At 51.5% G+C, this 138,348-nt stretch overlaps 6 protein-coding genes and 1 long non-coding RNA gene across 24 annotated transcripts; 4 read left to right on the forward strand and 3 right to left on the reverse strand.

The window, feature by feature from the left end:
• The first annotated feature begins 8,068 nt into the window (after positions 1-8,068).
• AGTRAP (angiotensin II receptor associated protein) lies at positions 8,069-22,945 on the forward strand. Of its 5 annotated transcripts, none has more exons than XM_057499724.1 (5): positions 8,069-8,192; positions 15,025-15,059; positions 19,674-19,779; positions 20,608-20,848; positions 22,276-22,945. In XM_057499724.1, exons 1-5 carry the CDS (start codon positions 8,166-8,168, stop codon positions 22,389-22,391), a joined length of 525 nt encoding a protein of 174 aa, XP_057355707.1. In that variant the 5' UTR covers positions 8,069-8,165; the 3' UTR covers positions 22,392-22,945. The 5 variants fall into 5 exon arrangements, with proteins under 5 accessions (XP_057355707.1, XP_036781049.2, XP_036781051.2 ...); XM_036925154.2 differs by having other exon boundaries at positions 8,070-8,192; positions 20,608-20,800; XM_036925156.2 differs by having other exon boundaries at positions 8,070-8,192; positions 20,608-20,782.
• An 11,949-nt stretch (positions 22,946-34,894) lies between these two features.
• On the forward strand, positions 34,895-37,902 carry C4H1orf167 (chromosome 4 C1orf167 homolog; the record flags this gene model as incomplete). The annotated part of the gene is given in 3 exon segments (XM_057501923.1): positions 34,895-35,519; positions 35,522-35,644; positions 35,647-37,902. Coding segments are annotated over 3 exon segments (981 nt in total), but the record flags the coding sequence as incomplete, so codon positions are not given.
• Positions 37,903-39,603: 1,701 nt separating this feature from the next.
• LOC130683305 (uncharacterized) lies at positions 39,604-42,049 on the forward strand. The gene is made up of 3 exons (XR_008996894.1): positions 39,604-39,728; positions 41,247-41,422; positions 41,924-42,049. It is a non-coding gene; the product is annotated as an uncharacterized LOC130683305 (long non-coding RNA).
• A 9,355-nt stretch (positions 42,050-51,404) lies between these two features.
• MTHFR (methylenetetrahydrofolate reductase) lies at positions 51,405-64,812 on the reverse strand. Of its 11 annotated transcripts, XM_057499728.1 has the most exons (14): positions 64,678-64,812; positions 64,132-64,349; positions 62,825-63,011; positions 62,057-62,293; positions 60,695-60,933; positions 59,750-59,860; positions 57,215-57,408; positions 56,246-56,496; positions 55,829-55,963; positions 55,452-55,632; positions 55,164-55,346; positions 54,074-54,175; positions 53,104-53,223; positions 51,405-52,399 (listed from the first exon to the last, which is right to left on the reverse strand). In XM_057499728.1, the coding sequence occupies exons 4-14, from the start codon at positions 62,278-62,280 to the stop codon at positions 52,184-52,186; spliced, it is 1,956 nt and encodes a 651-aa protein (XP_057355711.1). In that variant the 5' UTR covers positions 62,281-62,293; positions 62,825-63,011; positions 64,132-64,349; positions 64,678-64,812; the 3' UTR covers positions 51,405-52,183. The 11 variants fall into 11 exon arrangements, with proteins under 11 accessions (XP_057355711.1, XP_057355713.1, XP_036781042.1 ...); XM_057499730.1 differs by lacking the exon at positions 62,825-63,011 and having other exon boundaries at positions 62,057-62,290; XM_036925147.2 differs by lacking the exon at positions 62,825-63,011.
• A 69-nt stretch (positions 64,813-64,881) lies between these two features.
• On the forward strand, positions 64,882-92,613 carry CLCN6 (chloride voltage-gated channel 6). 3 transcript variants are annotated; one of them, XM_036925141.2, is made up of 23 exons: positions 64,882-65,133; positions 65,906-65,965; positions 70,268-70,333; positions 70,690-70,755; positions 73,021-73,087; positions 74,854-74,960; positions 75,560-75,686; positions 76,328-76,395; positions 77,586-77,644; positions 78,566-78,698; positions 79,262-79,375; positions 79,644-79,810; positions 80,312-80,438; positions 83,054-83,180; positions 83,467-83,620; positions 83,764-83,923; positions 84,012-84,118; positions 85,150-85,336; positions 86,195-86,355; positions 86,497-86,653; positions 88,327-88,434; positions 88,581-88,706; positions 89,768-92,613. In XM_036925141.2, the coding sequence occupies exons 1-23, from the start codon at positions 65,047-65,049 to the stop codon at positions 89,846-89,848; spliced, it is 2,616 nt and encodes an 871-aa protein (XP_036781036.2). In that variant the 5' UTR covers positions 64,882-65,046; the 3' UTR covers positions 89,849-92,613. The 3 variants fall into 3 exon arrangements, 2 of the variants coding, with proteins under 2 accessions (XP_036781036.2, XP_036781037.2); XM_036925142.2 differs by lacking the exon at positions 64,882-65,133 and adding an exon at positions 65,315-65,807; XR_005032609.2 differs by lacking the exons at positions 88,581-88,706; positions 89,768-92,613 and having other exon boundaries at positions 86,531-86,653.
• A 2,293-nt stretch (positions 92,614-94,906) lies between these two features.
• NPPA (natriuretic peptide A) lies at positions 94,907-96,419 on the reverse strand. The gene is made up of 3 exons (XM_036925117.2): positions 96,170-96,419; positions 95,743-96,069; positions 94,907-95,215 (listed from the first exon to the last, which is right to left on the reverse strand). The coding sequence occupies exons 1-3, from the start codon at positions 96,290-96,292 to the stop codon at positions 95,204-95,206; spliced, it is 462 nt and encodes a 153-aa protein (XP_036781012.1). The 5' UTR covers positions 96,293-96,419; the 3' UTR covers positions 94,907-95,203.
• A 6,761-nt stretch (positions 96,420-103,180) lies between these two features.
• NPPB (natriuretic peptide B) lies at positions 103,181-105,398 on the reverse strand. Of its 2 annotated transcripts, none has more exons than XM_036925449.2 (4): positions 105,253-105,398; positions 104,564-104,954; positions 104,074-104,329; positions 103,181-103,614 (listed from the first exon to the last, which is right to left on the reverse strand). In XM_036925449.2, exons 2-4 carry the CDS (start codon positions 104,687-104,689, stop codon positions 103,577-103,579), a joined length of 420 nt encoding a protein of 139 aa, XP_036781344.2. In that variant the 5' UTR covers positions 104,690-104,954; positions 105,253-105,398; the 3' UTR covers positions 103,181-103,576. The 2 variants fall into 2 exon arrangements, with proteins under 2 accessions (XP_036781344.2, XP_036781345.2); XM_036925450.2 differs by having other exon boundaries at positions 103,181-103,440; positions 105,253-105,388.
• Positions 105,399-138,348: the final 32,950 nt, after the last annotated feature.

A 138,348-nucleotide genomic window follows, 5' to 3' on the forward strand; every position in this document is an offset into this window, starting at 1 on the left:
GGAGTGTATTTTCTGAATCCTAAGTCAAGATGGATGGTCTGATATAGGATCCTTGGCCTCTTTTGGGTGAGAGAAGCTTCCTGGTCCCTCCTTACAGTGTGGTCCGGCACCAGCAGCATGGCACCACCTGGGAGCTTGGTGGAAACTGGGGGATCCTAGGCCCTACCCCGGACCTGCTGAGCCAGAATCTCAGCATGTGGGGCCCAGCCACCTGGGTTTTAACAAGTTCTCCCGGCCATTCTTGTGCACAATAAAGTTTGAGAGGCACAGGTCTAGAACACAGATAGGGCAACAGAAACGTTAAATAGGGCCATTTGGGTGATTTGGGGGCACTTGCATTTGGGTGTGAAATGGCAAATCTGAGACCCAGTTTGCCTAGTTAATGGCCAGCAGTGACAAATGTGTGGGCTCTGAGGTCCTGCCTCCTAGGCTGGAGCTGCTCTTTATTTTTAGAGGAAACCAAGTGGAGCCCCGGGGCCTGGGGCTCTCTATGTTGGGTTTTCTGACTCTTAGGAACTTCCCTGGGGGGCTGTGGTTCCTCTTTGAAGTGTGGGGCAACAGGGAGGGGAGAGGTGCTATGCCTTTGTAGTCCTGTGATGGTGTGTTGCCTGTGCTCTCTTGAGCTGTAAATAAAGAGACGGTTAATATGCTGACTTGTGGTGTCTCTCTGCCTTGCCAGGAGTTAGTCTGTCTGTGCAGGCAGCGAGCGTTGTCTGGGCATTTGAAGGGGACTCTAAGCGTAGTATGTCTGCTGCCCCTTCGCATTCTCTCCACACTGTTTGCTCTAATGGAGCATTTGCTCTAAGCTAAGCAGTAAACAGGCAGACAGGGTCTCTGCCCTCACTGGGACCTCAACGTGGTCCTTTAACCAGACCGCCTGGTGGGAGTTCCATATAGATCTCCCTCCCTATTTTAGGGTTGCGGCAGCTAAGGTCCCAAAGAGATTACAAAGCTGGTCACGGCAGGCCAGCCTCTGGCAACCTCATTCCAGCCTGGGTGGCCAAGTGCAGGGAAAAGCAAATGCCAGCTTCAGCAGGAAGGGGAAGAAAAAATTGCCTCTTCCTGAAGCTGGGCCTGGGCAGGCTCAAATGCTATCTTGGGAAGGGGCTTGAATTGTGAGGGTGGGCCTGGCTTGTCTCTTATCTCAGTGGCGGTTCTGGTCAGCACTGCCTGTCTCTGTTGACCAGGCCCTGCGAGGCCTGCTGATTGGAGCAAGGCTGTGCCGTGACTCTTAGTGTCTCTGCATCCTAAAGCCAAAGCAGGGTCCAGATTCCCCTGGGAGCTGGGTAATCACAGACATGAGATGCAAGTAAGGGCCCGGTGTCCCTGCAGGAATCTCTGTGCCCCTGCAGCCTGGATGGACAAGCTCCCCAAATCCAGGGTTCCTAAAATGTGGGCCTGAGATTCCCTGTCTCAGGATTTGCCGGGGTGGGCTTGGGAATCTGCATGTCTGCTAAGTCCCCCATCCAGGTCTGAGAACTGCTGCACGAAACCTTCCTTAGAACTGCCCCCCTGCTCAGGCCCCTGGTAGCTGATGAATCTTTCACTGGGATGGTTCTGAGGAATCAAGCCCAGACGGTCCCCCTCTCTGTCCCAACTGCTCAGCTCTGCCACTGTCGTGCAGAAGCAGCCACAGACAACACGGAAGTGGATGATCCCACAAATGACTGAACATAGCTGTATTCCAGTAAAACTCCTTTTACGGGAAAGGGCAGCAGGCTGGATCTGCCCATGGTCTGCAGTTTGCCACCCCTTAATCTGTGCTGCTGACCCCTGGGTCATGGTTGCAGAAAGGCAAGCTGGGCTTCTAAAAAACCCTTCTGACTTGATAATGGGGGGAATCTAGTACCCACAATGTTGCTCATGGGATTGCATATTAATGATACCAAAATAAACTAACTAAATAAAAACCCCTTCTGTCCTGGGATGTCAACTCAAACCCACTTCTACTAACAAGAGTCAGAGCTGTGCTGAAGCGATGGGTCGAGACCAGTCGAACCCAAGACCCCAGGGATTTCGGCTTTCCGTACTGGCGGCCTGGGTGCTGACCTCAGGGTGTCCAGTGGCTGGATCGGGGGTATACCCGCCAGAGTTCTCAGAGAAAATGAACCAATAGGATATTTATATTTATATATTTTAAAATGTCTATATAGTCATCTATTTCTCCTTAAACATGTATTTGCATAGATTCACGTCAAGGAGCTGGCTCACACTATTGTCAGGGCCAGCAGGTCTGCAACCTGTAGAGCAGGCCAGCAGGCCGGGACTCAGGCAGGACTTGACGCTGCAATCTTGAGACTGTATTCTTTTCTGAGACTTCAGTTTTTGCTTGTAAGGCCTTCAGCTGATCAGATGTGGCCCTCCCACATTCTTGAGCATAACCGCCTTTCCTTGATGTCAGCTGCGTGTAGACGTTGGCCAAATTTGCACATTTCCTTCGCAGCAGCACCTCGATTGGCGTGGGAGTAAATCCTCAGGTGCTACAGCTGGTCAAGCTGACACAGAAAGCAGACCACCTCGGGGGGCTTCACAACCTTGGCCCCCCAGCCCTGCAGCACCGCACCGGGCATGCGGCAGAGTTGTCTGTGGCATGTCATGCATCTCTGGGCCTCCTCACTCCTTTGCAGCTTCAGTGTCAGGTGGCAGCTGTGGCCACCATCTGTCATGTGTGTGGGCACACCTGACCTGGTGCGCCCGGACAAGTGTGTAGTCCGGGTGGGGGAGGGTGATGTGATGGACACGTGACTGGAAAAGCAAGCGACTAAACAGAGGTGCCCCTTTCCCTTCAGTGCCTCCCCCACAATGATATATCCTGAAACCCACATATTTGTGCTGGGGGACCAAGGCAGGAAACTGGGCTCCTTCCACACTGGTGACTGGTCAGGGAAGGCCACGTTGGTAGCTCTGCACATTGTGGTCCTAAATCATCTCTGTGTCCTCAGTGCTTGACACAGAGCAAAACACAGGTTTGGAGAGGGAATATATTCATCCAAACACAGCCCTGGCCTCCGTTTATTGAGCTGTGCCCACTACAAGAGGCACCCATCCTCTTGGGCAGCCAGAACTTGTTGAGCCCATTTTGCAGAGGAGGAAACTAAGACACTGAAAAATAAAGGCCACTTGTCCAAATGGTGTAACTACTTAGTGGCAGGGCCAGGGGCCCACCCAAGTCTCTGAATCCAAGACCTGATTATGTCCACCAACCTCACATTGCCCTTCAGGCACTTACTGTGCACCTGCTGGGAGCTGGTACCTGATCCCAGGATCACCAAGGCTGCTGTCAGGGTTGGGTGGCTCAGGAGCTCTGCCGGGCAGGCCCCAGCCCTGGGCTGCCCGGGTCACACACTCACCCTCAGGCCCCCCACCTGGAGGCCCTTGGGTGCAAGGGGCCAGGAGTATTCCTAATTGGCAGAACCCGTGACCCCACTCTCTGCTTCCTCGTTCTCTTCTCTCCCCCTGCGTGGGCACAGGTTCCCTTACTGCCCCCAACAAGCAAGGTGGCACCTCACAGAGCCTGCTTCAGAGCTGATCGCAAAAGCCAGCGGCACCAAGCTGGCACAGCAGAAGAGGATAAAAGCCAACACCAAGATAAACCCCGGGGCAGACAGGCATCTAGGGCGCCAGGGCTCAGCGGCCACAGCTGCCCTTGTTTGTGTCTCAGCCGTCAGTAAGGCACAGCCGCAGCCCTCACATGCCTCCCTTGGTATTCCAAGCCTGCCATGTGCAGAGATGGGAGGCCTGACAGAGGGAAGGAGGCCGCAGCCTGAACCTAGAAAGAAATGGAACAGAACCAAGACAGGCAGAGGGAGGTGAGAGGAAGCCACACACGTTGAGGGCCTGCGTGCACACGCACGCACAGGTGCCACATGCATGCACGTGCACACACACAAATAATGGTAAAGAGGATTGCTAGCGTACAACAGATAGGGAGAAAGAAGAAAATGCCATGGGACAGAGTTAGAAAGACGCTTTGGGGGCAGGGGACTGACTTTGACTGACTTTGTCTTCCAGCCTCTTTGTCCACTTTCTCTCTGGCTGGTGCCTAACACAACTGCTGTTTCCTGGAACACAGTGGGACACAGGCAATTTCCTTCCTGCCTTTTCTATGCTCGCCAAGAGTTCCGTAGGGTGTTCTGATGTGTTCTCTGATGCCTGAGTTGAGTACATGGGGCTCTACAGGGACTGGGTTATATCACTAAAGGTCTGGTGAGGCCTTGCCAGGATGGGGCTCACCCAGCAGTAATTTTCATAGGAACCCGATGAGGTAGTGAAGCAAAAGGAACATTAAGAATTACTGCTGAATTTTAAGGCTTGAGGGGGAGTATTCAAGGAGCCTAACTGGGGCGCATAAAAGTCAGTCATGGATGCTGTTATGTTTGAATTCTGTGCCATTGAGACAAATATTTCAGAATCAGTACCTCTTTGTTTGGACTAGTCACCAAAACAAATGTGCTAGTGGGAAAGGGGTGCGGGCATCTTAGCTCCATCAGAGGGGAATCTTTCCCTGCCACTTCGATTGCCCAGACATTTATCGTGGGTCAGAAGACACTGAGAGGCACCAAAGAAGCTGTATACTTTTCATAGCAACAGGGCAGCAATTTGCTTACTGAGCATGTAAGAAGTGCCAGGAGCTGTGCCAGGCGTGCTATGTACATTATCTCACATGGTCCCCACAATCACCCCAAGACAGAGCGTGGCTAAAAATTTGCCCAAATCACTTTGCTAGGAGGAGGCAAGGTGGGGATCCAAAATACCCTTTCACCTAAAGGACCCAGCAACCGTGGGAAGGAAAGTGGTGTGATTGCCTCATCAGCTAACTGCATAACCAACCACACCGAGCGAGTGACTTCCTGGGCAGAGCCTGGGCTGTGCGAGTGACTTCCTGGGCAGAGCCTGGGCTGTGCGAGTGACTTCCTGGGCAGAGCCTGGGCTGTTACGGCACCCTGGGGACAAGCAGAGGGTGGGGTGGCAGGTCTTCCCGGTGCCTGGGATGGGGGGAAGAGGTGCACACATATTTGTTTAGCTGGTGTGTGTTGGCTCGTTCCCTGAGCACCTACAATGCACCAGGCATGGGGCTAAGTGCTGAGGACAGGGGACCCTCCTAGGACTTACGGTCTAGTGTAGGGGACAGTGGGTAAACAGGTAAACAAGTAAATCAATAGGACAGTATCTTCAGATATTGATGAATGTTATGAAGAAAATTAAAGAGGATGCTACAGTCATTTTGGAAAACAGTTTGGTAATTTTTAAAAAGTTAATTATTATATGCCTGCCCATATGTTCTGCTCCTAGGTATTTACCCAAGTAGGTGCTCAATTATTCCCTGAATGAGTGAATGAACGAATGAATGAATCTATTCTGCATGTCAGTTTCTTGGGGGATGGTACAAAGATAAAACTTGGCTGAGGCAGACAGGATTGGTGAGGGCCACGAAAAGTTTAAACTTAAATTCCACAAGCATACTCACTAAAAATAGGGCTCCCCAATGCCACATGGACCATGCTTTGTGGGGGTCCATTTGTCCTTGCATAGTCAGGACTGGGTCATGGAACTCTGGCTCCTTTGAGAATAGTTTCATTTTCCTTTGTCCCTCAGGGCAACCCCGCAACCCCCTAGCTGGGTCTTGTGCCCCCTCTCCCGTGCCTCTAGCCCCAGCTGGTGGGGATGAAAGCCCTGTCACTGTGTGAGCTGCAGGGACACTCCACCGACCCAGCCTTATGCTTCACCTGCCTCTGATCTGTCTCCACCTCCTCGCCTCACTCCGTCCTTTGCCTCTCAGTCTGGGCTGTATTTCTCTGGAGCTAAGCCGCTAAACGTCAGGATCCTAGAGCCAGACCTCCCCAGCCTCCTTCATACGAACCAGCCCAGCAACTTCATACGAACCAGTGATGTGACAATCCTTTTAACTTCTCTAAACCTCAATCATTTTACTGTAAATAAAGATAAGGAAGGAGCCTACACAGTGGGGTTGTCATGAACTTTTCCTGGGGATGGCTTTTCACACAATAACTACTGAATAAATGTCAGCTCCAATCCTAGGAGCTGTTTTGCATTTTCTGCTTACAAGGTGATCCCAGTGTTGTTACACACCTACAAGCTTCGATAAAATGCCTCTAGGGTCTGAGGTGGATGGGATTGTTTCTTAGAAGGAAGTTGATAAACAGTAATAAAAGAATGATGTTATAATACCCACACTTATTGAAGGATTACTCTTTTCTGGGTACTCTGATAATAATTAATTAACAATAATGAACTAATAACAATAACAATCGTAGTCAATCCTGATTTAGTGCTTAGTGTCTACCAGGCACTGTTTTAAATGCTTTTCATCATGTGTTAACAAATCCTAACAACACTTTAAGAAATACACTATTATTATCATCATTTTACAGATGAGAAAACTGAAGCACAAGAGTCAAAGCAACCTGCCCAAGTTCAACCATGAGCTGGTGAAGCCAGGACTCAAACTCCTGTGGCTCTGGAATAGAGCTAGTCCCCTGTGCTCTCAACCCCGAATCTACACAACCCCGAATCTACATCAAACCAGATGTAGCCAGTTGGCTGGTTTCAAAGACTTCTCAGCTCTCAATTACAGTGGCAAATGTTGAGTTGCTGTCTCCTGGGCCAGAGGGCCGTGTCTCCAAATGTTGTTAAAGCCAGTGGGCCTGGCAGCCCTGCAAAAGTCCCCTCCCTTGTCCATCCAGAAAAGTCCTTTCTTAGTAGCTGGAGAGAGTAGTGTCCTGATACACTCTCAGAACACTACCCGCACTGTCCCCTGCAAGTAGTGTCCCAAGGTCCCATGTGCTTTCTCTCCTCCTGGAAACTAGAACAGTGCTCAGAAGACCCCAAGGCGACCCTCAGCCAGGGGACTCTGAATGAAAGCTGGTGTACTCCATATGGAAGTTTTCTCTGGTGAAGGATGGGGCCGGGGAGGGGGTGGAGGTAGTGAGAATAATCGACCCTGTTTGTTGGCAGGGGGAGGGCGGGCAACAGTGAGAAATGCCAGGCCTTCCCCAGGTGCTTCCATACATAAGTGAGGGGCAGACAGTGTTTCGATAGAATCTTTTTCTTCTCCAGTCTTCTTCCTTCTGGACACAGGTGTGTCCTCTAGGTTTTCCAACTATATATTTCTGAAGCTTTTGGTAAGTAGACTCAAGTGAGCACCAGTCAGGTGGCCCCTCCCCTGTCGATAATACCCATATGATATGTGTATTGCCCCTCTTACTAAGTGGCAGGCACCGTTCTAGGCACTTTGCCCTGACAAGGACCTATCCTTGGCTAAACTTTAGTTAAGCTTCTTGGAGGCCTCTTCTCGACCAGACTTGGCCTTCTGTGCCCACCCTTCTTTCCTGGGCCTGCATAGCCCAGTTTTAGCAAGAATTCCTGCTAAGGCAGTTCAGCGGAATCCACCACCCTTGACATCTGATCCTCCTCCTTAACTGATTGAGTTCCCATCCCCCACGTTGATGTCTAAGTCCTTCGCCTGCCTTTAGCTAGAATCCTGTAGGATCAGTTTAGCAAGAGCCTCCACGTCTCCTCTTAGTATTTTCCATCCACTGACCTGTCACTTTGTGCTTTGGCTCTAAATGCCCTCCTGTCCTTGCTGGATTCAGAGTTGAGCTTAATCTCTCTCCCCTGTTGCAGTACCTCTATTGCAAAAGTCCTGCATAATTGCTTTCTCAAAAACATGAATTGGTTCATTTATCTCCCCACAAGGATCCTGTGAGGTGGGTGGTGGTAATGTCTCCACTTTAACACGGGAAGGAGGGAGGAAAGAAGGTGTCTTCAGGGAGGAGATACCAGTGGTTGCCACCTCCGCAGTTTGCACCGGGACGTTCCCCAGGTTTGCCCCTTGCAGGTGGTCCCATCAATCCACCTCCTGGGATATTAACCAGGCAAGACAGTGCGCCCTTTGCGACACAAACCCTAGACGTTCTCCAGCCGCCCGCGGCCACAGCCTGGGCGCCGCGGGGCTAGGAGCCTGCAGGAGGCGCCGTCTCCCAGCAACCGGGCCTCGGTCACAAGACCCGCCTCATGTGGCCGCGAGCCCGGCTGGGATTGGAGCGGCCGCCACGGGCGGGGCGGGGCCGGGCCAGTTCGTTTCCCGTGCGGCGAGCCCAGGAGCCCCCGCGGCTGTGGCGCCGGTACCCTCCGCCGGCGTCGGGATGGAGCTGCCCGCCGTGAACTTGAAGGTGGCGATGGGCGGGCGGGCGCGGGGTGGGGCGGGCCTCCCAGAGTGTGTTGGGCGTTTGGTGTTTTTGAAGGTGGATCTTAGAGGTGAGAGGATCGAGACTTTGGGGAGAGAGGAGGTGGGAGGGAGGAGAAGGCTCGCGCCCAGGTGCGGAGGAGGTGAGCTGACGACCCCAGCAGGGAGAGGGGGAGAGGAAAAGGCCCCGCAGGGAGGGAGAGGGCGGCCCCGGGGGGTGGCTTCGGCCTGCGCTCCCAAAATTGCCCCGGAGGAAGGGGAAGGCACGGCAGCCGGGCACGGGCCCAAGGGACCTGAAGTCAGGACACGCCCCGCCCACCGAGGGAGGGGGGCTGCACCTTTCACCTGGACTCCCAGCTCCGCCCTGGCAGCCTCTTCTGTTTGGTAAATCAGGTTAAGAAAATCAGATGTTCCCAGACAAGTGGTTTTCCAACGTTTTTAAGCCCCCCGTCCGTATTTCATAAGAAACATGAACTCCTGCAGAAGCTACTTAAAAGCAGAAAACCCCACCTTTGCGCTCTTAGGAAAGCACTGCTGGGCTTCCCAGTGTCTTCACTTCCTGAGCCCCATCCTCAGCTCCTCAGGGCGCCCGCAGCTGCTGCTTTTTCTCCCCGCCCACCCCCAGCCAGCTTGCTGTGCTTCTTGGCTGTTTGTGACCCGGGGCTGCAGCCTTTCGCTTTGGTCTAGGAAGGTGTGAACCTTGGACCGAACCTGCCTTTTGGGTCTGGGTGCTGTCTCCTTTGAGACTCGTCCAGAAATGCCCTCTTACTCATGTGTGACAAAGCATTTAGCACACGTGGTGTCCAGTAGGAAAGGAGCCTGGAGAGAAATGAGTACAAAACAACACACCCTCCGTATTTGGATTATCAGATGTGGTCTGTGCTCTGACTTCACCTAGGCAGATTTCCCTTACTCACACTTAATTGGACAAACCTCTCTGAACCCTGCAGTCAACACTGCAGGGGATAGATGGCTGGAGCAAGGGCCTGGGCTTGAGTGTTTAAGCGCAGAAGAAACTTACATGAAGGCAACTAAGGTTTTTTGGTATCAGTACTCACCCTGTCCAGGCAGTTGGGGGTGAATGCTGACTGCCTTTCCTCTGATTATAGAGATTTGTCTAAAATAATTGCTAAGAATCAGGTGAGGGACAAGGCTGCAAGAATCGAGGGCAGAGAGCTTTTACTCATGGGGCATTTGTGGTGTGCCAGACTTTAATCACAACAGCCTTCTGAGAAAGCTGATGCTGTCATCATTTTACAGATGAGCAAGCTTCGGCTCAGGTCAGGGAAGTAACTTGCCAAAGTTCCACAGGGATTAAGTGGCAGAGTCAGGATTTGAACCCACCGGGGTCAGACTTCAAAGCCATGTCCTTTCCTGGCCACCAGTTAGTTAGGGCTGATTACTGCCTTGACAATTGATGTCCACTGGAAGGGCGTAGTCTGTTTGGGGCTTTTTTTTGAACAACTTTATGGGCCAAGGAGAGCCACAGGTGTGCGCTGTGCTGGCTTTCGGTGCCCAGAATGAAACAGCTGGTCCTTGATTTGGGAAATGAGACCCATGTTTCCAAGGGTATCAGCTGCTACCAGTCACAGACTAGTAAGTGCCGGGAGGCCCCAAGGGGCTAGGATTGCCAGGTAGCATGCAAGACATCCAGTTGAATTTAAATTTCAGATCAACAGTGAATAGTTTTTTAAGATAAATATGTCTTTAAAATATTGGGACATACTGACAAGTTATTCATTATCTGAAATTCAAAATTAAGTGGATATTCAGTATTTTTGTTGTTAAATCTGGTCACCCTATGGAGGGCAGCTGTTGACTCCGGAAGTCACTTAAGTAGGATGTTCTGAAGTCACAGCCCCTTGAGAGCTGGGGAACTTTACACCATGATCCTGCACTCCCTCCCCACTCCCCAGACATGTCTTGCCCAAGAATGCCTGCTCGTACCCAGCCCAGCCAGAGTGGGCAATGGTGCCATCTGCCCCAGGCCCTTTGCACAAGGGGCAGTTCCTAACCTATCCATGAGGCAAGTCCTGAGCTAGAGGAATGGCACTGCAACAAGCTTAGAAAGGCTTAGACTTGGAACCATGAAGTCTTAAGAGAAAAGACCCTTGGGAGGAGGGTCCAGGGAGTAGTGTAGCATTAGGGTTAAAAACTCAGGAAGCCAACTTCCTAATAGTAGTAATGTGGACGGCCACGTATCGAGGGCTGACACTGTATAGATAGTTTCACACACCCCTCCATCTCCCTCTCCTAGTAGATCCACACAACAACCCTCTAAAACAGGCATTATTGTCTGTCCTTTACAGAAGAAGCAACAGGTCCAAGAAGTCAGGTGACTTGCCCAAGGTCACACATCATGGAGCCAGAATCAGCTCCCCATATTTGGCTCCAGAGCCTATGCAGTTAGCCACTGCCTGACTCTACCTCCCATCCACGGCATTCCTGACTGGCGTCCCTTAGCTTCAGCCACCCTCAGGGATTTCACTACCTCGCATAACAGGCCACTGACTGATTGCCCAGGACTGGCAGGAATATATTCCATATATTGATCTGTGTGTTGACCTCAGGTCAGTTCACCACCTGTAAGGGAAGTTCCATTTCTTCCCCTGCCACTACCCCATGGGCTCTCCAGTGGCAAACAAAGGGTCCAGCTCCTGGTCCACATGACCCCTTGGTTTCCCCTTAGCCTTCCCTTCTCCAGGTCAAACCTCCTCATTTCCATCCACCCTTCCCTTGCTCTTTTGGATCCTGACAGTAGCAGTAGGGCCAGAGCACAGCTCTTGGGGCCAGGCAGACCTGTATTCAAGGCCAGGCTTTGCTACTTATTAGCTGTGTAACCTTCAGCAGGTTTCTTAACCTCTCTGAGCATCAGTTTCCTCACTGTAAAAAGATAAACCCAACCTTCTAGGGTGATAAGAGGAGGTTCCAGGGGTCCAGGAGGTGGTATAGCATTACATGTTTATTAGCATAAAAACCCAGACCAGATAGACTGATTCTGAGGTTTGCATCTGGACTCTCTTGTTTATGTGTTACAATTTGTGCCAGTTACTTAATCTCTCACAGCTTCATTTCCTTCATAAGTAAAAGAGGGCTGATACTCTCCCCCATACTGTTGCAGGGATGACGTGGGCCAAGCGTTCATTTGGAGCAATGTAGACATATGGCAGGCAGGTCCTCATCAGTAGCAGTAGCTGTTGTTAATGCTGTGACAGGACGCCTGTCTCGCTGTGGTTGAGGCGCCCCCCTTGGGACATATGGGTTATAGGTATTGCCTCCATTTCACCGAGAAGGAACCTGGGGCTCAGACACAAAGGGACATGATCGCTGGACGAGAACCTAGGTCTCCCATCCCCGATCCAGCATCCTAGGACCCCTTGCTGCCTTGGCCCATTGGCCCTCCCTTCCTGGGCTTCTGACACATTGGACACTGTCTGGGAAAGTGCCAGGCAGCCCTCTGGGCCAGGCACTGTGTAGTCCAGGAGCTCAGGTCTCTGCTTCTGCCCTGCTGGGAAAGGTCGAGCTACCCAGGCACATCCTCAGATCCTGGCCCCTTCCTCCCTCATTCTGTAACACGGTACCTAAAAGTCCAGTGTGTCCCCTTGGTTCCCGGAAACCTCCCCCAGAGTGGGCAGGCGGTTCTCTCTTGCTGAGATGAGTCATTGCTCCTCCCCCAGGCTGATCGGGAAGGCCGGTTTGGCTCAGCTTCTGGTCAGAGTTTCCCTGGACATTGGGGCCCCCTGGCCGTGAGTGGGTGTGCCCCCCAGTACAAAGATGGGAAACGGAACTTCCCACGTGTTTCTTTTCCCAGGGGCTTAGAGCAACAATCAAAAGCTGCTACGTTTCTTAAATAATTATAAAACAAAAGCGATGTCATGGAGGGGACTTCATGTCTTTTGAAAACCTGAAGTGTTTCCAGGTAATACTCTTTTCTTCTCACATGAGAGGGCATCGTTTTGGACCTCAGCCAGGTGCTCAGTCCACGTTACGGGCCTTTCTGGTTCTAGGAAGAGGCTTTATCGCACACGTTATACACAGTGGTGTCCCCATAGGCTTCCTTGTGGATCAGCTGCCCTCCCGAGCGGCCCCCTCTCATCTTACAGTAGTAAAGCAGGTCGCTGCAGGGCCAGGAAGCTCCCATCTGTTAAAGACCTACTGTGCACACAGTCTAGATGTGGACACCAGGGCACTTGGACGTGAAGACTGAACAGAAGCCAGCAGTGGGAAGGAGTAGGTGTTGATTGTCAGGAGGAAGGTGGTGATGGGAGGTGCCTCCCCTGTGCCTCCTTCCTTGGTGTCTTCCCTTAGTCTAAAAGCCAGGGCCACTGTGGCTGGTCACAGGTGGCCTTTTCAGGCCCCTACCCTCTGCGAGCAGGGTTTCCTGTTAGACAGAGGGTTGGGTGGTTGGCTCTTAGGACAAAGATCAGAATTCTTCTCCAAACCCCCCCCAGGCCCACTCTGCCAATCCTCCAGCTTCCTGTCCCGCCTCCACTATCTTCTTATCTTCTATTCCAGACATACTGGGTGCTTTTCAGTTTCCAGAATGTTCCATGCTCCCTTCTGCTACAGACCCTTCTGATTGAAACTACCCTTCCTTCCTCTGCCCCTAGTTAGCTCCCTGCTCACTGCTTCCATGTCCTCAGAGAAGCCTCCTGACCATCCCACTCCCCGACCCAACAGAGAATGAGGTTCCTTTCCCTTGGCCGTAACTTTCCTTCAGAACAGGCGTCTCATCAGATCCCTCATTCCTACGGTGATTGTCTGATTAGCGAGTGTCTCTGCTAGATAGAAGTTCTGGGCTGGCAGGGTGGCGCTACCCATGCTCACTGTCCGATCCCCCCGGGTCGGTGCCTGGCTACACTGTGCTTATTTAAGAAACTTAGCACCACTCTATTGCTTCTCTTAAGCCTTGGGGAAAAGAAATCCAGGGAAAGCTAGGCCTCCTGTGCCTCAGCTTCCCCATCTTTGTAATGGGGAGAGCACCCACCCCGAGACCCAGAGAGGTCAGACGACGCTTGGCTAATGGTTGCGGTTGAATCCTGGCTCTGCCGCTGAACCAGCTGTGTGACCGCAGACAAGCGACTTACTTCTGAGCCTCAGTTTTCTCAACTATGAAATGAAACCTCAGAGGATTGTGAGGATTAAATGCATTCATACACAGAAAGTACGTAGGATGGTGCCCGACACATAGGAAGCGCTCAAAAACAAGTCAAGGCAGCTGACCTCAACGATTCCTCCCTGAGCCAGCCTTCTGCTTGCACAGACTCTGCCTTCTCAGTCTCAGGACCTCCGTGGAGCCCGGCACATTGGTCATCACAGAACTGTTTGCCTGGCCTGAGTTTCTTTCTGGCTTTACAGCCAGACCCCTTTTGGTTCACTCACACTGGGCTCGGGGGGGAGGGTACCCCAGCCAACTGCTCCAGATTTCATCTCCCACCATGTGTGGAAAATGTCCAGGTTTGTTCATTTGTCGCAGGCCCAAGGCCCAGAGCATGAAGGTCAGGAGCGCGATTCTGGAGTCAGACTTAGTTTCAATTCTGGTTTGGCCGCTTGCCATCGGTGGAATCTTGATCACCTTGATTGACCTCTGAGCCTAGTTTTCTCATCTGTAAAATGGGAATGATAGTGGATCCATTTCAGAGTCTGTTATGAGGCCCAGAGAAGGTCATGTGAGGTGTTTGGCATAGGGCCTGGCACGTAGTAGGTGTGTAGTAACTTCTAGAAGTGCTTTTCCCTCCTCAGCCAGTTCCTCACTGCAGGTGGCAACCTCTCCTGCCCTTGTCCTCTGGGCCTTGTGTGCTGCCCCCGTCCCAGGCTCTTGGCATTCCCCTCCCAGCTTGACCCCTCCATCCTTTGAGTAAGCTCCTTCAAGGGCCCCATGGACCACGGGGCCCCACCAAAGCTCCTGCCCCACCCCCCGAAGTCTCAGTGCCCCACCCTCCTCCTCCTCCTCGGGGCTCCGGCTTCTGCCTCCCCGCCTGCGTTTCCAGCACCCCCTCTCTAACACCTTGCTCTCCTTCCCTTTTGCCTGGCTGACCCCTGCTTATCCTTCAGCACCAGTGCCTGAGTTCCCTCCTCCGTTAGAAGCGGACAGCTGCCCTGCCCTCCCCATAGCGTCTGCTCTTTCCTGCCTTACTTGTTTTTCAAGCAGGGCCTTTTGATTACCAGGAGTTGAGACTAGTTCCAGTAAAGGAGGCTGTTGTTTAAACGACATTTGGGGCAGTAAAAAGGGTAGAAGGGGGTAGAAATCTAGAAAAAAGCCAGAGGATTTCTTTTTCTTAATATAAGTCATACTGTGAAACTTCCTTGCAGAAAAGCCCCCATTGGCTTCCCTCAGCGCTTTTAGGTTCCTAGCAGGCAATGCACCCTTCCCTTGCTCTTCCCCTCCTGCCATGCGGGCTGCTCCCCCACCGCTCTGATGCACCGGGCACCCTCTCTGCCCCGCACAGCACCCAGCTGCTGCGTCCCAAGAAATCAGACTCCTTTGAGCCCCACCCCTGTTCTGTGATTCTGAATAGATTCCCAGGTTCCCCAGAGGAGCCTCCTGCCTCTGGAAGCAGGAAGGGGTGTGGGTGCCAGCTGCCTGCCAAGGAGCAGCGAGGAGTGACGCGGCAGCTCCCCTGGCCCGTGCTCGTTGTCCTGCAGCCCTGGTTCACTCACTGTTGCTGGGGTTTCTTTTCGGCAGACTTTTGTGAAGCCCTCTTGGGTGCTAGGCAGGGGCTTCCTGTGTTTCCTGGATGTAAAAGCTCCCCCCACCTCCAACCATGGTGGTCGCATTTACAGATCTGCCTTTCCCTTCCCCCCATTTTGTACCACAGGTGATCCTCCTGATTCACTGGCTGCTGACGACCTGGTGAGTGACTCAATGGGTGTCCAATTCATCTGGGTCCACGTGTCTCCAGCATCTTGCCTGTGTCCGTGGGGTCTTGTCCACTGTCTCCTGGCCAGTTCCAAAACTAAACAGCACCTTTGTTGAGAGCGTCCTCAGCAAGCTTCCAAGAATGGCAGAGGGTAGTTCCCAGAGGCCTTTGCCATCCATGCCTCGTAGGAGCTTCAAGCCCTCATCCTGGAGGAGGTGGCTGGCCCGGGGCAGTGCCCACAGCTCAGCTTCTCCTCCAGACACTTCCCAAGTTGCTCTGGGGCTTGACCGACTCTGGTTCCTCCCCAAGGCCTTTGCATCTAGGGTGTCTGTGTGCTGAAGCCAGGGGGGCCAGCCTCACATACCAAGCTAGGTTCCCCGAGGCAGCTGCAGGTGGACATCAGATAGGATTCTGTGATCTTAGGTGAGTCCCTTCAACTCCCTGAGTCATCTTCTCTCTAAAATAAGTGCATTACTGACCAGCCCACTTACTTAGTAAGGTCACTGGAAAGTGAAAGCTTGCCTTAGAAACTGTAATAGCCAATAACATTTATTGAGGGGGTCCAGCTGCCATGCACAAGACTGAGCACCTTCTGTGGGTTAGACCAGCAGCTCAGCAAGTAGACGCACTATGAACCCAAGACATGGGGTGACCTGCACTTAGGGGTAGACCCTCCCTCTTACGACACCCCTGCCCAGAGACGGCAGACTCAGGATTCAGACAAGACCCTGGTCAGGTCCTGGCGCTGCCAGGTTCCAGCTGGGTCATCTTGAGCAGGTGACTCCTCTTCTCAGGGCCTTGGTTTTCATCTGTAAGATGGTTGTAAGGATGGCTCAGCTCCCAGAACTGTGATGGAGGAGTGCCCGTCAGATACTGCCCAGGGCCCACCCCAAGGGAGGCACGAGGATTGCAGAACCGTTTCTTTATTACTGGTTGAGCTTCTGGGGAGATTTCTCTGCCAAACCAAGATCGGAGCTATCGAGCGCTCACGTGTGCATTTGGTAGACTTTGAAGGGCAGTACACATTTAAATGGTTGTGAGTATTGTTCACAGTGATAGTCATGGTTAATGGTCTTGGGAAGTAAGGTCAAAATACAGATTTCTCAGTCACACTCCCCAAGATTCTGAGTTGGTAAGTCTGGGCTGGGGCCGCAGCAGTTGCTCTCTTAAAACCAAAAAATGAGATTACTTATTCAAAGACTGTTGGGCCTAGTTGCACTCTACACTTAACTGCTCTGCACATGTTTTCTGTATGGTGTACTTTAGAGTTTTTTATTCCGAATTTTAAATTTTATGAAACACCCCATGCATGCCAGGGCAGTCTAGGCCCAGTGAATATCGTGGCTAAGAGCATGACCTCTGGAGCCAGACTGCCTGAGTTCCAATCCCAACTCCACCACTTAGCAGCTGTGTGACCTTAGGCAATTATTTGCCCTCTCTGTGCCTCAGTTTCTTCATCTGTAAAAGGATAATAACAGTGCTTTTTTCCTAGAGTTGTTAACATAAATACACGAGTTAACTTAAAACCTTAGAACTGGGCCAGGTACTAGTTAGAGCTCTGTGTTAACTCCTGTTTTCATAGGGTTGGCAAATAAGTAAGCATATTAGCAGCAAGATCCTAAAAAATGAGGTGGGCATTGTGTTAGAAAGTGAGGTGGGCATTGTGTTAGAAAGTGACAAGGTAATATAGGCAGACCTCATTTTATTGCTCTTCCCTGTATTGTGCTTTGTAGTTTTTTTGTTTTTTTTTTAACAAATTGAAGGTTGTGGCAACCCTGCATCCAGCAACTCTCTTGGCACCATTTTCCAATAGCATTTGCTCACTTCATGTCACTATTACATTTGAGTAATTCTTGGAAAGTTTCGACCTTTTTTATTGTTACTGTATTCGTTACGTGATCTGTGATCAGTGATCTTTGATGTTACTATTGACATTGGGGATGCCATGCATCACACCCAGTAAGGCGGCAAACTTAGGGGTGTGTCTGACTGCGCCACCGACCTGCCGATCCTCCGTCTCGCTCCCTCTGCTCAGGCCTCCCTATTCCCTGAGACACAACAGTATTGAAATTAGGCCCATTAGTAATCCGACTGTGGCCTCTAAGTGTTCAAGTGAAAGGAAGACTCCTGTATTTCTCGCTTTAAGTCAAAAGCTAGAAATGATTAAGGTAAGTGAGGAGGGCATATTGAAAGCCAAGATAGGCCAGAAGTTAGGTTTCTTGCACTGAACAGTTAGCCAAGTTGTGAACGCAAAGAAAAAGTTCTTGAAGAAAAAAAAAAAAAAGAAAACTTCAGTGAGCGCATGAATGATTAGAAAGCAAAACAGCCTTATTATGGATATGGAGAAAGTTTAGTGTTCTGGAGAGAAGATCAAACCAATAACAACATTCCCTTAAGCCAAAGCCTAATCCAGAGGAAGGCCCTAACTGCCTTCAATTCTGTGAAGGCTGAAAGAGATGAGGAAGCTGCAGGAAAAAAGTTGGAAGCCAGCAGCAGCTGGTTCATGAGGTCTGGTAGAGAAGCGTCTCCGTAACATAGAAGTGGAAGGTGGAGCAGCAAGTGCTGATGGAGAAGCTGCAGCAGGTTACGCAGATCTAGCCAAGATGAAGGTGGCTGCACTAAACAACAGTTTTCAATGTAGATGGAACAGCCTTCTGTTGGAAGAAGATGCCATCTAGGACTTTCATAGCTGGAGAGGAGAAGTCAATGCCTGGCTTCAAAGCTGCACCAGACAGGCTAACTCTCGTTAGGGGTAATACAGTTGGTGACTTTGAATTGCAGCCGGTGCTTACTGACCATTCTGAAAATTCTAGGGCCCTTAAGAATTATGGTAAATCTGCTCTGCTTGTGCTCTATCAACAGAACAACGAAGCCTGGATGACAGCACATCTACTTATAACATTGTTTACTGAATAGTGTAAGATCCCACAGAGACCTACTGCTCAGAAAAAAAGATTCTTTTCAAAATATTATTGCTCTTTGACAGTGCACCTGATCACCCAAGAGCTCTGGAGGAGATGGATGAGATTAATGATGTTTTCATGCCTGCTGACACAGCATCCATTCTGCAGCGCATGGACCAAGGGGTAATTTTAACTTTCAAGTCTCATTTCAGAAATTCATTTCATAAGGCTATATAGCTGCCACAGATTGTGACTCCTCTGATGGATCTGGCCAAGTAAATTGAAAACCTGGAAATGGCTCACCTCCCAGATGCCATTAAAGAACATTCGGGATTCACGGAAAGAGGTCAAAATATCAACATTAAGAGGAGTTTGGAAGAAGTTGATTCCAACCCTCGTGGATGACTGAGGAGTTCAAGACCTCCGTGGAGGAAGTCACTGCAGACGGTAGTGGTAGTGGAGAGAGCAAGAGAACTAGATTCAGAAGTGGAGCCTGGAGATGGGACTAAGTTGCTGCAATCTTACGATAAAACTTTAATGTTGCTTCTTACAGATGAGCAAAGAAGGTGGCTTCTTGAGATGGGATCTCCTCCTAGTGAAGATGCTGTGTAGACTGCTGAGATGACCACAAAGGATTTAGAATATTCCATAAACTGAGTGGAGGAAGTAACAGCAGGGTCTGAGAGGATCGATTCCATTTCACAAGAAGTTCTCTGGGTAAAATGCTACCAAACAGCCTTGCGTGCTACAAGGAAATCGCTCATGAAAGGAGGAGCCTAGTGATGTGGCAACTTCATTGCTTTGTTATTCTTAGAAATGGCCAAGACCACCCCAGCTTTCAGCACCCACCACCCTATCAGTCAGCAGCCACCAACGTGGAGGCAAGACCCTCCACAAGCAAAAAGGTTATGACTCAGAAAATGGTCAGCACTCTTTAGCAATAAAGTATTTATTAATTAAGGTATGTACGTCTTTTTTTTAAGACAATGCTATTGTACACTTTATAGTGTAAACATGACTTTTATATTGACTGGGAAACCAAAAAATTTATTTGACTCACTTTATTGTGGTATTCAGTTTATTGTGGTCTGGGACTGAACCCACATATCTCTGAGATATGCCTGTACTTAAAATTGGTGGTCAGGGAAGGAGTTAACATTTGAGCTAAGACTTAAATGACAAATAGGGGCCGAGTGTTCAAGGTAGAGGAAAGAGCATGAGCAGTGGCTGGGAAGTAAAGGGGCGACTGTGTCACGGGCCAGATCCTGCAGGGCCCCTTCGGCCATGGGGAAGAGTGTATTTTATTCCAAGTGGAAAGGACTTCCAAGTTGAAGGACTTCCAGCGGGGCGACACCACTTGGTTTGCCTTACTGCCTGCTGTTTAGAGAATGGCCTGGAGGGGGCAGGAGAGGAGTAAAGCGGTCAGTGGGCAGAGGCGGCGATAAATCCTGGCAGGAAAGGAAGGATTTGGGACCTGCATTTTGGCCAGCTGCAGGATCTGTTTGGGAACTAGAGCCAGTGAGATGTGCTGACATTCCTGGTACGCAGCTGGGGAGGAGACCAGTGCCCAGTGGCCTGGCAGACTGTGGCCTTTTCTCGGAGGGGCACTGAGACCCGGGAACATGAGGGAGGTGACCTGCGGGAGGGGGTGGGTGCCTCAGGGCCTGTCACCCTGTGACTTGACTCGGGTGCCTCTTCCCACAGGGGCTGCATGGTGTTCTCGGGCCCCTATGTCTGGGCCAACTTCACTATCCTGGCCCTGGGCGTTTGGGCTGTTGCTCAGCGGGACTCCATTGACGCCATCAGCATGGTGAGCCGGGGGTGGCTGGGGAGCTGGCTTCAGGGTGACCCATGACCCCCGCTCTGTCTTCACCTCGCCCATCCCAGTCTCTTCTCTCTTCTTCATGCCTATGTTTTCCATTTTCTAAAGCCTTGTCAATTAAATAAGCCCATTCAGGCCACCAGTCCAAATCTTCCCTAGCCTGGCCTGCTTCTCTGCTTGCCTGGCTCTGAGAGCCCAGAACCTGCTCACTGTCTTCCCCAGGAAAGGCATGAGGTGGGGGCTACCAGTGGCCCCTCCCTGAGGACAGTGGAGCACGTACCCAATAACCCACCTTTAGTAGGGAGGCCCGGGAAGAGGGACCTGTACTACTTGGGAGTCAGAGTGGACACAGCCCTACGGGATCTCCCACAGGGGAGCTCCCAGCACCCCCCGAGCCCCTCAGGGCAGTGAGCACCCTGGATACTGAGGAGGGATTTTCCCAGTGGTCGTGGTGGAGTGGGTGAACTTCCAGGGGAATTTCCATCTTGGAAGTTTTGTAACCCCATCCTGCACCCCATCATGGCCTCAGGGTAATGGGAGAAGAGTGGTGGCTGGGGGATCTGGTGGGGCCGGCGGGCTGGGTCCAGACCGGGGCCCCCAAGTACCTGCTCCCTGCCTGCTAGTCCCCGGTCATGAGTCTCAGGCACAGGGTCCGGCCTGTGCACCGATCTGATTTCCAGCAACCCCCAGGGCGCAGCAGGGCGCAGAGGAGCTTCTGCTCTGGGGTATCTGGCTGGAGACTATGCGGAGTGGCGGGCCATCAGTGTGTGCTTACCTCTGATGACAAGCAGGCCCTGGGCCGGGCCTGTCTTGCAGTTTCTGGGTGGCTTGGCGACCACCATCTTCTTGGACATCATCCACATCAGCATCTTCTACCCGCGGGCCAGCCTCTCTGACACGGGGCGCTTCAGTGCCGGTATGGCCATCCTCAGCCTGCTGCTCAAGCCCTTCTCCTGCTGCCTCGTCTACCACATGTACCGGGAGCGCGGGGGTGAGCTGCTCTACACTGGTGAGGCCACCACCTCCGGCCAGCCTCCCCCACCCCTCACGGGGCCCGGTGCTGGCAGCTGCCGTCTCCCACGTCTCCTCTGCCCCTGTCTCGCCTGACCCACAGCCCCTGCCCCATTGAGCCAGCCTTGCCCCAAGAGGGCTCAAAGTACAGGGTGCAGCATGGCGTAGGCTCTTAGCACCACGCAAGGTGTGCCAGCTTCTGGTCTCTGCTGTAGGAGCCCAGTGGTCTGCCGGCTGTCCCAGCCCCCTGCAGCCTTTCCGCTGGCACCAGGCTAGAGGCAGAGTTGGGGGTGGCAGGCAGGTCCCCCCTCAGCCTGGGCACGGATGCAGCTGGGCTGTGATCCAGGTCCACAGCACTCTGGGCAGTCTGTACTCTTGAGGTGCCGGGGTACCCGCAGGCCCAGCTTCTTCTCTTGGCTCCTGCCAGCCCCACCCCTAGAGCTCCCCTCTCCTGCCATGGGAGCCTGGGTGCCAGGGGAGCAGTGTTGCTGGCATGGACCATGGGAGCCTTGGCCAAAGACAGCACTGGCCCACAGGTGCTTTCCCTGCTGACTGGCCCGCTCCCCGTAGCCCAGCGCCTCACAGGAGCTGTGCCCTCCCAGTAGTGGCTGAACCGTTTTTCCTGCTCTCTCTGGTACAAATTATTTCTTTTTTTCTCTCTCTCCTGAGAGAGGTGGGGAGGCGGGCTGTGGTCATCTGCCTTTCCCTCCTGAGAAGAGGCCCAGAGTGGCCCATGACCCACCTTGGGGAGCAGCTGGGCCAAGGGCAGGAGTGGCCTGGGGCTGCCCACCTGCCCAACCATCCTCAGCACTGCCCAGGTCTGTCCTGGTGTACGGGGAGCCAGCAGTGTTCCTCCCATTGGACAGATGAGAAAACTGAGGCCCAGAGCCTGCGAGACTTATTCAGGATCACAAGACGAATGTGCAGAGAAAAGATGGCAGTGAGGAATGTGGGCACTGAGAGCCCTTTGCCTGCTTTGCACCTGCCTCCAGCTCTCTGTGTCACTGGGCCCAGCTCTGGGCCTTCTGGATACAGTAGCACAGCATCTGTCTGCCTGGGGGAAGAGCTGGGGAGGAGCCTGTGGGCCCAGCCTGGGCATCAGAGTCAGATTAGGGACACCCAGAGCCAATGGCTAAGAGCACTAGCTTTGGGCACGTGCTCCTGTGTTTGAGTCCTTGTGTCCTCAGCTTCAAGCCCAGGCAAGTCATTTCACCTCTTTGACCCTCAGTTTCCTCATCTGTTAAGTGGAGGCAATAAAAATACCTGTTGTGTAGGGTTTGGGGAGGATTGAGTGAACAATACATGCTAAAGGCTTACTGCCTGGGGCTGCTGCCGCCCTCACTGTCCTGGGTGCCCGGATGCCCAGCTCTGGCCTTACTGGTGGGTGGTAGGTGAATCTTGGTTTAGACTCAGTAGAATATCCTGAGACCTCACCCTTCATTTTTCTTCCCCTCCATCTCCTCTGCCCCCCAGGTTTTCTTGGATCTTCACAGGAGCGCAGTGCCTACCAGACGATTGACCCCCCAGAGGCACCCACAGACCCCTTTGCAAGCTCAGAGGGCAAGGGTCATGCCCCCTATGGGTACTGAAGCCAGCCCCACTTCAGCTGCACCCGGGGGCCAGTTTGACAAACTGCTGTGGAGGCCCAGGCTGCATCGCCTTCCTTGTGCCTTGGACATGTGTTAGAGAGGTTCCTGACCCCCTTTCTCAGACCTAACGTGGCACGTGTCCTCCTATTCCCCATCTCGGGCTTCGTGAATCAAGAACCTGAGAGGCCGGGAGCCCTGGGCACACCTGTGCCAAACTTCCTGAGGCCTCCCCTCCCTTCAGAGTACCCCACTGGTCCCAGGCTGGGATCCGTGGCCTCCTTCTTCCCCTACACCCTCATCTGCTCAATGCAGGGTCAGGCCTCTGAGGGCCAGTGACACCCCCTGCCCCAGGCCTGGTTTGTTGATCCCTCCTCGCAAAAGCTCTGAGAGCTTTGCTCAGCCTGGGAGCCCTCTGGCGTGTGGGTGGGTCCCCGTGCTTCTTGTTGCCTGAGCACCCCAGGGCTGGAGGCAGGAGTTTCTGCAGCACCTGAGACCCACCTCGGCCTCTACCAGCCCCTCTCAGAGCCATGCATTAAAGTTTGGGGAATTCTGTAGCTGGGTGTGTTTTGAGCCATGCTTAATCTCCCGGCTGGGCTGGGGTCTGGACCTGCCATTCCTGGGAATATTGCTCCTTGGAATCCCCAGGGAGCCTGGGCTTAGCTGCCCATTCTGCTGCGGCAGAAGGAAGCAGGGGCTCGGGACCAGCTGGGCCTGCTCTGCACTCAGCTCTGCCAGGGTGAGGCCCCAGCAGGGCGCGGGTGCAGTTCAGCATGTCAGGTGGGTGTCCATGTCTCTGAACCAGGCGACTTGGGTATTTGCTTGGATCCTGCTCTGTCATGGTCATGTGGCCGTGGACAGCTTAACCTCTGACCACAGTGTCTTTGGAGAAGAGCTGACGTCTGCCCAGAGGATGATGTAAATGAAATACACAGGGCCTGACCCCTCTGAAGGGGTCCCTAAATGACAGCAAAGTTGTTAAGTGGTGTTGGTCAGTAGGCAAGAGGCATCCTCTTCCTGGCAGACTCTGTGTCTGGCCTCAGGGCTGACTGGAACTGACACCTGTTCAGGGTTCTGAAGGTCCCATGGCCAGGGCCCTAGCCCACTGACTACTGAGCCGCAGGTGTCTGGGCTTTCCCAGGCCATCCTGGCTTGTCTCCAGCATGAAGAGGTCAAGGCCATGGGCACAGCCCCCACCATCCTCCTGTATCCAACTCTCCAGAGAGGCTGAGAACCTGCCACTGCTGGACCAGAGCCTAGGGGTGCAGGAGTGAGCTCCAGTGCCTGCTGTCGGGGGACGGATGTTACGAGTCCTCTGTCAGGAGAGCCGAGCCCTGAAAGAAGGGAACAGGGGCCTTTGGGAAGGGTCTGGTGCTCTGGGGCTGGGGGATGCTGGGTGGCTGCAGCTGTGGAAAGCAGAAGCAGCCCATCAGAAGGGGATAGGCAAATACTCCATGATACATTCCTTCTATGGAACTCTGTTCAGCAGTTCAAGTGAATAAACCAGACCTATTTCTATCAATGTTGCGATAAATGTGACAAAGCGGACTGCAGAGTGTACAATGAGAGAGTGTTAGTGTGAATTTAGGAACCTCACAGCAATGCCACATATCATTCATGGGTGTATATACGGTAAAATACGAAGTGTGGACTGGAAGGACGTCAAATTTGTGATTGTGGCGGCCTTGGGTAGGTGAGGGGTGTGGCCTTTGGGAATGAGCCTAAAACTCATGTTCCGGTTCCCTTGTTTATATATACAGTTCCTGGCATTTGGGAGGCGTGCGGTGCATGTGTTCCTGCATCTCTGTCGTGAACATGTCAGATTCCAAGGGGAGTGAAAAGGGGGAGGTGCGGTGGGGGGACGGATAATAGAGCCTGTGCCAAGCAGAGGGGGTAGTATATTCAGAGACCCTGTTCCTCATAGACCCAGACCCCCAAGTCTGATAGGATCTTATGGGCAGGGGCAGAGGAAGGTCCCTGTCTTAGGTGGGGTTCCCCAGAAGCAGACCCTAAAATGAAGTGTGTGGCTTGGTACAAAGCAAGTGAGCTGGGCTTTCTTGGTCATTGGCCAAGGTCTGCTCTGGGGTTGGGGGACAGTGACTTAAACTTCCAGGCTACTCTGGCTTCCTGACCATGCAAAGTGGCTCCAGGACCCCAAGGGCCACCCTGTAAGGAGAAGGCCATCAGAGGTACATAGAAACTGAGGGGGCCACCAGGATGGCTGCCCCCTTTCCACACAGCAGGTCTCATAAGGAGAACTAATAAAATTCATTCAACAAGCAGTCAAGAGGTGATGGAAGCTAGGTGGTGTTCTAGGTGCTGGGGATACCAGAGCAGAGACAAAAAGCCCCTAATATCCGGAGATTTCCTTTCCCATGAGACGCTGAAGGCAGAGAGCAGCTTGTAGGAAGACCTAAGTGGGCATGTGCCTGCCTGGCCTGCTTGGGAGCATAGTCAGGAGGCCAGAGTAGCTGGAGCCGAGGGAGGGAAGGAGGACTGAGGTCAGGAAGTCAGCAGGCCCAGATGGTGCAGGGTTAGTAGGTCATTTTGAGGACTTCGGCCTTTCCTAAGGGAACGGGAGCCACTGGAGGGCCCTGGGCAGAGTGGGACGTGGTCTGACTTAGGTTCTGGAAGGACAGTGTTGGTGGCTCAGCCTGGGAGGTGGAGGCATGGGGGTGGTGGTGACAGGCGGGCGTGTTGAGCAGAACACTATGCACTGGTTATCAGCCCCAGGGGGGGACTCCTGGCACTTCTGCCCACGGCGTCTTGGTATCTGAGGATCCAAGGAAAACAACGTGGTCAAGCACCGGATGGATGATGTTTTAATCATGTCAAGAAGAGACAGCAAGACCAGCTTCAGCTGGGGGTGTCCATCCCTCATGGCTAGTGGTCTCTCCCAGTAGCTGTAACAGGGTGATTTGCTTACTGTCAGCCCTCTTGTGCCACAGTGGAAGGACACTGTCCCTGCCCCAAGGAGGACAGATACAGTAATGGCACTGGCCGAGTGCCATGTGATGCACATGCTTCACCAGAACAAAAGAGCAAGATGGAAGGCAAGAGGGGCAGTATTCCAGGCCTAAGGCTCACTGTTAAGTAGGGAGGGGAGCTGAAAGACCGCATGCGGGAGCCTGCTGTTCCCAACAGGGCAGCTCTTTAATACGTTTTGAAGGCAGAGCAGCAGGACTTGCTCACAGACTGAATGTAGGAGAAAAAGAGGACTCCGATTGCAAGGTTTTGGGCCTGAACAGCTGGAGGCTCGAGCTCCCACTGACTGGGAGGGAGCCCAGATTCAAAGAAAGGCCAGAGCTCAGTCCTGACCAGCCACACTTGAAGTAGCAGGGCTTCCCACCAGACCTTCCCAGCACTGTGGTCTTTTAAAAAGGCCAGCTTCTGTGGGAACTTGGAAATAGTCTATGTTTTAGTCTATAGTATCTGACATTCTAGAAACTGTCAACCACATGAGCCAATTCCTCTTGGATCTGGTCCCCTACTGGTGAAGGCTAAAGCCACTTGTCTGATTTACAAATCCTGTATTTCTTGTTTTCACAAAACTCCAGATGAAGCCAGAGACATTGCCCTGGGGGGAAGTCGCTGTTGGCCCAAATTGGACCGGAGCCAGCCACCTCAGGCCTGTCCTTACAGTCTCCAGAACAGTCGGGAAACCCCAAATCTCACAGCCTCCTTCCAAACCACTTGGTTAAATCCCAGGGGTACCTTGTGACTGGCTGTGTAAGGGACTGGACGGTCTCAGCCTCACGGTGCCTCCATTTCTACATCTACAAAAGGGGGATAATAACTGCCTGCTGAGAGATGAGTGAGGTCTGGAATGCACAAGGGCTTAGTAAGTATTAGGCCTCATTACCTGTGTCATCATGTTAATTATTGAGAGAGAGGGAAGGGGCTACAGAGCAGGGGAAGAAGAAGTTTTCTTCAACCCTTCTGGGGTCGCTGGCTGGGCCTGAAATTTAAACTGACAAAGGTTGATGGGAGAAAAGCACGTGCATTTTATTGAATTCTTATAGGTCCATGGGAGTCTCACAAAAGTATGAAGACCTGACCAACTGACCAGCTCAGGAAGCTTTTATATCTTTTAGACAAATAACCGGCAACTTTGTGAAGAACTGACAAGACAAAGGGGGTTTGGACTAGGAGTAGTAAATGGTAGAGAAATAACTAGGAAGATAAGGGCTAGTTAACGAGGTCTGTTTTTACAGATTTCCTGGCCGTAAGTCTGTTTATACAGATTTCCTGGCCGTAACCTCTCTGTCTCCGGTGATAAGAACTTCTTTCCTCCCAGTACAGGAGGGCACCTTTCACGCAGGAGATGTATGACCTGTTTCAGGAAAGGAGGGCAGCGGTGGGGGCGTCAGAGTAACTTTCCTGTTTCCATTTCCTCAAGTTCCTTTGGGTTCAGATATTTAAAATGCCGAGGTTTTGGGGGTAGCGAGTCCTGAACCCCATCTCCAGTCTGTCACCACCCCTTCATGTATTCATTTATAATTAATTCTATAAACATTTACTGAATGTTTTCTACAAGTTTTCAAAAGATTGAAAAATTGTCAGGCAATAAAAGAGGCTTTCCTCACGGGTAGCAACAGAACTCCGAGCGTCTGGCTCTCCTGATCTCGGGGGCTTGTGTTCACGGCTGCCCGTCCGGAGACTATCGGCAGAAATTCCAGAGTCAGTGGGTTGTTATAAAACATTATCATATAGGAGCTCTAAATTCAGAATTACAGATTTGAATTTGAAGGGAGCTTAGAGCTCCCCTAACCCAGTGGTTTGAAAAATATTTTATTTCAAACTCTTGGTTCCAAAGAAATCATACACAGTACATAAAACAGGGCTAATCCAATGAGGCCTACCAGCACCACCACTGCTCTAAGACAGGACCCCAGGGCACAACGTGAAAACTGATGTCCTAGATCCTCTTTATTTTACAGCTCAGGACAGAGGCCCAGAAAGAGAAGACTTGGACAAGGGCACCCAGAGACTTCTGGAGTTTAGAGCCAGGATGTGACAGTGTGAAGACTGGGATGCCAGGTAAAGATAAAAGAAAATAAATAGGACTCCTACAAATGAAAGACACAGTGACTGAAATAAGAAATTAGAAATCAGTTAATTAATAAAAGAGACACACCGGAAAAGAGAATCCGTAGCCTTGAAGACAAATTTGAAGGAATTACTCAGAATGCAGCAAAAAGAGCCAGGAGATGGTCATCCAAAGGACTAATTGCAGAGAATTTTCCTAAAAAGAGACCCACCAAACTTCAAACTGAGGAAGCCAAACAATCGTCAAACAGAACAAAGGAGAAATGCACATTTATAACCTCACAGTGGAGCTCTGTTACTGTGCCTTCAGCACCTAGAACAGGGTTGGCACCCAGTAAGAAAGAAAAGGTGCTTCATTCGGAAAAGGTGTGGAATGAATGGATAAATGAAAACTGCAGAATCTCAAAGACAAACATTAAGATCTCCAAAGCAGCCAGGTAGAAAAGATAATGTTCTAAAAGGAATGACAATTACACTAGCAACTGATGCCTCAACAGAAATCAGAGAACACAGAGGAACGATACCTTCAAAGTAGTGAGAAAAATCGTCAGCCTAAAATTAGGTCTAGGGATTTATGTTTCAGGAATCAGAGTGAAATAAAGACATATTCAGAGAAATGACAATAAAGTTGGTCACCAACAGACCTTTGATATAGAAACGTCTAAAGAATCTTTTTGTGGAAGAAGGAAATTTTTCTATAAGGAAGATTTGATGTACACAAAGGAAATAGGGAGCATGTGGTTTACTCAGTGTTCCGGACAATGATGTATTTCAGGAGGAGCTGACCAGACACAAGGTGCTATAAAGCCCTTTTTTGTCTGAAAGGAGGGTAAACACTGGATTAACTTTAGACTTTGTCAAATTAAATATATGTATTAAAATGTCTTGGATAACCACTGCAAGAACAGAAATAGACTGTGTTATTTCCAAGCCAGCGGGAGATCTGGAGGCAGGAGGGAAGCCTTGATCAGTTCTAAAAAAGGCAAGAAAAAAAGGAAACATGAAAAGATTCCTCAAGGGAGGAACAACCTAAGACAGGCACAGTCGCAGGGGGGCCATCAGGTGAGAAATTGGGGATCAACAGAGGTGAGGCTCAGAACCTCACCCCTCCTGTTTTGAGAGAAATCTTCTGCATCCGTGGATGTTTTGTTGCCCTTGTCTAGCTTGGATTAACACATAGTCTACAGGCACACACCTGATCATCTACATTTGCTCTCTTACAACACTAAACTATGTTTTCTACCTTTATCTTGTATCTACCTACCACTTTAGCATTTTATTTAAAAAAAATAATAATAATAATAATAAGGGAGAAATGTGGGATTCACATATAAATCAAGTATAAAAATCAAACGAATAATCATAATTGACCTGATTGTTTATAGTTCATGATGCGTGATCAAAACCGAAAGTTTCTGTGATGGCTGCCCTTGCACTGTTCACCATGTAAGAACTTACTCACTATGTAAGAACTTGTTCACCATGTAAGAACTTGTTCATTATGCTTCAGAAGATTGGAGACTGTTGAGAATTAGGCTTGGGGTTGATTAATGATTGAGCATTGACTCCCCTATACAGAATTTTATTGTTGTTAACAACCATTTGATCAATAAATATGAGAGATGCCTGCTCAAAAAAAAAGGAAACATGAAGTCTGACCATTAGCAAGCCCCAATATGAGATGGTTTATATAAATATGTCATAGTCATACATTTTTGCAAGTGATTTTTTAGATTTAGATTTTTCCAGCCATATTGTGTTTGAAAGACACAAGTACAATATATGGACACAAGAAGGCTGAAAGCAAATGGTTGAAAAAGTTAAACCAGGCGAATAACTACCCAACTAGAGCTGGTGTAGCTCCCTTAGTATCAGACCAAGAGGGCTTTAAAGCAAAGAGTATCACTAGAGACAAAAAAGGGCCAAGACCTAAATAACAAAAGGGTCAATCCACCAGGTTTAGGAGATGTTAGACACGTTGGCTTAAGGAAGTAATAATTAACCCCTCCTTCAAGAATTGCTTTAGAATTTAAAAGGCTTTTTGGCCTTTATTGGTTAAACTCTCATTGTCAACCCAGTGAGATAGTAGAGGAGGTGTTACCACCCACTTTTACAGATGGGAAGCCTGAGGTTCAGAGAAGTTAGGGGCTTGCCCAAGGTCACACAGCAGCAAAACCGATGTTGAGCCCCGGCCTGACTCTGGGCACAGTGCTCTTTCCTCTTCCGGCAGGGGTTTGGAAGGGAGAATGCAAGCCACCTGGACAGAGGACGGAAAGGGCACGGCAGGGGCTCGGTGGGGAACAGCAAGGGCAAAGACTTGGCCAGTGGGAAATGCCTAGAGGGAAGTGTGACTGGGCCAAGCAGACTGCAAGGAGAGGCATGGACGGGGCGGATCATAGCCAGTTTCGGAGCGACCTGAAGGCCGGCAGACCTCTGCGCGCCTTGCAGGTGCAAGAAGTTTGCACAAGGCGGTTGGCGGGGGGCCACCACCGCAGGCGCGGCGCCAGGCCAGAACCCGCGCGGAGGACCGTGCACTGCGGCGGACGCCCCCGCCCCCGCCCTGCGGCCCCGCGCAGCTACCCACGCCGGCCCCACTCAGGATGCTGCGGGACACGGGGCTACGTTCTCTGACTCCCCCCCACCCCACCTGCCTGGTCGTTAGCGGTCCGCACCAAGGTTCCCTCCAGGTTCAAACCGACTAAGTGACGGAACACCCGAGGGTGGACAGGTCCGCAGGGCAGGAAAACTGACCGCCAATTCTTTCGGTGGGAAGAGGAGGGAGGCTCTGATGTCCTTAGCTGCACAGGGATGGGGGTGAAGTGGGCAGGGGGCAGAGAGGTGGGGAATGAGGAGCAGGTAGATGGGCTGGGGGGCACTGGGGTAGGAAGGGCTACTGTGGAGTGAGCTGTCTCAAGCCTCCTTTGGAAAGAGAGGGGGTCGGGGTGGTCCTGGTTAGGAGCATGTGCTGTGCAGTCAGTCCCTGGGTGACCCCTCTGCACCTCCTATTTAAGCCTCTTTAAGTTCCAGTTTTCTCATTTCTAAAACAAGGGACCTAATTCTCAGGGCCGTGGTGCAGGTAAAATAACAGCCGACATGCTCACCATGGTCCAGGCATCCGTGTGAGGGTGTCCAAGCCCCTATTACACGGCAGGGACTAGTCCAAACACAGCAGGGAATAAAGAGACAGTGGCTCAGAGTCCACTAGAGGGAGGAAAGCAACTCATTCCTTCTGTCTGGTAGGTGGAATAAGTCATGGAGAAAAATCAGGAAGGGAAAGAAGAGGGAGAGGGGAGGGCGCCTGTGCTGCCTGAGGCGGGACTTGAAGGGAACAGGGAGAAAGGGAGACAGAGTTCCAGGCAGAGGGAACAGCAAGTGCAAAGGCCCTGAGGCTGGGACCCCTCGCAGCATTTCTGAAGAAGAGCGAGGAGGCTGGTGTGTTTGGAGCAGGAAGAGAAGTAGGAGTGAGGTCAGTAAAGTAACCAGGGACCAGGTAGCAGAGGGCAAGGGTCAGCAAACTTTCTTAAAGGCCAGAGATTAAATACCTCAGGCTTTGTGGGCCATAGGGCCTCTGCTGCAACCGCTCTGCCTTTGTAAGGAGGAAGCTGCCATGAGATAGCAGCCCTGGACAAACTGTAGACAAGTAGCCCCAGCTGAGTTCCAATATAACTTCATTTACATGATCTAGGGCTTCATTACATGCTGATCTAGGGCTGCAGTTGTGGCTGAGTGGGCTCGGGGGGCTTTGGAGGTGTTCGAGTTGAATCAGGTCACGTTCTGATTTCAGTGTTCATAGGGACACTCTGGCCTCTGTGGGGAGTAGGCTGTCGGGTGTAGGGACCAGGGCAGAAGTGAGGAGTCCTGTTAGGAGGCAAGAAGTGATGGTCACTTGACCTGGGTGGTGGGGATGGAGGTGGTGAGTTGGGGTCACGTTCTGGATCTCTTTGGAGGAAGGCAGAACAGATGGGGTTCACATGCGGTGTGAGGGAATGGGGAGTCAGGGTGGCTCCAGGATTGTCCCCTGAGCCACCAGGAGGCTGGAGCCACCATTCCCAGAGGAGGGAAGATAGGAGTCAGCACCAGGAGTGTCTGAAGGAAGATCACCCGGGGTGAGGGCATCGGGGTGAGGCTGGGCCCTGGGGCCTCCATCACTAAGAGCCGGGGGCAGAGTAGGAACCAGCAGAGGAGATGGAAAAGGCTGGCAGGCAGGAGGGAGGGAAGGAAACCCGGGGCAAAAACAAACTCTGCCAGTGGAATAAAACAAAGCAGGAGGATGAGCACATTGCAAGGCTTTTGACCTGCAAGCTGGAAACTCCAGGCTGTAGCAGCAATGAGTTCTGAGTTGCTTACAGACTAAGGGGTTTTTATGGGACAGATGCAGAAGCATTTGGCTTTTTCAGCTGATTGGTTGCCCAGCAGTCTCCCTTCGTATTTGGGTCCAGGTAGCTGAGTCAGGGGAACAGGAAGTCCAGAGATGGCACGGACAGACTCGGCGTTTAGGGATTGGCTGGTGTCCTCTCCTGATTTCTGAGAAGAGCTGTACATTCCTGTAAGGGTAGGTTAAGTTTCTTCTTTGTGCCTGCATCGACTGGCTCCCTTTTGTCCTTGACATAAGTGACTCTGTTGTAGTTTGGTTCATCCTGGAGTCAGGGGAGCAAGGGCTCAAAGGGGGACCAGGTCATGTCCACAGTCCTGCTGCTGTTACCGCAAGGAAACTTGGGGCTGGGAACTGGCCAGGGCATCTCAGTGGTCACCCTGAGGAACGCAGCTTTGTGTGGGTGGTGGTAGGGGACCCTAGTTGCACTGCGGTCTGCAGAGCTGGAGGTAGGGGAGGAATTGGGGTTTGGTGTGTGGAGAAGGGGGCAAATGGCCTGGGGCCTGGAGGCCCAAGTGGTTTGGTTTGATTTGACTTGGTCTGGTGGTCTTGCTTTTTGTTTTTTAAAGATGGAAGAACTGTCCACCTGCTTAAGTGCTGCTGGGAATGGCCCAGTGAAGCAGGGGGAAGTGTTGATGACAGGGGAGGGGACGTCTGGAGCAGGGACACCCTGACACTTCATAGCCTGCCTCCCCAAGCTGCGTCCTGGTGCAGGGCTGAGTCCGCTATGGGGCCGTGGGGTCATGGGTGCTTTTCGTGATTCCCAGAGTGGCACGTCAGAGGCCAGGGGTGAGCCTTGGATCACGGATGGCTCCCAGATCAGGCTGGGGATGGGACCACATGGAATGGAGGAGAGGTGGGACCACACTATGGGCAGGAAGCTGGGGGGAATCAGGGGGAGCTTGAGGGATTTCCCTTCTGATGCCCTATTTTGTGAGTGAAATAGGGAGCTGGGTGTGTTGGAGGGCATGAGCAGAGAAGAGATGGCAGAGGTCTGAGGACAGAACTGGGGAATTAGCATCTAGGAGGGAGGGGACAGGGACTACGGTCTGACTGTCCAGCAGCCTTTTGCACCCACAGGAGACTGATGGTGGTAGATCTGGACCAAGGTCAGAGCGGCTGTAGGGAGAAAACCTCTTTAAGTCAGCCAGGGGCTGATGGTGTGCTGCGGGGGCGCCGACTGGGCTGGTGGCAGACTGTGCAGGGAGGACAAGAGACCAAGGGTGGCAGGGGCAAAGAATGGGGGTCCACGTGGGGGAATGATTGTTGGGATTGGGGCACTTGAGGGAGTGTTCTGGAAAGGTGGGGGTGGGCCCTGAAGCTGAAATTGTGGAGGGGATACAGTGACTTAGGATGCAAAGTCTAGGGGGACCGGGGAGCAGGTGGCTAAGGTGGGGCAAAGGGCAAGATGGTGGGAGGGGAGGAGGTCAAGGCCCCTCAGTGGGAGGGGTCAGCCACCTTTGACATCACTGTGGATTTAGACAGCTGTGTGATGGAGACAATGATGGTGAGCCAGGAGCTGAACTCTTCCAGGAATGAGGGGACATGACCTGGACTTCTTCAGCGTCTGCCTGGAGCTGAGGGCTGGCGTGCTTTAGAGCGGAGGGAGGCAGCCAGTGGGGGTGACCTTGGGGAGCAAAGAGCCCTACTGCTCCTCAGCGCCCTGGACAGGGCTGCCGGGAGGCAGGTCCACAGAGAGGCCTGTGGGCACTGATAGGAGCAGGCTCTGGACACACAAGAAAATCCCCAGGGAAAGGGGTGCTCTGGGGGGCAGGGAGGGAGCCCCAGGAGGCCAACCAGGACGTCTGGGGCTAGGTTCCAGGGAACCAGGGATGCTGGGCAGGGGTGGGCGCCAGGGCTGGGGGATGGCCTGGGGGAACCGGGGCGCCCTGTCCTCGCTCCTCAGAGCCCGTCCAGGCAAACCGGCCACGCCGCTGGCTGTGGTGCAGACCAAGGACGCTGCCGCCCTGGCTTTGCTCCGGAGCCCGTGGAGCTGAGACCTCGTGCCAGCCACAGGGAGCATGTGCCCCGCCGGCCTGCGGCACCCCTGAGGCCGGACAAGAGGCTTTGTGGATCTGGGTCAGAGGAGGCGGAACTCGGGCCCCTCTGGGTCCCAGCCCAGTGTCCTTAATCCCACAGATTAACTGTATAGGGCCTGCGGGGCCAAGGCATAGTCTTCCCGGCCTGGGGCCCAGGGGAGGGTCAGGAAGGCAGGAAGTGAGGTCAGGAAGAGGAGTGGGCCTGGCTGGGCCCCCTGGCTGAGAAGGGGACCCCATGGTCAGTCTGTGCCACAGGGAGTAGCTGAGGAACCTCCCAGCCCGGGCACCTGAGGCTTCAAGAAGGCCACAGAGCTGATCCAGCCAAGGGGGGAAGCAGCCCAAGAACAAAGCCAGATGCTGCTTCACTTGCTAGTTTCTCCTCATTCTAGCTGTGTGACCATGGGGCAAGTTGCTTGACCTCTCTGAGCTTTAGTTCCTATCTACAAGGGAGGCAACTTCTATGGCCACTCTACCTGGTAGTCCTCCCAGGCATTCCGCCAGCCCCCAGGAAGTCTTGCCTCCCGCTGTGAAATGGCCTTGGGGGTGGGGAGACTGGGGGGAAGGACGGGGCTCTGAGTCCCGCCCCACGCTCCCTAGAGCAGCTCACTGTTAGCTGTTTGGTACGCTGGGTCCTGCCCTCACCCCCAGCTGCTACCCTCCCCCTCCCCCCGTCTTTGCTCAAGTTGGAAATCAGAGTCTTGCCTGACCCTTCTCTTTCCTTCGCCCCCTCTTCTAAGCCTCCACCCTCCCTGCCCCCCCGGGTCCAGCCCATCACCTCTCACCTGGGACCCCCTCAGCAGCATCATAACTGTCTCCCTGCCTCCTTCTACCCTCCTCCCTGCCCCTGCCCTTTCCCTGCCTCATGCAGCCAGGCACCCAGGCAGACCCTTGCTCCGCTCTGCTCCAGGCCCCTCTGTCCCCCAGGGGAATCCTGGCTCCCTCCGGCCCAGGGCCTGGTCCCTTCCCTCTGCGTCCTGATTGGCCCCACCTGTCCCGCCCAAGCACTGACCACCAAGTCCTCCCCCAGGGCATGACTGTCTTTCCTCCATTTAGAGCAACAGAGATTCCTGAAGAACCTGCCTGTCAGCCTGGTCAGTGGACATGGCCGGTGGGTGCCTGTTTGCCAGGCCGAGAGGGGAGGGCCTGCTCTCACCCCCTCCCCAGGAGCAGTGCTGTGCCAGGAGCCCTGCCGAGTCCAGACCAACCTGGCCAGCCCTGGCCCTGGCCTGAACCTCACCCTGAAGGACATGAATGGCCGGCTGCTCAGCTCGGGTTTCTGGCAGCAGAGCAACCTGAAGACCCCGGCCAAGAGGCCCCGGGAGAAAGCCCGAGAGGTTGCTGCCCAGCAGAGTAACCTGAACATAAGAGAGACCAGCTTGGCCAGGGATGGAAGTCACACCAGCCCCAGCCTCTGCTCAGAGCTTCAGGAAAGCCTCTGGCCCCATCCGATGCACCAGGGAAGCCCCCTACCCCAAGGGCCCCTGGCTTACACATCCTCTAGACTGAGACAGTCCTGGCTGCTGGTCACAGATACGCCCTGCCCAGACTTCAAGCCCTCTGCATGCTTTGCCCCTCTTGACGGGCACACACAGCCAGGCCCCAGATCATGGTGTGGCCTGGAGAGCGGGGCCTCCAGGCTTGTGGGGGAGCCCCTCACCCTGGAGGACCTGGCAGGCCTGCCCAGAGCCAGGTGTGGGCCCCATCCCAAGCTGCTATCCACTGGCTGCTGGCCTCTGTGCAGCACCTGGAGCACCAGGTAGTCTGTCTTGGGTGGCAGGCATCCTGGGAACCCCCTGCCCTGTGCAGCAGGACCCCTGGACCAGCAATAGCCAGGCACTCACTGCCCACCCCCAACCCAGCCAGCTGGTACTTGCTTCCTGGCACAAGAGGAAGAAACACCCCCGAGGTGTTAGGGAAACTGTGGATTTCCCAGAGACACCAGGGGGCCGCGCTGGTCTGTCACATCCTCAGGCGAGCAGCAAGCCCACATGGCAGAGACCATTTCAGGGGTGCTTGTGGGGATTTCCTTGACCTGAGGCGAGGAGAGAACTGTTCCCCAGGGCCTATGTATGGCGGGGGCAGCGGGGGACCCCCAGCTCCCTCAAGGGGCAGGTAACAGGGAGGCCAGACTCTGCTCTTCAGCCTGCTCTAGTGCAGCCTGGGGTGTCCTACCTGGACAGCGAGGAGGGGCGGTGGCCCCGCAGGAGCAGGTCAGCAGGGAGGAAGAAAGGATGGCTTCCTGTCCCCAGACACAGCCCCAGCGAGGAGTGCCCTGCAGGTACGGGCCAGAGGAGGCTGGGGTGGGAGCTGGGTGGCTGCAGGGCCCCCGTTCCCTCCTCCCCAGAATTCTCACTGCAAGCTGGCCGTCACTACCCTGTCAGCCCTCTTCTCCCAGAAAGGGAGGCCTTGGACAGGCAGGTGTGGCGGGGGCGGTCCTGTCCTGCTTGCTTCTCACCCTGAGAACTGTGTCATGTCCTTTTGCTTTCTAAGAACAACGCCCGAAACATCGGGAGCCGGGAGCCCAGGAGAGCCAGGTGAGGCCTTACTCCTAGGACAGCACCTGTCGCATTTGCCTGGGTGAATGGGGACGAGGCCCTGATAGAGAGAAGGCTTTGATGGCAGATTCGTGCAGGATTTAGGGGAAACGTAAACTCCTTCACACTGTCCCTGCGGGGAAACAGGGGGCCTCTGGGCGCCAAGGACAGGAACATGGGGACTGCTTGGGATCTTAAACCTCTGCAGCTGCCCTGTGCTCGCTGCAGTCCGGCGGGGCGTGCTCTGGCCTCTCGGAGCTTTCCTGGCTGGGATCCCCTAGACTAGCCTCAGCAGCAGGACGTGCTTCCCATCTGCAGCTGGTCTGTCCTTCTGCACCCTCATCAAGGTCAGAAAGGTGATGGGGTGCCGAGCGCCCAGCTGCTCCCAGGGCTGAGGGGCCAGGCCCGCCCCTGACCAGCACTGGTCTGTCCCCAGCCAGCAGCAGCTGTCCAGATGTTTCAGAGCCTGACGGCACTTGACACTGGGGCAGCAGGCCGCATCAACGGCAGCAGTGCTGGGCTGCCAACTGGCGCTGCCCTGGGCACTTGACACTGGGGCAGCAGGCCGCATCAACGGCAGCAGTGCTGGGCTGCCAACTGGCGCTGCCCTGGGCACTGTGGCTCCGGGAGGCCCAGCTGGAGGTGGCATGGGGGCGACACACTCAGGCCCTGCTGGCCCCAGAGCTTCCAAAAGGTCAGCAGCCTCCAGGTTGGTCCATGGGGAGGGATGAAGTGCTGTTATGTCTAGACGGGAGGTTCTTCTAGGGCATGAATTTACCGCCTGAGTGATCAGCAGTAGAGCTGGTGGTAATCAGCCCAGATGCCTGAACCAGCTCTTCCTGAGTTCAAATCCTGCCTCTGCTACTTTTCTTTGTTCACACTTTCTCACTTTGTAGCCTTAGGCAAGTCACCTAACCTCTCTGTGCCTTGATCTCTAGCTCTAAAATGGGACAATAATAGTACATTCAGGGTTGTTGTGAGATTGAATTAATAAATATAAGCACCTCAGAACCCTGCCTAGCACATAACAAGCTCTCTACCATAGAAGTTGCTATTTTTTACTAGTGGTTTGTGTACCAGGCCTGGAAGGGCACGCCTGTGTTTCTCCCTCCTTGGGCAAGAAGGGCTCCAGGAGGGCCCAGCTCCAGGTCGCGCCTCCCAAGGAAAGCCCTGCCTCTTGGGCCCCATCTCTCCATTCATTTCTCCATTCCCAAAGAGGCAGGGCAGTCTAATGGTTACGACCCCAGGCTCTGGACTCTGACAGAATGTTTGACTCCTGCTCCTGCCCTTTTTTCTGGTGCCCCTCTCAGGGCACATTTGAGGCTGCACCCAGCATCCCTCTTGCCCTTCTCTACTGACCCAGTGGAGAAACCTGCCTTTGCAGCAGAAACAAGGGCAGCCCCATATCCAGGCTGGGCCAGGACCCCCATCCTCTGGGGGAGGCCAAGGCCGAGGCACCCCAGGAAGGAAGCCAGTGGAGGATCCCACCTGGAGAAACAGGTAGTCTGGGACAGCCCAGGCTGGCCAGTGTGGCCTGCGCAGTGCTGGTGGCCTTCCCTCACCCTCTTCCTGCCTCTGCGTCCCCCACTGCCCCTCCCCCCCACAGGAATGAGGATGGACAAAGATGCGTGCAAAGTGTCCATCACAGCATTATTTATACTTGTCAAAACTTCCCAGCAGCCTGAATGCCCAACAGGGAGCGAGAAAAGTAACATTTAACCGTGTGATAAACATTCGACAACTATTTGATACAAGACTTTAAAAATTCCTCCTTGTTCTTTTTTTCTTTGTTTTTCATTTCAATATCATTATTGGTGTTATTTCTATAACACAAATGGATGCTTGGTTTGAAAAAAACATTCAAAATAGTTGAAAGTTTCACCCTTCCTCCCACGTATCCTCCTTCCTGGATGTAGTTTTATGGGTATTTGCATAGAGGTTTTAATGATAGGGAAAAATGGTTATGATGGTATTAAATGGAAAGAAAAGAAGGATAAAAAATAGTAGCTAAAACATTTTTTTCTATGCATGTTAAACAATGCATAGAAAAAGGACCAGGAGGAAAAATACTAAAATATTGCACAACAGTATAAATTACAAATTACTACTACTAAACTGTTCACTTAAAAATGGTTAAGATTGTAAATCTCATGTTATGTGTGTTACTATTAAAAATAAAAATAAGTATTTCCTCAAAAAAAAATACTAAAATGCAAATAATACTTATTTCTGGAGCAGTGGGATTACAGTTGGCTATTTTCTTCTTCACCTCCTCAATTTTCCACTATAGCAATGCATTGTTTTTGTTCTTATTTTTAAATTAGGCAAATGCATCTAAAATAATTATTTAAATAATATCTATCTCAATATGTGTTTGTTGTAAAAATCCAAATAGTACTGAAGAGAACAGTGTGAAAGCAGGACCCCCGCCCCAAATCAATTATAGAATCAGGAATAAAATGAACTGTCTGGAAGGGAACAGGGGTGGCTCTGTGCCCCTTGCTCCTGTGGGTGGGCAGCACCTGCCTCAGGCCAGGGTGGGCAGGTTGGGACCATGCATTCTCCCGCGGCCCAGGCATCAGATTCTCTCTGAGCAGCTTCACTCTCAGTCCAGGAAGTCTGAGGCAGGGAGACGGGTGCCCGGCTGACTCCATCACATTCTAGGCCCAGACCAGATGGAGGAGACGGGCGAGTCCAGACCCAGCATGGCCTGCAACAACTCGTCGGTGAGCTGTGGGGCGCTGGGAAAGCAGGGGAGACGGAGCCGGTCAGGGCCCAAGCCCCCGCAGAGGGCAAGGGGTCCCAAGTGATCGTTTATTGAGCATCTACTCTGGCAACTACCCAGACTTGATCCCACTGAGCTTCACAGTGACCTAGGCAAGGCATTGTGCCCATTTTGCTGATGGGAAACTGAAGCACGGAGAAATTACATGGCCAACTCGAGGGCACACAGGATGAGAGGTGCACAGCCTGAATTTGTGTGCCATTGACGAGGGTACAGGCCCAGTAGAAGCTTGAGTGTCAGGTCCTTTAAACATCATTCACTCATGGGGAAACTGAGGCCCAGGAATGGGGAGTGACACAGCCTGGCATCCCAGGCTTCTCCTGTCCTGAACCTCCCCTCTGCCAACCCTTTTTTCTTGCTCCTTCCCTTTCCGGCCTTCCTCCTGGAGTGCCATCAGAGGCAGTGGGCCCGGCAGGAGAGGGAGGTCCGGGGAGAGGCTCTGAGGGCCACACTGAGGGCTCAGAGGATGTGGAGGCGCCGCCAGGCCTGGTGCCGTCATGCTGCACATGCAGCCTGCGTGGCCCCACTGGACATCCGGCCCCAGCGAGCCTGGCTCTGCAGGTAGGGGGAGTGGAAGGATGTGGGTGTGGGGAACCCCTGCCCTGAAGTGAGGGTGGGTTGCAGCTGGGAGATGCCCTTTAAATTGGTTCTGACTCCTTGTAGTATTGAAACAACGATGAAAATAAGGGAAAACAGCTGCTGTTTGCTGAGAGCCTAAGAAACTGCCCCGGGGCTGGGATTTGGTTATGAGCCAAGCTCAGTGCCAGCTCCGGCCTGCCCTCAAGGAAACCAAGGCCTGGGAGGGGGCGGAGGGGATGAGCCATCACAAAAGGCATTTGCAAATACTGCCCGAGCTGAGTGTTGCGAAGGGAAGGAACACAGATCATACATCTATGAGGTTTTTTTTCCCTTGTTTTGTTTTCCTTGTTTCTACTAACTTTTTATTATGAGGCATTTAAATCTTACACAAAAGTAAAAGAGGATATAAACCCCAGCTTCGAGAAGATCACCTCCTGAGAAAACCCATTTCATCTATACAACTATTTCCCCCTCCACATTATTTTAAGGCAAATCCCGTACATCATAGCATTCCATCCATAAATATTTCTATAGTATCTCTAAAGGTAAAGGTTCTTTTAAACAACATAACCACAATGCTGTGATCACACCTAAAAGATGAGCAATTCCTTAATATCAATGAATACCTGGTCAGCAAATTTCCAGTGTTTTACAAGAATGTATTTCGTTATAGCTTGTTTGAGGATTAAATAAGGTCCACCTGTTGTGACTGTCTGATAAGTCATTAAGTCTCTTTATGTTACGGCCTTCCCTCTATTCTTTTTTTCCTTGCAATTTATCCATTGAAGTGTTGCTTGTCCGGTAGTTTCCTAAGGTCTGCCTCTTTCTGATTGCATCCCCCTGGGGTAGTTTTCTATAAGAACTTTGAACAAACGAAGCTGACCTAGACCATGGTTCGGTGGAAGTGAGAAGAGTGTGTGGTTGACCAACAGAGAAAGCAGACAGGAGGGCACCAGGCAGACAACAGCATGTGCAAAGACCCTGCAATGGATGGAAAACTCAAAGCACTACGGTCGAGTTGGAGCCGTGTTAGCACGGGGTGTGGGCCCAGGCAGGTTTAAGATGATGTTGGAAAGGGATGTGGGGGGCCAGATCATACACAGTCTTGCAGATTGTGGGGAGGAGTTGAAATTTTATCATAACAACAGCAAGAGGACTGCCACTGGGAGATCTCAGTGGGGGAGTAAGATGATTTGATTTGAGATTTGAAAAAAGGAAATCACTCTGTAACTGAGGACGAACTGGCTGGGGGAAGGGCCAAGAGTGGGTGCCGGAGGCCAGGTGGGAGGCTGCTGAGGCCATCCAGGCACCCAGAGGTGATGGTGTCGTGGCCTGAGCAGGTGGCATGCCATCCTTACTGCAGCCCCATTTTACACATGAGAAAACCGAGGCTCCAAGAGGGGAAGTCGCCTGCCCAAGGACTCAGTGGTGTGTCTGGCATGAGGCAGGCGGCTGGGGCTGCAGTTGCTTCTGTAGCACTAGCCCTTTCGGTCCTCCCAGGTGTTTGGGGGCCTGGCAGCAGTTTGTGCGAAGAGGGGCCCTGCACCGGGACCACCTGGCTGACCACCGGGCAGGGACCCTGAAGATATGCCTGCAACAGTGGGTGCGGATGAAGCAGCTCCGGGCCTCCAATAGGGCAAAGGAGACCTAGCTGTCCCTCCCCTGGCAGAGGGGAGGTGAGTGGGTGTTGGGCTGTGGGGCTCCCCGTCCCGCCCACCCCAGCAAATGGTGCCCCTCAGGCTCCTGCAGTGGGCCCCACCTGAATTGTGATGGGAGGCGATGGATTGGAAGCTTTCTAGGGTTACAGGCTGATTGGCCTGGGAGGGTCTGGGGAGGATCCCTGGAGCAGGCAGGCCTTGGCTGGGCCCCATCCTTACCCCCATTTGTGAGATTCTCGAGGCAAGAGACTTCGTGCCGTCTTCCACCCAGAAGGGATATGGTCCCTGCTTCTGGGAAGCTCCTGGTCTGTGGGGGACATGCAGCCCCTGCCCCCAAAACCTGATGGGGAAGATGGAGTCTTTGACATGACCTGGAGGAGAGGGTTTGGAGGCTGTGGGAGGGGGCAGTACCTGCTTGGGGAGAGGCCCCAAGCGGCCCTGAGGCAGCAGCCACCAGTGGCTTTAAGCAGAGGGAAGCCACTGCGGATGTTGCCGATTTATTCCTTGATTGCTTCTCAGGGAATGTGGCCACCTGCAGCTCAGCTCCTGGGGCAGCCACAGCCCAGGACCAGCGGCTGCCCTGGGAGCAAGGCCTCCGGGCACTGCTGCTCTGGAGGACGCGGATGTCCCAGCACCCGCAGGCTGAGGAGGTGGCCATGAGTGTGACCTGGGGTTAGGCCTGTAGGCGTGGGGGCACAGGGTGCACTGGGAGGGGTGTCCTGTAGGCCTGGGGACACAGGGTACACAGGAGGGGTGTCCCGTAGGCAGTGGGTCATGCCCTGCTCCTCCATGTGGCCCCAGCAGGTAAGGGGCCAGGGGCGATGGTGCAGGGGCACTGAGACAGTGATTGAGCAGAGAGCCGTGGCAGCCGTGGGCGGCCGGGGCCCAGACACAGAGCTCTACCCAGATGGCTGGAACCACCAGGAGGCTGGTTTCATGCTCGTCTCCCTCCCGGGAATCTGGAACCACCGCTTGCCCATCTCCTCCCTGGGTGGGAGCCTCCTGGTGGCAGGAACCATGTCTCCCAGCACCTTGCAGATGCCTGGCATGGCACAGGCTCAGGGTAGATACTATAAATGAAGAAGTGAAGGAGTCACCTATCCCTCTGTCCCCATCTGCCTCACTATACAGCTAGAGAAACTGAGGCTCAGAGGGACTGAGCAGCTTGCTCTAAATCACGCTCTGAGTCAGCAGCAAGAAGGTCCCCGTAATGAGAGCTTCCTGCTGTTGCCTTCACACAAGCCTCCCTGCTGGGATTCAGAGCCCAGGCCGCCGGCTGTGGGCGAGGGGAGGGGCTGGTGAGGGATGTCAGGAGGCATAGGCAGGGTTAAGAATTCTGTCCTTGAAAGCCACATACTTGCATCCATCATCCCACACCCACCTGGTCCACTTGGACCCTCAGTCTCTTTAATCGCACCCCCGGAGCTCCAGGGAAAGTCGGTTCACCGTGATCCTTGAGAACGCAGCCGTCGCACTCCCGGTTCATCCTCTGGCCTTTGGGCGTCGGAACACAGCTGGTTCTTCTCGCAGCAAGCCCGGGCTGCCCTATGGACGGAAAGGACTGTTTGGGTCCCAGGTCTTCTGCTGTTTGGAGTTTGGGGAAATCACTTTCTGCCAGATATCAGCCTATCTTTATAACTGAGCAGAAGCAGAAGAACTGGTGTGGCTTTACATGTGGTCTCTTGCTGGGGTCCTTGGGCCTGGGGACCAGCCCCAGCCCTCATCAGCTGTGTGGCCCCCACCCACCCAGGGAATGTGACAGGGATCAGCCAGGTGATACAGGTAGAACAGTGGTCTCGGCCTTAGCTGATCACAGGTCACTCTGGGAGCTTTGGAAAAGTCTGGCAGCCCAGGCCACCCAGACCATTAAATCAGAATCTCTGGGCATGCGATCCCAGGGGGCATGGGTATTTCTTAGAGCCCCCAGTGGTCCCAGTGTGTGGCCAGTTTGGGAGGCAGTGCTCCAGCCTGTGTTTGGCATGAGGTGGCACCCTCCCAGCTCTGCTCTCTTTCCTGCCCCTTCCTCCGGCTCCTTCTTCTGGGGTGTGCCTGAGAGGGTGGACTTGAGGGTGAGGGATCCGGGCACCCCATCAGACAGTGCCAGGACCACCTCCACCACACAGCGGCCGGGAGGGGAAGCCTGGCCGGGCCACAGCACACCCTGCAGCTCACTGGAGCAGGAGAGGGCTAGGCGTACGGATGCCCGGGGGGCAGGCAGGAGGAGGGGGCCCAGGGAATCCAGAGCTCCACACCTCCTTCCCCGGGCCTCCAGCAGCATCCCCTGGGGGTCTGCATCCCAGAGGGCTCCCACCTCATGCCCAGTGAGTTGGTCCCAGACTCAGACCCTCTCACTCCTCCTACCCTACCACACTGCCCTGCGGGCTTATCTTTTTTCTCAGAGATTCACAGCTGGGGCTCATTCATTTATTCATTCATACCACAATGCTTAAGAGTCATTCTGCCTGGGTTACAAGCTGTCCTTGTCCCTATTTCCTGATTTGTGTGCTCCAGTGGAAATCAACAAGGTCGGGGCAAGTAATCCCAGCAGAGTGCCTGGCACATAGTAAACACTCGGTTCATAGCAATGTTTATCACTAGTGGCTGAGCACAGGACTTGACATTGAGGTCCCATATTATCCCCACCACCTGTCACTGTGATCCTCGGAGTAGCATTTGAGATGTTCAGCCCCCATCAACCCACCCTCTCCCGTGATGGAAACAGGAGTAACCTCAAGCCCCTTTCTGCGGCAAGGGGAGGGGAGGGTCGGGCTGGCCTGGGGTGGCAGTGACCACCCTCAGGGCAGACATTCCCCTTCCCAGCATCCTTCCAGGCTGCAGAGGGGCTGAGAGAGAGCAGGCTGCCTACTGGGCCTGAGGTTGGAGCTGCAGGGCTGCACTGGGCTTGTGGCGGCAGCGGCGGGTGCAGTGTTACGAGGCGAAGCAGTGGGCTCAGGGCAATGGCGGAGACTGGTGCGAGGTGCCCTGCGCCACTGGTACTCCTGCTGGCAGAGTGAGTCAGGGACTGGGTCAGGGGCACTGAGGGTGAGGGGTGGCCAGGGTCCTTCGGGGAGACCCAGATTCTGTGTCCTCCAGCACACAGTCCAGTGATGGTGTCCCCACAGGACAGAGCCCAGGCTGGGGAGGCAGGGCAGAACCTGGGGGTGTGGACACTGTGGTCTTGGGCTCACATCCCTGCTCTTCCATTCTCTGGGTGTGTGGGCCTTAAATGAGCGACTTAACCTCTCTGAGTCTCAGCTTGCTCATCTGTAAAATGGGGCTCAGCAGTTCCCCCAACATAGGGTGATTGTGTGGTTTCTGCGAGACCATCCATGCAAAGTGCTTGGCTCAGAACCAGCTCCCAGGAGACTTACCACCATTAGCATTTTCACCTTCATCTTCATCTCTCACGGCTGGCCTTCAGGAGTCAGGGGTCTCAGCACTGAGTCGGGGCACCCTCGGAGCCCAGTTGGCAGTGGGGATTCTTGGGCACCGTTTTAGAGGCTTCCCGCTACGCTGACCTACTGCGTCAGTGGGCTGGTGGGTGGGAACTTGGGTGTCCTAGGAAGTTCCTCCAGCCCGACTGTCACCAAGGAATGCTGGCCCAGTATTGCCAGACATCGTAGTTTTGAAAGAAAAACTGGAAATCTAGATTTTAAGGTGAATTCTCCTGATTCCTAAACATCATCAAGAAAGTTAAAAACAAAAATGCCTCTATGGGTTGGGTTGGCCTAGCCACCAGTAGGCTACCTGGAATCAAAGCATTTTAACCCAGACAGTTAAGGGGGCCTCCTCTGTTCCCACTTGGGTAGAGGGCAAAGGGCTGGCTGAGCAGGGGTCCATGGTTACCCAGAGCCCAGGCATGAGTCTGGAATGAGTACTCAGTGGCATTTCAGCATCTCTGTGGCCACGGGGCAGCAGTTCCTGCAGGATAAGTACCGGTGGTGGGTATAGGCCCTCCTCCAGGGCTGGCCGAGAGCTGTGTCCCAAGGCTGGCAGCAGGCAGCAGCTCACCAAAGACATACAGTGGTCAGGGCAGAGCAGCTCCTACTGCAGAGGCGGGTGGACCTGGGGTGGGAGGGAGAAGGTCATCACCGCTCTGGGAAAACCAGGGGATAGGATGCTGGATTGCCACCATAGGCCTGGGACCTGGGAAATGGGGGGCAGGAAAGGACGCCCAGCCTGGAGCTACAGTCATGACCTTTCCATTATCTGCTTTGTTTGGGAGGTGAGGATGACAAGCCCCTGAGCCCACACAATGCCCTGACAGGCCCCAGGTCTCCACCTCCCGGCCATGTCGGACCTTTGGTTTAGAGGGTACAGGAAAGATGGGGAAAATCAGCTCCTCAAATAGCCACCGCCCATGGATCCAACACCACGTGTTTTGAGGAGTCTGTGCAGTTGCTAGAAGTAGAAAGTGCAATCTCAAACAGAGATGTTCTAGTAAAACCTGGATGCAGTTTGCTGACGCACATTCAGAAGCAGAGGGCAGTGCCGACGCTTCCTCCCACCGTGCGGTGAGTTACAAGTCCGCAAACGTTCTCAGCGTCCCCACAGGGGCAAGGGACCACTGACAGCCTTTGCACCTGAACAGTGAAAACATTTTCTTGGCCCCTGGGGAGTGGGGGACCGTGTTCCCCTCAGCAACCTCCTGCCCCAGAGTGGCTCGTGAGGGGAGGCAGGCACCAGCAAGTCCCCAGCGGAACTGGGACTTGAACCCACACCCTCCCTGGGAGCATCTGCCCTCCTGAGCCCGGGTCTGCTTGCACTGAGGCCCCTTAATGAAAGTCAGGGCTTTCGGCTGTTACACTTCGGGCCCTATGTTGTTGTTTTTTTTAAGGCACAGGGTGGTGTATGCAAAACTATGTATAACTTATATTTTGTGGGGAATTTTTGGGTAAATGTTGAATAAACGTGACTTTGACTCTGAGAGAGCTAGAAAGGCCCCTCCTCTGCTCCTGTTTCATAGCTGCTTCCAGGCCTGGTGTGGAGTCATGAGAGACCCAGGGGTGTTCCTGGCCAAGCAAGACTCCCAGGATGGCCTGAGGACAAGGGCGTGGGGAGTCACATTCTTCATGAGGAGGGGAGCACAGGCAGCGGAAGCCAGGGCAAGGGAACAGTACATGGCCCGGGCCTCCACTGTCCACCGGAAAAGCTGTGTGCAGCGGGGCTGGGCAGACAGGCAGCCGAGGAGGGTCTGGACTCAGCAGGCCTTTGTAGCACGGCGAGTAGTCTTGGGCCAACGCTGCGAGACGCACCAGCTGTCAGAAGAGAGAGCTTGTGCCTGGGCCCGGATGGCCCTGTGCTGGGTGCTGCGGGCGTGTAAGTCCCACTACACCAGGTCAGCCAGGCTCACGCTACCCAGAAGCTAAGTGCCACGTGGGTGCTCACGGCCTGAGGGCAGCCACACACTGTGCTTCCAGCCGGAGCCTCCAGCGCGTTTGGGGCAGCGATAGGGGTACTGGTGGCTGCCGGCCGATGCCAGAGCTCAGGAGGTTGAGGGTAATGGGGAGAAGCGATCCTGGTCACTGCAGCCCACATCTGTACTTTCCAGCTATAGGACTCCTCTCTGGGCTGTAACTTTGAAGTCTAACCCGGAGCCCCTGGTTATTAGAGTTGTAGCTGTGGGCTCAGGTCAAAGGAGGACAGCAGGCCTGCCTTGCATGGTGGCCCCAGGGACTAGAGTTAACACGTGAAAACATACCACTCCAGCCAAAAACACAGCCGGTGCTCAAACGAGCACCAATGTTCTTGTGAGGGAAGGGGAGGCACGGTGTCATTGGCAGGACTGCCTCCCTGTCCCCTAGACAGGATGCTTGTGTGATATTCTGTTGCTCTCCAGGCCCGTTTGAACCAGATTTCTCCAGGAAAGGGATGGGGGGAGGAGGAGCAGAGCTTTGCCTGGAGGTCCCCTTCCTGCAGGGCGCAGGCTTGGGCTGGAGAGGGCTCCCTACAGCTGCCGTAGATATGGGCTCCTCCCTCTCCCCCGGGGTCCTAGAGGCCTGGGCCCAGTCAGCAGCCCAGGGTCGTGTCCAGCAAGCCGCCATCGCCCAGTTCCAGTGGACTGGTGTCAGGTGCCCCTTGCGGACTTGCTGGGCCCAGAGGCAGACAGCGTCGCTCAGCATGCAGCTGGAACCACAAGTCGAGGCCCAGGGTCCACCTCAGACACCAGCCCAGGCTGGCCAACAGAGCTGTGCACGCTTCTGCCCAGAAAAGCAGTACGGCTGGGCCCAGGGAGTGTCATATATGTCACCCTACAGCCTAGGATCAAGATAGGTACACGTGGCCAGGAGGAGTTGTCATTTTTTTTTCTTATTGGAGAAATGAAACATACTCACTACAGAAAAACCAGAAAATGCAAATGAAAAAAATTTTCCTAAATCTCTCTGCCCAAAACCACCAGTCCCTCTCCAGACCTATAACAGTTCTGACACCAGCAAATGGTGACAAGAGCTTGATGGCCTAGCAGCAGGGAAGAGACCACAGGAAAGCCAGGCACAAGAAATGACACTGCAGGGCAGCCTAGGGACATGTGAGACAGCTCCAGTTGCCGGCAGGCTCTGTAGTGTCCCTAAAGGTGAACTGGCATTATCAAGAACCCTATTTCAGAATGCCAGGGAGTATATAGCAGATCTAGAAAGATTCTAAAATACTTTTTTTTTTAGAAACAGAATTGAGAGAGACTAACTCCCATTATTTGCAGAATCCACCGATTCACATATGTGGGGGTATGGCAACAGCGGGCTCTGTGTTTTATTTCTAGATGTGTGTCACATGATAATTTTATTTCCAGAGTATGTTTATAAATATTTTCATTCCATTCTTGCCAGCAAAAGCAGGCAGGGATCCCATTTACTGATGGAGAAACTGAGGCTCATAGAAGCCAAAAGTAAATGCCGGGAATGATAACTAGGGTGCTTAGTTCCAGCCGCCTCTCTACCCCAGGAGCATACGAGCCCAGGCAGCTCTCAACCTATTGACGTGAGCAGGTACTATGCCATCTCATGGTGGCACACAGTCCATCTGGGAACCCCTGGTATGTAGAGCGTTGTAGCTGTGGGCTCAGGCTCCAAAGTCACACCACTCCCTGGAGGGGGCCCCAGGCAAGTAATTTAAGTTTGTAAAGCTTCCATGGGGAGAGTAATACTGCCCTACAGGCTGTGCCTGGTACACATTAGGTGCTCCCCGAGGGGTAACTGTTGCTGGTCCATCCCTCTGAGTTCTCCAACCATGTGGGAAGATGTGGAAGAGACAGTGGGGTATGCTGATGGCCATAGTACTATTGGGCACCCTTTCTGACAACGCTGGGAGCCTCAGGGCTCACAAGAGAACAGGGTGCAACAGGAACCATCCTACTCATGCACAAATAGGAAGGCCCGCAACTAGGCAGGGGCAGGGCAGGGCACGAAAGGAACCTGCCAGGTCACTTGGACCCCAGGAGATCCATGCCCACTGGGCTCAGGTTTTCCTCTCTGACTGTTCCCCAGACCCACAGCTGCACAGGACCCGTGCTGCCCAGCCCAACCCAGCACCACAGCCTCTGTGCACAGAGGAAGCGAGGAGAAATGTCGTGGGCTCAGACCAAGATCTGCACCTGGAAACCGACATCTGAGGTGCAGGGGCGGGCACGGCAGCCCTCGCCCTCATGGGCCTCGAATCAGCTTGCAGCTCCTTGGCAAATCCGTTTTGTATATTTACTCTGTTCTCCCCACCGCTTTCCTGTTCTGAGTTATTTCAGCCATTCTGAGAAAACAGTTGACGTTTTCTCCTGCTCTGTTGGCTATTTTTCTTTGGGCAGTAGCTCAGGGCCCCCGAAGACTTGGGCAGACGCAGCAGAGATGGGTGCACAATGCCTCACACCTGAGGTTGTCCACCCCTCCTCACTGTGCTCAGCTTCCTGGAGCAGACCAAGGGAAAGTTCGCTCCTGAACCAACGTGTTAATCTTTTCTGACTCACCCCCTTTCCAGGCAACAGGGAGTCTCCCCCCTGCCATGCCTTCCAGGCCCAGCTGTGGCCTGGACACACCAGTTGGGCCCATGGCCCACCCCCTACAGGGCCACAACTCTGAAACCAGAGCCCTGAAGGGCAGAGGCCCAGGCGGAGAAGATGCCCCTGTGGGTGAGGGCAGTTGCCCACATACGGGGAGTGGGTGGAGTTGGGGGAAGGGCCAAGGGGCTTAACTGAGCCCTGCCAGAGCTGGGCCCTCTCTGGCCAATGCTCGTTTCTGCTGGGTCCTGGGGGAGCAGGCCCAGGCCTGAGGCTCTGCCCTTTCTCCGGGACATGAAGGGTACACATGGTGCTCTTGGCCATCAGGGCTACACTCCCCAGGAGGAAATACCTGCAATGCTGGTGCCTTGAGACACTGCATCACAGGCTCCAAGGTTCCCAGCAGGCCAGGCACCTGGCCACAACCTGGCAGTGCTTGGTAGATGCTCAGGGAGCACAGCAGCTGGGGCTGATGCTGGTGAGTGGGGTGCCCCTCTCCAGCCTCACGCTGATCTCCCATCTCATCCCAAACTGCTAGCAATGGAGTCTCAAAGTATGGGCTTTGTACCTAGCAAGTCCGAAGCCTTGGGGGTGAGGCCCAGGAATCTGCATTGTCAACACCATGCCACCCCCCTTTGTCACGCCCCTTCACCTTGGTGCCACAGCGCTGCAGGGGGAAGAGGCAGCAGAGGGAAGTTTAGGTGCTGGAGGTGGCAGTGGGCCCAGCCTGGGGCTTTCCTGCCAAACTGTCCCCACAGCTCAGGCAGTGGCACCTGAATGGACCTGGTGAACGTGGTGGCAGCAGGTCCTGTGGCTGCAGGTGGCTCCGCGATCACAGCAACAAGACGACAGCAGGGTCCTTTCCCAGGTACTGGCGGGGGGACTCCCCCTACCAGAAGGCCCTTCACAAACCGGTGCCACACCTGGACATTTCTGAGCTGAGGGCCCTCCCTACTCACCACCCCCAGGACCCCTTCATTTTTAGGGGAGAGGTCAGTTTGGCTAGAGAAAACAAAGCTTCGATTTGGGAATCCTAGATTTAGCCAGTGGTCGTGTGCTCAGCCCAGTCCTATCCTACCAGTTAAGGAACACGGCACGGCCTGTGCGGCAGCTCCCCGTTCACGCGGGCATGTGGGGTAAGGTCCCTGGGCGTCCCCTCCCTTGTTTGCTTCATTGCTTCCCATATTACAGGTCTGATCTATTCTGAGCCTGTGCATTTGGCCTGGGGCAGGGCTGGCTGGCTGGCTGCCTGGGGCGGAGGGGCCTCCTTTCCCTTCGGGGACAGGCACTGAGCACAGGTGTTGGCCTAGTTCACGTCCCACAGACGCAGGAAGGAGCCAAACAGCCTTTCCGTCTCCCTGATTCCAGGCCTTTGAGAAGTGACACTAGCACCCGGCAGCCAGTGGCCTGAGGAGGAGCCACCAGTGGTCCAAGAATCCCAAGCAAGGTGGGCATCAAGAGCCCTGAGAGCAGGCTGGGAGTGCCCGGAGCCCATGTATGGCAGCCTCGGGGCAGAGTGGGGGCCCAGCTGCAGCTGTGACTAGTTCCCATAGAAAGAAAGAATTGAGCCCAGCCTTCCCATGCCCCATCCATCAGGGGAATGCAGGCCCTAGGCCACAGGGTGCTCAGCCCACAGCCTGGTGACAGAGGGCACAGCTCTCTCAGCTCTGAAGGACAAAGAACGCCCTCCTAGCTGCTTGTCCCACTCAGTCTCTTCTAAAGGCAGCCCCTGTGCCCGGCTAGGTGGCACAGGAAGCTAAGGAAGAATACTTATGACCGGACCCTCCCCCTGCTATCGGCTGCTTTCTGGACACCCACCCCCACCCTCCTCCTGGTGCACAGCAGGGATGGGGGCAGGGAACAGCCTATGTGCATTTGCCAGTCACCACCCTGGGCTGTGGAGTTTGGGGGCTGAATCCTGGGGAGCAGTGCTAGGCAGATAGCTTCTTGGACAGGGCAAGGGAGCAGCTGGCAGGAGGAGGGTCCACCTAATAAGCCGGAAGAAATAAGCCCTGCTTCGGAGAGCCTCATCTTTGTCCTTGACAATAATGCACAGAGTAGCCCTCCATGGCCAAGGGCAAAAAGGGAAGGCCACAGGCTCCACCAAGTACCAGTGCGGATGCCCTTTAACCTTTAAGAGGCACTTTCTTGAGCCACCAGAATGTAGAGACAACTGTTTCCAAAACCACCATCACAGAAAGGTGAAAACCCAGCTGAACTCTCAGGTAGAAGGTGGCAAGAAATGTGTGCATTACTAGGTTTCAGCCCAAGGACTGTCCAGGAGCCTGTGCTGGGTCCAGCCAAGCAGGCAGGCCAGGCAGTAGTCTGACTCCAAGATCACAAGCAGGAAGGGTCAGCTGCCGACGTCATAGGGGTCGAGGGGGTGCGCCTTCACTTTGCTGTGTCTCTTCTGCAAACACCCTGAGTTCACTTTGCTAGGCCTACACAGGCCCCAAGTGCAAGGTCACAGGCAGTCTCAGGCTGGCTCTTAGGGGCTGCAACAGCCAGTTTCCTCCCCTTCTCAGGAGGGATGGTGTTCTGCTCCCAGGGTCCTCTGCAGGAGGGAGGTGCTCACAGAATAACAAAGACTTCAGGCCGAGTGGGGAACCCTACACTCCTGCCTGGGGCCAATTCAAGTCCAGCCAGAGTCCAGAAGCCTCACACCCATCTAGCTGCCATCATCATATCGAGGAGTAGAGGCCAGGGCTGGGGAGAAACGAAGGAGAACAGGGATCCCCAGGAGAACCAGGACTGGGGAGGCAGAAAGTGGGGCATCAAGGTTTCGGGGTGCAGGGTCACGGAGCTCCCGTCTCCTTCTCTGGGGTGGGCCTGTTGAGAAGCTCAAATGTATCTTCTACCACTTGCCACAGGCAGTTGTCCAGCGGAAACTCGTTGTCCACCAGGTTGACCAGGAAGTAGTTGTCATGAATGTACTGGATGATCATGCGGGACGGGGCCTCCTCCTCGTACAGCTTGCCCCACCGCTCAATCCACAGGGCAAAGGCTTCGTCCTGCACACACACACGCCCACAGATGCACACACCCAGACACACAGGCAGACAAGGGGCAAGCTTAGGAGGGCTGCCCTGGGGTCAGGGCTCTAGCTCAGTCCCTTCAGGGCCTGTGGCGCTGCCCAAGGGGACATTTCCAGGAATAGAAAAGGCCCACTGCCAGTATAACAACGAAGCAAAACTGAAGGAACAAAACAGCAGCAGACTCACAGACTCCAAGAAGGGACTAGCGGTTACCAACGGGGAGGGGTGGGGGAGGGCGGGTGGGGAGGGAGGGGGAAGGGGATTGAGGGGCATTATGATCAGTACACATGGTGTGTGCGGGGTCACGGGGAAGGCAGTGCAGCACAGAGAAGACAAGTAGTGACTATGGCATCTTACTGCACTGATGGACAGTGACTGCAATGGGGTGTCGGGGGGACTTGATACTATGGGTGAATATAGTAACCACAATGTTTTTCATGTGAAACCTTCATAAGACTATATATCAATGATATCTTAATAATAACTTTAAAAAAATGCCCACCGCCAGTGCCACCTCCCACCCCCAGCCCAGAAACAGCGTGGGAGTCGGCGTGCAGCCTGGGGGGTGGGGTCTGCCAGCCCTGGGGCTGTGGCCTCCAGCCACGAGCTCGGGACCCAAGGACACTGCCCGGCCAGGGTTTCCCAGGTGGGCAGGGCAGCCCCGCTCCTGGGCCCCTCACCTTCCAGAACATGAAGCTGACGGGATCCACCACCGTGGGCTGTATGATCTCTCGCCCAGGGAAGATGCCCCAAGTGACGGCGTTGGGCTGCAGCTCGGGGGCATTGGTGATGTTCTCACCCTGAGTGGGAGTGGGGGACAAAAGCAGATTGGGGCAGAGACCTCTGCAGCACACTCTGCCCCTGCCACCTCTAGCCCACAGCTCCAGGAGTACGTGAACAGCTGCGGGAACCTAGAGGCCACCCAGGGTATTCCTCCTGCCGGTCTGCTCCACCAGCTCCACAGCCCACACTGCCGACTGCCCCCTCTGCCGTCGGTCCCCTGGTGTCTAGCCCAGCTGGGCCTCTCTGCTACCCGGGCTCTGACTCTAGTCTTCCCTGGCCCTGTCATCCCCACAGCTGCCCGCTGTGACCGCCTAAAGTGTAACGTGGAGCCGGTCACTCACTGCTGGGAAACACTTCCTCTTGCCTTTAGGGGAAAACCTAAATTCCAAGCAGGAGAATCGAGACCCTGAGGACCTGACCCACCTTACCCGTCAGCCTCACTCTGAACCCATTCAGCAGCGTCCCCACAGGCGGTGTGGTCAGTCCTTTGCATGCCCTCTGCCCTTTCCCTGGAACGCCCTTCTCCTCGTCCTTAAAGATTCAAGCCATACAGACTCCTCTGAGAAGCCTTCCCTGACACTCCCTGGCCAGGTTAGGTGTCACTCCCCTGGGTCTCCAGCATCCTACACTGAAATGTGTTGTTATAAAGTGTAACTGGAATTACAATTATCCACTGATCGGGCTCCCTCACCAGGGAGGCAGCTCTCTGATGGCAGAGGCCTGGATCTGTCTGCATATCTGGCTTGTACATTGTCTGGCCAGGGCTAAATGCTTGGTGACTGCTGCATGGAAGAATAAACGTGGGTGCCCCTGGCCCTGGCACCGGGGCCCTGCAGAGTACTGGCGGAACCCTGGCAGCTGGCCTACCTTCACATCCACAATGTGGTAATTAACCCGGAGCTCGTACTTCTTCAGCACTTGCAGAAGTGCCTCCACAGTCTCAGGGGACGTGAAGAACTCTAGGTAAGCCTGTGGGAGGAGAGAGGAGCCCCTCCCATCAGCCCCAAGTCCTGGCCAGACGCCTCCCCTGTGTGCTGCCCAGTGCCTGTGTGCTCTGAAAACCAGATGCCAGCCCCCGACTGTCCCAGGGAGGGCCCCACAAAGATACGTGTGGCAGGACACGTAAGGCTCTAGGACGAGTAGTGGCCATGTGGATCGAATCACGAACTGTGGAGCTGGCAAACAAATGAGCAAATGGGAGGGGACCTGGTACATGAAATTTCTCAGTCTGGACAGGTATGAGGGACATCTGCCACCCTTCCTCCAACTACGGAAGGCTCCCTGGAGAAGCCATTTTAGAAGCTGTCTAGGAGGCCCAGCTTGAGAAGCTAAGACGTATGAGAGGCCAGACACATGCTCCCCACTCACTGGATGGGAACAGATGTGAGGGCTTCCCAAGCACCAACCGTCTGAACAGGAATCAAGCTGGGTTTACTGACATTTATTTGCCCTAATGCTCATAATACTGCAGGGTGAGCACTCTTATCCCCATTTTACACATGAGGAAACTAAATCAGGGAAGCTGAGCAACCTGGCTGCATTGATGGCAAACAGCAGAGCTGGTCCTCAAACCCAGGGTTTTCTAACTCCAGACTAACTGTAATTTTAATTCCAGCAGCCCTGGAAAAAAGGTGTCAATTCAGGAGGGTAATAACAGCTCCCAGTTAGGGAACACGTCCCATGTTCTTCCCACCTGCTAAGCATTTTACATGTTTTGCCACGTTGCATCCCCAAAACATGATGTGATACATCCCCATTTTATAGAAGAGAAAGCTGAGGCTCAGGGGGTCAAGTAACCGCCTACACAGATCTGTCTGACTTAAAGCGTAAGCTCCTGTCCATTCTGATCACTGCCATGCGGAATACAGTGCCCAGAGAGAAAGGCCTCTCTGCTCCATCTCTGGGGAGTCCCTGGGTACCAGCCAAGGTGGGGCAGCCCCTTATGTCCCTGCCACACCTTCTGGAAGACATAGCCCCCACTGGGGCCCCAGCCCACAATGGGGTCAGAGGACGGCTTCCCGTTGACGTTGGGCTGAGAGTTGATGGTGAGGATGCCTTGCCGGTTCACTCGGAGCAGCTCCTCCTTCATCAGGCTGGTTTCGGCCGCCAAGGGATCGTCATTCCAGGGCAGGCACGTCACCTGGGAGACAGGCAGTGGGTTGGGGCAATGACAGGATCAGGCACCCTAGCACAGGGGGCCAGGGTCAGGGGAGGGCGGCAGGAAGCCCAGCCCAGCGTCACTCACTCTGCAGCCGTTCCGGTTCGGCTCTCCTGAGAGGTAGTGGGCAAAGACATCAAAGACGCTTTCTTCGCTGGTCAGCTCCTCCCCCCACATCTTCAGCAGCTCTTCCCTCGGGGACTTGCTCTTCAGGTAGAAGAGGTAGTAGTCCTTCAGCTCCCCGAAGGCTGGCGAGGAGGAATTGCCCCTGTCGGAGGAGAAGCCCAGAGGTCAAGGCACACTCCTGGCCTTGGGCTCCCGACAGAGGGACAGGTGCACCCACCTGCCCAGGGGGTTTCCTGTAAATCCTGCCCCTTGCTGCTCCTAAAGGCTCAACCGTAAGCATGCAAACTCCTTCCGCCTCCCTTCTCCCAAGAAATAGGCTGCATCCACAAGATTGTCACCAGCGGCCATTGGGGAACTCGTCCCACTCCTGCGTGCGGTAGATGTAACTCTTTGGTCTGGAGGCCCAGAAGATGGGACGTACGTCTTCCTCCCGGCGCTTGGGGTGGGCACTGAGAGCCCAGGGCAGAGGACGCCTGGGCAAGAGTGGGGAAAGGGTGAGGGATTGGCTAGAGGGAGCAGGGAGGAGGGGGGCACCACTAAGCCTGGATTCTTCAATCTGACTTGCAAATGTCAAGCTGCCCATGGCATTCGGAGACTGGAACCTCCAGGGTGCCCTAGGCATGGCACAGACAGCCCTCTGCACCCCCGGGGCAGCCAGCCAGCTAGGGCTTGCTCATTCCATGACACCCAAGTTCCCTGCCCACCCGACTTCCCTCTGTGGCTCCTGGGCCTGAATTCAAGGTCACTGGCTTCACCTGGGGTCCTCGTTCCACATGCCCAGGCGTTTCAGCACCTCTGTGGTAGCCATCTCGCGGTTAAGGGTGTAGAAGTGGAGGCCTGGCACCAACCCACTTGCCAGAAGCTCCTGACACAGGCTCAGAGCCTGCTCGATGCCATAGTTGCGGATGGCATCATCATTGTCTTTGATTGGCTCAATCACGTCTCTGATCTGCTGCGGCACCTCCAGCTTGGACAGCTTCACCAGCTGCCGAAGGGAGTGGTAGCCCTGTCCCAGAACAGGGGGGCTGTGGGAGCCATCTCCCAGCCCATCTCTCCCCCTAAATACTTATCCCCCTTCTCAGCCGCCACCACGTCTCCTGGCCACGCTGGTGACATAGAGTGACCCAGGAAAGTTGTTAGACCATAACGTACAAGGACCCTGGCCTTGTCCTGCCTTTTCCGTTCTGCAGAGTAGAGCAGCTACCCACAGCGTTCCTGCCACTGGCCCTTCAGCCCCTACGTGTACTCACGGATCACACCGTGGTCATCTAAGCTAGTGGTTCCCAAGCCGCCCTGATCATCAGACTCACCTGCAAAACTTAAGAATGCACAAATTGCCAAGCCCCACCTCAGATCTACTAAATCAGAACTTTAGGCATGGGATCTGGAAGGCCATCTTTTGAAAAAGCTCATCAAATGGTTCTGATGACAGCTAAGTTTGGGAAACACTGACTGAGCCAAAATGTATAAGGAGAGTTATCATCTCTTTTAGTGACACTTGTCAGTAAGCCCCTCCAACAGACACTGTTGCTGTTTGGTGGGGGAAAGTAGAGAAATGCTACCCAAAGTAGGTTGGCATTTTGCAAGGACTAGAGCGTCTGTCTGATGGGAAATCTAATGAGCAATCGAAGTACTCGCCTGTGAACTTGGCACTTCACCCCAAGACCCTGGCCTGTGCCAGGCTCGGGGTGGAGGGAGTCCATTAGACCTCCTGGGACCCTCACCTGAATAGGAAAGATTCCCGGGAGGATGGGGCAGGTAATGCCGATCTTGCTGCAAGCCTGAACAAAGTGGAAGAATGTGTCAGCCTCAAAAAAAAGCTGGGTGATGATGAAGTCGGCTCCTGCAGACACCTTCTCCTTCAAGTGCTTCAGGTCGGCCTCAAAGCTCCCTGCGTCGGGGTGGCCCTTGGGGTAACCTGCCGGTAGGGACGACAATGGGGAGAGGCTGGCTCCACCTGCTCAAGGGGAGCGATAAAGAAACCAGAAAGCTGGGATCACGGAGTTCTCTGCCTCGGGGCTTCTGGACTCATACCTCCCAATTCCACAGCAGGGACAGGCCAGAACGGGGAGGGGCTGGGCTCACTGACGTGTCCCTCACCCTGGACAGGAGGGTAAGAGGTGGCTTAGAGTCACACACACCCCCACCCCCACAACAGTGAGAGGTGGATTGCTCCAAACTCCCCACACTCTTCCTGCCTCACGGCCTTTGCAACTAGCTGGGCAAACTGGGCCTGTGCTTTGTGGCCAGAGGAAAGAGAAAACGCTTCACACAGCATTGGTCAGGCAGCATTTGAGGTGTTGGGCTTGAGTCTAGGCGCAGGATGAGAACCATGCTTTTAATTTAACATTACTCTGAGGTCCATGAGAGTAAAAATCAGAAGCCATGTTACACAAGCAAAGATAGGAGAGAATGAAGATGTTTCACTTGAAGGAAAACATGGAGAGAATATAAACTTCTAAAGACCCAGAGGTCTGTCACGGGGACAAGGCTGCAGCTTAACTGAGTCTCCTGTAGTCGTATCTGTGTGGTTTCTGGTGGCAGAGCCCAGGGCAGCTGCAGCCAGAGCTGCCCGACAAGGGAACAAGCAGCCCCACAAAGTAACATCGGGCAGCCAGGACCACGTGCTAGGGACACCGCAGATGGACGGGATTCTGAATTGCCTGCGAGGTGGGCTGGACAGCATGGGGCTCCTCACTAGCTCGGTGAAGCCATGACTGCTTCGCTCATGATCCGAACTTACTAGTGGCCCAGCTGGCAAGGACAACCACAGGCCCTAATGAGACCACAGGGGCGGTGTTGGCTTCCTCAGCCACGGCCCAAGCAGGGCCCCAAGCCAGGACGGGGGCAGAACCGAGAGCCAGAATGTTCGGGAGCCAAGCTGCTTTGCTGTGATAAGGCAGTTTTGTTCTTAAGAAACCCCAAGTCAGAAAAAATGGAAAGAAACACTACTGTGTCGGGGGGCTGAGGGGGTGGGAAGACAATGAGGTTTTAATAGCTGAAACTATCCATAAAATCTCGACATCACCAAACAAATCCAGCATTTGGTTACATTTGGGTTTTGCTCAGTTTGTGGTACCCTCTTTCTGCCGTGGGCAGCTTGGTCTTTCTACCCCACTGATCGTCTTTCTCACCCCCTCAAGACAAGTGACGAACCGAACCACTCAGCCCCTGTAAGCTCCCAGCTCTGCTAGTTTCCACTGAGGACCATTCAATGCCCATTGCACATGTGCATGTCCCCCAGTTAACTGGCTGCATCATTCCTGGAAATGCTCGCTGCATTACAAACTCCCTGTCAGGACCTCCTACCCTCATCACCCGGACACTTGTTGACCAAAAAGAGTGGACCTGGGGACCTGGTAGTAAGTCCAACGTCACCTGCAGTAAGTACTATCCTTGAAGACACATGGCTTTTTGAAATTCTGATCATTTTGGTATGCTACTCCTAATGTAGCCATGCTTGTTTTAATATAAAAATATGATTTTCCCCAAAATATTTGAGAAAAATTGTCATCCCAAGATGATGAGTCAAATTACTCCCTGGCACACGCTGCCTCACCATACCCATGTGAGAAGCTAAAGGCCCAATCCAGCGAGTGGCGGCAAGAGGGAAGCCCACCCACCCATCTCTAGCAGGTGAACCTTGCCTCCTGGCTATAGCCCTTGGAGCTGGAATTGAGCCGATCTGATTCTCCTTCCTGGGAATTTGGAATCCATCAGTGTGGGCTACTGGCCGGGACTGACGGTGTACATTGGGAGGAGGTGGGTGGCTGGTCACGTGTGTGGAAAGGTATACACATCAGGCCTACTGGACAAAGCATGGAGCATATGTGCAATGGGGGGCAGAGATGGGGGCCTATGTGGCCTGGAGAGAATAAGGGAGGGCCTTAGTTCTGACTGCACCTTGGTTTCAGCTCCTAGTGAGGTCTGATGCCATTTCCTGACCTTGAGTGCTAAGATTTCCAGAATCTTAATAAACATTCTTCTTTTGTTTAAAGAAGAATGGGCCTGGGACGCAGGCAAAAAGCACAGAAAGGCAGAGGAACAGAACCTGAGGGGCAGTGGCAACCTGGGAGGGCAGCCCTTGGCAGAGTGAGACAAGGATGTGTTTAATTCATCCAGGTGGGCCCCGCCCTAACCTGGGGGAACCAGCTCAGGCCCCTGGGGCCCCCTGGTTACGGCTCCTGAACTGATTCCTGGCAGGCTCTCCTCTGGTTGGCTCATTCCATCCCACCCACTGGGACACTCCCGCCACTCACCTGCCACACAGATGTCGAAGTAGTCGCCAAATTCGCCTCGGATGTGCTTCACCAAGTCCACAGCATAGCTGAAACTGCATTTGTCCTCTTCCCACTCATCACCTATGGGGTCTGCAGGGTTGGTGGAGGTCACGGTCACTGGGTCTCGCCAACCTCTGATGGCCTTTATGTTCCTTCTCCCTACCCCTACACCCAGGCCCGTGAGCTGCCCCAAGGCAAAGCCTTCACTGGAGTTTGTGTCTCCTCTTCCTAGCACAACACTTGGTAAATAGTGGGAAAGAAGACAGCAGCCAGCCAACCTGTCAAACACTTACTGAGCACCGACTCTGCAGGGTGCGCTGGCAGTGGTAAACAGGGACGGCTGCTGCTGTTCCTTTAGCCTCAAGCATCTGAGATCTCTTCCCTGCTCAACCCTGGTGTGTTCAGGCACCCTCACCCAACCCCTGCTGGCTCTCCCATCGTCCTGGAGCGCTGGCCTCCCGGGAGAATCTTCTACTCATCTCAGGTCTTGTGGTGGGCATCATGAGGCCACAAGGTCCCACCATCAGGACCCCTCTTCCCACACTTGGGTGGTCCAATGCCAGCAGGCACCAGAGGCAAATGCAGCTATTCTCACTGTGGGATAAATGCCGGGCCTGTACTCTTTGACGGGGCTAAGAGCTGGACATGGCCAGTGATCAATGAAGCTGTGGGTAGCTGGGCCACAGGGTTATCAGGCACCACTGCATTCCTGACTGAACTCCTACGTCGAGGCTGAGAGGTTAAGAGGTGTCTCCATGTGCGTGCCCACGGTACTCACTACCCACAATGCCTACTGATGCTATTGGCAGACAGGCGCCTAAGCAGGCTCCGTGTGGGACCCAGAGGAAAGTGAAGGACCATTCCAGGGACGGAGGAGGCCTTTGGTGAAACAAGACCCCAGAGAGTAGAGTACTGGCTCCACACCTCCCCTCAACGCCAGGATATTCTTCAGGCCCAGCCGCTTGGCCTTGTGCAGGTAGCCAGTGATATCCTCCTGACTCTGACGGCAGCAGGTCATGTGCAGCACGGTCTCCAGGCCACAGTAGTTCACAGCAGTGCTGGCGATCATCATGGAGGAGGTCTCTTTGTCTGAGCCAGGGTCCCCTGCCGGGTGCCAGGTCACATCTATGAAGAGGGGACCGCCTGCCCCCATCCGGTCAAACCTGTAGTGAATTTCTTTCTGAAGAGGGGCTTCTAGGAGCACACCACCCTTTACTGCCTTCCCATGGAGTCTGACAGAGAAGCATCGCGTGCAGGTTGGAATTGGACCAACCTGCATTCATTCTGGCTTTGCTATTTATTAGCCTTGTGATCTTGGGAAAATTAATCTGGGTCTCTCTGAGGTTCCTCATTTCTAAAACGTGGCAGAGAATAGTACCTATTTTGGAACAGCACTGTGAGGATGTTATGATAGATGGCTCCACAGCTCTCAGGACGGTGCCTGGTACACAGTGAACACTTAATCAATGTGAGCTACTATGACGATAGTTACTGCTATTGTGGAGAATAATACACAACAACAATGCACCCATTTTGTGTGAGAGCAGCTCTTTGGTCTTTACAAAGTGCTTGCACGTTTATTATCTCAGACATTTGGATGGTAAGGGTTTGGGGAAAGTCAGAGTGGCAGGAGAGGCTCATTCTAGGAACAGGAGAAAAGAGGGTCATGCTGCCCCCCCCAGTCCTGCTGCAGTGGCCAGCAGTCCTGTAGAACAAGACCACTGTCCAGAACTAGGCTTAAGAGCCACGGGTGTGCACACACACTTGTGTTACAAGCTATGACATGTTGCATTTAAATATTTCGTGCCTCTAAATGTCAAAATCTTGGGAGAAACACATGAGAAAAGCGAACGGTAAAAGGCGTAAACTTTAAAAAAGGAACTGCAATTCATAGTGTGCTAACGTAATTCAGCAGGCATTTCCAGATTTCAAGAGGCACAATCCAAACTCCTAACTTGCTGAAAATGTTCTCCAAGCTGCTTTGTGGTTTCCTAAACTGTACTCACGAGACAGCCCCAGGTTCCGCCAAAGAATGCAGTCGGAGAGATTCCACATTTTTAACCCATGGAAGAATGTGCCTAAAAATTCCTGATGCCTGCAGGGACTTTACAGACAACTGAGAAGCTGCAGATCAAATTATCTACCCTGCCTTTGCTCCTTTCCACCCCCTCTGCTACCTTTCTCTTCCAGGTCAAAGTGCAGCCTTGCCTCAGGGCTGACAATTTACTTCTCCCCCGCTCCCCTCCCTCCATTCTGGCCCTTCTCCTTAACTCTACATCAGCTCACCTCGAGATGAGATTGACAGCTCCCTCAGCAGTTCGAGGAGGGAAGAATTCTAGGGAGAACCACTTGTCGCCAGATTCTATCCTCCGCCTCATCTTCTCCCTGAGCCTCTCATGCCGCTCGGGGTCCAGCCCCGGTGTAGAACACCTCGAACTAGAGCTGTCACTGCTACTGCTGCCCTCCAAGCGGGGCGTGGGGCCGCCGTTCCCTCTGGGTTCATCCACCATGGCCGGGTTCCTGCTGCGCGGGGTGGGGGTGGGGGTGCAAGGAGCGTCAATGCGCCGGCAGCCAGGCCCCAAGGCAGCGTCAAGGGAGAGATGCTGCATTTCCATGCAGGGAGAAGGCCAGCGAAGGTAACAATGCCCCCACCCAGAGGCTCTGCACACCACGGCCACGAATGTCTGCCGCCTCACTCAGAGCTTTGCCCTCCGCTGCTGCCTGCCTCCCAGCGACAGCCCCCACCCGGCTCAAAACCATGCTCCTTCAGCCCGAGGATCCTCGGTACCAGCTACCTGACAGAGGGTGGCGCTGAGAGCCTCGGGCTGCTGACCTCGGAGGACCGCATTCCTAGGGAGGGGCAGCGGTGCCTCCCTGGGAGGATCTTGGGTTTTGGATGGTCCATCTCTGCCAGCTTGGACCCAGAGTGGGTAGGGGAGAAACTGAAGAGCCTTGCCTAGCGAGTGTGTCTGAATGGGAGGAGCTGGGACAAGGGAAGAGCCCAGAGTTGGAGCTGGGGCCTCAGTGGGGGAAGGGGGCGGGGGCAAGACTTACAGGCAAGAGGGAGGGCGGAGGATCTAGCTGTAGAGGGCGGCTGGGAGGAGAATGCGGCGGGAGGCCGCAGGGCTGGGTGGAGATGAGGCCAGCAGACGAAGAGGCCAGGAGATGAGTCCAGGGTCCCTGGCTCGCTCTCCAAAGAAGGAATAGCTGAGTCTGGCTCTGCCTGGAACTTCTCCCGTTCCTGGGAACAGTTTGTATGCATGCAGGAAGGAAAGGGATGAGGGCTTGACAAAGCAGCCAGATTTCTCCTGAGTTCATGCTACTCCCAGAGGACCCTGTCATGGGTTAGAACTTGACACTGGCTGGGTTCCAAAAGCAGCCAGACCCAAGTTCAGTAAGGACATGAATTTATGTCAACTCAGAACAGAGGCTGTCCCATCTGTGCCTGCCTTCCAGGCCCTTCTCCTTACACACACCCCTGAAGTCAGTTAAAACAATGACAGTGACTGCACAACCACCACATGAGAAGCCCTGAAACACGGCAACCACAGGAAGGCCAGCAGCGGGCACGGTGCCACTGGGCAGTTTGGCAGGGAAAATAAAGGCAGACACTTCAAACAAAACACTACTCTTGCACAGCAATGTGCAAACACATTTAGTAAATCCAGTGTGTGGAGACACGGAGCATTAGAACCAAGCCAAATATGTTTCTTTCAGAGAACATCCACTGCTAAGCCAGGGTTAACCATTTTGGCAGGCTTAGATTCTTGAGAAATTGATGAAATCCACTGTTCCTCTCTCCCAAAACACACACAAATGCACATCACACACATTGATACATCCATCCAAAGTCAAAGTCAAGACCAGAGTGAAAACTCTAGTGTCAATGTTTTCTCTCCCTAGGGATGCCTATTGATTCTAACCTAAAACCCCTATTTGTCACCAGGGTTGGCCATCGGGAGGGAGAAAGAGGACAGTGTCAAGATCATCCCATCTGGTCTTTCTCCCGAATTCAAGAGAGGGCCTCACTGTCTGCCGGAACAAATCCCAGAGTGGGCAAGGCAGAACCACCTGTAAACTCTCTGCTCTTTCATTTGTTCAATAAGCATTCCCAATATGTGGCAGGCACACAGTATGTTTCGAAGCTTCCTTCTCGTGCTATTAATCATTTCAAGCCAGGCTGCCATAGCACCTTGGTTTGTAATTGTGAACTCACCCCCAGCTCCCCGACCCCAGGGCCCAGTATCCTGCCTGTGGTATCCAGTGCCTGACACATGGTAGTAACAGACAACACTCATTGGGCGCTAATGGGCCAGGCACTGCCACTCCATTCTTAAAATAACCCTCTGCCGTTTACTGACCACTTGCTTAATCTGCCAATCACCAAGTAGTGGGGGGACAGGGATCCCACCACTTCCAGAAAGGTCCGAGTGGGCACCTGTACCCACTGCTCAGCCCGACTCAATGGGCACTGGGGACAGCGTGCCAGCGGCCCACGGCTCTTCAGGTTTTCAGCAGGACGGCAGGTGTAAAAGGCTGGAGCTGGAAGGATGCCTTCGGCGCCCGGGTGGCTCGAAGGCTGTAAATAGAGTCTCCGTGTCACTAGGTCACGGGCAGCTGGGGGGACAGGGGCCCAGGCCTGGCCCCGTTTCAAGGTTGCCTTTTCCCCGGGGTTCCTTCATCTAGGCCGAAGGCCAAAAGTGAATCGTGGCTTCAGGGTTGGGGGTCGCCGGGGGTGGCTGGGATCGGGGATTAGTTAACACTAGTTCCGCAGAGAGCGGGCACAGGGGAGGCAGAGACGCCCCCACCCAGACGGGCCGGCCGGCTCCATCGCTTCCTGTCACCTGGCGGGTGGTCACGGGTTCCCGGGCCCCCGCCCAGGGACCCCACGCCTCGCCATCACTCACCTTCCGGTTGTGGGCCAATCGCGGCGCGTGCGCTCCGGCTGCAGTAGCCCGGCCGGGGCGGGAGCGCAGCCGGGGGCGGGGCGCGCGGGGGAGGGGCGCGGCGCAGGCGTCAGGTTGCTAAGGGAGGTGGAAACCCCCGAGCGGCGCAGCCGAGGCCACGCCCCCAGCGCGGCCGCGCCCGGAGGTCTCGTTGGAGGACCGTTCACCGTCACGTGACGCGGGTCCTCGCTCCACCCGCCGCAGCCACTCCCAGTCTCCGTCCCCTAGCTCGAGAGGGCCACGTGATGCTCCCGGGGCCAGTCACGTGAGGCGCGGATCCCGGGTGGGAGGGGGCTGGCTCGGGGTCCAGAGCGGCTGTAGGGGAGGAAGATGGCGGGGTGCAGGGGGTCCTCGTGCTGTTGCTGCCGATGGTGCTGCTGCTGCGGGGAGCGTGAGATCCGCACCCCAGAGGAGCTGGTAAGAGCGCGCGGGGCGGGGCCGCGGGGCGGTTGCTAAGGGACGGCGAGAGGCGTTGCCGGGGGCGGGGCTGAGCCAGGCTGAGCCCTCAGGTGGCAACGGGTGGGGCCGGGGGACCGCGGCGCGGACTCTCGCAGCATCTGTCCCGCTTCCCGTCCCTGAGCCCGGGGTCTTTTTTTTATAACCCCTCCCTGGAATCTGAGGGAGATCGAGGCCAGCTCCAGTTAATTCCATCCAAATTTTCGTGTATTTACGCGTGAAAGGAGTTCGGAATGAAACAAGCATTTTCAAAATGAGCCCCTTTACTGGTTTGTGCTGATCACGTAGCTGGCTTAGTTTCTCGAGCCCTTTCTAACTCTATCTCATCCTTTCTGGGTCACTGGTATTCCAGCTTCCTCTGCAAAAAACCCTGGGAAAACTGAGTTGCAGTGTACCCAGAGTTGACAGGTCCCTTCTGATTTAAGATTCGGCACACTTTCGGTTGGGACCTGAATTTTTTTCCCTTTCAGCTGGCAAGGGACATCTTTGAGGTGTCCTTTAGACAAGAGTGGTTACTTAGAGAATGTATCCTTAGGAAAATGAGCTCATCTGGATGACTTTTGATCTCCACCCCCATCACCTGCTAAGTCCAAGATTTTTTGAGGTCTTGTCCCACTTGATGGTAATGGCTCCAGGTGATTGAGGAACTAGCAACTGATTTCAATAAATACTTCTGCCGCTTTCCACTTTTAACCATTAAAAAGGTCTTCTTTCTGTGTATCTGCTTTTCTAGACCATCCTTGGAGAAACTCAGGAGGAGGAGGATGAGATCCTTCCAAGGAAAGACTATGAGGTAAGATTCTTAGACGCTGTCTTTGGTAACAAGAGTAATGAGTAACCTGGTCACTTCAGACCAAAGTATTAAGATTCCAAAGAGAGATGTTCTTTGACAGTCTTTCCCAGGAGTGAGTGGGTAAGAGGTAACTTCTCTCTGGGAAAGGGGCTGTTTAAGAAGCTCTTTTCTCACCTCATCCCCAAAACAGGGTGTGGGTGTGTCCCCGTGCTTTCATAGATCTATGCTGGCACCTTAACCTGGATACAGTATGTGTTTGCCACTAAGCCATTTGTTTTTACAATATATAGAGACCCAGAGTCAAAGCCACTGACAGTTTCTGCTCCTACTAGGTGTGGGCCAGGTCCTTCTTCTCTTCTCAGTTTTCAGGTGATTGTTTCCTGCCCACCCAGCTTTTCTCTGAAATGTAGCTTACAGTTCCCCGTTTCAAGTATGGAACTCTTCTTGTGTATGTGTTTAGTAAGGTCAGCACTGCTGGAGTGAGACTTCATGCCCATGCCTTTTTATCATGTAGTCAGTTCATTAATCAGATGATGTCTCTATGACTTGTGAAATGACAAAAACCAGCCATGATTGTGATAGAGAATTCTTAAACTATTTACAAAAAAAAAGCTACAGAAAAATCCATAACCTCACTCTGTAAAAGGTAGTTATTAACCTTATTAAATCTCCTTTTCCATGCTTACATACTTGCTTTAAGTAACAAAAGTGAGATCCTTACTACACTCTTTTAATGTGTTTTCCCCCTCAACCTCGATAACAATTTTTGTGCCACTGGAAGCTTTTCTGCAGTATCTTTTTAAATAGGGGAATGTTCTTTTGTTATGCTACAATTTATTTAATCTGATTTTTCTGTATGATGTACTGCATAGTTGTGACTATCCTTTCTTGTTCCTTCTTAATTGCTTACTTAGATTAATTCCAAGAAATGTAATTAATCATGTATATATTTAATGCTTTTTTAAAAAAATGTCATGTAGACTTTGAAAATTCAATATTCTAGGGCAATAACATACCCAGACTAATTAACGTTTAATATGGCATCTTTTGCTATAGAATTTAGTGTAAGTACGATGATCTGTAGTGTAGCATGGAATTAAAAAAAAACTTTTATTATAGAGAAGTTCAAATATACACAAAAATGGACAGAATAGTGTATTAAAACTCCCTGTACTCATCACATAGCTTCAAGTCATTCAGCTTATGCCCAACCTTGTTTAATCTGTGCTCCCATCCACTTCCCCCTTCCCATATTATTTTAAAGGAAATCCCATCCATCATATCATTTCATCCATAAATAATTCAGCATGCATCTCTAGAGGATAAGGACTTTTTTCTAGTAGTTTAATATGCTACTTTAGGAGTGCTTGTCATGAATCAAAAAGCATGGTAGCCACTGATGTATTTTCTCATATTTCTTAAATACCTAGTTTTTTTGTACCTAGTTTTGAAAGGGTCGTGAGAACTGGTGTGAGATGCTCCATATTGTGCCATCACCATTGCACCTGGTGATCACCCTTGACTGTATAATCTTGACTGAAACTCTCTCAGCCTTCATCCTACTCCAGTCTCGTGGCTTCTCTGCTCCATCAAACCTGCTGTTCCCAAGGCTCTTTTATTCCTTTCACTAAATTGCACTTTTATTTGTAGTGCATTTAATTTCAGCTGATATGCATATTTATGTAGATTTTATGGGTTAATGTTCTTTTCATGTGAGTCCTTCATATTTCTCAATTAACCATCTTCACTTGTGAGTTTGAGAGCATTTGTGTAAGAGCAAATTTAGCTAAGCCCTTAATCAGAAAAATCTGCTCAGATTGTATTTATTAGAGATCAATTAGGAATGGAAGCGCTGAAATCTTTCTAAAATGTGCTCCTTTTCCTTCTTGCCTTACTAAGAGTTCATCGCGATACTTGACTCTGAGAAGTTGGAGGTATTACAAGATGTTAGAATACCCATTTTGACATAGAAGATTTGAATAATAACTTCCTATCTGTCATTACCAACAGTAATGTTTTCATCAGGTCATAGAGCCTGTGGTGCTCTTTTGAGTTAGAAAAAGGCAGAGCAGAGAATTTAGAATAAAAGGCCTCCCTTCTGGGCCATAGCAATGCTCAAAGGCCCAATGAAGGTGCTTTTTTGTGTGAACACTAAGGTGCCCTTCCTAATTGAATTTAGGCTGCATTTCAGCCCCTAATTGCCTCCATAGCCACAGTGCCATTTTGCTCACAACCATAGGCAGTAGCCGCACAGGACACCTATACAAATACTTTTTTTTTAAACTGTTGGTCCCCCAAACCAAAAAGAAACATACACAGAAATAAAAGGGAGTTAGTCATCACAAGGGAGAAATAAACAATACCTGGTTATAATAATAGATCATATAGTCTGTTCATATTTTCAAATTGTCAAACTCTTAATTAATAAAAAAGGTGGATGTTCTGGTGTTCAAATTGTTTCTGAATGTCCCTTTTGACAGCTTTACTGAGCTATAATTCACATTCTATACAGTTTACCCTTTTAAAGCATACAATGTGATGGTTTTTAGTATATTCACAGGTTTGCACACCCATCATCAAATCCATTTTAGAACATTTCTGATCACCCCAGAAAGAAACCCTGTACCTGTTGGCAGTCATTGTCCATTCCCCTTGCCTTTAACCCTAGGCAACCACCAATCTACTTTCTGTCTGTATAGGTCTGCCTATTCTGGACATCTAAAAACCTTTTAAATGTTTGTGGAGCCAGAGCATTATTAGATAAAACCATAAGCAAGTAATTAGTTGGCCAATAATTTCTGCACAAATTTGGTATTAAGGAGATTGGTTCCTAGAATGCAGTGCCACTTAACTGATTAAGAAAATTAATAATAGAAGTATGTATGTGTTTATATATAGATACACACGTGTGTATGCATGTGGCATGTATGCATGTCATATATAACGTGATTGTATGTAGTTATATATACGATACATATGTAATCGTTAAGTACATAAATATTTAATCATTTAATAATTCATCAGTCTAGTTTCCCAGAGGTATTTTTTACTGACTGTGGCATTTTGTTTTGCAAACAGAAAAAAAAATTCTTGATGTAAAAAGTATACTGTGTTTGTAGTGAGAATTTCAAAGGATACCCAGATGTGGACAATTCCTAAAACACCGCCTCAGAAATAGCCACTGTTCACAGTTTTGTATTGTATGCTGACAACAAACGATCTTAATTTTGTTTAATTAAAGTGGAAACCATATTATACATTTTCTTCTGCATCTGGTTGTGTTTATTTATTTAGCATCCTTTTTCACTTAATAATTTTTGTACCCTTTCCACATGTGACTGTGTAGACCTATCATAATTATTTTATTACTACATAGTCTTCCATGTCTGGATGCATGATCATCAATTTAATTAGTTACTTGTTGATACTCCAGGACCCTTTTAAAAATAATTTGGATTTGGGGTAGTCACATAGATGGAGTAAGTTGCCACATGTCACCACTGTGGTTTGTCTGACTGTGAACTCCCGCCTAGGAGTGTGGCTACCAGGCCAGTGTACCGCTTGTTCACCAGCTGACTGACTTGTAGGTAGCAACAGCTTATAGGAAGGAGTGAGCACACAGCAGAGACCATTTTCCTTTGTTGCCCAACTGCTGGCAAGACATAGAAATAAAAGCATTTCCTTTGAATTGTTTCTCAGATAGTCTCTGGCGCACCTGCAGATTGTTGACAGAACAGCTGTGCTCTGGGAAGCATGGTTTGGTGAACACTGCTGTAGATGTGGGTTTAGGAGCAGTGCTGAATCTGTGCCTCTTCTGAACGTAAACCTGAAGTTGCTTTTTAAAATAGTCTCCCTAGTAGTGTGTCTTGGTCACTAACCTCTTTTTCATAGAAGTTAACTAGGGGAGATACTTAGAATTAATTGCCTCTCTGAATTAGTTTGGTTCTGGCTAACTAAAGCTTTTATTCATCGATGAGAGTAAATTGGGTAACACAGGTGATAGCTGAAGGTATTCTACTGTTTTGCAGAAATAAGATGTCCACGTTTTTCCTAAAGCATCAAGTATGACCCTAAAGCAGTGCTCCTGTAATGCCAGTGTCCACCAGGTTGCAGATTCCGGTGTGCAAGTCTGATGGGGTCTGAGATGTTGCATTTCTAATCAGCTACTCTAGTGGCTGCAGGTGCCACTGCTCTGCCCATCCCCACTTGCAAGTAGCAGAACTTGGGAGTTTTATCCCCTTCCAGGCTTGGTAATTCTTCCTATGTGGTTCCACCTTTTTCACTCACATTTCCCTCTTTCAGAGCCTGGATTACGATCGCTGTATCAATGACCCTTACCTGGAAGTTTTGGAGACCATGGATAATAAGGTTAGTCCTTTATTGATGCCTTGGGACTAAATAGGTGTTACAACGGTTTCTTTTCCTCTTCTAAAAGCTTTGGTAAATAGCCTTACCCCTTGCCCTTTTAACTCCTTCCTTGAGGAATCAGCATCTTTTCCTTAGGCCTTCATCCTGCTAACCTGAGTCCCCTCTGCCAGTGCACCTGGCCCAGCCCTTAGACTTCATCCTGCTTGCATTGTGAAGCCCCTGCCACACTAAACATCATCGCCATACCTACTCTCCCTGTGGGATTTAGTCTAAAACTGGTTGGCTGAGATGCATTCCTCCCCTGCTGCCAACATAACCCTGTAATGAACTGAGTCCTTCTTTTCTTGTGTGCACAGAAAGGTCGCAGATATGAGGCAGTCAAGTGGATGATGGTGTTTGCCATTGGCGTCTGCACTGGGCTGGTGAGCAGGCGGGGCATGGGGAGATGGCAGACCAGAGGGGTGGAGAGGGGGTCAGAGGGCAGGTTGTCATATAACAGAGGCTGCCTTTTCTTTTTAATTATTCTGACACTGTTTTTCATATTTCTTTTGCTTTCACTTTGTAAAATGAAAGCAAGCCATGTCACTCTGGTGCTGTTTAATAAATCACTCAAAGGCTTGGTCAAGACCTGTCTCTTATGATGTGGTATGGTCTTACCAGGTAGATAACATAGTGGGACGGTACCTAGTGGATATCGCAGTCGCTATAGGGAGAAAGCAAATAGTGGAGACAGAACCATGAAGATGATCCCCTTGCCTTTAGCATAGCAGGCCAGTGAACAGGACACTGGCGGTATCAGTACATTTACTGTGCTGCTCTGGACTTCTTTCCTGCACTTTGCTCATTTTATCTAGAAAGTAGGTTGTGGTTGTGGGTAGAGGCCTCTGCCTGAATGCACAGGGTTCTGGGGCCCACGTGTGCACAGACAAGATAGTGAAACCTTGCCAAGGAGTGTAGAAGTACGAGGTCTGGAACCACAGCTGCTGACTTAACCACTGTTAAGCCTGGAGAATAGAAGCTAGAAAAGTCAGCAGACATCAAAATGATACATGTCAGATGTGATTTTCCATCAGTAGTGTTAGAAAAGGGGGTTGTCTTAGTCCATGCAAGTACTATAACAAAAATACCAAAGACTGAGGGGCTTAAACAACAGATGTTTATTTCTCACAGTCCTGCAGGCTCAGAAGTTAAAGATCAGAGGGCCAAAACAGTTGTGTCTGTGAGGGCCTGCTTCCTGGTTCATAGAGGGTCACGTTTTTGCTACATCCTTCTGTGGCAGAAGCAGGCTAGAGAGTTCTCTGGGTCTGTTTTGTAAGGGCACTCACTAATCCTATCCATGAGGGCTCCACATTCATGCCCTAAGTACCTTTCCAAGGCTCACTTGCTGACACCATCACTTCTGGGATTAGCATTTCGTCCTAAAGATTTTGGGGGGACACAAACATTTAGTCCATAATAGAGGTTATCTATATTTCTAAGCAGCATCCTGTTTATCTATCTAGAATTATTCATACTTAACTCTACATGATATACCATAACGTGTGAATACATGTTTAATACAGCCACAGAGGAGGCCACAATTTTTATTTTCATGGTACTTGTCAAATTTGAACTGTAGGGAATACAGAGGTCAAGGAACATCTTACTAGTTCAGACCAATGACCTTCAGAAAGCCTCTTTGGTCATACTCTGAAGAATCCCATTGTGGCAGCAACTTAAGTTGGTTAGTTTTACTGAAATTTTGGACTGTCCATTTTGCTATATGTTTCCAGTTTCGAATTTCTCTGTAATAAGCGAAGTCATTAACCATCTAGTTGTTAGTGTTGCCGCTGCGTTCACATAGAACTCCTTTTTAAAAAGGAGTTTATCAATACCAACAACCTTACCTGGCACCCTCATGTCAGGGGAAGGCAGACCTGCCTTTATAATGTAGCAGCCAGTCCCTCTGCTCCAGGTTCTCTTACCCTGTGATCTGTCACCACTTACTGCTTCAATATTTAAAAGCCTCCTGGCATTGGCTGCAGGGCACTCTGGAGTTAAAGACATGAAGCTTTGATCCTGAATCCACAAAACCACCTGTTTCCGGTTCTCTTAAGCCCCAGCAAGGACTTGTGAAAGTGGAATCATTGAGCATGAGTGGTTTCCTTACAGCCAAGTGGTTATCCTGGTAGATAACCACTTGGCTGTAAGTCAAGATAGTGGCTTATAAAATATTAAATAGTAATAAAAAACATTCAGAAGCTATAGACGCTTATGTGAATGTTGTCTTTCAAAAGGCAGTATCCTAAGCTCTGTGTGTTTCCAGCTAAGCATCACTGAAGACACGTTTGGAATCCTCTTCTACCTGTGTTCAGAAAGCTGAGCAGTGCCTCACACAGTGCTGTGTCATTACTCTCCAGTCACGCGGTGGCCTTCCTTGGCCTCACATCTTTTTCTGCCTCCTTTCCCCTCTTCCCATTTTACTCTTCTTGTCTCAACTTAGCTGCACCCTCTCCCTTTGCTCCCTGGAGGGGCCCTGGGGCCAGGCCAGAGCGGGGATCTCCTGGAGAGCCAGATGACTCCCAGGAAGCTCCGTCGGCGTTGCTGGTTGGGAACGTGGGGGCGCGCGACCAGCCAGTAAACGGGGTGGAGGAAGCCAGTGCTTTGTGAGGAAAGTGCTGTGATGACGCCTTGCTTGCTCCGCACAGGTGGGTCTCTTCGTGGACTTCTTCGTGCGTCTCTTCACCGAGCTCAAGTTGGGAGTGGTACAGACATGTATCCTTGCCATGGTTCTAGGTGGTCCCAGACTCGGTGGTCACTGACTTTGCCTTCTTGTCTAGATAACGATAGGTGTTATCTTTGAAGAGTTATTTATTAGCTATCTGGCTTTGAAGGTTTTAATTATAATTGGAGAACACAGGAAAAAGACTTTAATAAATAGAGATTGATTCATGTTTGTGGTTGGTGAGATGTAAATACCACACAGATGCCCTTTCTCCCCAGTCAGTCTGTGAATTCAGTGTAGTTCCAGTCAAGATCCCAATAGAATTTTTCAGGAACTTGAAAATTCTCTTGCTAAATTTGCATGGAAGAATAAAGGGCCAAAAGTAATCAAGACATTTTTTAACAACAAGCAGGGGGACTTGCCCTACTCCATGTCAAGACTTGTATACTTTTAAGACACAGAAATTGAAACAGTGTTTTACTGGTGCAGGAATACCCAAGTAGAGCAATGGAAAATAACAGAGGGGGAGAAACTGGCCTGTACATATGCAGAAGTATGAATGAATGGCAGAGTTAATGTTATAAATCAGTGAGGAGAAACAGATGGATTATTTAATAAAAGTTGCTGGGACATTGGTTACCCATCTGGAAAAATATAAAATTAGATTCCTACTTTGTACTATAAATTAATTGCAGGTAGAATGAAGTTGTAAAAAGACCAAACAAAACTTTAAGGTATGTTGTCAAGAGTAGGAAGTAATTTCTCAAAACTCTGGGAGGCACAAAAGGAAGGGGTGAAGATCAATAACCTTGACCACATCAATGTAAATAAACAAACAAAATAACCGAAGCAGCAATAAAACACTACAAACAACGCAAAAGCAGACTCACAGCCAAGGAGAGGTTACTCACTCTGCATTTAAGAGACAAATAAGTAGTATCTAGAGTATAGGAAGAACTGCAGCTCAATAAGAAAAAAGCCCAAATGGTCCAATAGGAAAATGAGCAAAGGATGTGAACCGGCAGTTCTCAGAAAAGGGAAATTGAATGGCCAATAAAAAAGCCTATGGAGAAGTGCTCACCTCACCACTAAACAGGGAAATGCAAATTAAATTAAGGTGCCCTTCCCTCTGACTCATGAATTCTTCCTTTTGATGTGGGCCTTAGACACCTACAGAGATACTGCTGCTTTGTGATTGCAAAAAGTTGAAATCACACCAAATGGGAAAAGGGAAAAATTGTAGTGTGTTCCTTCAATATAATTTTATGCAGAAGTTAAAATGAGTGAACCAGAGCTGTGTGTATCAACATGGCTAATTCTCAAAAGCTCAATGCTGAGGGAGAGAAAAAAGGAAATTGTGAAAAGTGCATAAAGTGCAACTTAATTTTAGAAACACAACAACATGGATACATAATGAAAATATACAAGGAAGGAGGCACGATAATTTCAGGTTAGTGTTCCTCCCAGGGGGGCGAGGAAGGAAACAAAGGGCTTGTTTTTTTAATGGTATCTAATGTTTTGCTTTTTAAAAATTATCTGGAGCAAATACGGCATAATGTTGAGATTTGTGAAAGCTGAGAGTGGAGAGGTGGTGCAGGTGTTATTCTGTGTAACATTTGAAGTAGTTCATAACTTAGGAGTTCCTAATGTAGAAGACACCTCAGGCAAGTTGTTTCTTTCGAGTTTCTATGTGGAGAACAGGGATCGTGCAGTGAGCAGCCAAGGTGTTTCAGAGGAGGAGAAGGTGCAGCATTTCAAGTGACTGCGGGAGCGCCCCTGACTGGCAGGCATGCTTTCCTTAACCCAGTTCCTGTAGCGGTGGAGGAGTGCAGCCGGAAAGGCTGTCTCGCCCTGTCCCTCCTCGAGCTCTTGGGTTTCAACCTGACTTTTGTCTTCTTGGCGAGCCTTCTTGTCCTAATTGAGGTGAGGTGGTGGGGCTCTTGCCATTTTGCCTCTGAGGTCTTCCATGCCTGTGCTCATTTTCTGCCTTTCCATTTTGGCAATGTCAGGAAACTGAATTAGACCGAGAATGTAGATTCCTGCAGAAGGTGGCTTCTCATTCACTCAGAGAGGTTTCTGAAAGAAAAGGTTTCATCCTCTGATGAGATTAAAGAGGAAAAATCCATATTGGTTCTCAACCATGGCAGCACATTAGAATCACCCAGGGAACTTTAAAAATGACTTTAAATACATTTAAAATACTTTAAACTATAAAGTAGCTCTGAAACGACTGCTACCCAGCTCAGAAGAATGAGATCAGAATCTCCAGAAGTGGGGTGCCTGCACTGATTGTTGGAAGGCCCCCCAGGTGAGGCTGAATCACGGGAATGTAACTCCTCTCGTCTCCCCTCAGACCTGCTGAGTCAGAAGCCCAGGGTGGGGCCCGGCATCTGTGCTGGGACAGGCCCGCAGGTCATGCTGGGGCTGATGCGGGCCAGTTGGTCCCCGTAGCGAGGCTTATGAGGGTAGGCCACCGGACCGGTGACTGCGAGTTGATGGGCCTGCCCACTCTCCCCTGCCAGCCGGTGGCAGCAGGTTCCGGGGTACCCGAGATCAAGTGCTATCTGAATGGTGTGAAGGTGCCCGGGATCGTCCGTCTCCGGACCCTGCTCTGCAAAGCCTTTGGAGTGCTGTTCAGTGTGGCTGGAGGTAAGGAGGTCTTTCTTTCATCCTTCAGGTAGTCAAGGGGTGAGGATGAAGAAGTGGTATGTATATGCATTAGTAGATTTGGATTTGAAGGGCGCCATCACACAGATCTCCGCACGTTTTGTTGATGGGTTTTTTAAATGAAAGCTCTGTCAGTAAGTTACCATTCAGAGATACCTGACAGACACTATTCAGTTTTGAGGTAGAATGATCATCTAGCAGGTTTATGGCCTTGGCTTTTTGCAAAGTCATCAAGCTTTTTGTGTAAATGGCCAGATAGCAAATATTTTAGGTTTCGTGGGCCAAGAGGCAAAATGGAATATGTAGCTACTTAAACTTGATATAATCATCTAAAACATATCCATGTGAGAATATACAAACCATTCTTAGCTCTCTGGCTGTACAAAAACAGGCAGTAATCCTGTCTTGGCCCATAGGCTATAGTTTACTGACCCCCGATTTGGAGTTTATTTATAAAGAGTATTTTTCTTATTTAATGAGAATTTGACTCAAGAAATTTCTCTTACCGTCATATGATATCTCTGTTTAGTAGTTGTCAGGAGAAGGTCTGTGTAGCAAAGGTCTCCTGACCCAGAGACCATCCTGTGCTGACTGATGCTCTCCCTTTTCCCACCTGTTCCCAGGGCTCTTCGTGGGGAAGGAAGGCCCCATGATCCACAGTGGAGCTGTGGTGGGAGCCGGCCTCCCTCAGGTAAGGGACGACGAGCTGGGAGTGTATATCCCTCAGGGCAGGCTTCCAGGGTGGGGACTGTCCATGGTTGAATTTGAAAAAATCCATCGGGAGCACCCTAACGTGGCTTTAGAATCTGATGTCAGTTTGGGTTGATGTGAAAAGCATGTGGTCTGTCTCCCAGGAGAGCGGGTAACTGGTACTGTGAGATTTTAGCAAGGTTCTACCGAGTCCTAGGGGCAGAATTAGGACGTGGAGAAAGTCTGTTCAAATGAAAGTCACCTGGTGCCCCAGCAGCCTTGCCAGATGCCTCCACATAAGGTGGCTGCGTAGATCACGTCCGTGCTTCCAAGTACCAGGAGGTGGGTGCGTGGCAGACGGGTTTGGGCCCAGCTCTATGCCGAGTCCAGGTGAAACAGCCCAGGACTAGTAAGAGTCCTGTCTGGGCCGGACCCTCCATTTTTTCTTTTTTTCTTAAAGCCACCCAAGGGTTTAGTCGTCCTCTTCATCCTCATTCTCAGATGAGGAAGCTGAGGCTGGAGAAGCTAAGGAACTAGCTCGAGACTCCAGAGCCCCCACTCGCCAGGGCTGTGAGTCTGGGGAGCCTCAGTTCCTTTTCACCGTCCCTGCAGACAGTTACTTCAGTGCTCTGAAGGGAGAGGCTTCCTGGGGGGTGAGCTGTCGGAGCCACGCGGGGAGGCTTTGTCCCGAGCCCGTCTTTTCATCTCTCTCGCTCCTGCCTTTACGTCAAGCACCCGGCCGCCCAGAAGCGAGCTGAGAGGTAGAAGGAGGCCAAGCAGGGACTGGGCGGCAGCGTGAGAACCTCTCGGCCTGGCCGGGCTGTGCCTTCCTGCCCTGCCTCCTGGAACAGAGCTGACTTCATCTTCGGCAGCAGCTTTCAGTTCCTCCAACCCCCTTGGCTCTGCTGTTTCCCCTTTTTCTTTCTGACTTGTTGATAAAGCGCAGTTTTGTCAAATGCAAAATCTGACTTTTGTATAAAATGCACCTTCTGAGGATACTAGGAGTTTGGGGGCAGGAAAAGAAGTTCCTCTCAAAAGTAGCTTTTCTCCCCCTAGGTTGCTGTCCTGGACTCTTCCTTCTCGCAGCACACGTGCCCAGGTGTGCTCAAGCAGAGGGGACTTCCGGCGTTGGGGATCCCTGCAGCCTCCATCCCTATGGGCCCCCTCTGACTTTGTTTTCTCTTGTTTTAGTTTCAGAGCATTTCCTTACGAAAGATCCGGTTTAACTTCCCCTATTTCCGAAGTGACAGGTATGGAAAGGTTAGGAATTTATGTTGTGGGGGAAGAACTGTTCATTTACTGCCGCTCAGGCTGATACTCACTCTAGCCTGCTTATAATCTCCCTGCCGGGCAGGTTGCTTGTCAAACTGACTGTCAGAAAGAAGTGGGCTTTGATTTTTTCTTCTGAAAATAAGCACAAGGGCCAAGCTGGCATCATGGCTTCTATTTTGTCATGACAGAAGGCCTAGAACCACCTCAGGCAATGAGGAAGATAGTCCAGGATTGCAAACATGACCAAAAAGTCCCCTGGAGGTCCACGGCCAATGCTGAGCACCTCCACATATGGGGGCTCAGTGGATCATCTCAGTGCTGCCCCCTCCCAACAGGCACATTATCAAGAATGTGTCTGATATTCCAGAATGATCTTCCAACCTTTCTGGGCTGGAAGGTGCTCTTCTTGGTACTTTTCTTTCCTGTGGGATTTGTGCTACTGACACCTTGCAATACCCTGGGAGCCAGGGTCCCCAGTGCAGAATTGTCCACCTTCTTGTCTTGGTGTTCCTACAAGTCGTTGTTACCTGCTCCTCTGCGTGTAACCGGCACTTTGACGCTCTCACTGGTGCTGTGGCTTTCTGGAAGGAAGATCCGGTGAGATTGTGGCTCAGCAGTGACCTAATTCCTGAGTGGGTGGCTGAGACTCCACGTTCGGAGCAGACTGTCATCAGGGAGCCTCTGCCCCTGAAGGAACTCCAGCTGGGGAGGGCACTTGGCTCGTGGGTGAACTGTGTTTGCTGCCGTCTGTCTCTCCAGGGCCTGTCCTTACATAGAGGCCCTGGCTCTGCACAGGTCACGTGATGAGACGTTGGTGGATCAGGAAGTGGAAAATGGCCTTTTCCAGCCTGGGAACTCTTTTCTGGGAAAACCGTCTGTCTCTTGTCTTCTCTCCTCAGAGACAAGCGGGACTTCGTTTCAGCAGGGGCAGCTGCCGGAGTTGCTGCCGCTTTCGGGGCTCCCATTGGGGGTACTCTGTTCAGTCTGGAGGAGGGCTCGTCCTTCTGGAACCAAGGGCTCACATGGAAAGTGGTGAGGAGGACCTTCAGTGAAATCTTCTCCTAAACTTAACCACACCCCAAAGTTAAACTGGATATATTTAACTTTGTCTCTTACTCTGTATATCTACCAGTAGGTTCAGTGAGACTGGGAGGGTTGCCTTTAGTGGAAATTCCATTGTTCTGAACACCCATAACCTCCAAATGTGGACTTTTCTATACCTTCCATTTTAATGCCCTCCCCACGCCCCCTCAGTGAACCCTCTGACGTGAAAACGTGAGATGGTCTGTGTGCCGAGGCAGGCGGGGCAGCGCCCAGACCTGAGCCCCCTCTCCTGCCTCAGAGGGCCGTGTTCTCCCTCCGGTGTTGGCTGCTGGCTGCCACAGGCTCTGAATGAATAGGCCCTCACAATAGGCTGTTGAGTGGAAACCTCTTTAGCCTTTTCCTGTCTTTCACACTTGAGGTGAAAGATCCCTGCATCCAAACCTGGAGTTGGCAGGTTTCTATGTGGGCCAGTAGGTTTTGTGAGGACGTGTCAGGGAAAAAGCAGGGCTTGTCACTATTGAACGTTTTTGTCTTTGTCACCTGTCCCCTAGCTCTTTTGTTCCATGTCTGCCACCTTCACCCTCAACTTCTTCCGTTCCGGGATTCAGTTTGGAAGTTGGGGTTCCTTCCAGCTCCCTGGATTGCTGAACTTTGGCGAGTTTAAGGTACGTTTTATCCTTTTCCCCAGAATTTCTCACTTGACCCAGGAAAATTGTTGTCAAGTACCAGAGAGAAGTGAGCAGAAGGGTAGGTACAGCCTGCGGTGGGGCGTTCCTCACGCTGCGTGGCTCGGCGAGGGCAGGATGCCAGCGCTGGCCCCGCCCCGCGGGGAGCAGCAGCCTCGCCTCCCGTTTCTGGCTTCTCCGCACTGTCCCTTCCTGTTCTCACGGGCACTGTGGTTTTTCTCTCTCCCTCCCTTACCCCTTCTCTCAGTGCTCTGACTCTGATAAAAAATGTCATCTCTGGACAGCTCTGGATTTGGGTTTCTTCGTCGTGATGGGGGTCATTGGGGGCCTCCTGGGAGCCACATTCAACTGTCTGAACAAGAGGCTTGCAAAGTACCGTATGCGAAACGTGCACCCAAAACCCAAGCTTGTCAGGTACCTGCGCAGTCGCCCCTTGCCTGCCGGCTCCCCGAGCTCTGTGTGGACAGGGCGTCTCTCCTGAGGCGGGTGATTACGTGAACACCCTGTTTCCCGCACCAGCTTTAATTTGGTGTCTGAGACTGAGGATGTAGATGGGCTCATAAATCTGCTGTTTGGTCAACAGGCCAAAAGGTTGAATCTGAGCTTGATTTGTATCAGAGTTGCTGGTTGACTGCCAGCCTCTCTTGTCACAGGGCACATGACAAAGTCAGAAGTGTCATTGAGACTCTCGCCCCTAAGACCTAGAACAGAAAGATGATGTGCATTTGGCAGCCCACGTTACTGGCTCCCCACATTTTACATACAAACTGCTGGGACTCAGCAAGTCGCTGGCTGCCCAGAGGCTGCCATACACGCTCTCGGGGAAATGAGTGTCGGAACAGGCAGAGTTGGGTTTTGAATTCCTGAGACCGGGTTTATTTTATCACGAAATAACAACCGTGCTTTGCTTCCTAGAGTCTTAGAGAGCCTGTTGGTGTCTCTGGTAACCACCGTGGTGGTGTTTGTGGCCTCATTGGTGTTAGGAGAATGCCGAGAGAGGTCATCTTCGAGTCAAATCGGTAATGACTCATTCCAGCTCCAGGTAACCCCATGCACCTGCTACCTTTGTCCTGCACCACAAAGAAGAATCAGAAATGTATGACTTGCCTCTGTTCAGCGCTCATCCATGTGTCGGGTTCATTGTTCACACCTGTAGCAGGTAGCTGAGAGAGAGGAACTTGTGGTAGTCTTTTTACCTAAGAGAGGATGTGCACGCTCTATTTTTTCATTTTTGTGAACAACCCTGGCCATCACAGAGGGAGAGTCCTCTCTCTCCCTCTTCTCCCTCTGTTGAACAAGATAACTGGAAACAAGCTGAGGAAGCAGACCGTCTGCTTCTTCAAGCCCTGGTCTACTCTTCTCCCTCTGCACGCCTGAAAGGTACCCACCCGTCTCACCCTCAGGTTTGTGAGTCACCTTGCGGGGAGAAAGGAAGCAGCCACCCTGGTCTTCTCAGCATCTCTTTGTTCTTACTGGGTTTAGGTCACTTACTGGCAAATGTTCTTTGGTATTTCTCCTTTCCCTCTCTTGGGAGTATATAGTATTTTCCAGAACCTTTCCCTGAAAGAGCAGGTCAATGAGATAGGCATTGGAACTTTCTCTGGCCTGCATTTTTTTTTTTTGTCCAGCGGTGGGTCTGAGAGCTGGTCTGTAGTGAGCCAGAGGTGTGGGTCTGGCCTCAAGGGTGGAGGTAGAGAGCATTCTCTGAGTACCCTGTCTTGTTGCCCCTGAATAGCACTCAGATCCCTCAGAGCCCCATTTAGGGTCTTTGTCTTGGATGGCTGCCTCTTCAGGGTCCCTGGGAACAGTCCATGAACAACAGACTCTGTTAGAATCAGGAGTCTTCAAACCATAGCCCATGGGCCAAATCTGGCCCTTAGCAACTGCTTATTTTTATGTAGTTCCAAGCTGTATAAAAATAAGCTACATTTTTAAAGAGCTGGAAAAAAAAAAAATGCAACAGAGACTGTGCCCTGCAAAGACTTAAGATATTTAATACCTGGCTCTTTACAGAAAAAAATTGCCAACCCCATTTACTAGTTATCCCTGAGGCTAACTCATTACCAGACTAGTGTTTTCCAAAATGTGTTCCATGGAACATTGATATGTATGATTAAAAAACAAATGGACAGGGATTCCATGGTCAAATGGGTTGACCAGAATTAAGTAAGTTTCTTTAATACAGGACTTCTTAGGGCCTTTAAAATTCCAGTAAGTGTTACAAATGTTTGGAATGTTCATTGTGGGTTAGATAATCCACTGGGCACTTCACGTACATGACCTCATTTTAATCCTTTCCGCTGCCGTATTGGCTAGTATTGTCCCCATGCTACAGATGAGAAAACTGAGGCGAAGTGAGGTCTCAACCAAGATCACTCAGCTAGTAATATATAGCATGAGGCAGATATGATTCCCATTCTATAGATGAGGAAACTGAAGCTCCACAAAATGAAATACCTTTCCCAAGGTCATTAGAGAGTGGCAGAGTCAAATCTGTCTTATTTTGGCACATGTGCTCTGCTTTTCACAGATACTTTAATTTCCAAGGTGCTGTGATGCTTTGCAAAGAATTTAACTGCAGGACTCCTTCCAGAGAGCACCTTCAGGAACTGGCATTCCCTCTACATCCAGTTTGGGAAATACCACAAGTGTAGATCATTACACTGTTGTCTCAACTTGTCCATCATTCACTGTTTTGCACACATTTCTCCTTTGCCAGCTCCTCCCAGCCAGGTTCTGCCAAAGGGGACTGTCCTGTTCCCTACAGCAGCCTTCATCAGCTGTAGTGCCCAGCCAGGCTCACCTGGTAGCGTTATACAAACACAGCACCGTGTATCACTGTAGGCCCACCTAAGGGCATCTCTACAGTCTCATCCATAGAATTCTAGAGTCCAGGAAAAATCAGTATCCTTTATGGGCACGTGTCTTAGCACTCTGTTTGCATGCACAGTTACCTGCGTGAAGTAAATGCCTGGCCTGGACTAGTGCCCACCACCAACTGAAAAATAAGAATTGTCTTGCTCCAGAGAACCTTATCCTCTAAGGAGCCAGGCAGTACCACACAAAATAATAGAGGGAATGAGAGGTCTGAGATGTGGAGAAACAATCTCCCCTTTTCCAGTTTGGGTTCTGTTCATCCGGGTGGGGCTTGGGGAGAGAGGCAGCCAGGAGTACAGTGTCTGCATGTGGGCTTCCTGGGGAAGTGGTTTTTTTTTCCAGCAAATTCAGGGTGGAGGCTTTCTTAATTTGGAGCCCAAGTTGGGGCCTTAGGTCCTCTGCAGACACCTGTCAGCTCCCACCCACTCATCTGTCACTGGCCTCATCTCCCCTCACCCCGTGGGCTCGGGCCTGGCTTCCAGCAGCATCACTTGCAAAATTCACACCAGGAGAGGAAACAAAGCCGAATCCACAGTGAATCATAATGTAGCTGTATTTTCATTATGAATGTAGATAAACAAGGGCCCTCCTCCTGATTATTTCATCTGCAAAATGCAAGAAGTACAGTATCACAGCTGCTGTTGGGTACAGATTTATTTTTTGCTCTCTGTTTAAAGTAAGCCCAGCCTTCCCGACCTAGCCGGAGACGTCCCCTTGAAGACTTGGTGCCCTGGGAGGCGTACTGGCTTTGTACTGACTTTTGGATTCCTGCCTTTTTAGGTCACGTCAGAAGATGTGAATTCAAGTATCAAGACCTTTTTTTGTCCCAATGAGACCTACAATGACATGGCCACACTCTTCTTCAATCCCCAGGAGTCTGCCATCCTTCAGCTCTTCCACCAGGATGGTGAGTGTCTGTGTACCCCCCTGTTCCTGGGCAATTTGTCCTGCAGGGAACAAATGATCAGTCCTCTGCCCCTTGCGTTGGCCCTTAGACACAGCGAGGCTTGCCATTGATTCTGAGCGAGAACAGGACTTTTCCTTTGTAATACCAACCCAGACAAGACCAGTGTTTCTGCCTCCAGTGTTGGAGGTGAACCGGTTCGGGTACGGGACCTGGCAGGCGCCGAGGGGGTCTGGCGGGCTTTGGCGGGCATCTGGTAGTGGGAGTCAGGTCGGTCCTTGCCTTGCAGGTACTTTCAGCCCCATCACGTTGGCCTTGTTCTTCGTCCTCTATTTCCTGCTTGCGTGCTGGACTTACGGCACTTCCGTTCCAAGTGGCCTTTTTGTGCCCTCTCTGCTGTGTGGAGCTGCTTTTGGACGTTTAGTGGCCAATGTCCTCAAAAGGTACCGTGTAGGCGTGTGTGTGCCTGAGCATGCACACGTGTACACACGCACAAGCATGCGGACCATAGCTCCCCTGCCCCTTTTTCTACCCCTACCCCCCAAGCAGAATTCTCAGCCGTGTTCTTGGTTTTCTTCTCCACCAGCTACATCGGATTGGGCCATATCTACTCAGGGACCTTTGCCCTGATTGGTGCCGCCGCATTCTTGGGTGGGGTCGTCCGTATGACTATCAGTCTCACTGTCATCCTGATTGAATCTACCAACGAGATTACTTATGGGCTTCCCATTATGATCACGCTGATGGTGAGTACACCCCTTCTAGGCTTGTTGCAGGTTTAGGGCCAAGTTCAGCCCCAACAGCCTCTTTTCAAGTCTTGGCTTTGTGTTTCAGGTGGCCAAGTGGACCGGGGACTTTTTCAGTAAGGGCATTTATGATATCCACGTGGGCCTGCGTGGAGTTCCTCTTCTGGAATGGGAGACAGAGGTGGAGATGGACAAGTGAGGCCATGACTCCTCTTCCTGCCCTGGTTTCAGCATTTATAAACCCCTAGGGCCTAGGAGTGTTTGTGTCAAGGTAGAAATGGTCATTAAGATTTGTGGGTTGGAATAAAGTGAAACAGTAGGTAACAACAGGCAGGTCATTCAAACAGCAGCATGTCTGTTCTGAGCCCCTTGGAGGGGTGTCGAGCCCTGGGTGTGGTGGGAGCTGGGGTGGGGCAGAGGCCAAAGGGTGGAGCTGAGGTGGGTGGGGCCGCCTCATGGTGTCGTTGGCTCCTGTGGTGTTCTGGTGGAATGTGAAGTGAGGTCTCTGGGTGAAGTCTGTTTTGCGATTGAACGTTTAAACTAAGGGTCTCCTAAACCGTATGAGTGAGAACTTGCCTGCCTCACGCGTGCTTGACCAAGTGTCACTGCTGGCAGTGATCATTCTGAGCATGATCACCAATTACCCATCAACCCATGAAGCTTGGGCCTCCTGTGTCTAGAGGGAAACTTCTATAAAGGGGTAGATAGTAGATATTTTCAGCTTTGCAGGCCATGTGGTCTCTGTCACAGCTGTTCAGCTCTGCCACTGTAGAACCGAAGCAGCATAGACAATACGTAAATAAGCGAGTTTGGCCGGATTTGCCCTGTGGGCCGCCTGGCCTAAAGGAGCACCCAGACACATTTCATACATTCCAGTCGTATAATTAACAATTCAATGGTGACATGTGGAATGTGCCATGGAGTGCCAAGGAGAGGGCGGCCAATCCCCCGGGCAGGCAGACGGGGTTTGTGGCGAGGGGACATTTTCTTTGGAGCCAAGGAATGAGTAAAGGCCCACCTGTTTGGCAAAGGGCGTTCAGGCATGGGGAGGAGCATGTGCCAAGGGGATAGAAGTACAAAGGAACGCCTGTGTTCAAGGCACCGCCAGAGAGGGAACCCCAAGCAATCTGGGCAGGCAGGGGTACCTGCACAGCCCCATTCTGGCTTGCTCCTGGGGTGCATGGGCTCTGTCATGAGGACAGACCGCTCCCTCCCTCCCTCCCCAGACTGAGAGCCAGTGACGTCATGGAGCCCAACCTGACCTACGTCTACCCGCACACGCGCATCCAGTCATTGGTCAGCATCCTGCGCACCACGGTCCACCATGCCTTCCCTGTGGTCACCGAGAACCGGGGCAATGAGAAGGAGTTCATGAAGGGCAACCAGCTCATCAGTAACAACATCAAATTCAAGGTAAAGAACACAGCCCAGGAGGAAGGGGGGCAGGAGTGACAGGTAGTCCCTTGACACTCGTGCTCATCCAGGTGGGGCAGCAGGGCTGGCTCCTCGGGAACACCAGTGCTCTTCCTTATGTGGGACAGGGTGTAGACGCGACAGCAGGCGTGGGCTTTGCCAGGCCATCAGGACGTGTGTCCTTCCCTGCCCTGGGAAGCACGCGGGCAGGCTTGCTTCTGATCAGCAGTGCTTAGTAGTCATAATTGACTGCGTGCACGTTGTATCGGGAGGGCTCCAGAGTTGCCAATGACAGAAACGACTTTGGCCTGCTTAAGAAAGGAGACCGAGTCAGCTGGCAGCTCCAGGACTGCCAGGAGAGCTGAGGAGCCCGAGGTGGCGTGCTCCAGGCACGCAGGTGGCCAGTGGACCCACGTTAGGTACCAGGCTTCGGCCAGCCACTGTCCTTGGGTTGCCCCCGACTTGAAATCCAGGCAGAGGGAGAGTCCCATTGCCTCAGGTGCCCACCCCTTGGCTTTGGAGGCTGGGGGGTATGTAGATTGACAGTTCCCCCCAAGACCTGACGTAGGGAAGAAGTTGTTCCCCACTGGAGAAGTGAGGGGCTGTTCCCAAATCAAAGGAGTAGGGATGCTGGGCCAGCAAAACTGCGGGAGTAGAGCAGGCCCTGGTGCTCTGAGGCTCCTTTCAGTCTCAGGCCCCTGAGCCCCTGCGGTGGTGCCGTGTTCAGCATGTGCTTTTGACCTTCACTGTCACCCAAATCCTCAAGCTCAGTAGATACCGTGTTGGGTGCCTGTGGCAACTGTCCATGGCCTCCCTGGGGGAAAACCTCTGTCCTCACCACCCCCTCCCCATCCTCAGAAGTCCAGCATCCTCACCCGAGCTGGCGAGCAGCGCCGACGGAGCCAGTCCATGAAGTCCTACCCGTCCAGCGAGCTGCGGAACATGTGCGATGAGCACATAGCCTCAGAGGATGAGCCCGCCGAGAAGGAGGACCTCCTGCAGCAGATGCTCGAGCGAAGGTGAGCACAGGCTGCCCTGCCCTCTGCTTGGATGTTGTGAGGTGGCTCCTGAGTTTCTTGGGGATCAGGTGGGTCGGGGCTGTGGGTAGGACGCGGTCCTGCTGAGGGTAGACTAGGCAGTGTCTGGTTTTTATATAACAGATACACTCCCTACCCCAACCTATACCCTGACCAGTCCCCAAGTGAAGACTGGACCATGGAAGAACGCTTCCGCCCTCTGACCTTCCACGGCCTGATCCTCCGGTCGCAGCTTGTCACCCTGCTCGTCCGAGGAGTTTGTTATTCTGAAAGTCAGTCGGTAAGTCTCTCTGGTCCACACCAGGGTTCTGGAAGGCACGGGTGGTAGGAGCACAGCTCCTGTGCTTTGAGAGTCCGCGTGCCAGCGGCTGGCATCGAGTGGTACCCGCAGCCCCACGGCGCCCTCTGCCGCAGCGTCTGTGCGCTGAGTGAGCCAGTGTGCTCAGCAGGGGCAGGGCAGATTGTCCCCCACCATTCTCCCCTGAGTCCTGTGCCAGTTGTCAAGTGTCCTGGCATGTAGGCTTTTATTATAGTTTCTACTCTTTATTTCTGGCATCAATGAACTTCCTTAGGTATGTTGTCAAAAGAAATATTCTTCCCATTAATTCCCCTGTAGTTTTCTTTTTTCTCTTACGCTTTTTTTTTGTAGAGATAAGCAGGCGTCAGGAGGTGCATTGTTCAAAGTGGTCCCTTAACCCTACATACTTAACCACTTTAGCTGGAGCTTGAAAAAGTTGCCTAGAGACCTGGTTTCCTAATTGACTCTCCTGGCTCGTGTCTTGCCTGAGCCTGAGGTCACTCGTGGTCCCGCAGGCCCGTGGAAGAGCCATTAACACGGGGCAGGATGGAAAAGGCCACAAGCAGAGCAGCCAGGGCTTGGGGTGTGGTCTGTAGTGAGGACCAGTGTGGCTGCAAGTGGGGTCAGGGTGATGTGCAGAGCACCCCAGGCGAGGAGGTTGGAGGAGCAGAGGGAGCCAGATTACGGGGGCCTGGTTTGAACACAGAATCCTGAGGGCCCTGGGAGGTGGTGGATGGAGAAAGCCACGTGCAGAGTGGAGTTCAGGGGAGAAAGATCAGGGCAGAGCGGTGACCAGTCCTGGTGGTGGCTGAGTCCAGCCTGAGAGCCAGTGGTGGCGGCCCAGGTGCCCGGTGATGGTCAGCAGCAGCAAGAGCTGAGGGAAAACCCAGAAGATAGAAAACGCAGGACTAGCAGGAAGCTGCTCTGGGTGCTTCCTGTGGCTGCTGTAGGCGGCTGCCAGCAGCTGGGCAGTGCCAAGTCCGGAAATGTGTTCTTTCGTAGTTCTCAGGCCAGAGCACAAAATGCGGGTGTCGGCAAGACCTCGCTTTCTCCGGAGCTGCAGGGGAGGATCGTTCCTGGCCTTCCTAGTCTGTGGTGGCCGCCATCAGTCCTCAGCGCTCCCTGACTGTAGGCCCATCGCTCCAGTCCCTGCCTCTGTCATCACGTTCTTGTCCCTGTGTGTCTTTCCTTTTTGTAAGGGCTCCAGTCATCAGACTTAGGCCCACCCTGATTCAGTGTGACTTCATCTTGATCACATCTGCAAAGATTCTATTTCCAAATAAGCCCATGTGTGCAGGTACCAGGCATTAGGACTCAGACATATATATCTTTTGGGGGATACGAATCAACCCACAGCAGCTCTTAGTTAGCACTTCTGTCCCTTAAACTTCAGAATAACCCGTGTCTATTTTACAGTTGAAGAAAGGGACATTCAGAGAGATTAGGGACTTCCAGAGTGGCGCAGCTAGGACTTGGCTGGGAACCAGCTTTGCATCGTGCTGTCTCTCCAGAGCACCCCGCTGACCCCTGTGCTGCACTGCCTCCCTCCGGTGGGCCGTGGCTGGGCGGATACAGCAATGAGGAGGGAGGCGGCGCTGTGTGTGGCCCCGACATGCTATGCTGGGTGTGAGGACAGTGTCTTGGTTGGGTTGCAGAGCGCCAGCCAGCCGCGCCTCTCCTACGCCGAGATGGCCGAGGACTACCCGCGGTACCCTGACATCCACGACCTGGACCTGACGCTGCTCAACCCGCGGATGATTGTGGTAAGAAGGGCTGTGCCCGTGGGGCGGGACTGCAGGAGGAGGCCGCCAGTTGGTCCTGCCCAGACTGCTGCTCCTCGGTGCTGTTGGCGTCCCTCCCTGGCAGGGGCAAAGCTGCCTGCTGGTAACGTGTTGTCCTTCCTCCGCAGGACGTCACCCCGTACATGAACCCTTCATCCTTCACTGTTTCCCCTAACACCCATGTGTCCCAAGTTTTCAACCTGTTCAGAACAATGGGCTTGCGGCACTTGCCCGTGGTGAACGCCGTCGGGGAGGTGAGTCTGAGTTCCAGCTGGAGAGGAGAAACCTGTGCCTGGGGCTGTGCCTGCCTCGGTTGCCCCTCCAGCCTCGGTTGCCCTTCCGCCCACCTTCTGGAAAGGTCCCTCTAGCCTCAGCACTGCTTGTGAGTCAGGCCTCCTCGACCCGGAGGAAACACCAGAATCCCTCAGGGAGGTTCCTCAGACCGACACCTCTGCAGCTCTCCCACCAGGAGTGAAGGGGACGGTGGTGGCTGGGCTCTGGTGTGGTCTCCACACCTTGACACCTTTGCCCATTTGCGTCCTGCGCATGTCTTGTGTGCTATCTCCTGCCTGGCCAGCAGATGTCGCCAGCGTCCCAGTGACCTGTCTTGAGCCCAGAAAAGCCCGGTGGAGTCTCCCTACCCGCAAGTGCTCCTTTCCTCTTCTCCTTGGCCCACGGGCACCCCCTTGAGGAGGGGTCAGTTATGGACGTGTGTAACATTAAAAGAGAATTTCAAGCAAAATACTTAGAAAGTTTTAAAAGATACATCTAGTAATTATTGCTGCAGACTTCCCCATTTTTTCTTCTTAGAATTCCATTTTTTCTTCTTACAAAAATACTGTTTGATTGTAGAAAAATAAGAAAATACAGATAAGCAAAAAACAAATACCAAACCCTTTTCTTAACTCTACAGAGGTAACTGTGTCAACTCCTTAAGTTATATGCTTTGTACCTAGAAATAGAGATTTTTATATATTAACTTCCAATGAAAATGTTATCTTACAGTTGGTTCCCTGGCAACCAGCCTCCGTACTTGGGGCTTTCTGAAAGTTACGTCACTAACATAAACTCGGGTGTGGTTGAAAGGGGCTCGTTATGAATTTTGGAGCCGAATTTGTCCATTGGCCTCCAGTTGGCAAGCCCCCGTTACCTGTTTACCTCCTTCCCTGCTGGAGGCTAGGTAGCCTTTGCGATGAGTGGGCTGGTCGCTTCAGGTCTGTTCCAGCATGGCAGGGCGCCGAGCTCTGCCCACGTGTGCTCTCACCCCAGTGGGTTTTACTCTGCCAGTGACTTGGGTTCACTCTCCTTGTCCTAGATCGTTGGGATCATCACACGACACAACCTGACGTACGAATTTCTGCAGGCCCGTCTGCGGCAACACTACCAGACCATCTGACGGGCCAGTGCGCGCTCCCTGCCACGTGCCGGCCTGCCCACTGGGAGGCAGCTCTCCCCTGCTCCGCCACCACAGCTGGCTGGGGCGGTTCCAGGGCACGGAACATTCCCAGTCACCCACTTGCTTGGAAAGCCTACAGTCATGCAGCACTGCTGGTCAGAGATCCTAGGGATGGTATTGAACCACCAGAGTTGGCACTTGTGTGACTTCCTCAGCAAGTATCCTCCTGTTCCCTGCTCCCTGCATTCTGCCATCCAGGGCTGGCACAGGTCCCTCCAGCCAGAGGGTACCAGGACAAGAGCAGGATGTCAGGCCTCCCCTGCTAGAGATGACGCCCAGAGCAGTTGTCCAGCTCCCTCTTCTCTGCTTTCCTAGGGAACCCAGCTGTGGCCTTAAACCGTATGGGAGGGACTCTGGCCAAGGCAAACAGTAGGAAGGAATGCCAGTTGCAAAATGCAGTGAATCACTAAATTTAGGAGTTGGACACCAAGGAAAAGATGCAGGTTTCAGGGAGGTCTTCCTTTATTGGGACTCTTAACTTGACATCAGCAGCAGTTCATTTTAAGGACCCGTTCTGCTTCCTGGGTGTGAGCTGGGGCTCTGGTCTCAGCCCTGTGGTTTCAGTCTTCTCAAAACCATTGCCTCCAGAAGCACAAAGCACTAAAGTCCTACAAATAGTCTCTGAAAGATAAATCCCTATCTGCCCTGGGTTTTCACATTTCCAGCTTTCTCTCCATTTCCAAATTACTCACGTTTCCTGGTGACATGTTTTTGTCCCTGGTTGTTTTCATCTCCAGTGAATTACTAATAAGTTTGTACTCACATTTTCCTGTTAAAGCAGCCACAGCGCAGAGGATCTTGATGTTACCCCTGCCTCCCAAGTTAACTAAAGAAGGGCACCACTACGTAAAACCACTTCACTTTATTTATAAGATGGGAAGGAGTGTATCCTGAGCCACTAAATGGTACATGATAGGGCTTGACAAGCCAGTGTTAGGATAGAGCAGGTGGTTTACTCGCCCCCCGCCCTTGACAGAATCTCGCTGCCCTGCCACCAGCCATCCATGGCCAGCGGAGGGGCTCAGGAATGGGAACTTGAGGCGGGTCTGCTGTGCTGCCCTAGGGCTGGGGTGAGAGGGTGCCTTCCCAACTGTGTCCCCTCCAGTTCTAGCATTAAATACTGGGAGCCTGTCCCTGTCTGTCCGTGGCTTTGTGCCTCTCCGGGCAGGCTGGTCCTCTCAGCAGGCGCCTGGTGTGAACACGGGAGCATCAGGCACTTGCCCTTGTTTTCTTCTGCCCTGTGACAGATGTCCTTTGGGACTCCAGATGGCATTTACTTGTTTTTAGTTTTTTGGGTTTTTCTTACATCATGGAAGTCGCCTGAGGGCGTTAGTGCCTGGCCTCGGCAGCACTCTTACCCCTTCGCCCCATGCCGACTTCCTGGTGCCAGGACTGCCTTTCAGCCTCCGGAGGGGCTGTCAGTCCCAGTTTTGCCAGCTTAGGTCTTGGGTTCTGCCCCTTCCCACCCTTTTCTTCCCATTTTCTTATCTCTCTGACCCAAAGTACTCTGACTTCTAAATTTCTCAGCTGCTTTGGATGCACTTGACTTGTGAATTGTGGGTGAAACTCCCACTAAATAGTTTGGGAACTCACAAGGACCGGAAAGGCAAGCCCTTCTAAATGTGACAGCTCGCTGCCGCTTTATTTCAAGGCAGCAATTGGAGCTAGACTACATTATTTCTTTTATTAAGAGGGATGCCAGTTACCCAAGTCTGGAGGATAGCGTGATGGCCCATCACAGGACTTCTGTCCCCTCTTCCCATCCCTCACTGAATATGGCAGAAGCTGAAGTCCTGCAGGAGATTTCTGGCCTCCCGGGGTCTAGGTCACCAGCCGCTTGTATCAATGCCACCCTCTAGGAATGTTGCTGGAATTTATCCCTCATGCATATCATGTTGCATTTAAGTCACCAGATATTTTGCTCCCAGCAGTGTAGCCCAGAGGTACACTAGAATGCAAATGCCTCCCTCCCCATGAACTGACCGATGGTCCCCACGGAGGACCCAGACCCCTCTGGCAAGGCCCTTCTTTCCCGTCCTCGTTGTCTGCCCTTACCAAGCCCAGAGAACCGCTGCTCCACCTGGAACCGGGAGCCTGGCTCCTTTGCTTTCTAATTGTAAGAGACGCACATTTTCAACAGCTCACCTATTACCAGCCCCATCGCCTCCGAGTGACACGTGACCTCAAGAAACAAAAACCCACAAAGGGGGCTTTGGGACTGGCTAGAGCTGGTTTTCTGTTTCACCTCAGCCTAGTGTTTTGCTAGATTCCCCAAGGAAGGTGACTGGGGGGCAGGGAGCAAGAGCCCCTCCTGACTGGGAACCTTTGCCTTCTGGGGGATGATTTGCTCATAGCCTTGCTTAACTAACAGTTCCTGGCTGGAGTGGACGCTTGCTTTACCCAGCCTACCATATGTTTCCAATGCAGAGTTAAGCACTGACATGGCCCTCGGACAAGGGAGGCCAGAAGCGCCCTCCTGGGCCCACAGTATTATGTGCACCGCGTAGTGGACCTGGGTCATTTCAACAGTAGCAGCTTTCTGTGTTCTGTTTGCACTGTTAACAGTAATGTGAGCTAATTCCAATGTGTATATAAATTGTATTTTTTTTAATTTGTAAAATTCTATTTTTATTTGAACTTTTGGAACTTGGAAGTTCCTCATTGTAACCGTAACGTCAGAATAAAATGTCTCTCTGTCTCATTTAGCCCTTTGTCTCCATGGCACTCTTCCGAGTGACGCTGGTTTTTATTTTATGCCTCCTCTATCTCTAATAGGTAACAGTTGCAAAGCTAGAAGGTAATTGTGTAGTCTCAGATCTCCTTAAGTAGCTCTCTCAGCAAGACTCTTCATCGTAGGCAGCCACTTAACTACCTTAATAACAAGAACAAATTTAGCCCTTGGTGTTCGCAAAAATCAGGAAGTCACCACTCTTCTGTTTCTCCCTTAAAATGAACAGTTAGTTCTTGTTTACTGAGCCTGCCTTCCTATAAAAATCTACCTGTTCCTTTCAGCTGCTGTTTCCTATGTCAATGGGTGGAGAATCCATTTGTATTCCTAACAATGTTGTGCTTAGGAATTTGCCCCAGGAACAGATTCCCCTGCTATCCAACAGCAGAAACAAAATGGAAGCTGAGCCTGTAGTGTTGAGAACTGCTGGCTAGCCTGTCAATTCCCCTCTGTCATGCTTTCCGTGCACTTTTTGTTTTGCAAGAAATGTGACTTGCGCGGTCTAACTGATCTGCTTCAGTTTGCCTTTCCACCCCCAGTGGAGATGGCTTCAGTCAATCCAGGCCATTCCACCTACCCCCCCATTTCCAGATTTTCTACGCAGGTGGCCCTTTGGGTCGATCGCACTCCGGGAGAGCCCACTGTGTCGGTGACCCCTGCGAGGGTGCCCAGCTCACCATGCTTCCCCTCCCGGCAGTTCCCACGCACGCATGCCAGGCCTCAGGGGCCAGGTGTGGACGGATCCTTCTGGGTCTCTACCCTTGTCCTTGCTAGCCCTCTTCTGTTTCTTGGTTTTCTGCCCCTCTGTGTTTGAAGTCCACATAAGGAACTTTTTTATTGGGAAGTTCTTTCCCCACCTCCACTCCCTAACCATCAATTCATTTCTGGCTTCTCCTTCCCTCTACAAAGAGCAAATGACTACTTTCCATTTTTCCCAGTTTCTGTGCAATACCAAGACAATTTAACTAGCATTTTATAGAGCATCAATGGTGCCCTGTGCCACAGGGGATGTTGAGGGGGCATTTCCCCTCAGGAGCTTACAGTCCAGGGACACAGGCACAATTTTATACCAGGCCACATTGTGTTGCATTATATAGTTACATGCAAAATGCTCCGGTGAGGAGCTCAATTTGTACTGGGCATGTGGTATCAGGGAAGAAGTGGTGCTCTTGGGGAGCCTTGAGGAATATGTAGAATGTTCTCAGGAGCATTAGATGAAGGACGTCCGGAAGAAGGACTGGCATGAATAGGGACATGGAGAAGTGAATGTGTGAGTGGAGGGAGTCTGGTATGGAGAGTGAGGTGTGTGGGGTGGGAAAACAGCACCACTCCCGGGTGTAGGTGAACTTAGTGTTGGTATTCTCTGCTTAGGACAACACCCTTTTCAGAAGTAGCTACTAAGAAACTGCATCTTTTCCAGTGGCTTCAACCTTAATAAAATCTATAAGCCCAGGCACCTTCTGTCTGAATTACAGAAAGCCCATGACTATTTTTTAATCATGTTAGTACCCGAAAGACACATAAACCTGCAGTTTGTTGGCATAGCAAACATTTCTTCTTTGCTCAGCTTTTAAACCCAAATACTCTGCCTACTCATCTTAAAACTAAAAGTGCAATCATTCAGTTACCTTACAAGTGGATCAGAGGAAACGTAGTCTCCTTGTTTATGAATGGGCCTCTAAAAAAATAACCAAAAGTTACTGGATGTACAAAAATTGTCTATTGAGTGTAAGCTACACTAGATGTAACCAGGGGAAAAAACCCAGATCTTTGTAAGTTTTCAGTAAATAAGAGCCCTAAACATAAGCAAATCCAAAAAATAAATGCCCTTTCAGTCTGCAGGGGATTTTTCAGGATGCATGATGAGGCTGCAGTGAGAACCAGCAGGTTGATAACTGTACCTTGAGCCCCAACCCCAGAAAAAAAAAAGAGGAAGGAAGGAGGAAGAATTTGTCCAAACCCACAGACTGTCCAACACCCAGAGTCGCCCTGTTGTAACCTGGACTCTGGGCAGGAATGATGCATCCATGTAGGTCCATCCATTGTACCAAAGGTCCCCCTCAGTTGAGGGGGGTTAATATGGGATATCTATGGGAACTCTATTCTTTCTTAATTTTGCTGTGCTCCAAAAAAATTAATTTCACTACTTTTTAAAATGAGGAAGAAAGAAACTGAGCACTTCTTTTCTCTGACAAAAGGTAAAATGAGTATCAGGCTGAATTCTCTTCCCTGGGAAAAGAAAGAAACCACGCCAACCCAAGCCGTCAGCTTCTGTCCATGGTGCTGACCTTTATTCACTTTCAAACCACTTCAATAACAGGTGAGGGTCTACCTAAAATGTAATACATGGGATGGGAGAGGTGGGGAAGCCACAATTAAACCACTTTATCTACATGTAGCAAAAAATGTGAGAAATGTTGACAGGAGGCTGCAGCAGCTTGAATAGGGTGCTCGTCCCAGTTCGGTTTGACGGCAATGAGATGGCACAAAGTTGAGTGAGAAACTCCAGGGCATGAGGGTCTCTTGAAGTTTGCCCAGGACCTGCCCTGACTTTTCCTCCCTCGCCATTATCTTCGGTACTACAAAGAGAACAGAGACATGTTGGGTTGGTGACGTGGCTCTACTGGAAAAGTCAACTTTTCACAGGGCTCTGCTCACTTCCCCCCAGCCCCCACTCCAGCTTGACAACTGCTCTGAGTTTCCTAAACTGGCACACAAGTTGCTCATCAGAAGTTTGTAAGGTCAACCCCAGTTAATTTCATCGCATCCTTTGGAATCTGACAGTTCTGGGGAGGAACATGCACTACCAATCAGCAGTTTGAAGGTAACTCGGCCCCGTGAACATTTTAAGTTCCCAGTGCTGTGGCAGTAATACGTTTTTTCTTAGCATTTTCTCAACAGCCTGTAGCTGAAGATGATGTCACTGTCCTGAAACTCATGGGGCACCCACCTAGTTGGGACAAAAATTTCAAATGGAGTAAGCTTCTAGGCTGGTGCCTTTCCTGCAGAAGGCGTCCCCTGGTGTTATTCTTTAACGAGGTTTGAGCCTCAGTGAAACCAGAACTTCCTTTCTCTCCATCCACTTTCCATCCCCAGCTCCTCTTACCCGGAAGCTGTTGCAACCCAGTCCGCTCTGGGCTCCAATCCTGTCCATCCTGCCCCCGAAGCAGCTGGACCTCCGCAGGCTCCGAGGGGCAGCGAGCAGTGCCCTCAGCTTGTTTTTCAGGAGGGCCGACCTATCAGAGGAGTCCCAGGGGCCCCGGCCGAGGGCACCCCCATCTCTCTGTGCTGGGTTGACCTCCCCAGTCCAGGGAGGCACCTCAGGGAGGGGGCTGAGAGCTGGCCCAGCCTCCTCATTCTGCTCACTCAGTACTTGTTGGGGAACAACCTCATCTTCTAAAGGCATCTTGTCCTCCAAGTGGTCCAGCAAATTCTTTACAAAGGAAAACACGGGGGGAGAGGGAAGTCTCAAGGACTAGCACAGAGTCACAAAGCCCCCTGGTCCCAGACAGCGGCCCCTTTCCTGGCCCTACCTTGAAATCCATCAGGTCTGCGTTGGACACCGAGCTGTACACAGGATTAGCTCCAGTTTGCCCTGGGAGCTGACAGGCCAGAAAGAGGAGCAAGCCCATCGTGGCGGCGGAGAAGGAGCCCATGCTGGCGTCAGTCGAGGAGGAGCAATCTGGCGCTTTTTGCCTTTTTTCACTCCTCTCTGGTTTCCTCCTCTTGGCCTTTGTCCGCCTCTGTCTCCCAGCTGCCCTGCGCCTCCTCTTTTTATAACCCCCCAGCTCTCCAAGAGCGCAAGAGCGATGGAACCCTCCCCATTCTGTCACTTGCAGTGATAAAGCAGCTGAATGAGGAGCCAGCCCAAGATGCCCTTTTAAAGTTATCCGTCCAGCGGAGCCTGTCACAGCCCCTCTGCCTTGAGCGGCTCCAACAACCCCGGACCCTCTGCTGGAAGAGCCACATTCTTGTTGATTTGCCTCAAGAGGCTCCCACTTCAAAGGTGTGAGAAGAGCAAACAAGAGTCCTTGGTTATCTCACAGCGATGCCTCCGGCTTCTTTCTCCTCGGCAAGGGGACCCACGCGGGGAAGCAGAGGGCGACTGTTGGCTGGCGCCCAGCATCCCCGGTTGGCTTGCCGCGCAGCTGTCAGGGGCTCCAAATAAGGGCGGGAGAGGAGGAAATGGCAGGCGGCCGGCAGCACGGGGCAAATGAGTCCAGATGCTGGAGCTGGCCTCACCCCTGACCCCTCAGCCACCAGGGAGGCCTCCCCTCCCCTCCGGCAGGTCTGCCCTTGCCCCCTGAGGTCACTCCCAGCGTCAGGTGAAGAGGAGTTCTTTTTTAGAGCGCTAAGGCAGTCGGGAGCCAAATGTAATGGATGTCCCGAGAATTCAGCTCCCCACATAAATACCACCTTAACGCCCCCGGCCTCGGCCCCCTCCAAGATGTCAGGGGAGGTAGGCACGATGGCGTTACCAACATTCTCATTTCGTCACCTCGGTGCTTATAGGGGCTCAGCCTCTGAGTGTGAAGCTTGTAGTGCCCCCCACCTTTCCCAGGAAAGCCCCCATAGCGAGTTGGCTGACGGAGTGGGGTGGGGGTCCCGGGGTGCGAATGTGGCATGCACAGCTTCCTTAGAGCCTTCCGTGCCCTTCTCCAAAGCCAGGCAAGGGAGGAGCTACCGAGGCCTCTATTTTCCCGGTCCCCAAAAGGACATAGTAGGCAGCAAGGCTGTCCACATTTCATGTGCGGCTCCATTCACTGAGCACTGAGCGCACATTAGCACACTTTCAACTCGGCGTGTACTGGGGAGAGAACACATTGAATCTGAAAGGGTGCGAGGCCTGGATGGTAGCCCAGACAAACCAAGTTGCATGCATCATCCGAGCCTTATTCTCATACATAAAAACCTGCTCCACCCACCTCCCCAGGGTGTGAGGCTCAAACTAGCTACTAATAGGTGAACTAATAGGTGCTGTGTAATTGCACGGTGGTAGTAATGGCTGCCTTTACTGACAGCTACAATGTGCCAGACATTATGCGGGTTATTCCACAGGGCTGTACGTGCATTATTTCATTTTCGTTGCCACCCCCACAAGGTAGGTGGTATTGCACCCATTTAAAGGGACAGAACTGAGACCAAGTTGTTCAGGGTCACGTGGCTCATTAAGTGGCAGAACCAGGACTCGAACGCCAGGTCTGGTACCAACGCCTATACTCCTGACCCGTCTCACAGAGACTGCTGCTTCTTAGCATGATGGTTCCCCATGGGGCCGTTTAGGTTCAGTCCCTGATTAAACACACCCCTATGCCCAATACCCCAGGTTGCCCCTGAGCAGCCCCTTCACTCCCTCTGCCCCAGGGGCAGTAGTTTTGTGTGCTTGGCAAGTCTGTGCGTGGGTGGACCCTCAAGGAAAGGGCTGCATCCAAGCTCCATGAGCCACTGCCACACCTAATGTGTTTTGATCTACTTCGCGGAGGCTCAGGAAATGCATGCGGAGTGACCAGCGCTGTCCTGGCCAGACCCCTCCCCGGCGGTGCCCACTCTTCGGCTAATCAAGTAGAGAGGCTATTTTACTGCAGGAGGGCAGACCATCAGGGCAATATGTGGCCAGAGGTCACAAGACATATCCAGGGTGATTTTATTCTAAGATGGAAGGAGAGAGGAGCTCTCTTCAGTAACATCTGGGTCCGCCCGACTCAACTTGAAATCCAAAATGGGTGCAGTTCTGAGTAGGAGCTCTGGGGGCAACAAACCACGGTATCCTGAGTCGTCCCTGGAATGTACTCACCACTTAATTGCTCGGTTGGCAGGGTTATTATTAGCAAGAGGAGTCAGTGCAGCCACACTGGGGTATTTGATGCTCCTTGCTGCGTGCGTCACACAGCCTGCCTCCTGGAGATGCCCTTTGAGACGGGCCTTTGATGCAGACGAGGACTTCCGGAAGGGCAGAGTGGCAGGGAGCCCGTGCCATGGCTCGGCCTCTGAGGGCTGCTGCTGCTGCTGAGCCGCTTCTCAAGTCCACAGGTGGCCCGAGGAAAAGAGGAAGTCCTGTCCAAGGTTCCAGAAAGAGAATTTCAGGATTTTCCCAGCTCCTTTTATTAAAGCCGCTTCTCTTCCAGGGTGGAGCTGGAATGCGGCAGGAGTACCTGTGTTGGCTTTCTTCTATTAGCCAAGTTTGGGGATTGTTGTTTGTTGTTTGGTTGTTTTGGTGTGTGTGTGTGTGTGTGTGTGTGTAAGGGGGGGTGGCAAGAAAAAGAATATTCAGTTTTGCTGCCCTGAGAACTTTGTATAGGACCAACACCACCTCCTGCACCAACAGGGCGCAATGACAACACAGACAACTCTCAAAGACACTTATCACCCCAATCCAGTTAAAGCCTTGCTTTGAGCCTGAAACAAAATGGCTGGAAAAAATTTCTTGACGTAAAGTTTCTCTTCATTTCCATGCCCTTGCTCAACTTGTGTGTGTGTGTGTGTGTGTGTGTGTAGGAGTTAATATTTAATGGGGTGTTTAGAAGCCAGCCTGTAGGACTGAGACAGAAGCAAAGTGAAAGGCATAGAACACCAACCCACCCGCCAGCCCCACCTCTCCCACTAGCTGGAGAATCAAAAGCCTTTGTTTCCTTATTACTAGAAAGAAGTCATCTTACTCATATGATGTAATGAGCTTTGCAGATGGGTGGCAGAATCCAGAACTGGACTATCTCCGGCTTCTGTCCCAGAGTCTGGTTTCATGACCTTCCACGGGGACGCTTGGGGGAGCCCATGAAGGCCACACCATGTCAGGCATGTGCAGAACCAAAAAACCCATCATGTTCACAGCATGATTCTATCAGACCCAAAGGGTCTAAACAGAAGCCCTGGGAGAAATTGGTAGGATTCTGGTACCTATTTAGAGATAGTTGTTTCTGACTTTGAAAACAATGTTGTTTCTTTGGTACAATATGGAAGTCAGTGGGACTGGAGCTGGGGACGGGTTTCCTAAGGCAAAGGTCAGTTGCTAAAGCTTTTGGGGGTTCCAGTTCGGGGAAACAGAGTGATGGGAAAAGAGAAGAGATAGTGTATTAGTTAACTGTTGCTGAATAACCAAGTACCCCAAACCTTAATAACTTAAAACAACACACATCTATTATCTAACTGTTTCTATGGATCAGGAATCTGGCCATGCTGGGTACCCCTTGCTCAGAGCTTCCATAGGCTACAATTAAGATGTTGGCTGGGTCTGCAGTCAGCTCAGGGCTTGGCTGGGGTATCTGCCTTCCACCTCACTCCTATGTTGGCAGGCCTCGGGTCCTTACTGACCATTGGCTGGAGATGTCAGTTACTTGCACGTGGGCCTCTCCATAGAGATGCAACTGACATCTTTTAGGTAGACAGATCATATAAACCACAGTCACTTTGTAGTCTAATCTTGGAAGTGGCCTCCATCATTTTGGTTGTACTGTGGTCATTAGAAGGGAGGCACGGGGTCCAGCCCAGCCTCAAGGGGAGGGAATCATAAAAGGGAACGGATACCAGGAGACGGAGATCACTGGGATCCTCAGAGGCTGTCCAGCACAGGTAGGGAGAGAGAGGGAGAGCAAAAACAAGATGATAAGGTGGTAAGTTCCCAAGCTGGCCACAGCTTTGCAAAAATACCTTCATGCTTGATTGATTGGTTCATGTCAGATACCTACAGAGAGCTTCATGGAGCCCAGCACCTGAGAACAGCCTGTGAAGAAACAAAAGGTTGAGGGCTCTGTAGATCCTTAGGGATGCTGTAACAAAGGACCACAAACTGGGGGGCTTCAAACCACAGAAGTGTGTAGTTGCACAGTTCTGGAAGCCGCAAATCTGAAACCATGGTGTGGGCAGGGACATGCTCCCTCTGAAAGCTGTCGAGGAGGAGGCTTCCTGGCCTCTTCCAGCTCTGGTGGCTGCAGGCGATCCTTGGTGTCCTCTGGCTTGCAGATGCATCCCTCCAGTCTCTGCCTCTGTCTTTACATGGCCATCTTCCCTCTCTGCGTTTCTCTCTCTTTTTCTTGTAAGAACACCAGTCATATTAGATCAGGGGCCCGCCTGCCTCCAGGATGACCTCATCTTACCCTAATTACATCTACAATCACCCTATTTCCAAATAAGGTTCTGAGGTGCTGGGGGCCTCAACATACCTTTTGGGTAAACACAATTCCAACCATCACAAGCACTTTATCTGTGGGTTCCTTTCTATATCCTGGTCAAAGCGCCACCCCCACCCCAACGCAGGGCCATGAACTCCCCTGCACTTCTGGGATGGGTTACCCAGTTCCTTCAGGCAGGTATATGGAGGTGGCTAACAGCCATGAAGAACCAGGCCAGCCATTGCTAAGGCTGCATTTTCTGGGAAGCCAGAGGTGCAGGATACACAGGTCTGAGGCAATGCATCTCTCAGCCACAGGACCCCCTATATTCCACAACTAGCACAACTAGCACAGTGCTGGCTCCTACTGATTTTTTAGAAAATATTTTCTGAACGATTGAATCAATGAGTTTTGCCATTGGATAATAAGACACAGACAGGAGGCTGAGAATAAGACAAGAACAAAGACAAATGGCCAAATTCTTGATTTTCTTTAGATCTGCCTGTGCAGGAAGAGAAATGCGTCATTTTTTTTTCTTACCAAAAATTCTCAGAAAGATCAAAGCTGCCGCAAGAAGACAGAGAAGGGCTCAGCGTGCCTTGAGAATGTCACAGGTGGAGACTCAGTGACATGACATGAAGTGTCAGTCCCAACTCTGTAACCTCAACACTTGAGACCCCGCAAAGCCCATCCACCCTCTACTGAAGCTTGTTCCAGCTCTGAAGCCGTGGGCTAGACCCTTGGGGTCTCTTTCACCACCAGGTCTTTCTGGGAGGATTAAAGTGACAAGTGCCTATGGAGGCACATAATCTAGCAGCTTCACTGGGGACAAGGTTGATGATAGGGAAGTCAGGGACATTAAGGCCATGGCTAGAGCTACTTAGGGACATGTTTGAAGGGGCCAGTGTCACAAGGGAGGGAGAACTGGTTCTAAAGGATGACCATGGACTATGCATAGGCTGTTGCACTGCCCACAAACACCACACACAGGGGAGCTCAATGAGATGTCACTCCCGGGGTCCCCCAGGCCACCCACTTCCCATTCCCCAATAGTCAGTCCCATTTGGCTCTCTTGCAGTTCACTCTGCAGTCCTCTTTCCTGGATTCTGCTTGGGGGAAATGCCCAAGTAACAGGATGTATCTTACGTACGGACTCTACCTCCTGAGCCCCAGGTATGGATGAACCGGGCTCACCTGGATGAATTCTGAAGTGCTGGCTGGCCTGGGGGAGGGAATGTTCCAGGAGGGGTCTGTCCCCATCACCTGACCAGAGGGGAAAGGTCGCCGATAGGCAGTGGCACCAAGTGTTGAGGTGTGTGCTGCCGTTAGGAGGGGAATCTCCCATCCCCCCAGCAAGCCCAATCCACCGACCTGGGAGAGGCCGGGTGGTGCCGTGGTTGTGGTTAGGGGCCAGGGCGCCGGGCCAAGCTGCATGGGCTTGACTCTGGCTCTGCCCATACTAACTGCGTGATCCTGAGCAAGTTCTATCACCAAATCTGTGTTGCATTTTCCTCTTCCGTTAAAATGAGGGATAATAGGAACTCTTATTTCAGAGATTTGTTGTGAAAAGTATATGATTTAATGGAACTGTGCCTGGTACGTAATGAGGCCTTTATAAAAGGTAAACTATGCTGATTGCTGATTGCCTTCCCTGGATCAGAAACACTGGACAGCTCCCACTTTCAACCAAGGCCTGGGAACTTGAAGGCAAAGGAGTATGGCCTGGGGTCCCTGAAAGGGGGTCCCACAGAGAAGAGGGCAGAGAACCTACCCAGATGACCGCTGATTAAGGCAACACAGCAGGATTAGGGTGGTTGTCTCCTTTTCTGCCTTGGAATGAGTGGCTTCTCTCTGGGGCAGAGAGGGAGTGAAGTTATGGGGTCTCAGGGGAGGGTGCACTGAAATGCTGGGCCTTTTGTCGGATCCTTTAGTACTTGTGGGCTTGGGAAATTAAAGTGCTATTAAGCTCAGAGTTTCAAGGACCTCTTTGCAGAACACCAGGAAATTGCACCTGAGGTTTGGAGCAGGACGGAGGGCTCACCCCATTCAGGAATGCCAACGAGACAGTGTGTGTGTGTGTGTGTGTGTGTGTGTGTGTGTGTGTGTGTGTCTTTCTCTTGCACACACATACACTGCCCCCTAGTCTCTGAGATTTTAGCTTAGACCTTCTGAAAACAACAATCTCCAGGGAGAATGTCCTTATACCCCCATGTTGCATGAGTACATCAGAGCCATTTCACTCCTAGGGAGAAACCAGCTGGCTTTGGAAAGCAGTTTCTGCAGTGTCTCAAATGCTTGAGGTATTTACAGACATTTCAGAGCATGAAACATCCTTAAAGAAAAGAAAGGCATCCCCAATCTGCTTGACCAGCCTTGAGGCTGTGTCCCCACCCTACCATGAAGATACTTTGGGGACCTTCAAGAAAACACAGGGCTTGGTTTTTTGGTTTTTGGTTTTTTAATGCACAGAGACAAATCAGTTTCAAAAGAAAAAGTTGTAATGTTGACACTTTATTTCACTACAGAAAATGTGTGCTCAAAGGTAAGAATCATCTTATATAAAACAATTCAAATAAATAAGTAAGTAAATAAATAAATAAATACATAAAAATAGGAATTGCTTCAAAGGGGATCGGAGGTGATGAAGAAACAGACACAGACGTCCGTGGCCAGGACTTCTTCTTAATACTTCCTCAGCACTGTTGGGCAAGAGAGAGGGCGCTGTTGGTGTTAGGGCCGAAGATGGAGGGGAGACCTGAGCTTCCCCCCATCACGGGCCATCCCTGCAGCTGTGCCCTCCACCCCCATCCTCAGCTGATCTTGATGTCCAAGGCTTTAGAGTAGTCCATCTCTCTGGACCGCAGTCTCCTCATCTGAAAACTGGGGATTATTATACCCGCTCTCCCACCCCTCGCCCCACACCCAGGGATCCTGCCCTCTTCCTTTGCAGCTTTAGAGGGTTTAGGGGAAGCCAGGAAAAAAATGGTTAGCTCTCTTCCTGCTCTGCTCCAAGGAGGGGCTGCCAGACAAAGACCAGGTTCTATCCTAAGGCGATTCTGTGCCTTTTGATAAGAGAGGCATTTGATAAGAGAGGCAGGATGCGAATATTAGGTGGCTGGGGACTCGTGGGCATGGTGATCTATCGTACCCACACTTAGTATTTCCAGAAAGGCACTCCTTGGCCCTAAGGACTGTCAGCAAGAGGGTGTGATGTTCAAGGGTCCGTTCCTCAAGACTGTGGTCCCCAGGACAACAAGCCCAGAAGTGACTCTAATGGGGGGATCCACAAGAATGGGGCTGGGTGTGGCCAGGGTGGCAGGAAGGGGGCTCACCATTGCAGCCCAGGCCGCTTAGGGAGCCTATCCTGTCCAGCCTCCGCCCAAAGCAGCCTGAGTTGCGCATCATCTTGGGACTGCGTAGTCCTCGCAGGGCCTGGAGAGTGCTGTCTGGGGGCCCAGAGACCCCCGAGGAGGCTGCCTCAGTGGCCCCCCAGGCTTCTTCCAGGACTCGGACCTGCTGGGGCAGCTCCAGGGCCATCCGCTCTGCCTGCAGCTCCGAAACTGTGTCCCGCAGACCGTCCAGCAGCTCCTGTGATGGATGGGGGCAGCCCGAGCCTCAGGAACCCACACCTGGGCCCAACCATCCTCAGTGTCCCAAGTGAACCGGCCACCTTGGGTACGGTCCTGGCGCCTCATCTCTCTGCCTTCTGATTCCCGTATCACTAATTCCCAAGTGAGGGTGGAGACCACTTGGGCCAGTAGGTGGGGACCCTTTAATTGCTGCTGCCCCGCAGCTGCCTTTACGCAGGGCCCCAGCGCTCACCTGCATTCCCGACAGATCCGAGGTGGTGCTGGGGCCACGCAGAGGGGAGGAGCGACCGCCCAGCGGCGACAGGTGCAAGAACAAGAACAGCAGCAGCGCCCGGGGCAGCACGGTCTGGGGGTCCATGTCACCGAAGAAGTGGACAGTGGTTGTGGCCGCGGCTGCTGCTGCGCTGTGTCTGTGTCGGGGCTCCGGTCTCACGTCCTCGCGGTCCACGGGCGCTCTCTGGGATCCTCGGGCAATCGCGGCCTTTTATCCCTGCCCTGGGAGCCCTGCAGGCCCTGCCCTCTGGGGTTATCTCTCATTTATCGGTCGCATTCCGGCCCGCTGAGCTCAGGCGGGGGGAATGCACCCCTCCGCGTCCGGGACGGGTGCTCCCTGGGGGCGGAGGCTGGGGAGAGCAGGCCTTGTATAGAAATGGGTCTGGAGGGGGGCGGGAGCGCGCGGGGGACACCAACACGTGCCTCGCCTCCCGCTTCCTCCCTTCCCGCAAAAATCTCACGATCTTAAGAGTGGCGCGTTGCCCTTTCCTCGCCACCCGCAACTATTCCTAGAGAGGGGCAGGGAGAACTCCAGCGTCCCGAGCCCGACGCAAGTGCGGGGCGCACGGGTGACTCAGAGCGAGAACAGCCCCAGCCAAAACCCCACCACCGCCACAGCGCGTCTTCCCTCCCTTCACCCGCTCTTACTCTGCATCCGCCTGGCTTCGTGCGCGCTGCCGGGTGGCCGGCCGGCCTCCTGCGCGCCCCGGCCGCTGTCCGTGGTCCTGATAGCTCTGAGCAAACTCAACCCCAAGAGGTCTTGCTGTCCTGCACTCAGATGGGGCCAGAAAGACAAGCGTGGGACAGGGACATCTGAGACCCCTCCCCATCCTCTCTCAACCTCTGCACTAGGATGCCGATTCTCCCATGTCATCGGATTAAAAGCCTGGGTATGACAAGGAACTTGTGGAATGCTAACCCTGCTTCCGTCCCTTAAAGGGTAGAGCTGATTTGGCTGGAATTTTGAGAGGCATAGGCCCAGAGATGAAGTCATCCAGGAATGCCTCTATCGAATCTCCTCCAGGTGCCAACACCTCCTCTCCCCCACCAAGCCGACATATGACTGGAAGATTTAATCTATTTGGTGAGGCACGAGGTGTGAGGATCACCCCTCCCCTGTGTCTCCTTCATCCCATCATCGCGACCTGATTCCCATAGTAGACGGTCTGGAGGCTCCAAAGGAAAATGGCCCGATGAAGAGATGCAGACTAAATTCCACCCCTCAACCCCCAAGAGTACATGACAGATGTCACCACCTATGCCAGATAATTTGTGTCGACAAGCAGCAGGATGAGAAAAGTGCGGTTGTCCAGGAAGGAAGATGGGTTATGACAGAAATGGTCAAAAGGACAGTAAAGGGCAGAAGCTATGACGTCTCAGCAAATCTTACCTTAAAAATAGCATCTGCCAGGTACAGAGTGAGAAAAATATTGTTATCATTTCTCATTTTTCAGATAAGGAAATTGGGCTCAGAGGAATTAATCCACTTTCTTAAGGTCATACAATTGACAGGTGGTAAAGCCTGAATTTCAGACCTGAAGCTCTTAATCACTGCCAGGGTGACTGCAAGGTGTTTCTACTAAGAGAAAAGTTAAATCAATCCATTGTCATCCCTGAAGGTCCAGGTTGCTGTGCTGTGAGGGATGTGTAAGTGTGGTGGTTATGTGTGCAAGGAGAAGTGTGGCTAAGATGACCATTTTGCAGATGAAGGTGGAGGAAGGGTAAGAGCTGTGTAAAAATGCCAGCCCTGGGAGATTCTGGGGGCTGGGCAGTGTGTATATGTGCATGTGCATGTGCACCCCACAGGAAGAATATCCAAAGATTGAGTGGCAGTGAGACAGACAAAAAAATCCAATCAAATGCAGAATTGAGTTAGATGGTCGGGGGCTACCAGGGGCGTAGAGAGAGACCCTTGTGTTGGGTGTCAGAGGTGAAGGGCTAGGAGCAAGACAGAATCCATCAGCCACCAGCTATCAGGAACTCACTTGCATCTAACCTGAGACTCACTTTGCTCTTCTGCAAAATGGACATATGCTCCCTCATTGCAAGGATTAAAAGGGAGAAAATGATGTCTATAAAAGCCTGTAACAGCATGGAAAGAGTCAAAGATTTAGAAATACATGTGAGAGTTGGTCCTTGCACCAAAAGAGATTATTGTCCTAGGAGTCAGAGCCACTCTAGGGGAAACAATTCAGTGCTAAGCACTCTGACAGCGGCTTTATCTGCCCCAGCAGAGGGGACTGTGGAGAAGACTTCAGAGAAGACACAGGACTAGATACAACCTCCAGGGCCTTCTGTCCAGTGAAAAACAATATATTATCAATCAGATTTTACAACAGATTATCCCCACAAATATTCATTGGGTGCTAAATGTAAGCTATGCATTTTCCACTCCCATTAAATGAAGCTATGTTACAGCTGTGTTACAGCATTATGGCACAAATCTTAAATGAGATGTCCAAAGATGTCCATGTTTTAATTAATCCACAGAACCTGTGAATACGTTACTTTACATGGAAAAAGGGGTTTGCATATGCAATTATCCACGAAGACCAAATGTAATCACAAGGGTTCTTGTAAGAGGGAAGGATCAGGGTCAGAGATAGAAAATGGAAGAGTGGAAACAGAGGTCAGAGAGGGGAGTAAATGCCACCCTGCTGGCATATTTGAAGATGGAGAAAGGGGCCATGAGCCAAAGAATGCAGGTGGCCTCTACAAGCTGGAAAAGGCAAACAAATGGATTCTTCCCTAGACCCTCCAGAAGGAACATAGGCCTGGCTGCTGACACCTTGATTGTAGCCCATTGAAACTTACTTCACACTTCTGACCTCCAGAACTGTAAGAAAATTAATTTGTGTTATTTTAAGTCACTAAATTCATTATAATTTGTTTCAGTAGCAAGGTGAAATTAATCAAGTATATGTGAACTGCTGAGCACAGTGCCTGGCACTTAGTAAGTCCTCAGTAGGAGTGGTTTTGTCGCCATGTTGGTTCTTACCTGTGTCAAGCCCTAGGTGCTAGGTGCTGGTTACAGAGAAAGAAAAAAGGCCTAATCCATTCAACAAGCCTTCATTGAAGGCCTGGGGTCACAGTGGTCTGGAGACAGATTGCCGGGATTCAGTACCACCTCACCTCTTGCTGCTGTGTGACCTAGGACAAATTACTTCATATTTCTATGTGTTTTCTCCTCGCTACCACACAGGGTTGGAATGGGACTGTGAGGTAAAAATAAGCTTTCTGCTAGGAGGTGGGCGTACAGAGTGGACATGGCAAACCCATCTCTGGGGAGCTTACAGCACAGGGAAAAAGATAGATGCGATTGCAACCCCACCAGGATGACACAGCAGAGAGTCCTAATCGCCCTGTGAGAACTGCAGGAACACTGAACGTGGCGGGTGGGAGGGCTTCCTGGAGAAGGTGGTCCTGGGCTAAGGCTTTGAAGGAGAAGAATGAGTTAGCCAGGAGCAGGCAGGTGAGGAGGGCATTCTGGGAAGAGCTGGGGGTTTGTTAACTGATGAGCTCCCACCCCTGCTGAACACAGGCTGCTATAACAAAATGCTGTAGACTGGGTGGCTTAGGAACAACAGAAGTGTGTTTTCTCACAGTTCTGGAGGCTGTGAAGTCCAAGGTCAAGGTGCTAGCTGATTGGGTGTCTGGTGAGAGCACACTTCTTGGTCCATAAGCAGCTGTCTTTTCTTTGTAACCTCACAGAAGGGACAAGAAAGCTCTCCAGAGCCTCTCTTATAAAGGCACTAATCCCATTCAGGAGGGCCCCACCCTCATGACCTAATCACCACCCAGAGGCCCCCCACCTCCTGATGCAATCACACTGGGGGAATAAGTTTCAGCATACGAATTCTTGGGGGGACAGAAGCATTGGGTCTATAGCACTTGGGCTCATGGCAAAAGGGAAGAGATGCAGGAAAGAACAGGTGTGGGGCAGGTAGGCCAGTCAGGGAGCATGACTCAGCTGCAGGTGTACCGAGCTGCTTCTCTGTAGCTCCCCCTCTCACCCTGACCGCTAGCCCAGCCCTGGGCCACCATGGGGGCGGCATGAGAGCACTGGGCACCTAGGGAAAGGAAAGGAAGGGAGCAGGAGCACTGGCCAGGGAGTCTGCCCACTGCTGCCTCACTGTGAGGCAAAAAAAACCCTGAAATAGTCAGCTGCCCCTAGTTCATGGTTAGGTCTGCTTACCAGCCCCCACCTCCCAGTAGAAACCAGCCTAAGTATGATCTTCTGTGACCCATATGACTTCCTCCAAAAGCTAGAAACCATCTGCAGAGGGGCCATCAGAGCCTTCACAGCTGAGGCAGGTATGTGGGCATGTGTGTGTGTATGTTTTGTGTGTGTGTGTGTGTGTGTGTGTGTCGGGGGTACTTTGGAAACCAGCTTAAGTGTGTAGATTTTCTCTGCCCTTGAAGTGAAAATCTCTAGACTGATGGTTATCAGAGGGAGGTCTGAGCTTGGCAGCTCGGTAGAAAATAGCTACAAACCCTTCTCACTCCATGTCCAGCCTCAGCAGTGATATCTGAAGCCCCTAAGTGTGGTAGAAGGTGATGGTCTCCTCTCTCCCTTTCCCCACCCACCTCTTTATTGCTGTAAGGATTCAATTCACTTTGCCTCTGTGGGTAAAATTGAGATATTTCCAGAATCTCTCACCTGGCTTAGTGCATCTCCATATCAATAGGTGTTTTCAAGGGGTGGAGAGAAGTAGTTCATCTCCATATCAATAGCTAATTAGAGGATGAGCTGAGTGCATATCTAGATGGGAGAGGTTGGGTGGGATCCCTTTTCTCTGCAGCTGGGTCGTGAGGCACAGGAGAGCAGAAGTGGTCGACTGCTTGTAAGCAATAACTGGGTTTCTCCCACTTTATTTCTCCCTTTGACTGATTTCGGTTTCAAAGGTATTTTGCCCCAGGATTTTTCCCCTAGAGTTACAACTTCATAAAGAAAAACGAATTCTGAAAGAGTCGCCTTATCCTTCACACCACTGCCAGATGTGATTGTAGTCGTATTGTCCCCATAGCTGACATCCTGGTGACATCACTAGGGCTCCTGGACCCAGCAATGCCTGAAGTCAATCTACTTTGGCTTTCTCAGTTATGTGACCCAGTAAGTTCCCTCCCCAACTTTTGTTTGTTTGTTTGTTTTGCCTAGACCAATTTAAGCTAGATTTCTATCACTTCCATCCCAAAGATTTTTAATTGACACAGTCCCCAGAAGAACATGCACACATTTTTCTTAGAAATGTTGCTTGAGGATAAGGTGGTAACAGCCCAAGTTCTAGATCCTTTGAAGATGAAAGTGCTGGACGCTATCTAATTTAACTCTCTCCTTTTGTAGTGAGAGTTAATTCCCTGTGGTCAGACAGAAAGGAGAAAATGTGTTCAGTAACTTTCCAAAAGGCTGCTGGAGCTGGAGAGAAAGTCAGAAGCCCAGTTTTCTTCAAGTCCAAACAGCATGCATGGATCAGCAGGTGGGTTGCATGAGGAAGGACAAGAGGCACACACCAGAATCCACATCCTACAGGGCCTCCTGCTCTGTGGGGAGAGACAGAGGACTCAGAAGGTCCAAAGCCTGCCCATCCAGGTCGGCTCCCCTGCCCCCATCCCTTCTGAGGTATCAGGGTGTAACTCCAGGGAAAGAGAATCTGGGGGTCTGGGGGCAAATACCTCTAAAACTGAAATAGTCAAAGGGAGAAATAAAGTTTAAAACCTGTTTATTGCTTATAAACTGCAGTCCGGGCCTTCTCTTTCTTGCTCAGGCAGAAGCAAGCAAGACCTCCCCCTAACTTCTAAGGTTCAGATAAGCCCTCGGTTGCCCAGGCAATCACCTATTGATACGGAGATGAAGGCTATCCACCCCTGAGGAACACCTGTTGATATGCAGATGCACTAAAGCCAGGCGAGATTTTCTGGAAATATTACAATTTTACCCACACCGGGGAAAGAGCGCAGTCTCTCCAGAGGAACTGATGCCAGCCCCGCCTCCCACATTGAGCTCCCTGCTCTGTGGAAGCTGCATGTCCTCCTCTCCCAGGCCTCAGTCTCCGTGTGCCGCCTTGGGCTGGTCCCAGAAACTCTGTGCCACAGTTTCCTCACCCTGTAAAATGGGAACAATATGGTCGTTTGTGAGGCTTAAAGTATGGTCTTTTGTGTATGCCCCACATACAGTGCTTGGGGCAGCGCCTGGCAGATACTGAGCTCTCAGAAATCTTGGCTGCTTTTTTGCTGCCCTTTCTACGCCACACGATTCTGACAGCAGATTCTTAGGGGAAGGGACCTGGAGCCTCCATCCCATCCTACAGGAAAATCTATGGAATCTTTCCCTGGAGGATGTCCCGATTTCTTCATCAAGCATTTATTAAACTAACTCGTTCAGCATATGGTTGGCCCATGTCCCTGGGTGGCTCCTTTTGCAAGTGGGCATCCTCTAAATCCTCTGTAGCCACATGGCTTAATTTCTCCTTCCCTCTTGGGGCCCTTCTGTTCTAGCCTCAGATCAGAATGAAGTCTGCTTTTCCCATAGACACTCAGCTCACGGGAGACGGAGCGCCATGCTGTATACCACCTTCTTCCCCGGGACAGGGCTCCACTCCCTGGGTAAAGGAAGCCTCATGGGCCAAGAGCTAAGGGCAGGGTGGAGTCTAGGTGCTGCTCTTCCTTACAACGGATCCCAGGTATGCTCAGCCCCAAAGAACCAGGACTTTATGGGCAGAAGAGCCCGTGAAGGCACATGGGGCAAGAGTTTCACCCTAGGTTTGTTTTGCTTTGTTTTACCAGCAGAATCTTTTCCATAACAAAAAAAAATTGAAATATTTCCAGAAAATCTCGCCTGGCTTTAGTGCATCTGCATATCAACAGGTGTTCCTCAGGGGTGGATAGCCTTCATCTCCGTATCAATAGGTGATTGCCTGGGCAACCGAGGGCTTATCTGAACCTTAGAAGTTAGGGGGAGGTCTTGCTTGCTTCTGCCTGAGCAAGAAAGAGAAGGCCCGGACTGCAGTGAGTAAGAGAAATGCAAAGCTGCTCTGTCTGGGACAGCCTCTCTTTGTTCTCCCCTTGTCCCCTCCCGCCCCTCCAGTCATCTCACTCTCTCCCCGGAAAACAGGACCTCTGGCCCCTCTCCGTATTTTACAAATGTGAAAACAGAAACCTGGAGAGATAAAGGTCCCTGCCTAGGGTCACACCGGAAGGCAGTATTTCAATTGGTTCCACTGTGAGGTGGGCATAAGGCCAGCTCTGCTGCCAGGGTGGCTGTAGGGCCTGCGTGGACCAGTGCCCACAAAGGACACATCACACCAGGTGACACCCACCCTCCCAGTGTACCAAGGCCCAGTTGCTTTTTATTTTGAACTATTTTCCAATTTACGGGATGTTTTCAAAAGTAAGTCAGACAACTCCCATATACCCCTTCCTCAGATAAGACCATTGAAAAATGTCCCACCACATTTGTTGTCTCTTATAGATTAGGCAAGATAGGACACCTAAAGCATAAGTAACTGAAGAAAAACTAGAAAAGTTAGAGTTCATCAAAATTAAGAAATGCTGTGCAGCACAGAACATTATCAAGAAAATGAACAAACTATGTTTGAAAATATCTGATAAACACACTGAATCTATAAATTACTCTTATAATTCAACAATAAAAATATAAGTAACCCAACTTTTTTTAATGGGCAAAGGACTTGAACAGATATTTCTCCAAAAAAAATATGCAAATGCCCAAAAAGCACATAAAAAGATGTTCAACATCATTCGTCATTAGGAAAATACAAATCCAAGCCACAGTGAGAAAAATTATATGGTGCCCAGGAGTGAATAGATTCAAATGAAAAATTTAAAAACACACTGAAGAAAGGGACAGAGAGTGAAGTCAAGAAGTTAAAAAGAATAAGTGGTTCAGTAGAGATAGACACTTTATACCCCGAAATAGAGACAGGCACTTTATACACTAACAATGTTAGGCAGGAAAATAGATATGAGCTGGGTGGAAAGAGAATAAGATTAGTAAAGCCCATTAGAAAGGACACAGAGTTAACCAGCTAAAACAAGAAGGCCAGAAAAGACTCAGAGTTAATGAGTTAATCAGTTAAAGCTCAAAAGGCCAGGATCAACTTGGCCTTGAATGTTTGAATATTCCCCAGATAAAGAGAAGTATCTCAGCATAACCCATGTCTTCTTTGTGTCAATTAGATCATGCCATTGTAAAATTTACTTTAGCCTGCTAAAAGCTATAAACAGCAGAATAAAGACAGGACAATTTCACCTTAAGGCTAAAATTGCATTTTAAAAAGTCCAGGAAGTTAAGAAGTAAGATTCTTAACATACTGTTTAGCAAACAAACAATAATTGACCCACCCTGGGGGCAGGGCAGGTGGTCTTATTTGATATGCTCCCAGACCAGGAAGCTGCTATTCTGGGAAGAAATCAGCAGTAAATTTCTTATGTTAATTTTGCAGAATTACCTGGAGGAAAAATAAGAGAAGAGACTTAATGACCCATCAAGGATGAACATTCTGGAAGCACTTAACAAGTCCACACCCCTAGCCCTTTAAAAATCCTCAGCCACCTATAAAACTCCAGACCCTAAACTGTTTAGGGCGCATCTTGTCTGAGGGAGCCCACACTCCCCTTTCTCCGAGTGTGCACCTCTTTGCCCTAAATAAATTTCTCACTGCTCAACTTACAACGTTTTGTCTCTGCACTTTTCCAGTGGTAAGTGTCTTTGTTATTTTGCTTTTTCATTCTAATCCTCCAGATTTCAGCTCAAACCTTCATTCCCTCTGTCCTATTTTAGATAAGTAGGGAGGGGCTGCTGAGAGCTCATTTGTGGGCTTGCAAATTACCATCGCCTGGTGACCCGGGAGGGAACTGTAGCTTCCGGTCACGCTCTTTAGTAACCTGCCTGAAAGTCTCCTTTCTCTGCCTCTGGGAAGTTTGCAGAACATAGTCTCACTCCACCCAGTGCTGTGCAGCTCCCCTAAATCCTGGGGCGGTAGGAACTCAGTTCCTGTGCTGTGCAGATCCAAGCAGGCACTGGATGCCAGGTGACACTGGCTTAAGGAGTTAGCAGGGGATGTGCCCAATGCTGAGTAGCAGTTTAATGAACTTCTTTTATCACTCTGTTCTGTCATTCCCTGACACTCTCGCTTTAATAAATTCCTTCCTCACCTTGTACTCTGACTTCCCTGTGTCTCCGAACTGATTTTCCCCCAATGACATGGCTATAATAAATTTTTTAAAGGAAATCAGTAAGTGTTGAGATGATGTAGAGAAATGGGAACACTCATACATTGCTAGTGGGAACGTAAAATGGTGCAGCTGCTTTGGAAAACATTTTGGCAGTTCCTCAAAAAAATTTACCATAAACTTAGCACAAGACCCAGTAATTCTACTAAGGATATACCCAAGAAAGATGAAAACATATGTGCACACAAGAATTTGTACACAAGTGTTCATAGCAACAATATTTGTCATAGTTAAAAAGTGGAAACAATTCACACGTCCATCAACGGATGCATGGGTAAATCAAATATGGCATAGTCATATGATGGAATATTATTTAGCCATAAAAAGGATAAAGTACATGTTACAACATGGATGGACCTTGAAAATATTATGCTTAATGAAAAAAACACAGAAGACTGCATGTTGCATGATGTTGTTCATATGACATGTTCAGAATAGGCAAATCCCTAGAGACAGTAGATCAGTGGTTGCCAGAGACTGAAAAATGAGAAATGGCTGCTAATAATGGGCACAGAATTTCCTTTTGGGGTAATGAAAATGTTCTGGAATTAGTCATAAAGGTTCCACAATCTTATGAATATACTAAATATACAGAAACCATCTGGGATGGTTTTCATTCTCTCTCCTTTCTTCACTGTACTTTTAAAATATTAATTTGATTCTGGTCACTCCTGGCCACCTTATCATTTATAAATAATTTCTGATATGATTTTGTCTTCATCTTCAATTTTTTTTTCCTGACTTCAAGCAGCCTTCACTGCATTTTTTCCTGTTTTGTGTCCATTTTGCTTCTTTTTAAATTTCTGATTGTAGGGTTTGAAAAAAATTGTATCAAACAGGCTTGATCTTTCATATTCCTGGGTATTATGTGGACAGGATTCCTGAAACATCCCTGTCAGTGCAGTGCAGGTTTTTAAATGGATAATGTTGGTAATGGGGTAGGGGAAAGGGTGGGGGTTGGCACATCTTGTTTCTTTTTGGATTCTAGGGGACCCTTAACCTGCCCCACCCCAAAAGAGTTTGCTGGGCTGCCATTACAAAGTACCACCGATGGAGTGATTCAAACAACAGAAATTTATTTCTTACAATCCTGGAGGCTGGAAGTCCAGGATCAAGGTGTCGGCACAGTGGTCCCTGGGACACCCCCTCCTCCTGGCTATAGCTGCCCTGCCTGCTCCCCAGGTGATTCTCACGGTTTGTCCAGGTCAGGGCTGGCTCAGTGAGCCTCTGTGGGAGGGAGTTAGTGGGGCGGGGGGTGTGCTTCAGGCCTGAAAATGGGGCAGGAAGAAGCCAGGACAGTCACACGGCCCTGCCAGGGACTTATTTTGAGGCAACCCCTTGGCCTGTCACCTGCTCTCAATCACTATCTCCCACAAGGCTCCCAGGACCTACGGATTGGGAGGGTGGCAGGTGACGCACATACTTTGTACGGAGCCCTCCTCCCTGGCCCAGCTGGTTCTGGCCTGTGGCACAGGGATTCTAACTCACTCATTCATTCAAAAAACAGTTATGGAAACCTCACTCTCTTCTAGGTGCTGAGGATACAGCCATGGACAAAAGATGCAAAATCCCTGTCTTCAGGAAACTTATGTTTTAGTGGAGAGTAAACAGGAAACACAGCCAAATAACTGAAGCATTTAGTGTATGGGAAGGTGCTGATGGTAAGGAGAAATGAAGAAAGGAAGAGGGAGAGGCGTGTGAGAGGCTTTCTACCTCTGCCTCCCTGAACCAACTGTCCAGAGGTCCTTGAAACCCTGGGCCCTTTATGATGTGGCTGCTTCCGCCGCCTGGAAAGCTCTCCTCAACTTGGTGTCAAGTTCTCTGGGATGCTGACTTTGACCCTCCAACCACACCACACCCATCACCCCTCTTCAGTTTTATTTCCTTCCTCCCTCTGGTTCCCAGAGCCCCTGATGTGGACCTCCACTGACAGGCTTCTCACCCTGTAGTCTAATCATTCAGTGGCTTGCCTGTGGCCCGTGCTGGGGTAGGAGATGCACAAGGGCATGAATTAGACTAACCCATTTTTGTGCCTGGACTGGCTGGTGCAGGGCCACACACAGGAAATGGGCCTCACCAGGCATGTGTTAAGTGAGTGGGACCTAAATACATTTTCTTCTCCTTTTGCATTAATATCTGTTAATCTCTCTCTCTCTCTCTCTCTCTCTCTCTCTCTATATATATATATATATATATATATGTCTATATATATATCTTTAAAACAACTTTATTGATATAATTCACACACCATACAATTCATTAATTTGAAGTGTATACTTCAATAGCTTTTAGGATATTCATAGATATATGCAGCCATCATCATAGGTGGTTTTAAGACATTTGCATCATCACCTCAGAGAAACCCCATGTCATTTAGCCATTATCCTCCATGGCCACCACCCACTCCAGCCCTAGGCAACCACTCCTCTGCTTTTTGTCTCTATAAATTTGCTTGTTCTGGACATTTTATGTAAAGGCATTGTACACTATGTGACCATCTGTGTCTGGTTTCTTTTGCTCAGCATCGTGTGGTCAAGACTCATCCATGTGGTAGCATGTTATCAGTGCTTCATTCCTTGTTACAGCTGAGTAATATTCCACTGACTGGACATACCACATTTTCCTTATCCATGTGTCCATTGCATGTTTGGGTTATTTCCACCTGTAGGTTATTGTGAGTAATACTACTATGGACATTCACTTCCAAGTGTTTGTGTGGTCATACATTTCATTTCTCTTGGGTATATACCAAAGAGTAGAACCAGAAGGCCATATAGTAGCTCCACATTTAATCATTTGAGGAACTCATATATCCTACATGTAATATTCATATATGCAATTTTTAATATGCTTAAAGTTATTTAAGAGCTGTCGTATTTATCCTTTAAAATGGTTGCTTTATAGTCTATTGAATTTAAAACAATTATTTTCTAATGTGATAGATAATGTCTAGAATTTTTTGTTAGTTTAAATACTGCTGTTATAAAAAATCTTAAATGTGTAAGCTTTTGAACCTTTCAGATCAGGGTTCCTCAACCTCAGCCCTTTGTGGGCCAGATAATTCTTTGTTGAGGCTGGGGCAGGGGCTCTCCTGTGTATTATAGGAAATTTAGCAGTATCTGTGGCCTCTACCTACTACACGCCAGTAGCATCCCTCTCACCCAAACTGGGACAACCGAAAATGTCTCTAAGACATTGCCAAATGTTCCCTGGGGGGCAGGAAGCAAAATCACTGTGGTTGAAGACTGTTTTAGATATTTTACTCAGAATAAGTGCCCAAAAATGAAATCCACTGAATTAAGGGCTATGAGCATGTTTATGGTCTCAATGCTAATGAGCAGCTGGCCCCTGACCAGGACCATAGCAGTTCAGACTTCATCACAAGGCTCAGGAGAATGGAGTCAGGGATCCTCACAGAAGCCCTGGGGACCCTATGGAAGAGTAGACCTTCACCATGGGCAAAGAATGGCTGCCACTGCTGCTTGCACACCTGCAGGGGGCACCATGCACGTTGCAGGCTCTGGTCAGGGCTGCACAGGGCACTCTCCAGGCAGACATGGTTCATTTAGAGCATGAGGCAGATGGAGAGCCTCTAGTTCAGTGGGGGTCACTGTGAAGAATAAGCACACAGAGGCTGGAATCCTGCAGACTCTGGAAGTGGAGAAGGGGAGGGAGGGGAGGAGCAGAAGGCAGAGAGAGGGCAGGAGGGAGGGAGGGAGCCTGCCAGCCAGGAGAGTCACACTCATGAATGGCTTGGTATGAGGGGCACACGTGAGGCAGAGATCATGAATGGCCATCCCAGAATGTCCACATGAGGGCTATTAATAGAGTTGTTTGAGGAGAGGACGCTCTGTGCTTGGGGAGGGTCACACAGGAAAAGGGCGGGGTGTGCAAGAAGCAAGTCCTGTGACACCCCCTGAGGGGGGAATGGGGGGTGGTGCTGGCAAGGCACAGAAAGCCCTCTGGCTGGCTCTTCTCCCCTGAGCTTACTCCCCAGTGAGGGCGGCCACCCCTGCTGGCTCCGAGTTCCAGGCCCTCGGAGGCTAGCTGCAACCCCCGGACATGGAGATCTGTCCTCATGGTGGGAGCTGTGATCCCTCCTTTAAAAGGCTGCATGGAATGATGTGAGGGACTGGAAAAGTTGTCAGGGAGTGATAGGAAGGGGCATTGTATTGGGTTGAACACAAATCCCCCCAAATCCATGTCCACCTAGAATCTTAGAATGTGACCTTATTGGGAAATAGGATCTTTGCCAGTGTATGTCCTTACGGTCTCATCATAATGGAATAAGGTGGGGCCTAAATCCAGTATGACTGGTGATGAGAAGAGAGACACATACAGACAGGAAGAAAGTCACATCGAAGGGGAGGCAGGGATTGGAGCAGTGTGTCTACGAGGCAAGGAACACCAAGGATTTCCAGCAGCTACCAGCAGCTAGAAGAGGCAGGAAAGACCCTTCAGAGGGAAGGGGCCCCGCCGACAACTTGATCTCAGACGTCCAGCCTCCAGAACTGGGAGAGAATAAGTCTCTGTTGTTTTATCCCCCCAGTTTGTGGTGCTTTCTTACAGCAGCCTCAGGAAGGTGCACAGGCATCTTGTATTCACAAAGGGTCTTTTATCTGGGCTCCTGTGTCTGTAGGTTTATGCCTTAGGTCTCTAGGGGAGTTAGCCTTTAACAGGGCAACCCTGTGCAGCACAGTAGAGTCTGGGGTCCAGGAGGCAGCCTGTCTGGGTTCAGATTTCAGCCCCACCCCTTAATAGCTGTGGCAGACTGAGTCTCCAAAGATGGCCACAAGGTCTCCCACCTGACATGCTCTTCCTAAAATGGGACTTTGACTCTGCCCCCATTGAAAAGTGGGTCCACTCTGGACAGGCTTGTGACTGTGACAGAAGTAACAGCCTGTGATTTCTCAGGCTGAGTCATAGAAGGTGAAAAGGAAGCTTCTGCTTTGCTCTCCAGAACACAGGCACCGGAGCCCTGTGCTTCCACGGAAGCAGCCCTGCTGCTCTGAGCACCACTGTGCTGTGAGGGATCTCAAACTAGGCCACCTGGAAAAGCCCTGAGGCCACAGGAGGAAGGGCCTGGCCAGCTGCTCCGCGTCCCAGCTCCAGCCACCATCTGACTGCAATGGCATGAAAGACCCTGAGCCAGAAACCACACAAAAGTTTCCCAAACTGCACCCACGGTGATCCTGAGAAAAAACAAAATGAGGTTGTTATTTTAAGCCACTACGTTTTGGGATGATTTGTTACACAGCAGTTGCTAGCCAAATGCTAGCTGTAGACCCTGGGCAAGCTACCTTAGCCTCTCTGTGCCTCATCTATGATAACAGCACCTGCCTTAAGGGGTGGTTGAAAGATTAAATGAAATAATGTATGTAAGATGTTTATCACAGGACCAGGCACAAAATAAATGCTTGACACAAATCAGCAATCATGCTGGCTGTTATTATTATATAATAATATATAAGTATATAATATAGTTATTATATGTAACTTCCACCAAGAAATCAATTTTAGCTCTATTTGGGGAGCAGGAAAACTGACCCTTTAGCCCAGTCGAGTTGTCAGAGATTGCAGCGCCTGTTGACATCCTGATGGGGACCATATTAGAGACCACCCAGCCAAGCCATCCCCAGATTTCTGACCCACAGAATATGTGAGATAATAAATATCTGTCTTTTTTAAAGTCCTTGAGTTTGGGATAATTTGTTGCACAGCAACAGATAACAGGTAGACATTGTTATCTCTACAGGTAGGGGAACTAAGAAATTCATTTCTCTCTCCTCCTATTTATTGAGTGCCTACTATATGCCAAGCACTGTCCAAGCCCAGGGACAAAACAGAAAACAAGGAATACAGGACTTCCCTATTCACAGGCCGTGAGACACGAAACAGGTTAAGTAGTGTGGTCTCAAAGAGACAGGAACGGTGGGTGTAGTCAGAGTAGGGTGAGGGCCTGGGGGGGTGGGGGAGGGGAAGCAGGGTGGAATATTTATAGTCAAAGCATTGTAACAATGGGCAAAGAAGTCCCCATTGAAACTCTGTTAAGCATTATGCAAAGTCAAGGTCACACTAATTCTCTAGGGTAGACATAGACATCTTCAGTGAGATCAGTTAAAGGTCAAAAAGCCAGGAGCAACTTGGCCTGGAATGTTTGAGTGTTCCGCAAGGGTATCAGCATAACCCGTGACCCCGCCGTCAGCCCTGGCAATCAGACCATGACCCAGCCCTCCTTGAGGGCAGGGCAGGTGAGGCAAGTCCACACCCCTAAGTTTTTTTCATGTTCTCAAAAAATCCTCAACTGCCTATAAAACCCCCTAGACAACGCACCACTATGGGCTCTCTTGTCCCCTCCTGGCGTGAGCGGGGAGCTCTATTCTCTCACTTTATTTCTAAATAAAAGCCTGTACCTTGCTCTCCTACCTTGAGTGTTTGTGAAGCTCATTCTTTGGCTCCATGAGCAAAAACCCCGGCATCATCAACTCACATGAAGTGACGCAGCCAAGGTTCAACTTCAGTCCGTCTGTCTAATTCTGTGACCCCCAACACCCTCTGTGAGTTGGGGAGTAATTCCTCAGAGGCTGATGTGCTCATGTCCCTCTGCTAGACAGACACCACCCCATGGACGTGGAGACCCATCAAAGGGGGCAACCCGTGAGGGCAGCAGACAATGCTGCTCCCCCCCTCATTGCTCTGTTAGGGCTGTGGGGGGTGCCAGGCAGTCACCCCAGAGAGGAGCCTGGGAGGGAGGAGGGCGGCAGGAATGTCCCCAGGGTGGGAGCCCTTAGGGGCTGATTGCTCGCAGCTACAGTATTCATAAGAATGGCATCATTTTTCTTGCACTGATGAGAAGTAGCTCTTGGACAGAACTCCCAGCCTTTTAAAGACCACTTAAAACACTCTTCATGGCTGGGGATAGACGGCTCCTCCTCTCAGCGACCCCACAGGTCTGTTTTGCTCTGACTCTGAGGCAAGGGTCATAGTCAAATCTTTTATTCTAGAACAATGCGGCCCCCGGTCACCAGGAATTCCGGTTCAGCAGAGGTGTGTTCAGTGCTCCGCGAGTGGAGCTCGTCGGGCCCACAGCCTCCTCAGCGTGAGTTTTCAGTTTCACGCCCCCTGGGCTGACCCCTGACCAGGATGGCTCAGTGGCTGTCAGCCTAAAAACCAAACAAATGAAGGGGACTTTTAGAATCACCCATTTCCATATCCGTCGTTTAAAGAGGAACAGAAGCAGAGGCCCAGACAGGTGGAACTATCATTCCACTTTCTGAGGCCAGCTTCTTGCCTGCCTGCTGCCCTCCCTGCTTCTCTCCATCCTGTGCTCATCTACTCACCGGGGTCCTTCCAGGAGGCCCTGGGGGATGAGTTAATATGCACTGAGCACGAACCACGTGCGGTGAAAGGTTCTCCGCACAGCAGGAAATCACTGACTTGGGGTGAGGATGAGATGAGCCGGGCCTGCTCCGTAATGCTGACTCACATTTTTATTAGGCCGGGTGTAGAAAGGCCAGGTGCCTTGCCCGAAGCCCTGGGTGTGTAAGTGGTGGCACCAGTGTCTGGGCTCCCACCCACCACTCAGGCCTCAGGGGTCTCTGGGACGTGAGGGGAAGGCGGGTCTGGCACAAGGTGCCTGGTAGCTGGCCTGCGCTGCTGGGCTGGGCTCTGAGATGCTGCCCCTTAGTGGGCTCTGTCCAGCTCTGCTGGCTGGGCTGGCGGCCGATGCCTGTGCAGCAACTCCCCACCCTGCCCCCCTCTGCCTGCAGACTCGCTCTGGGGGCTTCAGGTGGGGGAAGGCCAAGGCCCCGTCCCCTGTGACTTAAGCTCAAGCAGACATAAACCTTGGGCTGTGCCCAACATGAACCCAGCATTACTGGTGTCTGGGGAGACTGGGGCAGGGCGGGGGCAGTCCCTGTGGCCTCTGCCCAGATGTGGAGGAACAAAGGCAGGGAGAGGCTCAGGACACCAGGGTCCCCCTTTCAGAGCTGACAGACGCGGTTTCTCTTCCTCTCATTCAATACTTTTGCATTGAGCACCTACTATGCGTCAGGCACAGAGGGCAACTGGGAAAGTTCTCTCCAAGGAGGTGACATTTAAGCTGAGGCTTGAAGAATGAGGAGGGGTGAAGATTCCAGGCAAGAAGAATCCAGGCAGAGGGAGGGGCCAGGGCCAGGGCCTAGGAGGGAAGGGGAACCCCAGAAAGCTGGCAGGCTGGAGCAAGGAGGGTGAGGAGGGCTAAATAATGACCTCCAAAGGGTGCCCACACCCAAAACCCTGCAACCTGTAACCGTCACCTTACAAGGCAATGAAAGGACTTTGCAGATGTGATAGATGTGAGGATCTTGAGGTGGGAGATTATCCTGGATCATCCAGGTGGTCCCTCGTGGTGACCCCAAGTGCTTCAGAAGAGGGAGACAGAGGGCAGTTGACACATGCAGAATGGGAGGAGGCACTGTGACCACACGGGCAGAGGTGGCAGTGACATCGGTGCCAGCACGGTACGCGGGCAGCCGCCAGAAGCCAGAAGACACAGGAACGGATTCTCCCCGGAACGTCCTGAGGGAGCCTGGGCCTCCCGACACCTTGACTTTAGCCCAGAGACACTGATTTTGGACTTCTGACTTCCAACTTGTGAGAACGCTGTTTGAACCAGCAAGGGCCTGCTCGCTTGTCCCAGCTGCTGCAGGGTAGGAAGCAAGCTGCAGTGACCCGCCAGGGACGTGGCGGTGGAAGCGGGTAGGGGTGCGTCTCGCCCACCCCTTCTCCCTGTCCCTCCAGTGTGCCCAGCACCTCCCACCCCTTTTAACAATTTAGTTCGCTGCAGCAAGCGGCCATCAGCTTTGAAACCACAGCACGTTTTTAAATTTTGAAAGGGAAGTGGGAGAAAGCAAGCCCCTCAGCTCATCTCTCTCTCCCTCTCTCCTCCCTGCCATCCTCTCCTCGCCTCAAATGTCCCTGCACTGTGCCCCTCCTGCCCTGTGCTGGGAACCCAGAGGCCCCGAGCAGAAGCTGCGCCCTGCCCGGCTCCCGGCTGTCAGCACCCTTGGCCAGCAGGCTTGTTGCAAACTCTGTCACTCTGACGGCTGATAAAGCCCCACAGCCTGCTCGTCTGGAGCCTGGGCCTCTGGGCCTGATAAGTTGGGCCTGTCAGCGCCGTGTCCACACCTGCTCCTGGCTCAGCCTCCCTGGGCCCACTCCTGCTCGGGGCTTCCTGCTGCATGTTTACAGCTAAGCGCTGGTCCCTGTGCCGAGGCCAGGCCATGGTCACCTTGAGGTGACCCCAGGGAGCCAGGCTTGTAGTGGCAGGATTGGGACAGACAGTTCATTCAAGATACGGAGAGAGTCCACAATGGTGGAGATTCTCTGCTCCGAGTCCCGTCAACCCCTCCCTCCAGATTCTTCCTTGGGGGAGATGAGAGGAGGGTGGGTGCGGGATTCCGATCGCACACAGAGGCCCGGCAGCAGCAAGGCCTTCCCTAAGGCAGCCTCAGAAGACATTTGGCAGTGCCGCTGGTTGTCATAACTAGGAAGGAAGCGTCAGCTGGCATCTAGTGCTTAGACGCCAGGGAAGCTGCTAAACATGCCACAGTTTACAGGACAGCCCCACCGCTAAGAATGATCCAGCCCAAAATGCCAGCAGTACTGAGGCCGGGAAACCCTGAGCTGGACAACAAAGGAGCAAGCCTGGGAGTGGGGCCTCCAAATGCCTCACCCAGAAATGCAAAAGCTAAGGCCAAGCACTGCCTGGGAGCCTGGACCTGGGCCAGAGGCAGGGCAGGGCCCCGCCTTGCAGCACCAAATGGCCCTGGAAAGACTGGCTCTGCACAGGCCCAGCCAGGCACTGCCCTTCCCTCAGGCATCTGAGGCGGGTACTTTCGGACCCTGCAGCCCCGTGGCCGAGCACATCCTAGGAATGCCATAGGAAATATCAGCTCCTACTTTCCTGAGCACCAACAATGAGCCGGGCACTGTGCCAAGCATTTTCCTTCCATGTGGTGTTTCTGCACAGCAATGGGGAGACAGGGATTGTTTCCACCCTCACAGACAAAGAAGCTAAGGCTCAGAGCTGTTAACTCACTGAAGATCACTGTTATAGTCATGTTGAAGCACCAGACTCCAGCATCTCAGAATTACCTTATTGGAGGCAGGCTCTTTACAGAGATCATGAACTTTAAGGTCATTGGCAGGAGCCCTAATGCAATGCAACTGGTGTCCTAGTGAAAAGGGGAAATTTGGACACAGGGAAGATGAAGGTGGACATCAGGGTGATCCATGCACAAGCCAAGCAATGACGATGGTGGTGACAAACTACCAGGAGCTGGGAGAGGCCAGAGATTCTCTCTCCCGGCCTCAGAAGGAACCGGCCCTGCCAGGAGCTCAGATGTCCAGCCTCCAGAACTTCTGTGGTTCAAGCTCCAGTCTGTGGCCCTTTGTACCACAGCCCTAGCAGACCAACAACACTCAGCGTAACACAGCTACGAAGGGCAGTTTCAGTTTGGAGCTGAGACCCATCCAACTCCAGGCAGCCACTGACTGTGATTCCATTATTCCTTCTGGGACAGGCACCCTAATATTTAACTGGTCCCTTGAGGTCAGGTTTCAGCTTCCAGAAGCTTCAGTTGGTTATTGCTCATAACACCTAAAGTAATGCTGCGAAATAACACAATCAGTATCAGTAAGCACCATCTCGGGTAGTGTGGTGGGATGTTTTTTACTGTAATGAATAATTCATCTGGGCCACGTGGTTAGTCAGAACTAGTAGCTGAGTTATGAGGAGAAGAACCCAGGCTCCAAAATTCTGAATGACAGACTCGAGTTCAAGCCCCAGTCCCACCTCCCACCAACACAGGATCTTCCGGCCTCAGGTCTCCCAATCTGTAAAATGGTTAGAACAATAGTGTCTACCTCGTAGGGCTTTCATGAAGATTGAGTGAGATGATGGCACTTTAAATGGCACAATTCTTGGCACATGGTAAACTCTTAATATCTAGCTGTTATTATAACTATTACTATTATTATGACTTTGTCTTATGGTCCCATGAAGATCGAGGGGAGCAGCTGTTGACAGCTGACTTAGCCCACTGAATGTCATCTCTGGGTTCCCCCTTGCCCTGTTTCTCAACACCTGGGTGAAGAAGACCTTGGAGATTCAGGACTGGGGTGCTGGGCCCACCCAGCACATTTTTCTTCACACGGCTCCCTGAGGAAGTCACAGGGGTGGTGATCACACACAGAGCATGAAGTGCTGTCAGCAGCTCCGTCACATTCCAGGGATCCCTTAGCCCCGTGTGGGACCAAGGGGACCATGCAAGGGTGCATGTGTGATGAGAGCCGGAGCTGCTGTCAGACAGGGTGTCTTTGCCCCACACGTGGGGCCACTGTTTCCCGTCCCACGCCCCACCACTGCACGGCTAATCTAGCCCAGAGCTGCTGCCACCAATCCACTAGAATCCATGACCAGCTGGATGGTGTTTGCCATCCGGGTAGGAGAGCCAGGTGGGAGGGCAGCCAAGGGTGGGCACCCCTAAGCTATCCTCCCAGGCCTCCTGCTTCTGGGAGTCAGGCTGGGTCTTCCTCTGCTGCCCAGGAGTCAGCAAACATCTGTTAATGCCAACCATGAGCCTGACACTCTGCTGGGCAAAGGGGACCCCAAAACATTCCTGCACTTGAGGAATCTGTAGTCAAGAAGGAGGGAAAGATGAAAGATGAACACATTTTTGTTGTTGTTGTATTTTGCTTTGCTATGTGATTGATTACAAAGGCCAGATCTCACAAAGCTTCCCACCAAAACCCCAGAAATAGGTGATGATTGAAAAATAGCAAAGGAAAAAGCCCCAAGTCATATAATAACAGCCTGGGAGCACAGGCTAAGGGAAGGGGGGTGGTAGATGACAGGCCCTCTGTTCTCTTGAATTTTACTTTTTGAGAAAAAGTAGCAGATGTTCACAGTAATAAAAAGGAAGTCAGACTTTTGAAAAGAGTGTACCCAGTAAATCCCCACCCCCCAGTTCTACTCCCCTCCAGACACACAGAACCATTTTTTAAAATTAAGGTATTATTGATATACACTCTTATGAAGGTTTTACATGAAAAATAATGTGGTTACTACATTCACCCATATTATTGAGTCCCTCCCCATACCCCACTGCAGTCCCTGTCCATCAGTGTAGTAAGATGCCAGGGTCACTATTTGCCTTCTCTGTGCCACACTGTCTTCCCCATGATCCCCCACACCATGTGCATCAATCATGATACCCCACAATCCCCTTCTCCCTCCCTCCCCACCCGCCCTCCCCAACCCCTCCCCTTTGGTAACCACTAGTCCCTTCTTGGAATCTGAGTCTGCTGCTGTTTTATTCCTTCAGTTTTGCTTCACTGTTACACTCCACAAATGAGGGAAATCATTTGGTACTTGTCCTTCTCCACCTGGCTTATTTCATTAAGCATAATATCCTCCGGCTCCATCCATGTTGTTGCAAATGGTAGGATTTGTTTCTTTCTTATGGCTGAATAGTATTCCATTGTGTATATGTACCACCTCTTCTTTATTCATTCATCTACTGATGGACACTTAGGTTGCTTCCATATCTTGGCTATTGTAAATAGTGCAGCAATAAACATAGGGGTGCATCTGTCTTTTTGAATCTGAGAACTTATATTCTTTGGGTAAATTCCTAGGAGTGGAATTCCCAGGTCAAATGATATTTTTATTTTTAGTTTTTTGAGGAACCTCCATATTGCTTTCCACAATGGTTGAACTAGCTTACATTCCCACCAGCAGTGCAGGAGGGTTCCCCTTTCTCCACATCCTCACCAGCATTTGTTGTTCTAAGTCTTTTCCATGCTGGCCATCCTAACTGGTGTGAGGTGATGTTTCATTGTGGTTTTAATTTGCATTTCCCTGGTAATTAGCGATGTGGAGCATCTTTTCATGTGCCTGTTGGCCATCTGAATTTCTTCTTTGGAGAAGTGTCTGTTCATATGTTCCGCCCATTTTTTAATTGGGTTGTTTGCTTTTTGGTTGTTGAGGCATGTGAGTTCTTTATATGTTAACCACTTGTCAGATATGTCATTTACAAATATAGTCTCCCATACCATAGGATGCCTTTTTGTTCTGCTGATGGTGCCCTTTGATGTATAGAAGCTTTTTAGTTTGATGTAGTCCCACTTGTTCATTTTTGCTTTTGTTTCCCTTGCCTAAGGAGATGCGTTCAGGAAAAAGTTGCTCATGTTTATATTCAGCATATTTTTGCCTATGTTGTCTTCTAAGTGTTTTATGGTTTCATGACTTACATTCAGGTCTTTGATCCATTTAGAGTTTACTTTTGTGTATGGGGTTAGACAATAATCCAGTTTCACTCTCTTGCATGTAACTGTCCAGTTTTGCCAACACCAGTTGTTGAAGAGGCTGTCATTTCCCCACTGTATGTCCATGGCTCCTTTATCCTATATTAATTGACCATATATGCTTGGGTTTATATCTGGGCTCTCTAGTCTGTTCCACTGGTCTATGGGTCTGTTCTTGTGCCAGTACCAAATTGTCTTGATTACTGTGGCTTTGTAGTAGAGTTTGAAGTGAGGGAGCATAATCCCCCCAGTTTTATTCTTCCTTCTCAGGATTGCTTTGGCTATTTGGGGTCTTTGGTGGTTCCATATGAATTTTAGAACTATTTTCTCTAGTTTGTTGAAGAATACTGTTGGTATTTTACATGGGACCATTTCTTATGTCCCCTTCCATGGATATCTCATCCACACACAAGCACTTACATGTCTGTGTCTCATTTGGACATCCAGTATTTTGCATTTTTCTACTTTTTAACTTAAAGTATTAAGCTATTCTTTCAATTACAAAATTAAATTATCTTAGTGGCAATTCTCTATAAACATATATAGACCTATTAGCTTAATAATAGTTGCTCAATCATGTAACAGATTAATAAAATAATAGCTTAATCTTGTAACACATGTAATAATGGAACAGCAGGCTTCTGAGCATGAAATGGGGTGGCATTATGATCCCGGCAGTGACATAAAGCAGGACTCCCTAGACAAATACGTCTTAGAAAGAGTCATGAGAGAGACCCAGGCAAAGCTGACTTGAATGTAGTTCAACAACTGAACACATCTCTTCTGACTTACACATTTTCTGAGCCTGCGGGAGGGAGATACCTTGGGCAGGGCTCTGAGCCATCTGCCCTCACACTCCTGGGAGCCTCCCAGGGGCCCGAGGGTGCCAGGCTTTGGGAAAGACCTGCACACTGTGTTCCCCGTGGCTTCTCCCACTTTGGCTTTTAGGAATTCCAGCAGGCTCCCTGAGTGTTGGTTGAAGCCCCATGGGCTCGTCTGCTCTAGTCTTTGAGAGTCTCGTGGAACTCAGACTGCTGACCAAGGACAGGGCTGGGAGGCCCACTTGGAGTGGCCGGTAAGCAAGGTGTCCCCACTGTGGTGGAGCACTTGGACACTGTCCTGGCTGTATGGCAGCTGCCCAAGTCCCCCTCGCAGCCTCTTTCGGGGTGGCCAGTCCTTCTTTGCCCAGGCAGCCCCATTGCAGCCACTTCCCTGGACCTCCTGACCCTGTTGCCCAAGAGTGAGCAGGGCGCTGCCCTCCCAGGTTCCACCTCAGCTCAGCTCAACATGTGTTTTCGAGCACCTACTATGTGCCAAGCACTGGAGTTAGTAGTGAGAGGCCAGTGGCAGCTTACATGGAGCTTCCATCCTAATAGGTGGTACAAGCATAGGTGAGGTGAGTATTAGCAGAGGGAGAGGGTCCTGTGGACACGAAAGATGACTTGACCTAGTGTTGGGCCTGGGCAGGCCTTTCCGGGGAAGTGACACTGGACTTGAGTGAGTGGAGGGCTCAGCTGGGCAAGGAGGAGAAGGACAGCAAATGGGCAGGCCTCAGTCCATAGAACTTGGCATATTGGAGGATGGGAGAGACAGCGGAGCAGCCGGTGTGTGAGGTGAGAGGGAGGCGGGGCTGGATCTTGTGGGGCTTCTAGACCACATCCAAGGGCCACAGCAGTCACTAGAGGGATTCAAGTTGGGACAGGACCCAATTTGCTACCCTCCTTGCCCTAGAAAACAACTTGGAGTAAGAGGAGAGGCAAATACAAAGTCCTGGAGCCCAGGTCAGGCCGCTGGAGAGCGGGGGCCGAGCCTTGTCGGAGGTGGACCCAAGAGCTCCGGGCACCTTGCCCAGGAAGCAGCATCGCAGTGTCTTCTGAGGCCTCATCCCAGAGGGTGGGGTGAGGCCTAGGGACAGAGGGAGGACGCAAGGAAAGGAGTCCGGTGGTATGGGGCTTCCCTGAACCTGGGAGTCAGGAGCAAAGAACTGGGCCCAAATGGGCCGGGATCCCAGGCCCCTCCCTGGCTCATGCGGTCAGCGGGGCCCCAGAAATGCCAGGTTCCCAGATGGCCGCTTCGGAGCAGCAACCCCCTAACACACACACACATCAGGAAGGGAGCAGAAATCACAGGAGACAAAGGGACACAGGAGAAAAAAGGAAAAACACAGCTGGGAAGGTCAGACAATGTGGGGAACAGTGACTCTGCCCCCCCTTCACTGCCGAGCTCACTGGGCGCAGACAGGGAGGGTTTGGAACCGGCTCCAGAATTTTGCAGGCAGGGTGGCTGGGGAACGGTGCCCATGACCACAGGCCAGCGGGCGGTGCCATTGGTCCTGCAGGCTGACATCACTGCCCAGGCCCGCGGGAGCCCTTCCTGGGGTCACATTCCGCACTGAAGAGCCTCTCTCTCCAAGGCCTTGGTTGGCGCCAATGTCTTTTTAGGAACCGAGGGTCTAATTTTAGTGGCCCGGCCTTCGACACCTTCTCAAAATAGTTCCCTGTTTTCCCTCTTGTCCCTGCCCCTTCCCTGGAGAAGGTGAACCCCCTGCATCCCCGTGATCCGGGGTGGCGAGCACGGGCCCACGGCCTTGTATGGGTTTCGGTGGCAGAGCCCGTGTCCCTGTGTCCTGCCCCAGAGGACTCACCCCCAGGGAGGGCAGTTCACGGCGCCCACGACACCAGGGGTCCCTCCGCAGCAGCCGGAGCCCACTCCCGCCGCCTCCCTGTCCTGCCTTGCTCGGGTGCGCACGAGCCCATGTCACCCAAATTCAAGTCCCAGCCCCTGGAAATCAGCCCGCCTCACCCCAGCCTCTACCTGTAGGAATCAGGGGACTGCTGACCCCCTGACCAGGCGAGCCTCTATTTTCCGTTTTGCAGGTTCTGTGCCATTCGTGTACAATTATAACAATTACTATCTTCTGAGCACTTACTATGGTGGCAAGTGCTTCTCTGCATGATTTCATTTAGCCGTTCAACCATCCTATGAGGTGGTCCCTGTGATTGTCCCCAGTGCTGTGGAGCCACCAAGGGGTGGAACCAGGATTTGAACTCAGGAAATCTGACCCCCAGCCCCAACTTATGGTTCATGTGCTGTTGCCACATAGACACCCTCCTTGGATCCTTACAACAGCCCTTCCTCCCGGTCCCATCTCCTCCCCCAGAGTACTCTACACAGATTCTACCTAAGCTGGCAAGCCAGAGAGGTCATCCTGATTGCCTGAGGTCACACAGCAAGCTAGGACGTGCTGAAGACAATCAGCTCCAAAGTTCTAGGATCCAGGTGGCATTCCCGGAAGGAGGCTGCAGCTCTGCCAAGACAGTCGTGTGTCGGCCCACACCTAGACAGAGAAGGTGGTCGCAGGGATTAGCCAGGTGTGCGTGTCTGGCCTGGGAGGGCTCAGCCAGCAGCCCTTTCCCTAACAGTCCCATGTACTCAGCAGCAGAAAAGCTTTCTAAAGGTTGAGTGGCTGAGAAGCATGATTCAGCAGGCTGTCAGGGGCTGCCCATTAGGACTCATAGTCCTGATGGGAAATGGACACATCACAAAGAAGAGAAGCCAGAATGCACCTTCCTGGGCCACCTCCTACTGCAGTCAGAGCTTAAACCCAAATCCAGAGGTTCTAGCGAGAGATTGTGAGTGGCAGGAGCTTGTTTCTGGGGCCCCGAGGCCTGGCTCCTGCCATGGGCCCTTGGCCTGCATGCTGACCGAGCTCATCAGTGACCAGGGCGGCTGGGAGGAAGATAGAGATGTGGGGGCGGGGGGCTGGTCAGTGCACTGAGTCAGATGGGACAGGCCTGCTTTCCTCAGCCAGGGAAGGGCCTTGGGAAGTTCTTTCAGTCCCCCAAACTGTCCCGATCTGTCCTTTGACTTTTAGGACAGGAAAATGCAATTTTTGTCCAAGCAGATAAAGAGCCACTCTTCTGGAAGAACCGGAAGGCCAGCAACTCCCCGAAATGTTACCCCCTCTGGAGTCAGTGCTCGATGTCAGGCGGGTGGGCATGCGCACAGGAATAGAAGGAGCACCAGGAAGAAGAGAGGGGCTGTTGCTCAGGCCAAGGGGTTACCAAGCCTGGAAATGACCACAGGGACACATGATGACCCTGTACCTCCCGCGTGAATAATGCGGTTGCTGCAAACTCGAACACCCATTGGGGCCACAGGGGGAGCATAAGGACCAAAGCAAGCCAGGAGACAACCAGCACCTGACCTTTGACCTCCATGCTGAGGGACATAACAGGGCATGTGAGGGGCTGTGGGGATCTGGAGACATTTGTTTGAAGGGAGAGCCCAGTGTGCCCAAGTGCTGTGGGGAAAACGCATCTGTACTGTCAAATGCAGAAGTAAATCCAAAATCTGTAAAAATCTGATTTTTCAATCTTGGCAGAAATTTTTAAAATATTTTTTCTTTTACTGCTGAGAGTTTCTAACAAAACCTGTCTGCAAGTGGCATCCAGCCAAGGAGAGGGCTGGGGAGGCAGCATTTGCTGTGAGAACACGCTTTCCTTGTTTACAAAGCACATTGTCCCCTATCCTTAACTGTCACCCCAGCACGGTGAGCTGACTGGGCAGGTGTGCTGTGTCCCCCTGACAGATTCGGCAAACCAAGGCCCAGGTGAGTCAGCACTGTGCAGGTGTCACACCCGCCACTGCAGCAGCGGAGCATGGATTTAAACTCAGGTCTCCCTGATTGCAAAAGGGAGCTCTTCTGCTTGAGTATGTCAAGGCTGGGAGGTGAGGGAATGGGTGGGATGCCTGCAGGGGTGGGAGCCACCATCTGCACTTTTAGACCAGGCAAGCTGAACCCCACTCTGTTACCTGGATGCTCAGCTCCATGTTCTGAGCACCCCAAGAAAAGCTAAGGGTGGAGATGAGGTTGCTGGGGTGCTGATGGGGCATGTGGTGTGAAGGTTTTGCAGCTCCGAAGACAGCCCCCATGCTCCCCACATCTGGCTGGAGGAAGGCAGGAGGGAAGTGATGGACAGGGTGTCAGTGACGGACGGATTCCAGCGTCCACCCCAGGAGCCCCAGGCTGGGACCTGCCTAACCTCCAAGGCCACCTCCCCACCCCGTGATCTCACCTGGCCCGGCTCCTCACCTCGCTGGGGCTTGCCCGCCTCTCAGGTCCCACAGCCCTGAGATCTGCCATCTGCGGTGGGGGAAGGCAGCCCAGAGGCCTCCCACTGGACTCATCCATCCCCTAAGCAGGAGCAAACTGGTTTGTTCTGGACCCTGTCTTCGAGACCAGCAGGCATTACCGGTGCCCTAAAGGAGACCCCAGAGAAGCCGCTTGGGACCACAGACACCCCCACCCCACCAACTCAGCCCACGGGTACAGGAGACTCCAGCCCCGGACACCCCAGCACAAACACACCCTGGAAACACCTCTTTAGTGGCTTCCCTGGCCCTGGGTGCCTGGCACCACTGCCCACCCCCTCCCCAGCTTAATCACTCACTGCTGCTTCCAGGCAGGTGTGGGTCCTGCCCCTCTCCCCCTCTCCACACTGGAGGCCCTGCCCAGCCCCTGACTTTCTGCTGCCCCTGCTCAGAAACACTTACCCCAAGCACCCACCAGTTCGCTGCTGGGGCCAGACCCCATCTTTGCGAGGGAACTCACATGAAACCCCCCACCTCTAGGATTGGGGTTTGTTGTTTTAAATCCCTGATCTTTTAGATGTTTTAACATCACGTATGAATATTATGCTGTTCATCTTGACAAGCTTTTTCTAGAAACGCAATTATTTTTTAAATAAAGCAGAATTTTCCCTGCAGCCCCACTGTGAAAGAAATGGGAGCTATTGAAAAATCTGGGTGATGTGCCCAAGTTCCCCAAAGAAGGGGGGTAGATATCACTGGGACTGTTAGTGCTCTTGAGGAGGCAGTTTCTGCTTTCCTTGCCCCCACCCCTCAGTTCTGTTGCCCCAGGAGCCCAGTTCTGCCCTTGCTTGGGGACAGTGTAAAGTAAGAAATACCACCCCATGTTGGGCTCTGATTGCTGACAGGCCACCAACTCAAGTCCTGGGGCTGTGGAGGGAATCGAAATTTGCTGACCACTATTAGGATTTCACGCTTTTACATCTGGGCCGATTTAACCCTGATGCTCACCTGAGCATTGGGAATTTTTATCCCATTTTGAGTAAACTGAGAATCAGAGAGATGAAGCGATTTGCCCAAGGGCACATAGCCCTCAGCAGACAGAGCTGGGATTTGAACTGAGGTCTGTGTTTACTACAAGGTCTAGGCCTTTCCAATGCACTGGGCTTGACTCTCAGGGGAGAAAGGGAGGTTGGCTGTGACCATTGGGCAGCTGAGACCAGAAGACGGGCAGGTGCCCCCACACTGCCCAGGAACACCCACGCAAGGATCAGTATCTCTTCTGAGAGTTCCCCTGTCTGGCCTGCTGGCCTTAGGTGGCAATGGGGAAGAATCCAGCCTGGCCTTGTGCTGAGCCCCTGCCCAGTCTTCCCTTGTCTGGCCTGCCTGCTTGTTCCCAAAGCAAAAAGGGAGCAGGCAGTGTCACCCAGGTGAGGAGAGAGCCTTCAGCTCCACCTGCTGGACGTACAGTAGCAGCATCTCCGCTGGACCCCGCATTGCCAAAGTTAGACACCGGTGAGACTGGGATTCAGATATGGTGGAGGGCAGAGAGGGGGGCCAGACTGCTCTCAGGAGATAAGCTTCTATAATTAATGTTATAAACAGGAGTGGGTGTTCCTCCCGCCAGAACCTTATAGACAGTTGCACACGGAAAACTCAAAGTAGGAACCTGACCCTCCAAGCATGAATGGACAGATGGGTAGATGCATGGATGGATGCAGGGATGGATGGATGGAGGCCTGTCTGCTGCCGAGGGCCAGGCTAGGAGGAAAACTGGCTAATTGCTGAAGCAAGGAAACAAGGCAATTTTCTGCAATTTTCTGAACAATGTCCTGGCTGTTTGAGTCCAGAGAGGAAGAAGACCAGAGGGGCCAGCTGGGGCTCATGTCATCCCTATTTCTGACCAGCCCTGACATTTTCATAACAATCACAACCATTAGGGAGCCTGGGGCCACTATCCCTGTAAACCTTCCCTATCTTCCCCTCCCAGCCTAACTGTTCACACAGTCTCCCCTGAGGAGGGCTTGGGGTGACACTGGTCCCAGGAACCTGAGAGAAGTGGGCAGCTCAGCCCTTGGGAGGAAAAGGGGGAGATCCAGGTCTGTTCTCCACGTCAAACATCTATCAAGGGTGTTCTTTCCAAATCCTATTCCCAGCACACTACACACAAGGTCTCACTGACCCAGGCTGTGACCAATGGGGGAGGAAGGGAGGCCTAACCCCAGAGGGAGGCGTCAGCACCCACAGCCATCTGTCTAGATGCAAGTCCCCAGGACCCAGCCCTGCTGACCATGTTCTGCTGCTTGGGCCACAAGGGGAGAAGCATCACAGAGTGTTTAAGCAGGCAGCCCCTCGGAGCCAGACTACCTGTGCTGGTCATCATCAATCAGCAGCGTGATCTTGAGCATGTCATTTAACCTCTCTGAGCCCCAGTGTCCTATCTGTGATATGGGTTTATAACAGCACCTACCACCCAGGGCTCACGGCCACCCAGCTGGCACAGCCAGTGTCAATTCTGACTGGTTGACTTTTTTTAATTATAAAAAATGCCAAGCCTCATAAAAGTCGAGAAAAATAGTATAAGAAGCTCCATAAACCCATCAACATCATTTAGTCACATTTGTTTCACCTGATCTTTCTGTTGTTGTTAAAGCATAGCCCACATAGCAAATGTTCTTATTGAAATAAACATGCATGGAGTAAAGTGTATGACTTGACGGATTTTTGCAGTGAATCAGACAGATCAAGGTGTTGCCAAGCAGCTGAGCCTGGGGATGTCTCTCCCTGCATACTGGGTGAAGCACTGCAAGCAGCTGAGATCTTGCAGTAACACAGACCTCAGGGGAGCATTGTTGACTCTGGATGAGAAAGAATTCTCAAACAGGTCGGACAAGCACGCAGGTAAGGAAGGAATTCCTTAAAGCAGGAGTAGCAGTGAATGGCATCTGCCTTGCAGGCAGCAGAGAACGAGGAAGCGCAGAGGAAGGAAAGGGAAGCTCGCTGAACTTCTACTCTGCACAGGGCAGACTCCTTGCCAACTCCTGAGGCCAGGGTCACCTGGCATCCAGTGTTCGCTTGAATCTGCACGGTGTGGGAACTAAGCCCCTACCACCCCAGGATTTGGGGGAGCCACAGAGCATTGGATGGAGTGAGGTTATGTTCTGAAACCTTCCTAAAGGAAAGAAAGGAGACTTTCAGGCAGGCTTCTAAAGAGCACCATCGTGCAGCTGCAGCCCTGTCCTGGTCAACCAGGCAACAAAAAACTTGCAAGTCCAAATCTGAGCTCTGGGCAGCCCCTCCCTACTTGACTGAAGTAGGACAGAGAGAGTGAAGACTTGTGCTTAAGTCTAGAAAACAGAATGAAATGGCAAAGTAACAAAGAAGCTTACCACTGGAAGAGCACAGGATGAAAGGCAGTAAGTTGAGCAGGAATAGGCTTTATTTAGTAAGCAATACTAAATAAAGGGGAGTGTGGGCAATCTCAGAGAGCAGGCACAATTAAGGGCTTAGGATTTGTCTTTTAAGGCTTTCAAGAATGGGGCAAAGGGTGGCGGGTTGTGGGTGGGTGTAGGCTTGACATGTGGTCTCATGATGTCTTTCTCCAGTGAGAGACATTTGTCACCATTCACAGTCAGTCCTCTAGATAATTCTGTAAGATAAACTTAACACAAGGAATTTATTGATCCTGTTCTTCTCCAGGGTAGTGGTTCTCCTCAAGCAGTGGCGACATATCATTTAGGACTTTTGCCCCGTGCCTTAAGGTAGGGTCGGTTATTGACTGATTACCAAAGAATATTTAGGAATCTTACCTCTTAACTCCCTAGTTTTTACAATGGAATCTTAGCCTTCGATGGAGTCCATCCTGTTCTTACTATACTGTTTATATCTTGGCATTCTTCATCATAGGCAGGAAAAGTTAATTATGATGCTTGTCCCATGTCCCTGCCCTGCTTCAAAGGTATAAAACATTCCCATCCCAGTGCCCCCTGAAGGCTGGAGGCACTGGAGGGAGAAGGGCGAGGACAATGCAGGCGGAGCAGAGACAGCACCAAGTAGCTCTGTGCCGTATGGGGAAGGAACGGACAGCTCTTCCTGGATCCCAGTCCCACGACAAGCCGACAAACCCCAGATGCAGACCCCCTCCATCCGGAAGGAGGAAACCTCTGGCTGTCCATCACCCGACCCTGAGCCAATAAAAATTTCCCCACATACCCCTGGCATGGCCTTCCCTGTTCGCTTAAAAACTCCCCACCTCCCCTCCTGGGAGTGACTTCCCCGGCCTGTGATAGCCAGACTGGGAAACCTTGCCCAGGAATTGCGCTCATATAAACTGCCTGACCCTTTGTTGCCTCTCTTCGCCTGCTTATTTCGGTTGGAATTTATCTTACACCCCCCCACCTCCCTGAAGCTGCCCTCCTGGCCCCTGTCAGCCAAGGGTAACCACTGTTCTGACTTCTATCATCGACTAGTTTTGCCTGTTTGGGGAATTTATATTCATGGAATCACTCAGTACATAGCTATTGGTGACTGTCTGATTTTCAATGCCAAGTTTGTAAAATCCATCCACATAGTCATGTGTACTATACTTCCATTTCTGTTTGTATTTATGAATATACAATCCATCCGTTCTAATATTGGCAGACATGTGGCCTGTTTCCTGTCATAATTCTGCTATGGACATTCTTTTCCGTGTCTATTGGTACATAACACACACACACTTTTTTGGTTGCACACCTAGGAGTAGAAGTATTGGATCGTGGGGTGTGTGCATGTTCAGCTTCAGTAGATCCTACCACATAATTTTTCAAAGTGATTTCATTAGTGGACACTCTCCTGCAGGATACAAGAGTTTCAGCTGTTCCACATAACACCAGTACTTGATATTGTCAGTTTTTAAATATTTCATCCATTCTGGTAAGTGCATAATGATGTTGCATTGTGATTTTAATTTGCATATCCCTGATGACTAACAGTGTTCAGCTCTTTTCATATGTTTATTGGCCATTTGGGTATCCTCTTTGGTGAAGTGCCCATTTAAATTCTGCCCAGTTTTCAAGTAATTGTCATTTTCTTATTGATTGGTAAGCATTCTTTATATATTTTGGATAGAAATCCTTTGCACCATATATGCATCGCAAATATCTTTTCCCACTTGGTGACTTCTCTTTAACTTTCCTAATGGTGTCTTGTCTGATCATAATTTTAATGTAGTCCAGTTTATTAGTCTTTTCCTTTATAGAAAACTGTTCTGATATACCCTCCTAGTTTATTTTTTAGAAGATTTATTGCCCTATTCACCCCTAGGTTTATGATCCACTTAGAACTGGTCCATGTGTATGGCATAAGATAGGTGACAAGGTTCTTTTCTTCCATTTGGATATCCGATTGATACAGCATCATTTGTTAGAAAAAGACATTAGTTGACTAACACATGTGTAGTTGTTGTACATCAGGTGACTGTACAGGTGTGGCTTATTTCTGGACTTTCTATTTTGTTCCATTTGTCTGACTGTCCTTGTACCAGTATCACACTATGTTCTAATCATAGTAGGTTATAGTAAGCTTTAGCATAAACAGCTTTCTTTTAGCTAAGACCATACGTCCTCACCAACTTTTAGATAAGTAAGTATTTTTAATTTTAGCTATTCCAGAAGGTGTAGTTATGTCATTGTGGTTTCCATTTCCATTTTCCTAATGAGAAACTACGTTGAGCACCTTTTATGTGCTTGTTGGGAATTCATACGTCTTCTTTCAGGAAGTCTCATTCAGGTCTTTGGCCCGCTTTTCATTGGGTTCTGTTTTTATTAATGGATTTGCAGGATTTTCTTATATATTGTGCATGTACATCCTTTGCCAAATGTCTGTATCGTGAATATTATCTCCCAGTCTGTGGCTTGTTTCTTCATTTCGCTGACTTTACTGTTGGTGGAATGCAAATCATCAATTTTCTTTTATAGGTAATGCTCTTTGATGTTTGCTGTGACTACATTTTACCTACCCCAAGGTCATGAAGATTTTCTCCTGTGTTTTCTTCTAGAAGCTTTATGGTTA

This window comes from Manis pentadactyla, chromosome 4 (genome assembly GCF_030020395.1).
Source record: "Manis pentadactyla isolate mManPen7 chromosome 4, mManPen7.hap1, whole genome shotgun sequence".
NCBI classification, from domain to species: domain Eukaryota; kingdom Metazoa; phylum Chordata; class Mammalia; order Pholidota; family Manidae; genus Manis; species Manis pentadactyla.

Bases quoted from the DNA above. Each gene is read 5' to 3' on its own strand.
- AGTRAP (XM_057499724.1), top strand. From the start codon at position 8,166: ATGGAGCTGCCCGCCGTGAACTTGAAG. The intron at 19,780-20,607 runs GTGAGCCGGGGG...CCTGTCTTGCAG, and splicing joins CCATTGACGCCATCAGCATG to TTTCTGGGTGGCTTGGCGAC. The intron at 20,849-22,275 runs GTGCTGGCAGCT...TCTGCCCCCCAG, and splicing joins CCCACCCCTCACGGGGCCCG to GTTTTCTTGGATCTTCACAG.
- MTHFR (XM_036925143.2), bottom strand. From the start codon at position 62,675: ATGGACCATCCAAAACCCAAGATCCTCCCAGGGAGGCACCGCTGCCCC. The intron at 59,861-60,694 runs GTGTGGAGCCAG...CCAACCCTGCAG, and splicing joins TATCCTGGCGTTGAGGGGAG to ACCCCATAGGTGATGAGTGG. The intron at 57,409-59,749 runs GTGAGTGGCGGG...CCCTACCGGCAG, and splicing joins CTTCGACATCTGTGTGGCAG to GTTACCCCAAGGGCCACCCC.
- CLCN6 (XM_036925141.2), top strand. From the start codon at position 65,047: ATGGCGGGGTGCAGGGGGTCCTCGTGCTGTTGCTGCCGATGGTGCTGC. The intron at 84,119-85,149 runs GTGAGGCCATGA...CTCCCTCCCCAG, and splicing joins ACAGAGGTGGAGATGGACAA to ACTGAGAGCCAGTGACGTCA. The intron at 86,654-88,326 runs GTAAGTCTCTCT...GTTGGGTTGCAG, and splicing joins GTTATTCTGAAAGTCAGTCG to AGCGCCAGCCAGCCGCGCCT.
- NPPA (XM_036925117.2), bottom strand. From the start codon at position 96,292: ATGGGCTCCTTCTCCGCCGCCACGATGGGCTTGCTCCTCTTTCTGGCC. The intron at 96,070-96,169 runs GTAGGGCCAGGA...TCCTTTGTAAAG, and splicing joins CAGACCTGATGGATTTCAAG to AATTTGCTGGACCACTTGGA.
- NPPB (XM_036925449.2), bottom strand. From the start codon at position 104,689: ATGGACCCCCAGACCGTGCTGCCCCGGGCGCTGCTGCTGTTCTTGTTC. The intron at 104,330-104,563 runs GTGAGCGCTGGG...CATCCATCACAG, and splicing joins CGGATCTGTCGGGAATGCAG to GAGCTGCTGGACGGTCTGCG. The intron at 103,615-104,073 runs GTGAGCCCCCTT...CCCAGTTTTCAG, and splicing joins AAGCGGCCTGGGCTGCAATG to ATGAGGAGACTGCGGTCCAG.